Source organism: Cotesia typhae, unplaced genomic scaffold (assembly GCF_013202065.1).
Source record: "Cotesia typhae breed Kobodo isofemale line unplaced genomic scaffold, CoteBio_Ctyphae contig_43, whole genome shotgun sequence".
In the NCBI taxonomy this organism is placed as follows: domain Eukaryota; kingdom Metazoa; phylum Arthropoda; class Insecta; order Hymenoptera; family Braconidae; genus Cotesia; species Cotesia typhae.
The window spans coordinates 695,785-835,618 of NW_027423752.1; the positions used below are offsets into that span (position 1 = coordinate 695,785).

The 139,834-nt window shown below is 28.5% G+C and overlaps 21 protein-coding genes, 2 long non-coding RNA genes and 1 pseudogene across 36 annotated transcripts in view; 11 read left to right on the top strand and 13 right to left on the bottom strand.

The window, feature by feature from the left end:
* The window catches only part of LOC141528480 (uncharacterized), a 5,856-nt gene extending 2,622 nt beyond the window's left edge, over positions 1-3,234 (top strand). The window contains exons 6-8 of the mRNA XM_074244550.1: positions 1,045-1,493; positions 1,999-2,299; positions 2,401-3,234. Coding sequence (XP_074100651.1) covers positions 1,045-1,493; positions 1,999-2,299; positions 2,401-2,567 — 917 coding nt within the window. The 3' untranslated portion in view covers positions 2,568-3,234. The remainder of the gene's footprint in view (positions 1-1,044; positions 1,494-1,998; positions 2,300-2,400) is intronic.
* The window catches only part of LOC141528479 (triacylglycerol hydrolase DDHD2), a 15,323-nt gene extending 11,678 nt beyond the window's left edge, over positions 1-3,645 (bottom strand). Inside the window, exon 1 of the mRNA XM_074244549.1 lies at positions 3,335-3,645. Within this exon, the coding sequence (XP_074100650.1) occupies positions 3,335-3,470 (136 nt within the window). The 5' untranslated portion in view covers positions 3,471-3,645. The remainder of the gene's footprint in view (positions 1-3,334) is intronic.
* Positions 3,646-4,620: 975 nt separating this feature from the next.
* Gen (XPG-like endonuclease) lies at positions 4,621-8,523 on the top strand. Its single transcript, XM_074244217.1, has 6 exons — positions 4,621-4,921; positions 4,991-5,279; positions 5,998-6,275; positions 6,449-6,523; positions 6,594-6,756; positions 7,380-8,523. The coding sequence occupies exons 1-6, from the start codon at positions 4,764-4,766 to the stop codon at positions 8,178-8,180; spliced, it is 1,764 nt and encodes a 587-aa protein (XP_074100318.1). The 5' UTR covers positions 4,621-4,763; the 3' UTR covers positions 8,181-8,523.
* A 138-nt stretch (positions 8,524-8,661) lies between these two features.
* LOC141528263 (uncharacterized) lies at positions 8,662-13,269 on the bottom strand. 2 transcript variants are annotated; one of them, XM_074244219.1, is made up of 4 exons: positions 12,548-13,269; positions 12,199-12,380; positions 10,489-10,810; positions 8,662-9,750 (listed from the first exon to the last, which is right to left on the bottom strand). In XM_074244219.1, exons 1-4 carry the CDS (start codon positions 12,702-12,704, stop codon positions 9,629-9,631), a joined length of 783 nt encoding a protein of 260 aa, XP_074100320.1. In that variant the 5' UTR covers positions 12,705-13,269; the 3' UTR covers positions 8,662-9,628. The 2 variants fall into 2 exon arrangements, with proteins under 2 accessions (XP_074100320.1, XP_074100319.1); XM_074244218.1 differs by having other exon boundaries at positions 12,199-12,386; positions 12,548-13,268.
* On the top strand, positions 10,738-12,706 carry LOC141528264 (uncharacterized). The gene is made up of 3 exons (XR_012479343.1): positions 10,738-10,878; positions 12,205-12,473; positions 12,566-12,706. It is a non-coding gene; the product is annotated as an uncharacterized LOC141528264 (long non-coding RNA).
* A 2,175-nt stretch (positions 13,270-15,444) lies between the features above and the next one.
* LOC141528292 (PWWP domain-containing protein 2A) lies at positions 15,445-20,819 on the bottom strand. Of its 2 annotated transcripts, none has more exons than XM_074244265.1 (5): positions 20,579-20,819; positions 20,215-20,486; positions 18,469-19,960; positions 17,485-17,619; positions 15,445-17,415 (listed from the first exon to the last, which is right to left on the bottom strand). In XM_074244265.1, the coding sequence occupies exons 2-5, from the start codon at positions 20,373-20,375 to the stop codon at positions 17,272-17,274; spliced, it is 1,932 nt and encodes a 643-aa protein (XP_074100366.1). In that variant the 5' UTR covers positions 20,376-20,486; positions 20,579-20,819; the 3' UTR covers positions 15,445-17,271. The 2 variants fall into 2 exon arrangements, with proteins under 2 accessions (XP_074100366.1, XP_074100365.1); XM_074244264.1 differs by having other exon boundaries at positions 20,570-20,819.
* Positions 20,820-20,966: 147 nt separating this feature from the next.
* On the top strand, positions 20,967-22,288 carry LOC141528295 (anaphase-promoting complex subunit CDC26). Its single transcript, XM_074244267.1, has 2 exons — positions 20,967-21,191; positions 21,884-22,288. The coding sequence occupies exon 2, from the start codon at positions 21,892-21,894 to the stop codon at positions 22,102-22,104; it is 213 nt and encodes a 70-aa protein (XP_074100368.1). The 5' UTR covers positions 20,967-21,191; positions 21,884-21,891; the 3' UTR covers positions 22,105-22,288.
* Positions 22,289-22,526: 238 nt separating this feature from the next.
* On the top strand, positions 22,527-25,979 carry Ing3 (inhibitor of growth family, member 3). The gene is made up of 6 exons (XM_074244266.1): positions 22,527-22,688; positions 23,027-23,098; positions 23,367-23,726; positions 24,346-24,763; positions 24,862-25,063; positions 25,674-25,979. Exons 1-6 carry the CDS (start codon positions 22,661-22,663, stop codon positions 25,788-25,790), a joined length of 1,197 nt encoding a protein of 398 aa, XP_074100367.1. The 5' UTR covers positions 22,527-22,660; the 3' UTR covers positions 25,791-25,979.
* LOC141528290 (uncharacterized) lies at positions 25,977-37,666 on the bottom strand. 4 transcript variants are annotated; one of them, XM_074244260.1, is made up of 11 exons: positions 37,471-37,666; positions 37,346-37,407; positions 34,679-34,925; positions 31,034-32,960; positions 29,889-30,062; positions 28,925-29,082; positions 27,943-28,155; positions 27,530-27,809; positions 27,195-27,429; positions 26,361-26,505; positions 25,977-26,283 (listed from the first exon to the last, which is right to left on the bottom strand). In XM_074244260.1, exons 3-11 carry the CDS (start codon positions 34,823-34,825, stop codon positions 26,050-26,052), a joined length of 3,513 nt encoding a protein of 1,170 aa, XP_074100361.1. In that variant the 5' UTR covers positions 34,826-34,925; positions 37,346-37,407; positions 37,471-37,666; the 3' UTR covers positions 25,977-26,049. The 4 variants fall into 4 exon arrangements, with proteins under 4 accessions (XP_074100361.1, XP_074100362.1, XP_074100363.1 ...); XM_074244261.1 differs by lacking the exon at positions 37,346-37,407 and having other exon boundaries at positions 37,471-37,602; XM_074244262.1 differs by lacking the exons at positions 37,346-37,407; positions 37,471-37,666 and adding an exon at positions 36,424-37,331 and having other exon boundaries at positions 28,925-29,064.
* A 73-nt stretch (positions 37,667-37,739) lies between these two features.
* Fancd2 lies at positions 37,740-44,359 on the top strand. The gene is made up of 9 exons (XM_074244258.1): positions 37,740-37,875; positions 38,675-39,041; positions 39,098-39,271; positions 39,330-39,609; positions 39,982-42,314; positions 42,738-42,944; positions 43,013-43,310; positions 43,386-43,812; positions 44,120-44,359. Exons 2-9 carry the CDS (start codon positions 38,684-38,686, stop codon positions 44,258-44,260), a joined length of 4,218 nt encoding a protein of 1,405 aa, XP_074100359.1. The 5' UTR covers positions 37,740-37,875; positions 38,675-38,683; the 3' UTR covers positions 44,261-44,359.
* Positions 44,360-48,197, bottom strand: LOC141528291 (salivary peroxidase/catechol oxidase). Its single transcript, XM_074244263.1, has 3 exons — positions 47,507-48,197; positions 44,622-46,669; positions 44,360-44,532 (listed from the first exon to the last, which is right to left on the bottom strand). Exons 1-3 carry the CDS (start codon positions 47,632-47,634, stop codon positions 44,360-44,362), a joined length of 2,349 nt encoding a protein of 782 aa, XP_074100364.1. The 5' UTR covers positions 47,635-48,197.
* A 22-nt stretch (positions 48,198-48,219) lies between these two features.
* Positions 48,220-54,663, bottom strand: LOC141528296 (uncharacterized). The gene is made up of 8 exons (XM_074244268.1): positions 54,389-54,663; positions 53,125-53,354; positions 52,570-53,048; positions 51,633-51,821; positions 51,190-51,329; positions 50,208-50,609; positions 49,503-49,962; positions 48,220-48,359 (listed from the first exon to the last, which is right to left on the bottom strand). The coding sequence occupies exons 1-8, from the start codon at positions 54,563-54,565 to the stop codon at positions 48,223-48,225; spliced, it is 2,214 nt and encodes a 737-aa protein (XP_074100369.1). The 5' UTR covers positions 54,566-54,663; the 3' UTR covers positions 48,220-48,222.
* Positions 54,664-54,706: 43 nt separating this feature from the next.
* On the bottom strand, positions 54,707-68,804 carry Mbc (dedicator of cytokinesis protein myoblast city). Of its 2 annotated transcripts, XM_074244255.1 has the most exons (8): positions 68,380-68,804; positions 67,938-68,179; positions 65,511-66,259; positions 64,051-64,207; positions 61,230-62,663; positions 60,627-60,725; positions 59,571-60,112; positions 54,707-58,851 (listed from the first exon to the last, which is right to left on the bottom strand). In XM_074244255.1, exons 1-8 carry the CDS (start codon positions 68,417-68,419, stop codon positions 56,124-56,126), a joined length of 5,991 nt encoding a protein of 1,996 aa, XP_074100356.1. In that variant the 5' UTR covers positions 68,420-68,804; the 3' UTR covers positions 54,707-56,123. The 2 variants fall into 2 exon arrangements, with proteins under 2 accessions (XP_074100356.1, XP_074100358.1); XM_074244257.1 differs by lacking the exon at positions 60,627-60,725 and having other exon boundaries at positions 68,380-68,803.
* A 1,062-nt stretch (positions 68,805-69,866) lies between these two features.
* Positions 69,867-71,901, bottom strand: LOC141528174 (small ribosomal subunit protein uS5-like; annotated as a pseudogene).
* An 8,699-nt stretch (positions 71,902-80,600) lies between these two features.
* Positions 80,601-85,920, bottom strand: LOC141528233 (small ribosomal subunit protein uS5-like). The gene is made up of 4 exons (XM_074244173.1): positions 85,897-85,920; positions 82,531-82,632; positions 81,876-82,226; positions 80,601-81,134 (listed from the first exon to the last, which is right to left on the bottom strand). The coding sequence occupies exons 1-4, from the start codon at positions 85,906-85,908 to the stop codon at positions 80,640-80,642; spliced, it is 960 nt and encodes a 319-aa protein (XP_074100274.1). The 5' UTR covers positions 85,909-85,920; the 3' UTR covers positions 80,601-80,639.
* Positions 85,921-92,571: 6,651 nt separating this feature from the next.
* On the top strand, positions 92,572-94,596 carry LOC141528239 (small ribosomal subunit protein uS5). Its single transcript, XM_074244183.1, has 3 exons — positions 92,572-92,687; positions 92,992-93,342; positions 94,084-94,596. Exons 2-3 carry the CDS (start codon positions 92,992-92,994, stop codon positions 94,579-94,581), a joined length of 849 nt encoding a protein of 282 aa, XP_074100284.1. The 5' UTR covers positions 92,572-92,687; the 3' UTR covers positions 94,582-94,596.
* A 2,653-nt stretch (positions 94,597-97,249) lies between these two features.
* On the bottom strand, positions 97,250-99,671 carry LOC141528380 (small ribosomal subunit protein uS5-like). The gene is made up of 4 exons (XM_074244422.1): positions 99,654-99,671; positions 99,165-99,266; positions 98,514-98,864; positions 97,250-97,762 (listed from the first exon to the last, which is right to left on the bottom strand). The coding sequence occupies exons 1-4, from the start codon at positions 99,654-99,656 to the stop codon at positions 97,265-97,267; spliced, it is 954 nt and encodes a 317-aa protein (XP_074100523.1). The 5' UTR covers positions 99,657-99,671; the 3' UTR covers positions 97,250-97,264.
* A 775-nt stretch (positions 99,672-100,446) lies between these two features.
* Positions 100,447-111,445, top strand: LOC141528378 (Y+L amino acid transporter 2). 4 transcript variants are annotated; one of them, XM_074244419.1, is made up of 10 exons: positions 100,447-101,194; positions 102,147-102,411; positions 103,055-103,301; positions 103,597-103,722; positions 105,148-105,410; positions 105,593-105,793; positions 105,879-105,953; positions 107,219-107,471; positions 107,585-107,640; positions 108,816-111,445. In XM_074244419.1, coding segments are annotated over exons 1-10 (1,491 nt in total). In that variant the 5' UTR covers positions 100,447-101,192; the 3' UTR covers positions 108,819-111,445. The 4 variants fall into 4 exon arrangements, with proteins under 4 accessions (XP_074100520.1, XP_074100519.1, XP_074100521.1 ...); XM_074244418.1 differs by lacking the exon at positions 107,585-107,640; XM_074244420.1 differs by lacking the exon at positions 107,585-107,640 and having other exon boundaries at positions 100,447-101,006.
* Positions 111,446-112,916: 1,471 nt separating this feature from the next.
* On the bottom strand, positions 112,917-120,665 carry Gprk2 (G protein-coupled receptor kinase 2). Of its 2 annotated transcripts, none has more exons than XM_074244416.1 (7): positions 120,530-120,665; positions 119,202-119,646; positions 119,027-119,122; positions 117,956-118,313; positions 116,246-117,152; positions 115,528-115,665; positions 112,917-115,410 (listed from the first exon to the last, which is right to left on the bottom strand). In XM_074244416.1, exons 2-7 carry the CDS (start codon positions 119,251-119,253, stop codon positions 115,186-115,188), a joined length of 1,776 nt encoding a protein of 591 aa, XP_074100517.1. In that variant the 5' UTR covers positions 119,254-119,646; positions 120,530-120,665; the 3' UTR covers positions 112,917-115,185. The 2 variants fall into 2 exon arrangements, with proteins under 2 accessions (XP_074100517.1, XP_074100518.1); XM_074244417.1 differs by lacking the exon at positions 120,530-120,665 and adding an exon at positions 119,848-119,980.
* Positions 120,666-120,963: 298 nt separating this feature from the next.
* LOC141528383 (uncharacterized) lies at positions 120,964-122,683 on the top strand. The gene is made up of 4 exons (XR_012479364.1): positions 120,964-121,217; positions 121,959-122,272; positions 122,356-122,403; positions 122,586-122,683. It is a non-coding gene; the product is annotated as an uncharacterized LOC141528383 (long non-coding RNA).
* LOC141528381 (uncharacterized) lies at positions 121,234-123,559 on the bottom strand. Its single transcript, XM_074244425.1, has 5 exons — positions 123,406-123,559; positions 123,062-123,337; positions 122,509-122,718; positions 122,194-122,367; positions 121,234-122,123 (listed from the first exon to the last, which is right to left on the bottom strand). The coding sequence occupies exons 1-5, from the start codon at positions 123,454-123,456 to the stop codon at positions 121,941-121,943; spliced, it is 894 nt and encodes a 297-aa protein (XP_074100526.1). The 5' UTR covers positions 123,457-123,559; the 3' UTR covers positions 121,234-121,940.
* Positions 123,560-124,131: 572 nt separating this feature from the next.
* On the top strand, positions 124,132-125,514 carry LOC141528382 (uncharacterized). The gene is made up of 4 exons (XM_074244426.1): positions 124,132-124,324; positions 124,446-124,560; positions 124,625-124,897; positions 125,372-125,514. Exons 1-3 carry the CDS (start codon positions 124,204-124,206, stop codon positions 124,851-124,853), a joined length of 465 nt encoding a protein of 154 aa, XP_074100527.1. The 5' UTR covers positions 124,132-124,203; the 3' UTR covers positions 124,854-124,897; positions 125,372-125,514.
* A 164-nt stretch (positions 125,515-125,678) lies between these two features.
* The window catches only part of Ap-2alpha (adaptor protein complex 2, subunit alpha), a 14,588-nt gene continuing 432 nt past the window's right edge, over positions 125,679-139,834 (top strand). The window contains exons 1-10 of one of the 3 annotated variants that reach the window (XM_074244281.1): positions 125,679-125,804; positions 126,641-126,729; positions 127,899-128,110; positions 128,193-128,386; positions 129,298-130,959; positions 131,054-131,322; positions 132,105-132,249; positions 132,338-132,545; positions 132,635-132,724; positions 135,673-135,691. In XM_074244281.1, the coding sequence (XP_074100382.1) occupies positions 126,666-126,729; positions 127,899-128,110; positions 128,193-128,386; positions 129,298-130,959; positions 131,054-131,322; positions 132,105-132,249; positions 132,338-132,545; positions 132,635-132,712 (2,832 nt within the window). In that variant the 5' untranslated portion in view covers positions 125,679-125,804; positions 126,641-126,665 and the 3' untranslated portion in view covers positions 132,713-132,724; positions 135,673-135,691. Of the gene's footprint in view, positions 125,805-126,640; positions 126,730-127,898; positions 128,111-128,192; positions 128,387-129,297; positions 130,960-131,053; positions 131,323-132,104; positions 132,250-132,337; positions 132,546-132,634; positions 134,426-135,672; positions 135,692-139,834 lie in introns of those variants that run through there. The other 2 variants (XM_074244280.1, XM_074244279.1) reach the window with 2 other exon arrangements.
* Positions 133,030-139,834, bottom strand: part of LOC141528307 (uncharacterized) — an 11,267-nt gene continuing 4,462 nt past the window's right edge. The window contains exons 1-2 of one of the 2 annotated variants that reach the window (XM_074244291.1): positions 137,544-137,741; positions 133,030-136,023 (exon numbers count right to left, since the gene is read on the bottom strand). In XM_074244291.1, coding sequence (XP_074100392.1) covers positions 135,583-136,023; positions 137,544-137,639 — 537 coding nt within the window. In that variant the 5' untranslated portion in view covers positions 137,640-137,741 and the 3' untranslated portion in view covers positions 133,030-135,582. Of the gene's footprint in view, positions 136,024-137,543; positions 137,742-139,834 lie in introns of those variants that run through there. The other variant, XM_074244292.1, reaches the window with a different exon arrangement.

The window sequence follows — 139,834 nt, forward strand, 5'->3', positions numbered from 1 at the left end:
TAATTTACGGTTACAAATACTTATTATTATTTATAAAAACAGATACATGACTTTCCCATTGCCCAATAACCCATCAACTATTGTATTGACGGTATATACTACCACTATTGATATATATATATATATATATATATATATATATATATATATATATATATATATATATATATATATATATATATATATATATATATATATATATTTTAACATGACCAATCTTATTCAAACACTGCGCAAACTCATTCCCGATTATGCAATAGACAGTCGCATATGCCCTCTGATCAGGCCGCGTGATTCATATTTTTTGTTTCTTTATTCAGAAAATTATAAATATACTTTTAAGTATATGAATTTACGTCACTTATTGTTATTATTATTATTATTTTTAAGATTTATTTTTCTTAAAGACTGGTTTATAATACTTTTTAGATTTTTCAATTAATTCGCTATCCAGTCTAATACAACAATTTTTTTCCCTAATTTTTCGTAATATTATTAGCCTGTATTTCTCTCCAATGTAGCCAATTATTTAAAAAATCTAAAAATTATTTTTATTATTATTATTACTATTACTAGCAACCTTGCAGTCACTATGTGACTGCCGTGATTTGTGAACTATAAATAAATAAAATTTTTCTTTATTAAATAATGACTTTTGTTAAATTGCACTGTACTTTTTTAACTGTTGATGTTTTTAAAGATATGAGCTCATCCCGATGTTACACTCATTAAGAGCTTTCATTTGAGTACCCACATGCATTTTTGATATATTTTTCATATATACATATATATAATATATATAAATATATAAAATATATTAAAAATTAATGTGGGTACTCAAATGAAAGGTCTCGATGAGTGTAACTTCGGGATGAGCTTATATCTTTAAAAATGTCAATAGTTCACAAGATACACGGTAATTTCTTAATTAAGTATCTAATACACTGGCTACAAAATTTTGCCTATTCTCTTAATAATATAGATTATGGTTGTTATTCTTGAACTTTTTTTTAAATAAATTATTTTTCTTTCATTATGCTCAAGATGATTCTAGCTCAAAAATAAACCAGGAAATTTATGAAGTCGACGAAGTTTTAGTTTCTGGAAGCAAAAATATTGAAAGAATGGATTTAACGCAATTAGAAAATGAAAATGAACTCACTAAGAAGGATGTTATAGTTGACATCGCCTACGAGACAAAATTAGTAGTGATACCGGGATTCATTTATACAATTTGGTTCTCTGTTACAAATAACGTTAATTTTGACGTTCTGTACCAGTTTGACGCACGCAGTAGCCAATATCAAATTATTCGTGGTGTCGAACCCAGTTGGAGCCGCGCTGGACAGACGCTAACTATTCCAATACAAATAGCGGTGCCGAGAAACGCAAACGAATTTTATGTCAATACTGTCAATCTGTCGGTCAAAGGCACTAATTTTAGAGAAATTTCAAAATCTGCATATATTTATATACAGAATTCTACTGGCGAGGTAAATTATTTTTTTTTGTCCAGTAAAATTTAATTTATCTCTTGGAATTGAAATTTATTATTTTAATTTTTCTAAAAAATTTACAAATTTTTTTTTTTAATTTGTAAAATTTATTAAAATTCTGATAATCAATTTCTTTTTTTTAATTGTTCATTTTTTTATGCATTCTTAAAAAAAAATATATATATGTAAATATTTACAAAAAATTAAAAAAATTTTATTTTGTCATGAAAATGAAGTTAGCCGACATTTCAAAATTAAAAAAAAATTTTTTTTTTGAAAAAATGTTACTTGAAAAATTAAAAAAAAATTGTCACATATAAAAAACTTGAAAAACTATGAGTGCAATTTTTTATAAATATCTTTTGAGTTGTAATTTAATTAATAAAAATAATCAAAAATTTTTAGACGTCTGCTAACTTCAGTATCATTATTTTACCAGAACTGAAATAATAAATTTTTTTTTCAAAGAATGTGAGCTAAAATTTATAATAATTGGTTTTAGATAGTAAACAGTAAAGAACCAGAGATAGAAGTTTACTTCAATGATAATTGTTTCGGTAAATTAAGCCGAGACCGGTGCAGCTTGAGCCAATGGAGCGCTGAAATTCTCGTGAAAAATGACCAGTCTGGAGTTAAGAACGTGATATCAGAGCCGGCGGGTATCCAGCCTTTGACAAGCTTTATCGCTGGTACTAAATCTCCAGTTTACTTTTACTACAGTTCGACTTGCTGCAACAAACTCGTGACGCTCCGAGTTATTGACATCAACCAGAACTCTTTCACTAAAACAGTCGACGTGACAGGTAACGAAACAATAATTATTCTTACTCGCATTAAAATTAATTAATTAAATAAAAAATAATCAAAAGATATCAACAATAAATTGTTACTTAATTTTTTACAGCCTGGGACAATTTAACAATCGGGGAAATAATAGCTGCTGTAGTTGGAACGATACTTATTCTGGTTATTTTGATAATTATTGTCATTGTATGTGTTAATTGTGTGAAAAAACGTAAAAACGCAGACCTTACTTACACCCAACGATACGGATCACGACCAACGCCTTAGAGATAATTAACTAAGCGAAGTTAAATAGTTAACTGTTTATATTTTACGTAATATTTTTTAATATTAACATTAGTTAACTTGCGTCATGATTATCCGGATGCAATTGCTATTTATTTATAACTTTTACATCTCCCTTTCCTGAAGATATATATATTATATATATTTATGTATATATGTATATACCAAGTAATTGTTTATGAAAGCGGGATTATAAAATTCAAATGAGGTTGGAGTTAGCAGACACTTGACAATTTTTTGATTTTTCTTGAAAAATAAACTCGGCATAGAAATTATTTATAATTTTTCAGAGCTTCTAAAGATGAAATTTTTATGACACTGAAATTGACAGACATTAAAAATTTTTTTGAATTTTATAGAAATTTAATTATAAAAAAAATTATTAAAAAAAAGTTTCACATGTGAAAAGTAATTAAAAATTACAAGTGAAAATTTTTAAAAGCATTTTTTTAGTCATTAAAGTTAGCCGACGTTCTAAATTTCTTAAATTTTTTTAATAATTTAATTAAATCAAAAAAATATTTCTAAAAAATTGCATTTGCAGTTTTTTATACGTGCAAATGTTTTTTTTTTTCATTTTTTTGTGATAATTTTTTTAATAAAAAAAATTATAAAAATTTTAGTACCATAAATTCAAACGTAACCTGTAAATTTTTTAAACGTCGATTATTAAATAAATAATCAAATTTATTGATAATAAAATAAAATATTTTTTTGTAATTGTATATACGAGTAATTTATTTACATACCATTACCATCTTGCGAGGTTAACACAGGTTGTGCTACAGGTATCAACAAATTTGGAATTTCATGTTCTTCAAACGGAAAGCCTTGACCAGCAGCAGTCAGCAGTGGATTTTTCATTTTACGATTTAAATCACTCATTGTTTTTATTTTTATTTTTACTTTGTATTATTAATTATTATGATAAATCAAGTGACGATTTAATAGAAAATATTTAAGTAAATTTATTTAATTATAGTCACATATGTTACACCACACAATCATACATTATTGACGTTACTTTTTTTATGCGTGCTGTGTACTTTCATTATTGTAATTTATAACATATGATGATAACAATTTCACACGTATGATTTCACACACACAATTATTTGACGTATGACATACTCACATGTATAGAAATGTAAGAGCACATAAATTGTGTGAAGAAATGACAGATAACGCGGGTGATTGTCGGTAAAAAAGACTTTGTTTTTAAATTTGTCAATTTTAGCGCCAAAAAAAATGTTAATCACTTACTAATTAATTTTTAATATTTCTTCACTAAAAAAATAATTATTGTGAGTTAAAATTATCACTTTAAAAAAAAAAAAAAAAAAAATTTTATTAAATTATTTAGTCGTTTCAATGATACTGAAGTTAGCCGTCAGCTGTCAATTTTATAAATTTTTTTTAACAAATCAATTACAATAAAAAAATGCTTTTAAAAATTTTCACTTATAATTTTATGAAAATTAATTTAGCAGATATTTAATAATTTTTTAAATAAATAAATGACTGCATTAAAAAAATTAAAAAAAAAAAAATGGACATTTAGAAATTTTAATCCTCTAAATTAAAATACATGAAAGTCTTGAAGTTAATCAAAGGTTGAAACTCGCAAAAAAAAACGGGCCACGATTTATTATTGGTTAAAGTTTAGGCGCGCTATTTAAATTTCTAGTATCATTATAATTTTTATAAAATTTCACACGTGGAATTTTTTAATTAATTTTTTTTAATAATAATTTAATTGCTATAAAATTCTAAAAAATTTTTTAATGTCTGTCAACTTCAGTGTCATTCATTTAAAAGAGATCTACGTAAAGTAGTTAAATTTATAAAACTTTCTGTAAATTTGTAAATTCAATCAAATAATTTAAATTTTATATTTTTGTTCCAAGTAGTTCTAATTATAATTTACAAACGTCACATCTGGCGAATAAAGAAGACAGCGCCACCACCGCCGAGAATTATAAACACAAAAATAATCTTGCCCGCCATATTAAGTCGGTAACTGAAAAACCGTGAAACTACGTCACGAGTACATGCAATTAATGTCGGCATGTCGGCAGTATGTACATAATAAATATAAACAAACAAATTAAATTAATTAATTAATTAGTTAGTTAAATTGACGTTTCATACTTAATTAATCACAGCTGAGATAAGACAATGGGCGTGACAGGACTGTGGAATATAATAACGCCGCTGAGCAAAGCTGTTGCTCTGGCTGAATTACGTGGGAAAAGTGTTGCTGTTGATCTCAGTTGCTGGATTGTTGATAGTTCCAGTGTCGGTCCCGACGATGGTTGCTTGAATAAACATCTGAGGTATGTTTTTAATTATTATTTATTTATCCAACATATAATTAATGTAATTTGTGATATTTTTATTTTTAGAAACATTTTTTTCCGCACTGTCGCTCTGCTGATGAACGGCATAAACCCAGTGTTCGTTCTCGAGGGCACAGCTCCCGTTCTGAAGCACGATGTCATACGCGAAAGAAGTCAGATGCGTAACAAGAAGAAAACTGAGACCAAGAAAGATAGTCAAAGGTCTAATGGTCGCGGATATATGTTCAATCGCACGGTCAATGATTGTAAGATAATGTTGAATTTGATGGGACTCACTTGTGTCAAAGCACATGGAGAAGCTGAAGCTATGTGTGCTTATTTAAATCAGGACGGGGTAATTTTATTATTTTAACTTTTTATTTAATTAAATTAAAGTTAGCAGTCACTTAACAATTTTTTTAATTTATTTAACAAAAAAATTTGCTCCAAAAAATTATTTTTAAAAAATTGCAATTTTTATTTTTTTTTTTTAATTTCTACATGTCAATTTTTTTTTTATAATTTTTTTTTGCCAAAATTTATTACGTGCAATTTTTTCATTTATAAATAAATTACCTAAAAAAAAAAAACTACAATTTTTTAATGTCTGTTAATTTTGGATAATATTAAAGTTTGCCGCCGTTTTTAATTTTTTGATTTTTTTTTAAACAATTTAATTATAAATAAAAAATTTTTTGAAAAAATTGCACTTATAGTTTTTCAAGTTTTTTTTACAAATGAAAGGTTTTTTTTATTTTTTTGTAATTATTTTTTCAATAAAAAAAAAATTATTTTTTTAATTTTTCAATGTCAGCTAACTTAAAGTTAACAGTCATACAACAATTTTTTAATTTTATTTAACAAAAAAATTTGTTCCAAAAAATTATTTAAAAAAAATTGCAATTTTTATTTTTAAAAATTTTTACATATTAATTTTTTTTTCTAAATTTTTTTTTTTGCCATAATTTATTAGTTATAAAATTATTAAATATATTATCTTAAAATTAATTTTCATCTTAATGTTAACTAATTTAAGTACCATTTATTTATTTAAATTTTTTGATTGCTTTTAGCTGGTCGACGGATGCATAACGCAAGACAGCGATTGTTTTTTGTATGGAGCAAAAATAGTCTACAGAAATTTCACGATAACTGATAAAATAGGATTTGGCAGTTCAGTAGAAGAGTACTCATTGGAGAGGATAGAGAAAATTTACAGTATTGGTCGCAATAAGATGATTGGACTGGCATTGTTGTGTGGTTGTGACTATGATTCTGGAATTCCTGGAGTTGGAAAGGAAGGAGCTATTAAATTACTCCGAGCAGCTAATGAAAAAGATATTTTAAATAGGTATTGTCATCATCAATATTCTATTTTTTAATTAAATTTTAAAAGTTCTAAGGTAAAAAATATTTAAGAACCTTAAGAATTTGTAAGTCTTTGAATTTAAATAAGACTGTAACAGGATTATTGAATTTAAAAAAAAAAAAATTATGGTCTTAATTGTGTAACTAAATTTTCAGGCTCAAAAATTGGAGAACTGACGGAAGTATTTATAAATTAGAAACAGCTGTTGCTGCGTCAAAAAATATTTCAGAGTAAGATTAATTAAATTTTTTTAAGGATTAAATTTTGAGATTGTGTATTAATAAAAAAATTTTGTTGCAGTGAAATGAAAAAATTGATATCAAATGAACTATTGATCCGTAAAAAGTGTATCGCGATTGATAGTTTCCCGAATCAAGAGTTAATAGACGAGTTTACGGTACGCAAAGGCAAGGTACCGAGGATAATTACCAAGTGGGAGTGTCCCAATGTATTAGAGCTGGTGGTAAGTATTTTTTTTCAAAAATTTTGTTAAAAAATAAATTATAATTAATTTAAATCAGGGTGTTGTAGACCTGAATGATTTAAATTAATTATAGAAGAATTTAGATCTGATTAGGGGCTATTCATTAATTACGTAAGGATATTGATATTTCGTGAATCAAAATTCAATATTAAAAATCTAATTCCATTTTGGATTTCAAATAGTTATTTTTAATTTTAAAGTGTACAGTCGAATTTTTATTTTAGGTATTAAGAAAAAAAAATAACTTATTAAAATTTCATATATTTTTATTGTTATCCATGTTTGGTTCTATAGAAAAAATTATAGTACATTTTAAATTAGAATTTAATTAATTAAAATTAATATTTAAATTATTACTTGTTAAAAAATAAAAATGATGGATTCATGTTGAACTGTAAGTTTTAGTGAAACTGATCCTTTTTTAACATAACAGTTTATTATTTAGAAGATCAAGATAAAATCTTACATTGAGGTATGGGCGGTCAAAAGTTTCCAAAATTTTTCTTACGTAATTAATTAATGGTCTCCTTAATAAAGAGCAATAATGTAACAATTAATTATTTTATTTTCTTGAATATTAACATGTTTGTATTTTTAAAAAGAAATTTATGGAGAAAAAATTAAAGTGGACCGCTGATTACACTATCGAAAAAGTATTCCCACTATTAACGCGATGGCACATTGAAAATCAATCAAAGCAAACTCCGGAACCTGGGACGGGGTCGACTGAGGAACTAATTCCGAAAGTAATTAAAAAAATTCGGACCATCCAGTCGGTCTGTTACTACGAAATAGAGTGGGAGGTAATCAGCGAGATTGAATGCTTTATCAAATTAGGAGAGGAAGAAACGGAGGATAATTGTAAAAAAAATTTAATAACAACTCTCGAGCCAATTGATCTTGTTAAATTAGTCTATCCTAGTTTAGTCGAGGGCTTCGAAGATGCCAAGAATGCAAAAAAAAAGTCTCGCAAGAAACCCAAGCCCGTGGAGGGTGACAAGGAGAACGTGGTGAAGCCGAAAAACAGCAGAAAACTCAAAGCCAAACCCGAGGAGAGTCAGGAGAAAAAAATCTACGATTTTTTTATGAAGACTAAAAATACCAGAAAGTCTGGCAGTCAGGATAATTTGAAGCTTGCCGAATTAAATGGCTCCGTTAGCAGCTTATTTGACGACCTGGTCGAGCAGGATTTTTCAACTGACGTTGATGAAGACTCTCCCAACATGTCGATGATTGTCGAAAAAATGTACCAGCATCTTGACGGAGCTCACAAAGAGCCCATTGATATTTCTTCTCCCAAGGCTATTGATAAAATTAATGACGATACTGTTAACACGACATTAAAGGATGATTTGGATGAATTTGATATTCCTTACATCCCTCTGAGTGATCGCATTAAATAATATCACTTGTTTCATGATATTTAATTCCATAAGATCATTGAATTGATAAATTGTAAATTTATTAATTCATTTAAAATTTGGTAAAACCGTTTTGAGTCATTTTTTATTAATTTATAATTATAATATATAATCATTGATTATGTCGAAAAAAGTATCAATTACTCTAAGTGTTTTTTGTAAGTTTATAATTACGATCTTATGGCCATTAAATGGGTGATATTAAAATTGTAGTGACTAAAAATAAAATCGTAATTATTTTTATACATAACGTAGTAAAAAAATATACTTAAATCTTTAAAAAAACAAATAATAAAAATAGACAATAAATAATTTGTCAACTCTTTATTAATTTTCTAACAAATATTTTAAATAATACCAGCGTTTATATAACGATCTAAAGACGATTTTTTTTTTTTTTTTTTTTTTTTAATGGAGGATTTAATATACATTTATTTATAAATATATATGTAATCCGCACTTAATACCCAGCAATCATAATAATAAATAATGTTTAATATTTTAAAATTTGAATACAATTTATATACATATTATTATTAATAATATTTAATTTGTAAATAATAACGTAATACAAGTGATAAATTAATTTCAATTCTTAAAGGCCAAGTCACTTGGGTTATTAAAAATTTAATAGATTTTTTTTTTTTAATATAATAAAGTACTCTAAATCACTTATATAAATTCTACTAATACTCTCGTAGTAACGAGACTCATTAAATAATCTTTCGTCATTTAAATTTATATATAATAACTACAAATAATCAACTATTAGACAAGTAGATGGAGTTTAGAGTTGAGTAAAACTTAAACTATTAAATAATTATTAATTATTTACCATAGTTTTTTTTTTTTTTTTTTTTTTTTTTTTTTTTTCCCAATAAAATTAATATCTGCACAATTAGCACCGTTATAATTAGACAATATACATTTAATAATATATAAATTTATTTATAAATCTTTAACAAACTAAAATATTTAAATAACTAGGCCTGGATAATCGACTCATGTTTCGTAAAACAATTATTGAGCTAATAATTATGTGCGACTGATTTAAAATAAAAAAAAAATTAAAGCATCATTTATAAAAATAATACTGTAAAATTTTCATCTTTATAAATATAAATTATAAATAAATTGTACTGAGTACGAGTGACTATACATAAATTTGTATATCAATTGCATTGTTTGTAATATTCTTATTTTTTTATTTTATATTTTTATAAACTAAAAATTTGTGCATAGATATTAATAGTCAGAGTTTTTTTATTTTTTAATCATTTTCTTTTTTTTTTTTAATGTATTAAAAAATTGTTAAGCTCTGGCTAAAAATATCTTTGATTTTATTTAGACAAAAGATTTAAAGGAATTGTATTTATTGTATGTATTACTTAGTTATGAAAGTAGTCTATTATTTATTATTGATAAAATAATTATTCAGATGACATCAATTGAACATTGTCATCGGCAGACCTGTGAAGCCGTCGTACTTCGGATAATGTTCGGATCGGAGTTGGATTTAATAAAGAAAATGTGTGCGTATGCCGGTCTGTAACTAAAATATTAATTTATATTTTATGATAATCTATATCACTGACAGTCAATTTATTATGATAAGCATTTAGGCTGCATTCGAAAATAGTCGGTCTTTAGATACATAATTAAGAAATTACCTTGTATCTTGTTAACTATTGACATTTTCAAAAATATAAACTCATCTCGACATTACACTCATCGAGACCTTTCATTTGAGTACCCACATCAATTTTTCATACATTTATATATTTGATATATATGTATATATGAAAAATATATCAAAAATGCATGTGGGTACTCAAATGAAAGCTCTTGATGAGTGTAACATCAGGATGAGCTTATATCCTTAAAAATGTCAATAATTAAGGAATGACGTTGTATTTTGTCTCCTGATGGTATTTTTAACGATATAAGCTCATCCTGGAGTTACACTCATCAAGACCTTTCATTTGAATACCAACACGATTTTTTTGATATATTTTATATATATATGATATTCCTCATATTTGTGAAATATATAAAAAAAATCATGTGGGTATTCAAATGAAAGGTCTTGATGAGTGTAACATCGGGACAAGCTTATATCTTTAAAAACGTCAATAGTTAAGAAAAAATAGTGCAATTTAACAAAATTCATCATTACATAATAAAGCAAAATTATATTTATTTACTTTTCACAATTCACTGCATTCACATAGTGACTTCAAGGTTGCTAGTTAATAAAAATTATAAATATTTAAAAATTGTAGGTACTCACCCCTGAGGTCATTTGAAGGCTCACTCTTGGACAGCGTACTTGAATCCGTAATGCGGTCCCGCTTGCAGCAAGTATTCTTTGAAGGACTTGGCGTCTTGTAGCGTGTAATCGCTAGCGGACACGAATTATCGACGGGTACTGGACTGAAGGGAAAGGCGGGTGTCATAGGCCACGAGGCAGGTGGTGGGCTTCGTACAAGATGCTCGTGGACTTGAGCTAATGTCAGTGGGTCCGCGTCACCCAATTCTTGGGACATTAATATTGCATCGTCTGACTCAGACTCTTCCATTGATTCTATTAGGCTCTCACGGCTGGCTAAAATCTGTATAAATATATAAATATATATAGAAATTTTTCGTTTATATATTCAACCTCCAGCTAACTTAGTAGGTTTGTAATTACGTAAATATTTACATTTTAAAGTGTGGTTTATGTAACAACGCTTTTGTACCGCAACTTAAACCGAATTTTAAATTATTGATTTGAACTAAAATAATTTAAATAATTGCAGCATAGTCCTTGAATTATTTTTAGAAATATTTAACTATTGCCAGTCTTTATTTAAATTATTGTCCAGTCAGTTGTGGGAAAATAAAATTTAATCTTAATTCGATAAATAAATTTTTAATTGCATCTTGATATTGACCTAAAGTTTGAAACTTTTTTAATTAATTTCTTAAAACTTAATGGTAAATTTTAGTTCTGCAATTATTTGTGTCACTCAATTTAGCAGACACTTGGCAATTTTTTTTTTTTTTCTTTTTTTTTTAAATAATATACTAAGTCCAGAAAATTATTTAAAAAAAATTGCATTTATATTTTTTTAAAGCTTAATTACCAATTTTATTTCTTAGTTGAAGAAATAATAATTTTTTTCTCCGCAACTTTCTTGTTAAAAAAAATATTATTTAATTTAGAAAAAAATAATTTTTAATAAAAATTGACAAGCTGTCTATCTATAAATTTTTTTTCATCAAAAAAATTACTGTGATATAAATTTTTATTTTACCTAAAAAATAAAAATTTTCAACAAATTAATTTTTTTAATACACAATCGATTATTATTATTATTAATTAATTTTCATAAATAAAGTAAACCGAGATTTAAAAATTTTTATGATTTTTCTTATTCAAAAATCATTGCAAAAAAATTTTTTCATTTGTTAAAAACTTCAACAACTATACGTGCAATTTTTTTTAAATATTTTTTAATAAATTGAGCAAAATAAAAAAATCAAAAATTTCGGCTAACTTTATTATTATAAAAAATGAAAATTAGTTTATCAGATATATAATAATTTTTATAATTTTTTAACAGATAAATTATTGTAAAAAAAAAATTGACATAAAGAAATTTTAAAAAATTATAAATGCAATTTTTTTTTATTAATTAATTTTATTATCAAAATTAATTAATTATTATTATTATTATTATTGATACAAAATTGTTGATTTTTTCCAAAATAAATTTTATGACATTCAAGTTAGCTGTTACTTAACAATTCTTTAATTTTATTTAAAAAAAAGATTTGTTCCAAATAGCTATTTTTAAAAAATTGCATTTTTTTTTTTTAATTTTTAGATGTCAATTTTTTTTCTTATTTTTTTTTTTTGCCTTAGTTTGTTATAAAAATTTTTAAACAAAAAAATTTTTTTAAAAATTTTAAAATATCAGAACAAAAAATAAAATAATTAAAAAAAATTATTTACCTGCAGAAATGGATTATCTTGTCGACTTAAACGAAGAGCTTCCATATCCTGATCAATGTTTCGTGTCCGTCCCGGCGTGAGAGTGAGAATTGAATGCGAGGGTGAAGACTGACTCACCGTCGACGGGCTGAGTACAACATCGACAGCGGCAACACTCAAGCTCGATGGAATCCTGTTTGAAACTATCGCTGCGAATAATTAATAACATTACTTACATTGCTTTACAGTATCGATTAAACACTCCCTAGGACACTTTAAAAAGTATTTACCTCCAAGTAAGAATTTAATTTTTTATTTCACTTAAATAATTAATATTAAGTACAATAAAAAAAAATAATAATAAACTCACCAGGTGTTTCAATTCTAGGTCGTTCCATTTCGTCCTCCTCGTCGATCTTCATCCCAACAATCAGCCGTTTGGTCCTAAATAATCCAGACAAAAACGCTACACCCTTACGTTTAACTCGATCAAACTTTTGTGCTGTCGGTGATGACACGTGTATCATAATTATTATTCACAATTCACTAAATAATATTAATAATAAACTTAAATAATTTAATAATAATTCATTGTCGCATATTGGAGCGACGACTCGGTATTCTGACATTGCATTTACAAATAGTAGGATTCACCCCTGAAATTTTATTATATTAAATTATTGAGCCGCTGACAAATATTGATTTTTTTAGGCTTTAATTGTTTACTTAATTTTATTTATTTTTTTATTTTTATTTATTTACACTTATTTATATAAATTAATATAAAAGGTCCTCGGAAATTTTTTACTACGCTTGTTACAACTAGGGGTGGGCTTTGATGGACCACTGGTGGTTGATTTAACTTGTAAGTCAGTAAGTAGAGTTGCTACTCTGCGCAATTGCAGAATATTCACCATATAATACAATATTGGCTTAACATATTCAATTATACTGTTACAATATTTATTTATCATTTTTTTTTAAGTAAAGAATTTTAAAAATTAAATTAGCCGATATTTAAAATTTTTTAGAATTTTTTTTTTTTTTTTAAATGATTAAAAAAATTCATTTGTAAAAAATTGTAGGGTAAGGTTTATTTCAATTATGAATAAATAGTTCTTGAGCTTTTTGAATTGAAAAAAAATTTTTCTTGTAATTGAAATCTTCAGGAAAATATTTTTTTGTTTTAATTTAATTATTAAAAAAAAATCAAAAAATTAAAAACGTCGGCTAACTTTAATATTATTCAAAATTAACAGACATTAAAAAATTTTTAGTTTTTTATTTAAAATAATTTAATTATAAATAAAAAAATTTTTTGAAAAAATTGCGCGTATAGTTTTCAAATTTTCTGCACGTGGAATTTTTCGTTTATATTTTTTTAAATAAAAATAATTTTTAAAATTGTCAAAAAAAAATTGACCATGTAGAAATTTAAAAAAATAAAAAATGCAATTTTTTGGAATAAATTTTTTTAATATAAAAAATTGAAAAATTGTTAGACGACTGCTAACATTAAGTTAGCTGACATAAAAAAATTTTTTTTATTGCAAAAATTATTACAAAAAAATAAAAAAAAATTTTAATTTCCAAAAAATCTGAAAAACTATGAGTGCAATTTTAAAAAAAAATTTTTTATCTATAATTAAATTATTTAAAAAAAAATTAAAAACAGACGTTAAAAAATTTTAGTCTTTTTTTTTTATAATTTAATTTTAAATCAAAAATTTATAAAATAAAATTAATTTTTGATTGATAAATAATTATTTGATTAAATTTTTGTATACAATCGTTTTTATTGATCAATAATCACAATTTAAGATACAAAGACATTGAAACACATTTATTGTATAGTTTTTATAAATATCATAATTTAAAATAATAATAATAATAAATTATTGTTTCAGTAAAATGCGGGATAAAAAAAATTATTGGATTTAATTAAAATAAAAAATTATTATTATTATTATTATTATTATTATTATTATTATTATTATTGGCTATGAGTATTTTATGGAAGACGAAAGAAAATATATCGGGTGGTAATTACTGATAATTATTAATTACTTAGGTGTACTTAATTTGATAGATAAAGTATTAAAGTTACGGCGATAAATACAAAATAATTTACATCACAACACATTTATTGATGAATTATCTTTTTTTTTTTTATATTACTTATTATTAATTATTAAATAAATATTGATTTATTAATATTTACAATGTTTGTTTTTTAAATCAAATATAGGTACATTATTTATTTATTTATTTGCATTTATGACTTGCATTGATTATGAACAATATTTAATATTGTTTACTTGAATTGTATTTTATTTATTTTTTATTAAAAATACTTGAACGCTTCTCGTTATTTTAATAAATAAATCATAATTCGACATGCTATAATTGCAAATAAAAAAAAAAAAAGCTAGTTTTAAAATTAATTAAAATAATTTTAAATAAAAATGGCTACAACAATTACAACAATAACAATAATAACAGTAATAATTAAATAACAATAATAAAAGTATGGAAACACAGTACAACATTTTGTTTTGTTATTTTTTTAATATAAAAAAAATTTTAAGGATACAACAAGGGTGAAATTTTTAAAAAATTGATTTTTTTTTTCATATTTCGGCAAGTTATATTTTTAAAAATTTTTTAAATTTTTATTTTAAAGATTTTTTAGCCCGGTTAAAACAAAAAAAAAAAAAACAGTAAGAATAGTGAGAAAATTTCTAATCAGTCGCAATTTTTTTTAAAATAAAAATTTTCAAATTTTTTTTAAATCCTTACTGATTAAAAAGCAATTTGGGTTTTTATTTTCAGATGATCCGTTTTTGAGTTATCGAAGTGATTATGGAGGGGGAAATTTGTTCTAGTGCTCTACGAGATTGTTAATAACTTTGTAATAATTAAATATTTTTTTATAAAAATTTAGGGTAATAATCTTTAATGTACCCTTAATAAAATAAAAAAAATCCGATCCTCAAATTCCTTTATTTTCCCTGTTAAAAAAATTCCCGAAAATCACCTCTTTTTTTTTTTATCGTCACAGTGGTGTTTATCCTTAAATTAATTATAGAAGAATTTTGATCTGATTAGAGCAATAAATGTGACAATTAATTATTCTATTTTCTTGAATATTAATATGATTGTATTTTTAACAAGAAATTTATGTTAAAAAATTTATGTATTTAATTAATCCTCCAATTTTTTGATTTCATCAAAAATCAAATTTTAGCGGGCCAAAATTTTGGGTAAAATTCAACTTTTTTTTTTTTTTTTTTTTTTTTTTACGCCCCAATTTTGTCAATTTTTGATATTTTTTTGACCGAGAGTCATTGTACAGACAATGTCTTCCAGATTAACAAGAATTTTTTTTTTTAATATTTAATTTTTTTATTCAAAAATTTTACTGTATATTCTCAAAATATGTATTAATAAATCCTTAAAATTTTACAACAATTCATACAAGAATTTTTTTTTTAATTTTAATTTCCTTTTTTTAGGGCCTTTTTTTTTAGGCTGTCACACTAGTTGTGCCCCTCAATGCGTAAATGTATTACTAAATTACATAATTAAAATAATTATTTCTTTAATTTAAAATAAAAGCATAGCAAATGTCTAAAGTTTTCACTACAAAATATAAATGCAACTGTTGTACAGTGTGTATTTAACAAAATATACGAGCCTAAAAAATAAATTATAAATAAAATATTAATTGCACCGAAAATTACTAAGCTCGGTTTTATACTTTCGTTTTTAAGTAATTACAATACAATATAAAAAAGAAAGGAAAAATTATAAAAATAAAAAGCATCTATTGTTGATTCAGTATTGGATAAAAAAATAATTGTATTTATAATATTACAAATACACTTTTTTTTTATCAATATATTTCTTATGCATTATTATCACGAATATGTTTAAAAGTCATTATTCATTAGATTGATGATTTTTTAGTAGTAAATATATAAATATACTGTTTTTCTAGAAGAATTGTCCTCAATAAATATTAATTATTATTATTACTATTTTTTATTAATGGCCGGTGTCAGTTATTTTAATTAACTCAATTTATATTAATGGTGAATTTTCTGTAAGGATGTTTTTTGCTGTACCGGGAATTTTTTTATTAAAAAAATTATAATTTTTTTACCAAAAAAAATTTGTTACAAAAATGAAAAAATATTTTTATTTGAAGGATTAAAAAATAAAATTAAATAAATTTTTAAACCACCGAAATAACAAAAATTCCTTTTCCAAAAATTGAAACTTTAAAATTATCCATCCACAGTAAATAATTTGGTCCACAATTTTTACAAACTTAATTAATTAACTAACAATTTTCTTCAATAAAAATTACCGAAAATTAATTTGTTTAATTAAATTCATTAAACCAAATTTTCTCCCTGGCATTTCAAGAATAGTCCTCTGCCAGAAGTTCAAAGCCAAAAAAAAATTTTTGTAGGGTTTATAAGGACCTAAATAGCCTTAAGAATAACCTTAGGGCTTTTAGCACTTTATCGCCATTTTATTTAGTGTCAAAACACCGTTTGTGCTGTAAATATGTGTCTAGGCCACGAGATACTTAGTCCCTTGGTAAATATTTTTATTTATAATTTACTAGAAAATTAAACGCGCTTCTGTCAAAATATTTAATATCGACAATTTAATTAAATAATTAATCAATCGAAAAAAAAAAAATTCAATTGGTTAATTTTTTTTTTTTAATAAAATTCAAAATAATTTGGTCGGAAAATTTTGAACAGATTTAAGACGTCCTTACAGAGAATCATCCCTAATACAGTCATAGACTGACACTGAAAAATCCAAAAAAGTATTACTCAGCCATTCAAGACAATTATTAATTGGTAACAACCATAAAAAATTCATCTAAGTTTAAAAAAAATGTATTTACAAAATTTTTTAATTTATTTTAAATATAATATTACTATCGTTATTATTAATTAGTATTATATATAATATAAATAATAATGATAATGATATATTTAAGGTGTTAATGCAGTCAAATGGCAGTGACGGTGTTACAAACATTCCTGATCTGACCTGATAATATTTAACTCATCAAGATAAAACATTTACCTCACGCGGTGATTCACAGCCATTTATATTTGTCGTTGAGTTCGATAACATTTGACGTTGTGCTTCCGACTGTGCCTGTCGTATAGCTTCTTTGTAAGGGCCTCGCTTTTTTTTATTGTACCTTGCCTACAATGGGAGCGTTTTCATTATTGTGGAGAATTTAATCAATAATCAGTTTTGAATTTTTTAAATTACCTTAAAAGTTTCTAGAAAAGGACTCAGACGATCACAAGACATCAAAGAACACGTCGATGATCCGTACCACGCGACATGAGCTTGAGCATTTCCTGAACTTCCGTCCTCGTTACAAGAAACTGATAAACTTAAAACCTGAAATAAAATTAAAGTATTAAATTAAATCAAATTAAAGCATTGAAGTAAGTAATTAGTTAGATGCGATGTTAAAATTATATATAAACATAAAAAATTAAAAAATTAATTTACTCAATAAATTTGAAAAAAAAAAAAAAATCAATAAAAAAATTTTTGAAAAAAATAGAAATTTTTTTTTTTTCAAATTTCTTGAAAAATTAATCTTTTTGTTCATTCATTTTATCCAAAGTTATCCAAATATCGTTAAATATGTGAATTTTTGTCGTTTTTTCAGTTGAAATTTTCAATTAAAAAAAATTTTTTTTGACAAAAGCCATTCACGGTATCTTATAGAGAATATTGTGTAGTTTTCAAAACCGTCCTTTGATTTTCTATATGATCATTATTTCCAGAGTTATTGATTGCCAAAGTGAAAAAGTATTTTTTTGCTTTAACTGACGTTAACTCTGCGGCAAATCATCGTACAGGCTTTTTGATTACGTCAAAATTGAAGGGCATTAAATTTTCTATTAAATCTTTTCATCAAAACAATGAAAAAAAATTTTTTAAAGCCCGTAGACCTTTTTTAAGACGAGAAAAAAATTTGGAAAATTTTTTTTTTGCAGTTTTCTTAGGATTTCTCCAGACCCGAACTATTTTTGAGCTTTACTCAACTAGTTAAAAGATATTACAACAAAATTCCGACATGAGGATCAATGCAAAAGATTGATTTCTATGAAATCTACCTAAAAACATCAGATTGTTAATTTGAAGTCCAAAAAATTTTTAAATGCAAAAATTAAAAAAAAAATTTTTTAATTTTGCAGCCTGTGCTTTGAAATAATAGAACTGAATTATCGAACTTACTTTCCCAGGCCACCAAGGAAACCCGTGAATTTTACCCCAGACGATATCACCAACATCCATCCGCCTTCCAGTAGCAGAAAGATAATGCGCGACTGGAGTAGTAGTAAACCTAATAGCCAATTGTGAAGCGGGAGTATATTCAGGATTGCTGGTATTATCAGCTGGCTGTCTTTCCACTTGGTGATCCTGATCCTGTTCTTGATCAATTTCGCTGAGCTCTTCGCTGCTAGTGCCCGGGCTTTTGCACCCAGACGAAGAATTACTAACCGGGTAATTGCACCTAGTGTAAGCATTCGCATTAAGTCGCCTGAGTGATATGCACAGCTTCTGCTTGAGACACTGCTCTTTAATCGCCGTATAAGACTCGCGGTCAGCGAAATTGAAATCCCCTCGATCGTTCTCCGACGCCTCACTCAGCGGGTTCAGCAAGCTCATGTCATTTTCTCCCTTGGGCTCGACAATCATCGACTTGTGCTTACGCTCCTCTTTGTTCTTCTTCTCATGCTTGTCTTTGTGTTTGCGCCGGTGATACATCAGCGCCTGTGGTGGTGACGAATTGAACGTCGAATTGTACCTGGGAGAAGTGCTCAAGGGAGACCTGGCCGGTGAAACACCTCCAGCGAGAATTTTTCTACGCGCCTCTTTCTTGGCTTTTTTAAGCGCTCGCTTTGCCGCTTTTGCGCACGCCAAATCCTTACCAGTCTTCTGAAGATCAAGCAAGCTGTCCGAGTTTAATTTACTCTGCTTCAGAGGTTCTGAAATTATTTCTCCTTTTTCCGGCTCTTCATCCAGACAAATTTTCGTCTTGGCTGGTATTTTCAGAACCGTTCCCTCTCCTTGACTTCCAAAAGATATTTTTATAATCGGCGTAGTCCTGGGGGATTTAATAATATCTTCAAAAATATTTTCATCCCAAAGATCTTCCATCGAACCGACTGATCTTTTTTTCCTAGGAATCCGGGCAACTTTTGTCCTAACAGAGTCAACAACAAGCGGTTCTTTGTCAACCTGAGCCTCAATTTCTTCAACAATCTCCAAATTGACTTCTTCATCATTCATTTCTTCGGTCTTACTCTTAAAATTCTTAAAATTCTTAAAATCATTGGTTTCTATTTCACGAACAGCCGGTTCAGCCTCGGTTAACTTTCTCAATGGAGAAGACAATTTAACAGCGTGATCTTCTGGACGTCGTTTGCGATACCCCGTGTCTTCTTTAGACAAATCCCTAAATTTGCGCTTTTTACCAGCGTCAACATTTTCGTTTTTCTCGTTGCAAATCGACTGGCACTTGTTGCAAAGTACCTGCCTAGGACGTAATCTCACCGTAGGCCTCGCGGTTTTGTACTTTTGTCTCGCAGCGTTGATATGTCGGCCTATCGAATTAACAACCGGTCGCTTGTCCTGAAAATACGTGAACCTCGTTGCCAGGGTCATCAGTTTGTCCGAGTCAGGGTCTGCTGCCTCAGGTGGATTTATTCCACACGGCAATCCCCTGGAGAAAAAAAAAAAAAAATTAAATTAAAATTTTTAAATTTGATAACAGTTTATCGTTATCAATTATCACGTCATTGTCATTAGATTAATGAACAAAGAAATCCAAGTAATTACCTCCAATTTTAAAATCAAAAAACAAAATTAATTTTTTTTTTTTTTTTTAAGACTTACAATTTTTTTAATTAATTTTTTTTTTTTTTTGTTTTTAGGAGTTTAAAATTGGGCAGCTTTAAAATTGGTAAATTATCTTACTTCTTGGTGATATCTAGCAAAGCTCCCTGGAAGGATTTTAGACCATCGGTGAAGCTGACGACGATGATGTCAGGAAGCGCAGATTCCACAGTGACATTTATTTTATCGCCACGGGCTATTGTCAAACTTGATGATATAGACAATAACTCCTGGCCTGCCATATTGAATTGTCACTTCACATTTACTACCACACTTTTCCTAACTCTCAACTCGTTATTTCAGATTAAATAACAAATTTAACCAGTTTATTTTTGTTTACATCGATAGTGGGACTAAAATAAAAAAATTAAAGATAAAAAATTACCGTGAGATCTTCATGAAATTAAATAATAAATTATTTAGCAATGCGATCTACTAGTATTACAAAATCCAGGCAGCCAAATAATTGCTAATAGTCTTGCTTTTATCACAGAAATAAATAAAAAATTTTGTTGTTAAATTCGGACTGGAATACTATTGTTGATAGACACCTCTGGTGAATTAAATATTGATAAATAATAGACACTAGGTTAGGTGATGGAATATATTATAAAATAAAAAAATATATATATTATATACATTCACACTCATGGATCCCACGTTCACACACTGATACTCTTTGAGTACAAGCAAACAGAGTACTAGAGTAATGAAAGTCTTCGGCTCTGTGTTGGTGCTCATTTATACAAGTACACTAGTGAGAGTGTTGGTGTCCAACGGTGCTCCAGCGGCTCAGGAGGGAGTATAAGCAAATTTCCCACTGACGAAAATTCTGTTGGCAGCATTTGATACATAAATCGAGAAATAAAAAATACATGCGTTAGTGTTTACATTCAATTATGTACTTTGATAATATACCTACTTCATTTCAAGTCATCTGTTTTTAATTAAAAAATTCATTTTATTGGCAATATTGTGACAAAATATCTGTGGAGTAGCTTAGTTTATCTCTTATGTCATTTGATATCTGAAAATATAAGTTTTGTTTATAAATCAAGGTAAGTTTAGGTTATGTTTAAATAATATAATACTGAAGTTAGCGGTCAGCTGTCAATTTTTAAAATTTTTTTAACAAATCAATTACAATAAAAAAATGCTTCTAAAATTTTTCACTTTTAATTTTTATTAATTTTTACATGTCAAACTTTTTAATTATATTTTTTTTTTTTAAATTTAATTACTACAAAATTCTAAAAAAATTTTTCATGTCTGTCAACTTTTGATGAGAATTAATTTAGTAGATATTTATTAATTTTTAGAATTTTTTAACAAATAAATTATGGCAAAAATAAATGAGAAAAAAAAAAATTGACATTTAGAAATCTTAAAAAATTTTAAATGCAATTTTTTAAAAAAGATTTATTTGTTAAAAAAAATTAAAAAATTATTAAGTGGCTGCTAACTTTAATGTCATCAACTTATGATAATAAAGTTAGCTGTCACTTGACAAATTTTTAATTTTATTTAACAATTAAATTAATTCTAAAAAAATTATTTTAAAAAAATTGCATTTTTAATTTTTTTAAATTTCTAAATGTCAATTTTTTTTTCTCGTTTTTTTTTTTTGCCTTAATTTATTTGTTAATAAAAGTTCTAAAAATTATTAAATATCAGCTAAATTAATTTTCATACTTCAGTATCATAAATTGTTAATAATTAATTGATTACAATCAAATAATATTTATTTCAGAAATTAAAATGATGCGACGCAGTCCAACACGCATCGAATTGCGGCTAGATGATCTCCAGGAGTACGAAGTAATTCGTAAAGAGCGTGAAGCAAAAAAAGCTACTGAAAAACCGGCGTTTAATTGGAGCGACAAGCCCAGTCAAAGTGACATTCAAGAAAGAATAGGCTACGTTCCTCAGCCATCAGCACCATTTATATCGCATTCACGGCCTAGCAATTAATTAATTATTTTCTTAAAATTCAATATTTATTTAATTAATACTATCTAATTTAAATTGATTTAAAAAGTTTGTACTTTTTCTACTTGCAATATAAATTATGAGAATCAATTTAGCAGATAATAATTAATTTAAAAAATTTTTTTAACAAATAAATTATGGCAAAAAAATTGACATGGCAATTTTTCAAAATAATTTTTTGGAGCAAATTTATTTATTAAAAAAAAATAAAAAAATTATAACAGCTGACTTTAATGTCATATATAAATTTAAAAATAAAAAAATTCAACTATCACAACATTTGATAATTTTTTTTTAATGATTAAAACTTTTTAAAAAATATAAAAATACAGTTTGAAAACTTTGAAAATAAATGCAAATCACGGATAACAATTTTAACCAATCACTTGCGTCTAACAGCTATTTGCCTGCACACTGTATATATACAAACGTCGCACATTTCTCTACACTACACTTCTAAATAAAAGCTTCAAGTTTCTGGTCGTGCAGCAACAACTTAACCTAGATATTACAAGAAAATTAATTAAAAAACACAAAAATGCTTTACTTAGAAGATTATGTTGAAAGTAAGGAAAATAATTTAATTATATCCTTTAATTTAAAAAAAAAAAATGTATTTTATATTTTACATATATTCCCAAAATAATAAAGTGCGAAAAAAGTTAGGTTATATGTCTGTCCACTAGCTTTTTATTATTTTCCAATTATTTTGAAAATAATTACAAATTTTTTAAATCTTTCTTGATAATAATTATTTATTTTTATTTATTTGAGGTTAGCTTGAGAATTACCTTGAAATAAAAAAATTTTCTGTAAAGAATTTGATAAAAAAAGGACTTGACAAAAGTACTTGGAGATGATTCATAGTGATAACGGTGTTTATTTAATAAAAAATTTATTTCAGTGATTGAGCATTTGCCTCAGGAGCTGAGGGACCGATTCACGGAGATGCGTGAGATGGATCTAGGTGTTCAGAGTATGTTTATAAATTTATATGACTTTATGATTATTGATTGGAGTATTAATGACATTAAAGTTAGAGCTGTCACTTGACAATTTTTTAATTTTTTTTAACAAAAAAATTTTTTTTTAAAAATTGTATTTTTAATTTATTAAAATTTCTACAAGTCTATTTTTTTTTTTTGCTATAATTTATTTGTTAAAGAAAATTAAAATAATTGTAAAGTGCTAAATTGAATATCAAGGAGTTTTATGTTAATGTTTTTTTTTTGGTGATTCGATAGATTCAATGGACAGTTTGGAGAAAAAGGTAAAAACGTTTTTCGGTAATGCCAAAAAAATGAAACCTAACGAAAAAGATTCTGAGTATGAAACTATTAGGAAAGAATATTACAAAACTTTGGAGGATGCTGATGAAAAAGTTAATTTAGCAAATTCGATGTATGACTTGGTGGATAGATATCTCAGAAGGTTGGACCAAGAGCTCCACAAATTTAAAATGGAGCTTGAAGCTGACAATAAAGGAGTCACGGAGATTCTAGAGAAGAGATCATTAGAACTGGATCAGCCACCGACAAACAGTAGCCAAAAGGAAAATCGCTACAGTTTTACATCAAGTAGATCTCGAGATTATCATAGTCATTGTAAGAATTTTTTTGAACTATTTAATTTCAATTTAACTGTAATTTATATTATTAAGAGAATAAGAAAAATTTTGTGTCCAGGATAGTCATATGGTAAAATCGGTTTTTTTTAAAGAAATTTAGTGTCATTGCAAAAGTCTTGACTTAAGTTTGTGCCTTTTCAAGGCACCGATAGTCAATTTATTATAAGTATTTAGGCTGCATTTGAAAATGGTCTATCTCTAGACACATAATTAAGAAATGACCTTGTATCTTGTGAGCTGTTGACATTTTTAAAGATATAAGCTCATCCCGATGTTATACTCATCGAGACCTTTCATTTGAGTACCCACATCAATTTTTTATATATTTATATATAATATATATTATATATATGTATATATGAAAAATATATCAAAATGCATGTGGGTACTCAAATGAAAGCTCTTGATGAGTGTCACATCGGGATGAGCTTATATCTTCAAAATCGTCAATAATTAAAAAATTACAGTGCAATTTAACAAAAGTCATTATTTAATAAAGTAAAATTTTATTTATTTATAGTTCACAATTCACGGAAGTCACATAGTGACTGCAAGGTTGCTAGTAATTAATTATTATTCTAATAATTAAATTTCAGCGCGATCTGAAAAGCGACGAGATTCAAACGCATCAACAGCATCAGTAGAGAAGCGCTTAGCCGCTGAAAAATTGACCTCAAGTATATCCGAGCCTCGTCCAACGTCAGCCAACTCAGGAACGCTGATAGCAACTGCAAATTTGACTCCCCCGACTGTTAGCGTCAATCCAGTAACCAACGTCAGCTACAATTTGGGACACATAGGGGCCGGCGGGAACGCCATCGCGGCTGCAGCTTCTCAGGCCATCGCGGCAACCCAGCAGATGCAGCAAGGCAGACGAACTGCCAGTCTCAAGGCCAGCTACGAGGCAATAAACACCGGTGGTGGTGTTCACGCCGCTGAATTTAGCAAAGAACTCGCTGGAGCCGCTCAAACTGCCATCGCTGCGATACAGGAGACCACCAAGAAACACAAAAAGTTAATATCCAGAATTAAAAAATGATTAATAGCTTAATTAATTAATTCAATTTTCAATTTTACTTGATTTTACTTTTGGCTTTTTTTTAATTGAATAGAAAAGTGACTACGGTATCGAATTCAAGCGTAATTGGAGCAGCTGCTCAACCAGCAGTATCTCCATCGATTGTAACTACACCAATAGCTACTGCTATTACTGATCCTGATAACCCTGACTGGACTTATGATCCCAATGAACCACGTTACTGTATTTGTGACCAAGTATCTTATGGCGATATGGTTGCTTGTGATAATGCTGATGTAATTATTTTTATTCATTTTTTTAAACATAAATTCAATTTTTCAATTTTTATTTATTAGTTATTATTATTATTATTATTATTATTATTATTATTATTATTACTTTTTAGATTTTTTCAGTAAATTAGCTATCCAATCGAATACAATAATTTTTTCTCCAATTTTTATTTAAGGGGGAATTTTTGTTTAGAATCCCGAATTTTAAGTTTTTTTTCGGTTGCGATAAAAAAAACAACAGATATTTTTAAAATCCATTTTTTATGAGTTTTTCATTGATATTTAAAGAGAACGAAATATTAATAAAATTAAAAAAAAAATCAAATTTCAAAAAATTGCAGACCGGCAAAGTGGGGACTGATGAAAAAAATTGCACATCAGTAAAATTTGAAAAAATATTGATTAATTAAATTTTCGATAATAAATATTTTGACAGAAGCACGTTTGATTTTCTAGTGTGAAGTAAAAATTGAAAAAAAAATTTTTATATTAGACTGGATAGCCAATTAACTGAAAAAATCTAAAAATTAGTCTTTAGGATAAAATAAATATTAAATTGTTATTGATTTTAATTTTAATATTATTATTAAAAATGATAATATTATTCTTTTAGTGCCCCCGTGAATGGTTTCATTATCCATGTGTGGGTATTACAGCATCACCAAAAGGAAAATGGTATTGTCCACAATGTACGTCTTCAATGAAAAGACGTGGAGGCCGGAAAACTTAATTTTAAATAAAATAATAACTGCAAATAATAAACTTTTAATTATAAATCGGAATAGTTGTTTATATATTTAAAGTAATCAATTTAAACAATTGAAACTTGTACTATATAAACTATAAATCAGTCATTTATTTGATATAAAATGATTAAAAAATAATAATAATAAATTAACAGATAAAGATAACAATATAATTTCAGTAACAATTTTAATTGAGCATAATTTATGTATAAATATTTAAAGCTAAATTTTGCTGTCGGAGTTTTATTGGTCAAGAAGCACAGATGCTTCGCACATTATTTTTCCAGTAGTGTGGATCAAAAATGCCAGTTGGTACTCATCTGAAACTGTGAGAGGTGTGTGCTTTTTAATTAGAGCGTGAAGAAGATTTGCGCGTTCAAGATCCAGCCATCGCTGCAAAATAACTTCGCGTTCCTTTAAGGCTCCGAGGATTGAATGCGGTGGACCCCACAGTGAGTATTCCAGCACCGCTTTTACCTTTTTAATTAATTACAAGTTGTAATTTATGATTATGAATTAATAACAGTAATTAGCGCTAATAACTGTTCAATTACCTGAGAAAGGCTGACGGCTCTCTCACGGATTAATAGTTGTTTGATAATAGGAAATTTGCTCGTTAAATCCAGCATTTTTAGAGCTTCCAAGGCACATTGACACAGAGACGCGCACTCTTCACCATCATTAACGTCGATGTGTAAGCTGCAATAATTATTAGTATCAATAATTAATTAAATTTATTTTTATTTTTAGAATTTCATGGTTGGAAAAAAATTCCACGCTCTCAGACAAATCATATTTTTTTTTCTGTGACAATCGAAAAAAAAAGAGGTGATTTTTTGGGAATTTTTTTGACAAGGAAAATAAAAAAATCGTTTATTTTCCTTAAATTAATTTAAAATATTGAAATTTAATTGTATATAGTAAAAATTATTTTTAAATAGTAAATAATTAATTGTATATCGCGTTAGAAATGCCATAAGGGCGTATAATAAAAATTCTGTTTTTTTTTTCCAAGTCCAAAAAAATTTTTAGTATGGAGAAAATTTTTTTTTTTTGCATTTCTTCATGTTTCATGTAAAAATACGTTGATTCCCAAAAAAAAAAAATTTTTACGTCCTTATGGCATTCGAGCTGGGTCCCGGGAACCATAGAGCGTATAAAAAAATTTTTTTTTTAAACCGATGTATTTTTTCATGAAACGTGGAGAAATGCAAAAAAAAATTTTTTTTTTCAAACTAAAAATTTTTTTTTATACACCCTTATAGCTTTTCACCGGTACCTTTTGCCAGTATACGCCTTTATGGCATCTGGAACGCGATATTATTGGCTAAGAAATTATGAGGAGCCACTTTGTAAAAAAAAAAAATAAGTTATGAAAGAAATTTTACTTTTGAAGAAGATATAATCGCCAGGATAAAGTTTTTTCCTCTTGGCAAAGTACGACGTTACTTAAACTCTTTGGAAATTCTTCAATTCCCCTCGCTTGCAGGTTTTTCAATGCATTTACCAATTGCAAAAGTACCAGACAACTTTGTTGAAAGATATTTTCGCAATTTTGACGAATCGACGTGACGTAAGATGGAATAGTTGCCACTTGGGTGTGCGTTAAAACGGATACAGTCACTGGGTAAAAGTAAAAATAATTAATATTAAAATTTATAATAATGATTAATTTTGAACCTTTTAAAATATTCAACAAACAATTGCATTATTATTTAATTACCATTTTCGTGTGAAATATCCTCGGTATAATTGTTGAATAAATTATCTGGAAGTGAGTCGACGAATTCAACCAAAGGAACGATAAAAAATTCCCTATAAGTTGGAAGAGATGTTAGACCACCAGATGAGAAGCACAGTATTACTTGATTGCTATTCCAGGTCGCTGAACAAAAAATTCTGCAGCCGATTTTTTTAATCGTATCTACATTTATATTAAATTCATTTAATTGGAGATTCGTTCTCTTGATACATGAAACTGATAATTGATTTTCTTGCACTAACTAATGAACCAAACAAAACAAAATAAAAACCAAATAAACGAAAATAAATAATTAAAAATTATTTTTATAGTGATAATTATAAATTAATAAATAATAATGATTGAGTAATTATTATAAACGTTTGGTAACATACTTGTTGGAACAATTGAGCAAGAGATTCATGATTTGCGATAACCAACGCGTTGTAATTATCTTCAAGATTCCGGTGGAAAATATTACGACCTCGTCGTTGTCGGAGACATGATTCGAAATGATTTTTCCATTGTCGCTCATTGTCTTCATTTCTTTTGATATTTAAATCATTTTCGGTAGAATTAAAATAATTATTAAATTGATTTTCTTCTCCCTGGAGTGAAATATAAATCTATATTATTAAGAGAATAAGAAAAAACCGATAGTCAATTTATTATGATTATTTAGGCTGACTTCAAAATAGTCTATCTCTAGACACATAATTAAGAAATTATCTTATATCTTGTGAACTGTTGACATTTTTAAAAATATAAGCTCATCCCGATGTTATATTCATTGAGACCTTTCATTTGAGTATCCACATCAATTTTTTCATATATTTTATATATTTATATATTTGATATATATGTATATATAAAAAATATATCAAAAATGCATGTGGGTACTCAAATGAAAGCTCTTGATGAATGTAACATCAGGATGAGCTTATATCTTTAAAAATGTCAATAGTTAAGAAAGTACAGTGCAATTTAACAAACGTCATTATTTAATTAAGCAAAATTTTATTTATTCATAGTTTACGAGTGACTGTAAAATTGCTAGTTAATATTAATTAAACAAAAAATAAAACAAATAATTCAGGTTGTTACGAATCAACGCTTTTTATTTCAATTCAGCGACGTTTCACCATGGATCATGGCTTCTTCAGGCGTCTAATCAAATACATACAAAAATTAGTAATGTTATATACAAAATAAATAACAAAATTTTTCAAAAATATAAACAACAAGTTTTGATCCGTAACAACCTAAATTATTTATTTTCCTGTTATATTAATTGGGATCTGAAATACTTCGTACAATTAATTCTAATTCTTAAGACCGTAATTTATAATTTAATTAATAAAAACAAGATAAAATTACCCGAGATGAATCGACAGTGTCAATATTGGCGTTGTGGCTCGTATCATCATCATCAGACTTCTTGACTGACTGAGATTGTACACTCCTCATGCTGGAGGTTCGCTGAGGCTTAGAGGGTGCAATGCCACTCCTCACCTCACCTGCAACATCCTCCGCCGCTGCAGGACAGCATCCAAAAATGCCACAAGGAATCAAGCGCCAGGGTTAGTACACCATGACACACAAGGCATTTTTTTGTTTGTTTTGTTTTTTTTAATTTAATTACTTATTGTAGTAATATTAATTTATTAATTATAATTATTAATAATTCTACTACGTTGCTGCGTAAAACGTGTGCCAAAGCTATTACTTCATGCACTTAATAACTTACCCATTTATCACCAATCTTTTTTCGTAATATAATTTAAAAAAAAAAAAAAATAGGTTTTATGTTTTTAGTTTGTGACCTTAAATTAAGATTAAATATAAATAGTGTGTTGTTTAGATAAATTTTATTTTCAAGCATTAATTTTATTTTCTTATAAAAATATTGTGATTATAAAATAGTTTTATAATTTTTTTTTAACAGTGAAATTTATTACAAAAAAAAAAAAAAAAAAAAAAAAAAAAAAGATGAAAAAATGCGACAATTTTAAAGCGTGTTCTCTATAAAAAATAATTTAGAATTTTTTAGAGACTCCTCTTCCCCTTGATATTATTTATTATTGGATATTTAAATTTAATTGTGACAAAATAATTTTATATTTAATATATTTATATAATATAAAAGATAACACATGGAGAAAAAGGACTAGAAAAATAGGAAGTAATTTAAGGGAAACTCGTAACAGCTTTTTGATTAACAAAAATATAACGTTAAAAGCGATTTAGCGTCACATCCCGATCAACAGCTAGATTATAACATCATTAATAATATTTTTAAGTACTAGGCTATATCAATTGCACTGTATTGGCCGAAACTTACCTAGGTTGGCGTAAATAGCGTCGTTTGTCAAATTATTTGAAGCTTTCCAGTTGTCGTCTAGTTTCTTGTGGTCTTTCAACGGGGGCGAGGGATTTGTTTTTTTCATCAGTGAGTGTAAGTAATTTTTCGACGGCTGAATATTCTTCGGCGGTGATGGTGGCTTTCCCAAGTGTGCTAATTAAAACAATTTTATTATTTATTAAAAATTAAAATAAAAAAATAATTGGTTATTATTTACAAGTAGGGTCAACCACTTTTTCGGCTATAAATTTTTTTTTTTTTGAAATTAAAAATGTTTTTCTTTCCGCTTTTATGATTAAATTTTTATTTTATCGTTTTTTTTTTTTTTTTTTATGTTTTTTATATTTTTTTTTTTTTTAAATTAAATAAAAAAATAAATTAAAAAAAAAAAAAAAGACCATTCGGCAGTCGAAATGGAAGTTGATTTCATAATAAATAAAAAAAAAAACTACTAGGATTGTGTAGAAAAAAAAAAAAAATATGAAATCTACTTTAAAAAAAAAAAAAATGCAAGAGCAAATTTCATAATTGGTTAAAAAAATTTTTTTTGGGACCCGAGGTATTTTTATTTGAAACGTGAAGAAATGCAAAAAAAAATTTTTCTTCAAGCTAAAAATTTTTTGGACTTGGAAAAAATAATAGAATTTTTATTATACGCCCTTACGACATCCAAGGTATTTCAATCAAATTCAATGAAAATAAAATTTTTTTTTAAATCATTAATTGCATTAAATTCTTAACCAAATACACGACTGGTGGAATCTCCATTTACCTACACGTAAAAATTACAATTTTCATACCTAATTATTTAATTAAATATCCCAGAAACCTACTGTTTTTTAATTTTTTTATTAATTATTAGGCTAAGTAGATTAAATTTATAAATTTTCAGTAAGTTTTAAAAATTTGACTACTTCGCGTGGATCTCCTTAAGTCGGAAAATAACAAAATTTTTCAAAACTTCTGTCATGAGGACCAATGCAAAAGCTAGATTTCTATAAAAAAAAAATTAATACGGGCCAGCATGGGTTGACCCCACTCATAAATAATAACCAAATAATTCAAACAATTGAATAGAAAATTCCAAGAAAAAAAAAAAAAAAAAAAAAAAAAAAAATACGTACCAACAGTCTGGGAGTAACGGGATTTATCAGGACAGGCGTCAGCGCGACCGGAAGATTGATTCGGACTATTAATTAGCTTGTCATGACGCAATACTTCAACAGCCGCGCCATTGAATTCCAGCGGATGAATGATTTCAGGCCTGGACTTACAATTAGCTTGCTCTCGCGGACTTGAACTTGGACTGGGTGTTATTTTAATGCTAGCACTGTCATCATCAAAGCTCTCAGCAAAGGTATGTGAGCAAGTGGTAATATTCATCTCCTTCCTAGAAGCCCCAATTCTCAACAATTTCTTCAACGAGAATCTAGACTTGCCTTTTTTCTTGTCTCTGTCTTGAACCGCGTTATCACCCGCTAATGACTCACGCGAGTATGAATTCAAACTATATTCCGACAATGAAACACTTTTTCGAGAAGTATCATTATTATTGATATGACCAGAATAAGTCGGATTATTCATAGACTCGTCATCCTCAGTGCGACTGAACTTTGGACTGCAAGACGTAGCACGCTCTCGTTTTTCTTTTTCCCTCACAACCGGGCTATCAGACTTAACACTCGTGACAGGGTTTCTTGCGAACAAAGTACTCAGCGACTCTTCTTCCATTTGATCTGGAGGTTTTGGCGCTTGCCGTCTTTGGCTGCCGCAATCGTGGCTTTTTCTTTTTCCAGTAACTTTTGTTTTTACTGTTTCCTTGGCAACCAACTTATCGTCTTCACTCGAAGTTATTTCCGTGGTAAAACTCTTGCTCTTGCTGCTATCAGCAGACACTTCAACATCAGCAGACTTTGAACTACTAACAGACTTGGTAGTTTCTCCGTGAAGAAACGAACTGCGTGGTATTGTGGAAATATGAGTGAGCGAGCAAGAAGATTCCGAGGTTTCATCATCCGCAGCCTTACCATCCGGCGCTCCAGCATCTTCCCTACTATTTTCCATTAATAATTCCTCATTAACATTATTGTCATTAACATCACAATCCTTATTCTTACTCTTATTATTATTATTATTATTATCATCATTATCATTATTATTATCATTATCATTATCATTACCATTAAGTATACTTTTGTCTTGGTCATTATTATTATCATCACCGTCGTGATTAGTCTCCTCTTTAACATTCTCAGACTCAACAACAGTCGACTCTCCTTCAATGGTACGTTCACCTAAATCAGGAATGGCAATCTCTTCAATATTTACAGACTCTTTGTTTATTATTACTTGGTTATGATCACTAGTCGTCTCATTATGGCTTTTAAATCCTTTATCAACTGTTTGCTTGCCCAAATCCACCGGCTTTGAGTATTTAATCTCGGGTTTATCACAAGTAAGCTTCTTAGTCATCGATTTCAAGTTATTCGACTCAATCAGCGGCATGTCTACGATTTTATCAAGCACTATTTTAGCTTTTTTATCTGTTATGGCAGTCGTTGCGGTCATATCCATCCAGTTCTTTCCAGTCACGTCACGATCCAGCCAATCTCGATCCAGTTTCGCGGGCCCGGTGGCGCTGTCAGACTTGAATGGCGTCACAGACACCAGGAGGGTTGTTTTTTTCCCATCGTTGCCCTTCTGAGGGGTTCCGAGCATCAAGTTGGTCAACACCTTGGTCTCTGTCGTGGAGAGTGATGAAGAAGACGATGAAGACGAAGGCGGGGCTGATGGCGCGTCTACGATGTTCGCTGTTGTGCGATTGAAGTTGGTGTTTGCTCGCGTCAGGTTGCTCAATGCACGGTCCTCATCGTTTTCTGGCACATGCTCGTCGGGTTTTGATTTCTCACGGTCGTCGTAGCACTCCGATTCGGATTCTTCATCGCTGTAGATGTAGTCTCCGCCGTAACCGATAACTTCTGTCAGTGCTTCCGGAAAGTCGACACTTTTTCTAGGCAGTTCTGTTTGCTTGCCAGTTTCTCTTAAAATACTCTGAAAATAATTATTTACATTATAATTTTTTTTTTTTTTTTTTTAAATAGTCTATATTATTAAGAGAATAAGAAAATTTTTTTTCCAGGATAATCACATGATAAAATTTTTTTTTAGTGGAATCGAGTGTCATTGTAAAGATCTTGACTGTATCTTTTAAACTATTGACATTTTTAAAGAAATAAGCTCATCCCGATGTTACACTCATCAAGACCTTTCATTTGAGTCCCCACATCAATTTTTCATACATTTTATATATTTATATATATTATATATATAAATATATGAAAAATATATCAAAAATGCATGTGGATACTCAAATGAAAGCTCTTAATGAGTGTAACATCAAGATGAGCTTATATCTTTAAAAATGTCAATAGTTAAAAAACTATAGTGCAATTTGACAAAATTCATTATTTAATAAAGCAAAATTTTATTTATTTACAATTCACAATACTCGACAATCACATAGTGATTGTAAGGTTGCTAGTTTTAGATTAAGGAATCATTCTGGTTTGTAATTTTTTTTTAATTATTTTTTTTTTACATTTTTCAAAAGTACACATTTTTACAAGTATTGTGTTAAAATTTCTAAGTGATCGGGCCTTAAGGTAAGATTTTTTTTTTTTTAATTAAAAAAAACTTTGAACGCGTTTATCTTAGAATTATATTTTTCTGATTGACGCACATCATATCTCCGGAATCACTGACCCGATCTTAATAAAATTTAAACCACATATCCTACATAGTATTAGTTGTTGCATCAGTTACAACCAAATCAAAATTTTGATTTTTACTATTTTTTAGGACTAAAAAAAATTCTTGACTGGAGGGAAAATTTTCTTGGCTCAAGAAAATATTAAGAAAGATTGAAAATTTCTTAAATCAAGTCAAAGAAAATTTCTTCTTGTTCCAAAATAACTTTTATCTTTTTTAAAATTTTCTTGATAGAAATTTTTTTTCTGCGTATGAAAAATATAATTAGATATTTTTGTATTATTCAAGAGTGTTTGTTTCAAGCTGAATTAATTTTATATTAATATCTAAAATAGTTTCTGTGTAAAAAAATAATTATTTCCTTTTTTTTTCGAGTCCCAGAACCAGAATAATCCTTTAAAATAAATTTCAAGATATTCTAAATTTATAAGAAATTATTATTATAGTTATAATAACAACAGTAATGAATTATGACGTATAGTAGTTCTAAAAAATGTTTTTGATAATGTTTGTTTTACTTTATATATTATTATCATGTTTTCCTTTTTTTTATTAATAGATAGTGTAATTTAATATACATACACATTGAATATAATGAACAATTAGACATGGAAAAATATTTATTAATGTTTATTTGTAATAAAAAGTAAAACTACTGTTTTTAAACACCTTGAAGAATTAAACAAAGTGATTAGCTAGGATATTACGCAAAAGTATTATTGATGTTTCTAATGTATTAAATAATGCTTTAGTTACACTTATGCAATATCACATTATTTTTTTTTACGTTCTTAAAAAATCAAAGCTAAGTATTAAATTTCAATGATTAAAATCCGCATATTTTAGTATCTTAATTAATATTATTTATCAAAAACATTTTAATCATTGATAGATTCAATTAGATAATTTATAAATTTATCTGAGTGATTAACAGAAACAATTGCCGTCTATCAGACATCTTTGGTATAATTAAACACAAGAAGGAATTAAAAGACAATTACCTTGAAATTTAATATCTCTGGCGAGGGAACATAAATCTTCGAGCGCTCCTTCAATAATTTATGGTGATCTTCACGTGATTTAAAGCAGTTCACGCACAAATCTTCTTTCCAAACGTGCTGGACAAAATATCTACATTCCTTAGACATTTTAGCGCTATTATTTATTATTTTTCTCTCTTTCTTGTTTCAATCTCCATCAAATAAAAAATCTCACCAATTAGCGTCTTCCATTTTCACAAATTCAAATCTAAAACAGTAATTAAAGCAAATAAAATAAACAGCGTAAAAACAACAGAAAATCTCAACATAAACTTTCTCTCATTAAAACTGTCAACTTTGCAAATATATTATTATTATTATTATTATTATTATTATTATTATTATTATTATTATTTTTGTTACTATTAGCAACTAAATAGGGCACATTAATTAAATTATTATTAAAAATTAATATTAATCACCCTAATTATTTATCAATAAACCTAAACGGCCTCGTTAAATTAACTAACAAATTTTAATAATCTTATCTCATTAATTAAAGGCATTAAAATTTATACTACAATTTAATTTAAAGCTTATACCAAAACCGCCTACCGGTACTTGTGCTTATATTTATACCTAAATGCATAATTATTATCCGGGATGATAATAATAAATATAATTAGCAAAAAATAAACGTTTGATCTGCTTAAAAAAAGGCATTTCTGCCTCTCTCTTTGCCTCTTCCAGGTCATTGAACGTTATTCCCTACTACCTGAATGTTGAAAGGAACTGTATGAAAAGGCTCATAAACGTATTGTATGTTTTACAATATCCAACTATACAATATTGTCGTTACATTTTTTTTTATCCCTATCTAGCTACAAAATATCAATACATAAATAAATAATAAATAATAATTACAATAAATCACAATAATAAACAATATGATAAATTTGCCTTATTATTTTTAAAATTATAAATTTATCAATTATTTATAAATAAATATTTTTATACCCCCACTAAATATTTAAATGTTAATAAAGTTAGTCGACATTTTTAATTTTGCTTAATTTATTAAATTAAGGCTAAAAAATATTTTTTTAAAATTTTAAAAAAATGTTTTTGCAATATTTTTTTTTAATAAAAAAAAATTATAAAAATTTTTAAATGTTGGCTAACTTTATTTTTATTAATATTTAAATGCATTCCACTGTCATACATTTTCACGTGGTTAAAATACCATGTACATATATTTAATTACTTTCTATATTTTGTTACGCTCTCACAACTGCTTTGCCAAATAATACCAGTGAAAATTTCAATACAGTAATTTATAAATAATTTATTAGTAAAATTAATTATAATCAAAACTCGATTTTTCTTCATTATTATTATTATTATTATTATTTTTTTTTTTTAATTCAGCTATTTTTCATAAAACCAGTTTTGTCATACGTATACAATGAGTCATAAATCACCTTTATTTATCTCAGTGAATTTTATTGTTAATTTTCTCAGCGTATCCGGTGATTTATTTAATCGCTATTTACTCTATTTTATTAATTAAATTGTTAATATGTATAAACCCCTGTAATAAAAATTATGAATAACAAAAAACAAAAAAATACGTAAATTAAAATAAAAAGAAACGATAAATTCATTTAGATCAAAGTTAAATAAATAAATAAATTTATCTGTTATTTATTTTAATTTTAACTGTTAAGTTTTACTAAGAAATTTTAAATAAAACATTGTTAACTCACCTATTGCATTATTATTGTAATTATTATTATTAAAAACAATGAATATTATTTATAAAACACACTAGAAATAAAAATTATCAATGACACAAGTTCATTCAAGTAAATCGTATATTATACGCCGTTATTAAAATATATTAATAAAATGTAAATACACATAACACAGTGACCGGGTAAAAATATGTAAAGCAACAGTTCTTGGACGTTAACTAGCAGAGTAACAAGTATGGAACTGGATATTGGGTGCTGGGTACTGAGTCACACGAGAGCCAGTGAATCGTTCACCGTAACACTTTTAAAGAAGCCTTGAGAGTTCTAGGTATAGTAAGGGTACGGCATTTCTTCATTTCTTCTTGTACGCCAGCAGTTCTCATGCTCTCGGCAAAGCTTAATGCCCTTTACCAAACTATTACTCTTTAAATTACCATTACTATTAAATTATTTACCCTATTTTTTTATGATACTGAAGTTAGCCGTCAGGTGTCAATTTTAAAAAATTTTTTTAGCAAATTAATTACAATAAAAAAATTTCTTTTAAAATTTTTCACTTATAATTTTTATTAAATTTTGCACGTGGAATTTTTTTTTAATAATAATTTAATTGCTGTAAAATTCTAAAAAAATTTTTAAATACTGAAGTTAACCGTCAACTGTCAATTTTAAAAATTTTTCTCAACAAATTAATTCCAATAAAAAAAATTTTTCACTTATAATTTTTATTAAATTTCACACGTGGAATTTTTTAATTAATTTTTTTTAATAATAATTTAATTGTTATAAAATTAAAAAAAAATTTTTAATTTCTGTCAACTTCAGTGTCATTATTTTTCACTTATAACTTAAAACTATCCGCAATCCCGGGTACTGAGTCTCGTCTAGTTGTTTAAGTGTTCAGTACTTGGATTACTCGGTACTCGGTACTTACTCTGCACTCAGCAGTCTGAAGACTCTGAAGTAAAGTCTGAGTTGGCGTTTCAGCTCTCAACACTAAAATCCGCCACACAATATACATTAATACATTATTATATTAGTTCTTTCATTTCAACTCACCCAGCCTGAGCCTATGTATACGCTGTTTACGTTCTTTGTTCTCCTTACTCGGGCACGGCCTTTCATTTTCCTCTCTCTCTCTTGCTTACTCCCACCAGAATCACTCAGTTGTCGTTATTGCTCTCTTTGATACGTTATTTACGGTACGTGTTCACTCTTTTTATTTTATTACCCGGCTCTCGCTCAAATAACTTGAAAGTCAACGCTATGGCATGTCAGAGCGAGTGCCCCGTTACTCAAGGTCACCCAATTTGAATTAGTTTGTTTTCCCGCCGCCAGTGGCGCTGTACATATTTTTATAAAATGGCGCTAAAGCACTTGTGAGGGAGTTCCGAGAATGTAAACAAGTTTGTGCAGGTTAAAGTCACTTAATTAGTGTTTGGGTAATTCGTATTAGCAGTTTTTGTAAGTTTAAACATATATTTATTTTTAATAATATTATATTTGATTAATAATAATGTAATTGTGAATTTACATTTTTTTTTTAAATTAATTTTTGTATGAATTTGATAAGTATAAAAAATTATATAAAGCCAATTGGTGTTATTTTGTCAGAAACTGACAATCAAAATAATAAAATTAAAGTTAGTAGTAAAGAAATAATTTTTTTAACAAACAAATTTGTTTCAAAAAATTGCATTTTTTATTTTTTAAAATTTCTACATGTCAATTTTTTTTTATAATTTATTTAATGAGAAAAAAAATTGACATCTAGAAATTTAAAAAAATTAAAAATGCAATTTTTTTAAAATAATTTTTTATAATAAATTTAATTGTTAAATAAAATTAAAAATTGGTCAGGTGACAGCTAATTTTAATGTCATTCAATTTTCGGAGATAATAATTTATTTTAAAAATCTTTTTAACAAACAAATTATGAGAACAAAAAATTGACATTTAGAAAATTAAAAAAGTAAAAAATGCAATTTTTTAGAAACAATTTTTCAGAGCAAATTTATTTATTAAAAAAAAAATTGAAAAAATATAATTTCAAGTTTTTTTACAAATGAAATTTTAAAAAATTTTTTGTAGTGACTTTTTCAATAAAAAAATTTTTTTTTAATTTTTAAATGTCGGCTAACTTAATTGTCAATTAATTTTTATATATATGTTATGTATTTATTAGATAATCATTTATTGCTTGTAAAAATAATTTAAATAAATCAGCTGTTGTCTGTGAATAATTTTAAAAATCAAAATTTAGGTCAAAAAAATGGACCGACGAAAAATAAAATCACGAGGGTTGCATCGGAATGTAAACATTCGAGACACTCAATCTTCTACAGCGTCGATAGAAGAAGTCAATGATGCATTTGCTAGTGGTAATCTATCACAAAAATCACAACGTACGTCAAACACGGAATTACTAAGAGCGTCACAGCGTAGCTCTAACACTAGTCTACTCAGACAACAATCAAACTTAATTGTACCATCAACTTCGGGTACTAATAAAAGACGTGAGTCTGAACCAAACCTCGATATCATTGACGAGTCTCCTGACAGCTCCGCCAAAGAAAATGAAGTATCAGATATTTTTTCTTCCCCTCGAGCCAAGCGAATCCGAGTTTCAGGTAAATAATTTATTAATTATAAACTTGAGTGACTTTTAATGCTTAATTTTTTACAGAATCTCCGAGCCCAGTTAAAAAAGCTCCTGAAAAAGAAGCGAGAGACCCTAGAGTCAGTCGCAAGCCTACAGGATTCATCCCACGGAATCGTCCTCAAACAACAAATGTCTTGAGTCAATTTTTCAGTCACATTGGAATCGTGTCAAATGAAAACGACACTCATTATATTTTAGGTAATTATTTAGTAAGCTATTCAATTAAAAAATTTAAATACTCACTAATAACTTTCAGAAAGCGATCCATTGCTCACGGTTAAAAAAATACAGCAAGCGTTACTTTCCGGTGATTATTCCAAGGAAACTGTTTTAAAAGAGTTCGACAATTATCTGTCGGAAGATCTTGGACAAGACAATAAATGTTTGAATCTAACAACGATAAATTCTTCTGATAGCCGTCAAATGGATTCATTTAAAAGTTCTTCGATTATAAAAATTTTTTTACAAGTTCCCGCTATACAGAGTAGCATTTTAAATAGTCTGCTGACGAAATTAAATGAGACTATTGTAGCTGCGTAAGTAGATAAATAATAATATTTCACTCAAAAAAATTTTTTTTCACTCTAACTAACTTAAAAATGTTTATAACATTTATATCTAAAAAAAGTGAATGAAAAAAAAAATTTTTTTTAACACTTTTGGCTCTAAGACAAAAAAATTTTTAAGCCAAAAGGGCGTATTATTTTTTTTTTAATCATAATTAATTATTAGCCTTAAAAAAAAAAAAAAAAGTTTTAACACTGGTAAGAATAATGACTCTTCTCCTTATTTTATTTAAAAAAAATATAGATTTAAATTTAAAAAAAAAAAAAATCAAAATTTTTATTCCAGATTTAAAAATTAGCCTTTAGTAATTTAAAAAAAAAATGAATAATTATTTAATTTAGAGATTCGCCAGACAGTGTACCATGGGCTTATCAATTACTCCAGCAGCTGCGTTTCCTTGAAGTAGTAAACGACCCCGAAGCATTGACACTGAAACTCGAAGAGTTATTAGAAACTAGTCCGATATGGTTTCAGCGTGAATTAATTACATTTATCCCGGACATCGTTACCGACACCCAGCATCAAATGATAACAGAAATACTCTGCAAGCTGATGGAAGCCCAGCGAGAATTAACTAACGTAATTTTAGATTGCATAAGTAACTTATCGTTGGGAAAAGAATTTTTGGAAGAGCTCCGCGAAACCATGCTGACGTTACTGGGTCGTAATTGTCACATTGATCAGATGGCAGCGATAATTAAGTTTACTCTAGAGGACTGCCCATCAATCGATGTCTGCCAAACAGTATTGCGTAACTTAAGAGTGCTCGAGCTCCAGCCACTAGACGGAGAGAACTCTGAGGAGTATTATTCAAACCAAACTATCATTGTAAGCGCGCTGAGGATGGTAATAGTTCTCAGTAAAGAAATGGCCAATGCAGCGATAAACGTAGTCGCTTCAACAAGCCCCAACAAGCAAGCCAAGCCTTTCGATCTAATTATTCTGCTGCTTCTGTACGAAGGAACGGTAAAGAAAAAAAAAGCCGAGGCTATACTCAAGCAGCACATCAAGACTGCCTTCTACCGTTCGAGTCTGCTTAATGACTTCTACTCCGGCTATCAAGAAGTCGTTAAAGATCTTCAGTCAGCGGCTTTGAATATGGCGAGTAATTTGTTAAAATCCGAGGACGGTGTGCTGATAGACTTCACCACCGATTGGTTTCGCCATCAGTTTCTCATTCACGGCGAGCTGATTCACAAGCAGCGAGAAATTGTTGAAAAATTAATCGTACTGATGGGTAATAATGATCAGACTGCCAAGAATGCTCTTGCAATTTTGTGCAAAATGACTAAGAACAGAGACGAGCGTCGGTATTTGCAAGCTCACTGTCATTATCTGAGAATTTTGCTTGAGAAGATGGAAAAACTTGACCTCAAAGAAGTCACTATGCTCAATGATTTATTACACGCACTTTGCGCTAGCTCCAGTACAATTACTGATACTCTGAGAGATGACCTGTTTATTTTATTGCAGAAACAATTATCTTGTCACGATGGAATTGTTAAATCTAAAGGAGTCGCGGGAGGTGTGATGGCTATCAAACATCTTGCGACCAGCGAGGAAGAGCTCAAAATGGCTGTGGATATTTTTAAAAAAATCATAAGTGGCGTTAAAGAGTGCCCAAGATCACGTGGATTTTTTTATGACACTTTGGGCAGTATCATAGCACAGAATGATGACATAAAAGTGGAGTTTTTGAATGAAATCATCAAGTTGATTGAAGACGAGTTTTTTAACGTCTACATAACAGACAGTTACGACGGCCCGCTGAAGCCTACCTTCAGATTGAATGCTTCAAATGATTTGCAGGGACTTCTCGTTAAATTTGGTCCGGGGAAGTACGAAGGAATTGCACCAGCTCTGCTGAGATTAATGAAAATTTGTAATCAGCGTATTGGCGATGAAAGATTGAAGATCAGCGAGTTCTTTAACTGCGCAGTGCTAATGCCCGCGGATCTAGATCTTCCGGATGCACAGACAATAGATCTTGTATTTCATTGTATTAATTGGTTCCGTGAATTAATAAATTCTTGTGTGACCGAGCGAAATCCGCTTTTACAGCGGCTAATTTCTAAGCGACTCGCTAATGTAATGCAGTTGCAAGGAGAGCTAGCGACTTTGCTGTCGTTGGCTGATGCGCGTTATCAAGCCCCGCCGTGTTACTTTCATTCGTTTCCGCTGCCCTCGTTTAATAAGGTTGAGAAAAAGAGCGGCAAGAAGGGAAAAAAAGGAACCGAAGACAAAGACAAAGACAAAAGCGTCGCGGAGAAAACTTTGCCTGAATGGGAATCCTGGGAAATGGGGTCACTACTCAGCACTAAAAATCCCATGTACTTTAGACGATTAGATGCGGAAATTTTGTATCTACTTGATGTCACTATACCTGTTCAAATGTCACAAACTAATGTTGATAATGTTTCGACCGGACAGGTTTGCTTTATTATTAAAGAGTTACTTGCCAGTTTTAATGAAGATAATGTCACTGAAAAATGTATGAAAGATTTGATTAGTCAGCTGTCAAAAATTTGTATCAAGTTGTCTGATTTTGTTGATAAATTGAGAATTGAAGAGAGTAGTCAGCATAATTATGCATTTAGACTGATTTTAAGTCTTCTTACTGCTATTTTTAATTGGAAAGGATTTAATAATCCAGCGCATCATGAATTATTGAGAGGTAATTATTAAGCGGGTATTTTAATCTAGAAGCATGAATTTCAGGTAATTTTTTTAAGTGCCGTAAAAAATACCGTAGATTGAACTACGGAAAAGTTGAAAAAAATTTTTTCACAAAATGACGAATGTCAAAAAAAAAAAACATTTTTTTTTTTTTACTTTTTCGAATTTTTTAAAAATAGTAAAAATTGAAATTTTGGGATGACCGTAATTCCAGCCATAGCGATATTACTCTAAATTAATAATCTTTTTTAATTTTTTAAAATTAAAAAAAATTTTTTTACTCGTAAAAATATTGATTGCTTTTTATTTACGGTACTTTAAAAAAATTACCTGAAATTCAAGCTTTAAGACTAAAATACCCTTTTGAAAAAAAAAAAATTTTTTTTTTATTTTTGATTATTATATTTATGTAAATTTTTAGAGGGACTTAGAACACTTGCTGGCCAATTAGATGAATCAAATTTAACTCTTCGATCTGCTAGAGAATTAGTTGCTGAATCTTACAAATATTTCGAGTCACTAGCTGACGTTGCTACGCAAATTTCGATAGCTTCTGAGCTTGTTGACACTTGTAAAGCTTTAATGAAACACTCGACAACTTTTAGCCGAGAAAAGAAAGACAAACAAGGTATTTTATTTTTTATTAAAAAATTATAAAAAATTTTTTTAAGTCTAAAAATAAATTTTTAATCGCAGCGAAAATGGCGTACGGATTTTTGTGCCTGGAATGGCCCAATGATCGACAGACTGGTCCGCTGTTTAGATCGTCGGTGTCGAGACTGCTGAAAAACTGGCTTGAACATGAGCCAAATCCTTTAGAGACAGTATCATCGGTCTTGGAATGGCTGCCTGAGGAAGCTAATTCTTTAGAGAAGCCCCAGGATAAGTTGGCAAGACTACCGACAATTATGCGCTCGAATTTGCATAATTTGTACCAAAAACTGTACGAAGCGTTTTTAAAAGGAACTAAGCTTGCCTTACAGCCTGCGATGACGTGAGTTAAAATTAAAATTGGATATTAGACTTGATAAGAAGTAATAAAGCGTAATAATAAAAATTTTAATTTTAGTGACGCTCAAAAATTGAAAGTCTGGAAGGAAGTAGCTCTCAATTTATCGCGTCTGGTAGCGATTTGTAAAAAGGTTTCCACTAAAAGTATGTTGATGGCTTACTTAAGATGTACACCAGCCCTCTTGAAGATTTTCCTTGAGTCAGCAATTCCCACTTTCGAGCACTGCTTGCGAAATCATGCCGATGAAGTTACATCAACAATTAAAATGGTCCAAGGAGGGACTAGATATTTGAATGCAATTTGCTGTCACAGTACTGAACAAAAAGACATAGCTTTATCCAAATTAATTCCGAATGCCAAAACTATTTTGGAGAAAATGGTGTACTCTGTTAAAGGAATGCTAGTGTTTAATAATACCAGCGGTGCTTTTTGGATGGGTAATCTTCTTAATAAGAATCTTGATGGTCAAGCAATATTATCTCAGGTAATTTTGCTTTATTAAATAATGACTTTTGTTAAATTGAACTGTACTTTATTAAATATTGACGATTTTGAAGATATAAGCTCATTTCGATATTCAACTCATCGAGACCTTTCATTTGAGTACCCACTTGCATTTTTGATATATTTTTCATATATTTATATATATAATATATATATAAATATATAAAATATATGAAAAATTGATGTGGGTACTCAAATGAAAGGTCTCGATGAGTTGAACATCGGGATGAGCTTGTATCTTTAAAAATGTTAATTAAAATGTCATTCAAATAAATAAAAAATTTTAGGGATCTGTTTCAACTGATGAGAGACAAACCTCAGTAACTGATTCATCAGTTCAAAGCGATGATGATGTTTTATCGGATATTTTGGACGATGATCAAGATGAAGATAATGACAACTTAAATATCGGTGATGGCGATGAATAAATAGTATTAAAAAACAAAATCAAATTACAAAAATTACAAAGTTAATCATAATGTTTTTTATATAAGTAAATAAAAATGTTTCTTTTAAAATTTTTAAAATCAATTAGCTTCTTTCCAAGCAGAAAAATCTACGCCCTCTATATCATCACATAGAGTTATGGGATTCCCATTTCTAGCCGATTGCATAACTAGCGGCTGAATTTCATCAATGTCATCCGAGCAATCGCAGATTAATTTCGCCAGAGAAGATTTTCGTAGTTGGACAAGTTGATCTGCAAAGTAAAAATTAAACAGTAATGTTATTCTTATACATGGTTCATAATATAATTAGTCCTTGAAAATAAAATTAATAAAAATTAACCTCTAGAAAACGGATAAGGCGACTGCGAAGATTCGTACCAAAAACGATCACCGGCCTGGAGCCTCTGGAACTGCTGGCTAATGAGACAGGTGAAAGTAGGACCAACTAATCCATCGGACGTTTTGACCTCAGCAAGCGCGCCAGTGTACAAATCAACGTCATCAACGTCTTCGTAGAGCAAGGGTAACTGTTCGAAGCTGTCGGAGTCGACGATTCCTCTGAGTTGAAGAAAATTCCTAGGCCGGACCAGCCCGCAGTACTCCCTCCAAGCGGTGTACCCGGGCAGACCATGGTCTCTTCCTCGCTGGATGTTAAGAGAGACCAGATCCAAGCCACAAGGCACAAACGGTAGATGATGGACAGCACTTGGATTAGATGAATTGTCCTCGGAGTTCGACAGCGGGTCTTCGAAGAGGTGTCTCGTCAGCTGCGACGTAACGTGCGTTGAAGTTTTCTGTATGAAGTTCATCGTTGCAGAAATAATCGCGCTCTTGACCCCGCTGGCTCCGTACAAGCTGTAAGGATTGAAGAGGATTTTGTGGAGCTGGATGTAATCCGCAGTTCCTTTCTCAGCGTCTGTAATCTTCATCAACCCCGGAAGAAGAGTATGAGCGAAGCGAAACGCCGCGGAAGCAAAATTATTAGCAATCGCTGGATCACCATCTCCTTCTCCAGAAGATTCGCGGTAATTATTTGACTCCAAAGGAACAAGCTTGCGTTTGCGAGCTTCGCTTTTGCCGATAATCACAGGAACGAATTCTCGGTAAGTAATGTACTGCATCTGAGCGCCAATGATCCTCCGGCTTTCTTGGTAAAGCCTCTCGTCGTCCCAGTGGGGATTGACCTTCTGCAACTCGGAGGCTACGAAATTGTGCTGCCTCGCCCAGAGCAAGTGCATGGTTGTCAGGTGTAAGTTTTCATTAGCCCTCGCGTCTCCGGATAAGAAACAATACCTGCCACGCTTGTTCTCAACTTCTCTGTTGCAGCCGTCGTTGAAGTCCCCGCTCTGAGGCAGCAGAGTCCTGCCGTTGGCGAGTCTGTACATTTTTAACTGGCCGGCTTTGAAGGATCTCAGAGAATCCGCGAGGGATTTATCCGAGCCGTAAATCATCGAGCCGTCGATGAAGGCCGAGACTTGGGTCAGCTGCTGGCGAGGACCCAGTTTGCACTGCATAGCTGGGGCAGATCTTACGAACTCGATGCACTTGGAGCCAGCCACGTCGTACACGGGATCTCCCGGGCCTACGAACACGGGAAAACATTCTGGGTGTTCCAGATTGTCTGGAGAACAACAGGAGAGTGAACTGCCATTTGTACCCTGGCTCAGAGCTGTCGCAGTGATGTCGTGGTCTAAAAATTGCCCGAAAACTGCCAGCATCACGGTAAATCCAGGATTTGAACTGGAAACTGGTCTGTGAGCCAGCAAGCTTATTTTCCTAGCCGAAGGCAATGCTTTTCCGGACTTAGCAACTCGTGGAGCTTCAATTCCGTCCGCGTAGTCTGGTGGAAGGCTTCTTGAGAATGGAGTAAACGCTGCGCCACGATTCTCCGGGTGGTTGCAAGTTCCGTCGTAAGTTCTGTAATTACTCGTCTCGTGACATCTTGAAACAAAGTACTCGCTGCAGTTGCTGCCACTTGGAGCCCAATTCCCGTCGAAATAAATGTCTCGGGACGTTATGTCTATGTCTTTTCTTATAGAATGGAAATATCTGGTTGCTCCTAATTCTCCGACTCCAGCCAGCGCCAGCTTTCCCGCGAATAAACTTGTCTTCACGGCGTTCTGGTGACGAGTGTTCGGAGATACTTCGTCCACAGGGTGAAATGTTGCGCGTGAGTCCAAGTAGTGGCGATGGTTTATTGCACGTTGGCCTGCTTCGATCACTTCTGATAGTTCTTTGTCACTCAGATCGTGGTACGAAGGGATCAAATTTGGTGACATTGAGAGTTTTAAGGAAAATGTTCCGTTTTTTTGGGATATTTCTTCGTTGTAATGGATTTCGTTGAATGAATAACTCACTACTGCTACTAGAATCATTATTAACACCAATCTGTAAATAATTTAAGCAATTTTAGTGATATTTCAACCAATTAATCAGATGATTGAAGATATTTAGATAATATTTTTTATATTTTTATAAATAAAATTTTGCTTTATTAAATAATAACTTTTGTTGAATTGCAATGTATTTTCTTAAATATTTGCATTTTGAAAGATATAAGCTCATCCCGATGTTACACTCATCAAGAGCTTTCATTTGAGTACCTACATGCATTTTTGATATATTTTTTATATATAAATATATATAATATATATAAATATATAAAATATATGAAAAAATTGATGTGGGTACTCAAACGAAAGGTCTCGATGAGTGTAATGACGGGATGAGCTTATATCTTAAAAAAATGTCAATAGTTCACAAGATACAAGGTCATTTCTTAATTATGTATCTGGAGATAGAGATTTTTTGAATGCAACCTAAATACTTAGAATAAATTGATTATCGGTGAGAATAATATGAAACCTTGAAAAGGCACAAATTCAAATCAAGACCTTTGTAATAACACTAAATTTCACTTAAAAAAAAACCGATTTTATCATTTGACTATCCTAGACATAAATTTTTTCATATTCTCTTAATAATATAGATTTATAACTTAAAAATATGTTGATGAATTTAATTTATACAGTGCAATTTATACCATATTGATTACTTTTGATTTATTTGAAACTTTTCTATCTTTTTTTACTCCATTAAAAATCTTTCTGAGATAAAAAAAAAATTTTTTCAAAAGTTTTAGCGAAATTTTACTAAATTTACGGATAAATATAAATATATAAAAAAATTATCAATTTGTCTTCAATTAAAATTTCAAGTACTTACAGTATAATAGCACACAAACAAAATTGAAACTGTCGAAATCTATTAGCTTGATTTCTTATCACTCTTCTGCATTTATGATAAGCTGATTCATTAGAATGAGTTAAAAATGTTGTTTCACTCGCTGACATATTAATAAAATAATTTTAACTTATTAATTACAAGAGTTGATGCTTTCGCGTTGATTCCTCCCGAGTAACTGGAGGACAAAAGACCGAGGGTCGTAAAACCAGTCCCTTTCTTTTTTTTAATTTTATTTTTCTATGTACACAGTAAAATTAATCCTTTTTATCATAAATTAACTCTAAAGCTTCTAAAAAAAAAAAAAAAAAAAAAATATTAATAGTTAAAAATTAATGAATATATATTTTAAATATTTATTAACAATAAATAAATGTTTAACATGAGAATTGTGAAACATTGCGGTTTCACGCGAGAACAAGCATTAAGAAATAAGATCTGATCTTATTACAAGTATATATCCGATTTTTTTGTTATATTATAAAAATCTAAACTTGATTTATTGATATATATATCTATATAGAATTAAATATGTGTGAGTATGAGATGCATAAGTGCCAGGACAAAAAAAGTCGAGTAACTTGAGCCGAGGGGCTTCCCACTAAGGTTTCACTTCATTAACTTACCTATCTAATATTCAGCAAATGTAAATTACAAAAATAAAATCAATATAATTATTTAGCGTAGTTTGGAAGTGATTACTCAGTACAACAATATAATTTGTAATTTTTTTCAGCGCGAAGTTCCAGCCATTGTTCCTGGTTGGGAACATACATTTCAGCAGGCATTCTTTCTAAGCCCAATGACTCTGGAGATCCGTCTGATGATCTTGTAGCTGAATATAAATATTAAAAAGGCTAGATAACCGCAAACAAAATAACTGAACGAAAAAATTACTAGGGACAAAATATCCAGATCATGAAAGCTTATAATTAATTTCTCAAAACAATTTTTAAATTTATAAGCTCAAAAATAATATTACAATCAATCATGTAATAATATAATTGTAAATAATAAAATTGCAAACTGTATAACAAAAAATATTAGAGATTTTGATTCTAAAATTTATGAATAAAACCTATTTATGATAAGATATTAATTCTACATATGATTCAAAAAGAGATCAACACATGAGCTTTTTATCGTTCTAGAAAATCAAACGCGCTTTTATCAAAATATTTATTTATCGACAATTTAATTAAATAATTTATAAAATAACTGAACGACAAAATATTATAATAAAAATATTTTCGTATAAAGACACAAAAAATTTATGAAGAAATGGTTACTATAGCAATGGTTAAATATTAATGAGTAAAATTCGTAAAAATATTGATTAGGGACCATTCATTAATTACGTAAGGATATTAAGAGAAAGGGGGATTAAGAAAATCTCTACATGTTATTATGTTGGGGTAAGGGGAGTAAAATTCTTTCTCACGTAATATTTCGTGAATCAAAATTTAATATTTAAAAATCTAATTCCATTTTGGATTCCAAATAGTTATTTTTAATTTTAAAGTGTACAGTCGAATTTTTATTTTATTAAAAAAAAAAAAATAATTTATTATAATTTCATATAATTAAAATTAATATTAGATAAAAGCGCGTTTGATTTTCTAGTACGATGAAAAGCTCATGTATTGGTCTATTTTTGAATAAACACAAACAAAATTCATGAAAAAAGGGCACATCAAAATAACAAGCTTAATTATTGATCTCTTTTCGAATCATATATAGAATTAATATCATAAATAAATTTTAGAATCAAAATCTCTAATATTTTTTTGTTATACAGTTTGCAATTATATTATTACATGATTGATTGTAATATTATTTTTGAGCTTATAAATTTAAAAATTGTTTTGAGAAATTAATTATGAGCTTTCATGATCTGGATATTTTATCGTGTGGATATTTTTTCGATGGTTTTTTTGTTACAGCGCCCATTGAATTTAATTTTTTAAAAATAACTTACGAATTTTCTTATGCATAGCGATAGCTTCACCAGGATGACGAAGAAGAAGTCGCCCAACACCTTCGCAACGCCTAAGAACTTCATTCTTCAGCAACTGATCTTTGACATTCTGGCTGATTATCGAGCAGTTAGATACCCATTGCGTGACATAAGCAAAGTCTGACAGCAATTGATAAGCACCGATCTCGCTAAATTTTACACGGTGAAGATATATGTAATCAAGCCAGGCTTCGCACATTATTTTCAGCACCATGTTCGATATATCTTCGTCCTCTACTACTTCCAAAACTGGCAAAAGCACTCGCTCTAGATAGACCTGGACGTATGGGCTGGGATTTATGTTCGAGACAATGCTGGTTCTTCTCCAGATATTCGATATCGGGAAACACATGTGCAAGTTTGCGAGACTTATCACTCTGCAAATTTTCGCCAGAGTGCTGATGCATTTTGATGATGATTCCTGAAATTATTCAATTTTGTTGGTCAATTATTAATTATTACTCGAGTGTAAGCACAATAAAAAATTTTGCGTCAATGCGTCAAAAAATTTTGTTAAAAATTTTTATGTTAAATATTTAACACTTTTTTGTATTAATTTAACACAATAAATTTTAAATTTACACATAAAAGTGTTAAACATTTAACATAAAAATTTTTTGACGCAAAAAATAAAAATTTTTTACTGTATGGTTTAATTTAAATTACTTTGAGTAATAAATAATTAGCGTTGACTTCGGAGACTATTTTAGCTCTCATGAGAGTACACACGTAAACTTGAACGCTAATGTCATCAGTAGCCAAGGCCGCAGTATGATCAGCGAGTTTCAGGTACGAGAGTTGATCGATGCAGTGGTTAAGATCTCCTTTCACCAGGAGGAAAAAACTCTCCAGGTCCCAGGTGTGGGCTATTAATTTAGATTCATGGCTAGCCCAAAGTCTCATTGTGTGGATAGAGTGATCTAGTCTGTGCAGGATGATTATTTGTTCGGAAAGTGGCAATTCCATCAAAGGAGCTCCGATCGCCCACTCTCCGCTGACTTCACATTCATTGCTTAAGTTTACCAGCAATTGAAATACTTGGGCAAACATTTGGCCAGTATCTGTTCCCTGGAATTAGAGAATTAAAAAAATTATTTTATTTCTTCATAGCAGCTGATTTAATGTCAAACATTATACATGTCCACGAAGTACAATTAGGGAAAAAAATAATTAATCTAATTGTAAAATTTATAGATAATAATTATAGTTTTTGTCTCCTGATGATATTTTCAACGATATAAGCTCATCCTGACGTTACACTTATCGAGACCTTTCATTTGAATAGCCACATGATTTTTTTAATATATTATATATATATATATATATATATTTGATATTCCTTATATTTGTGATATATATATAAAATATATCAAAAAAATCGCGTGGGTATTCAAATGAAAGATTTCGATGAGTGTAACTTCAGGATGAGTTTATATTGTTAAAAATATCATTGGTAGACAAAATACAACGTCATTTCTTTATTATTCACATTTTATTCGATATAAACTTATCCTGATGTTATTTGTGAAAATTACTAAAAATTATCAGTGGAAATTTTTTAAAGAATTTTTTTTTTTTTTATTGTGATTAGATTTAAAAAATGAACAGTTGTCAGCTTTCTTCAGCATCATTAAATTTTATGTCATACCTCTGATGAACAAGGTCTTGAAGCACATTCAAAAGAAGCGATGTAAGCTAATCTGAAGAGTTCATCCCAACAAGTTGCTGTTACGTGACATCCTAGAGTTTCACATAAGTTATCCAATGTTGGTCGTATACTAATTGGAACTAACATATAATATTCATCCCATTAAAATTTATTAACTCGATTTTTAAAACTATTTAATTAATTTTACTATCCATAATAATAATGACATTGAAATTAGAAGATACTTGACAATTTTTTTGTTTTTCTTGAAAAATCAACTATTTATAGAAAGTTTTCTCTAAAAATAAGTCAAATATTGTATTTTTTTAGAGCTAAATATGGAATTTTTTAAATAAATTTTTCTTATGATAATTAATTTTTTTTAAATAATTCTAAAAATTATCACATGTCTTTTAATTTCAGTATCATAAATAAAAACTAACCATTAGAAGGGGTGAGTAAAAATGAATGTAACCAATCTTTAAGATAATGAGCACCATGATTATGTCTAGTAGCCAATCCTTCTGGTGACCACCACAAAATAACGTGATCAAGAATTTCAGATATCGCTGCCCAAGATACTTGACAATAATAATCAGAAAGTCTGGCGAGGATACTGCTTCTTACTTTAACTATTTCACCTAAAAAGTAAGTAATAACATAAACAAAAAATAATGACATTGAAGTTAATTGATATCAGAATTTTTTTACAATTTTACAGCAATGAAAGATGAAAATTAAATCAAATTAGCCGACATCTGAAAAATTTTATAATTTATTTGATTAGAAATCTTTGTTAGTACAAAAATTAGTGGAAATTTTTTAAAGAATTTTATTATTGTAATGAAATTGTTATAAAAATTGACAGCTGTCAGTTAACTTCAATATCATAAAAATAAAATTATCAGACAACTGACAATTGTTAAAATTTTTTTTATTGATAAATTTATTACAAAAAAAATTAAAAGAAAAAATTGCACGTGTAAAAAATTTGAAAAACTGTGCGTGCAATTTTTAGAAAATATTTTTTAATTGCTAATGCAATTAATAAAAAAAAAAATCGTTCACTGTTGGCTAATTTTAGTTTCATTCAGCATCATCAATAATAATTCTATCCTTACATAAGAATACATCAGAGTGTGAAGTTAGTCAATAGTCGAAAATCGTAAAAAAATGTAACCTGATTCCTTATTGGTTGAAATTATGGCGCGCGCGCAGCGCGCTATTCAAATTTCTAGTTTACTAGAAATTTGAATTGCGCGCCTAAACTTTAACCAATAAGGAATCAGTTTCCATTTTTTTGCGAGTTTCGACCTTTGACTAACTTCAAGACATTTATGTATTTTAATTTAAAGGATTAAAAACTTAAGAATAATTTACCCTGATTATTATATCTGAAGCTATCAGCCTGGAAGAGTAAAGGAGCGATATCTTTAGCCGTATGTATAATTTTTTTAATTTTAACTTTTTGATTGTCGACTAAAATCTGAAAATTTTCTATATGAGCGTTACTGTATTTTCTTCTAGCGGAAGAATTAATCGCCGAGCCTGGAGGAGTTATGTGCTTTGTAAGAGCGCGATAAATTTCAACGCTCGAGTTCTCGGACATTTCCATGTCTCCAGATGCTGAAGAGTTGCACTTTTCTTGGTTGTTTGGTTGATAGATCGCTAGTAAACAATCTATCAGCTCGTAGCAGTATTCTTCAGCTTTGTTTCGAGCTAAAATTTGCAGGACTCGCAACACTGATAAAGGCTTCAGTGATTCTAACATTGACGGACAGTCATTTGAGAAGATATTTATTGATGAGTCTGTTATCTTGTAATCGAGGTTCAAAGCGTCGATGTAAATTTTTATTAATCTGTAATAATTTATAAATTTATTATTATTTATATTCTAGATTGCAAAAAAGGTAAGAAGTTTTTTTTTTAAATTACCTTAAAAATTTTAAAGCTAACACGTCACTTTCAAAGTCTAATGTTTCATTGACAAAATGATGGATAAATTTAGCGACTGTGTTTAGTAAGCGCTTCATTATTGAAGATAAATGTTCGATTTTATAATTATATACTGTTAAATTAGTCGTTAGAATTTTTTTTGTCGAGTTAATTTCTTTGTAAGTTTTTATTATTGTTTCCAATTGAGCTAGCATTGAATCACTGAGTGTCTAAAAATAATTTACCAATTGTTAATTGATAAATATTGTTGAAATGATACTAAAGCTAGCAAATATTTATCAATTTTTTGAAAAATAAATTAAGTAAAGTAAAAAATCCAATTATTGACACTTGCAATTTTATTTTAATTAAAAAATAAAAGCAAACTCCAATAAATTAATAAATACAAGTTGTGAATTATAAATTTTTAAATAGTTGGGTTTTTTTTTTAAATTCCCGCCAAGAAAATTGAAAATTTTCAAAAGTTGGGAAGTTATTGGTTTGAATTGCGGTTAACCAGTCATATCGACAAAATTCTAGAAAATTTAAAATAAAAAATTATTAAAAATATTTATGAAAATAAATTTACCAGATGTTTAATAATTTTTAGAATTTTTTTTAACAAATAAATTATGGCAAAAAAAAATTGACATTTAAAAATTTTTAAAAATTAAAAATGTAATTTTTTAAAAATAATTTTTTGGAACTAATTTTTTTGTTAAGTTAAATTTAAAAATTCTCTACACGGAAAGAACAAGATGACACTGGATATCATCCCAGATTATACTCAGTGAAATCTGTAGTAAAAAAAGAAAATTCAGATAGTAGCTAGTATAATCCAGATTATACTGCGTGATATCTGGATTATACTCATTATAATTTTTAGAATTCTTTTTTTAACAAATTAATTATGGCAAAAAAAATTATTAAAAAAAAAAATTTCATTTGTAAAACTCTTAAAAAACGATAAGTACAATTTAAAAAAAAATTTTTTTAGTTTCAATTTAAAATATAAAAAATGTTGACTAACTTTTATTGTTAAATTAGCAAACACTTGACTATTTTTTAATTTTTTTTGAAAAATAAACTAGGTCTAAAAATTATTTTAAAAAAATCTCATTTATAATTTTTTAGAGCTTCTAAAGATAGAATTTTTTTAAAATAAATTTTTCTTGCTGTAATTTATTTGTTAAAAAAATTCTAAAAATTATCACATGTCTTTTAATTTCAGTATCATATTCTAATTTTCCTGTATTTCTAATACCTCTTGATCGCAAGCGATAGTACACTGTTGTATCTGTTCGACAATCAATCCCATTTCTCGAGCTAATTTTCTCGTCGAATAATTAAAATGAACAATGTCTTTAAACCATGATTCTAATTTAGTATCAGGAAATGGTAACCACTTTGTTATATTAACACGATAACAATTACTTTCCATTATAATATGTAAAATAAAAATTATTACTTGTAGACTAAATTTACTGTTGCCATAGCAACACTTTTATTTACTCTTCACAATATAAGTGAGTGCTAAAGTTTAATTGGTTCTAATTTTAAGTGTAAAATAACAAGATCAATATTAAAATGACAATAAAAAATTTATTCAATATTTTTATATACAAAACGTTTATAAAATTTTTAATCTATTAAAAATTTAATTTTTAATTTACCATCAACGAAAGAAAATGAATTACCTCTTTGGTACGTTAAATATTTTGTAAAAAAAACTAATTATTTATATAATAGAGCCTAGGTATTATTTTTAATTGGTATTTAGAGCACACGAGTTACTACAACTAGGCAAGAAGTTAAATATTTAAAATTTACCATAGTGGACGTCATGGTTTCACTTAATAGTCTAATTACAAAATAGTTTTATAGTACCTAAAAAACAACATTGCAATTGTATAATATAAAATTTATTTATCTTTATGATATATTTATATTTATTTATTATATTATATAAATATAATTTCAGGCAAAATATATAATATATAAATCTGATCTATAAGATCGACGTCAAATGAATAAAAAAGTTAAGTATATCAGTATAAAGTTAACTAGATGAAAAAATTATGGCATTTAATTTGTTAAATATAAATTACGATATTTACACATTTAACAAATATCATTTTTATAAAATAATAAATTTTTAACTAACATCATTATTTAATATTTAAAAAATCTTGGTAATTATCGATTATATGATGGCACTATTAAATATGGTCATAGCAAATAAAATTTGTTCGAATTTCTTGGTAACACCACCTCTGTCAAACAAACTCAAAATCTTAAAATTAAATTTTTTGTCTTAGAGCCGAAAAAAATTTTTTTTCACTCTAATTAACTTAAAAATCTTTACAAAATTTAGATCTGGAAAAAAAAGTGAATGAAAAAATTTTTTTTATCCGCCTTTTTTAGCTCTAAGACAAAAAAAAATTCTAAAGCCAAAAGGGCGGATTATTTTTTTTTAATTAATTAATTATTAGCCTTAAAAAGAAAGAAAAATTATTACACTGGTAAAAAATTTTTTTTTAGAGCCAAAAGGGCGTATAAAAAAATTTTTTTTCACTCTAACTAACTTAAAAATGTTTACAACATCTAGATCTGTAAGAAAAGTGAAAAAAAAATTTTTTTTTGTCTTAAAGCCAAAAGGACGTATACAAAAAAAAAATTTCATTTTTTTTTACAGATCTGAATGTTATAAATATTTTTAGATTGATTGAAGGAAAAAAAATTTTTTTATACGCCCTTAGGGTATTAGTAACGCAATATTTAAACAATGACTTTTTCTTTAAAAAAAAAAAAAAAAAAAAAAAAATATATATATATATATATTCAATAAACTATAAATTGCAAAAATCAACCCACAATTTAGTAAAAAATAATCTAACTAATAATAAAAAATTTTGTTCTGACTCAAGCTAATACTTTAATCTTGCCAACAATCTACGCTTCTTCCTACAATAAAAATACTTGGACGTAATTTTAAAATGTCAGTCAGTAGGCATTGAAACATTATGCAAAGAATTTTTCCTCAACGAATTACTATTCAACAAAGCCCGATTGACTTTAGGCTTAGGAGGTGGAGTCGGTGGTTTGGTTAAATTATCAAAACTATCATCAATTGACGCCGACATTAATTTAAAATCCAAACTTTCGCTAATAATAGACTTAATATTGGCACTGCTGGTGTAGTAGTCTGTGCTGATTTGCGAGGACAAGCTGCAGTAGTCAGCCTCGCGCATCTTCATGGGCAAAGGAGGTGGAAGATCTTCTTCGGAAGCAGTACTGTCAGTAGTCCCAACAGAGTCGCGATTAATTTTCTGATCACGGGAGTCATTCGAGTCGGTTTGATCGTCTTGAGAATTCCTGATGTAGCTCTGAGACTGGAGAGACCATCGACTGCTGACCCTTCGTTCCTTTTCAGCTTCGGACCTGAGCGGCCTGGAAGCCTTCAACTGCTGGCGCAGTTCAATCGGCGGAGGCGAGGACACACTGGAAGGGGACGATGTCACAGGAGCCTGCGGGGGCTGAGGAGAGATCTCCGGGGTGGTGTACCACTGGCTCGTCGACAGGTCTTGCTTGACTAAATTAGCAGAGTCGCTCTTCCTCGCGCTCCTTCTTTTCGCGTCTTTTTTTTTGGTGGTACTAGTTCCGCCAACCAGGGCTTTCTGCAGGGAAGCCGTCGACAAAATATGCGACCGCACTGACCCAGTCTCCGTGCTCACCACACTGGTCTCTGACAGCCTGGAGTGCGACTCATGCTTGCGCTGCTGCTTCCGCATCGTCACGGACTGTGGTACCGTCAGAGTCTCGATTTGCAGATCACAGGTCCGCTTGCCATACTTGGCTTCAACCTGCGCCCGCATGTTGCTGAAACACTGCTCAAGCCTCTGGTGAAAGGGGTTCAACTCCGGCGGGGCTCTAGCTCGATGCAGCTGGACCCCAATAGCCAGCAGCGGAATCTGTTCTGCAATTAAATTAGACAGCTTCAACAAATCCGAGCTGGCTTGAGGATGAGCTTCTCGATAAGTAGGATTCAAAAAAGCCTCCTCATATTTATTGACACCTCCCATGACCGCTGGGTCCAAAATCCCATTAAGCTTCATGCTCAGCTGGGTCAGCGGCAGACTCGGATCAGCTTGTTGGGCAATTATCAAATTCCGCAACGCCGCGTTGGTAGCTTCCATCGTTTCAATAGCATTACAAAGAGGACTTACGAAATAAGTTTCACTAGAAATAACCGGGCACCATCGCAGGACACTTGGCAATGATGAATTTGTCTCTAGAACAGTACGCTCCAACCACAAAGAAGCAAATTCATTTTTATCATCGCTATTATTACTACTATTATTATTATTATTATTATTGTCGTTATTTTTACTAATACCATTACTATTATTTTTAATAGACTTATCATTACCATCAACCTCTTCTTTGATAAATTCTTCGTAAGACTTGGATAGCGACAAGGTAGACGAAGTTATAGACTCCCTTAATTCTTTCTTCGGTGCGGGTCTTGAAAACCTGAACCGCTTGACGTCGTTCACCCGGTGGTAACGCAATACAGCCTCCGCTGTGATTGGCTTGCCACTTAGTCGATGCCGCTTCTCGTCCATTATCGGCTCAACTTTGTTTATTTGGACGTACTGGCGATTTGACTCGCACATTTCTTGAGTCGGCGGGGACAATTTGTTCATCTGCTCTGCGTTTGGAAGTTGGTTCAAAGTTCGTGAGCAAAAATCGCTCAAACGTTCGTACTCTTTACCGCGATAAATAAATACTTTGTTTTGCAAAAATGGAGGATGTCCGCGACCGTAGTACGCCACGCGGAAGTACTCAGGCTCCGGGCGCAATTGTTTAACAATTGAGTCGTAGAATTTGGCCATGCGCTTCAAAAGTTGGGACAGTTGCAAGTAGTCGTAAGTTACTTCTTCGTATTGTTTTATTAATTCTTTGCAAACAACCAGAGCACACTCCCACATCTTGCCTTTGTCGAAATAAATTATCATGTCATTGTAAAGAGCTTCTTTGAGCTCTCGGTGAGTTTGACACGCGGGATACCTGTTGGAACGCAGGAGAGACGACAGAGGTTGGTCACTCCAGTCGAGCAACAAACTGTGTAGTTTTAGTGTGTACGCAGCCTCGGTGTAATTGTCACATTCTAAATGAAGTTCACACAATTTATTGACGTATCTTATGTACATTTCTTTTCTGTTTATTTCTGAGTAGAAATCTAGCAGGTTAACTGTACACATCATCCGGTGCTCTTGAGATTCAGTGTTGATAATGTCACGGTACTGCAGTAATCGCTGAATTAAATTTGCGACAATGTTGACGAATCGCAGACCTTGCTCACGCATTGTCAAGTGGTTCTCGCACTGCATTTCCATTACTTGGATCCAGAGCAAACGGAACTGCTCATCACCTCGTCCCCCTTCTATTAAAACGTCCAATTGGGCTATCATCTCGTTCTCATACTCCGTGAAGTTCGCTTTTCTGTGAGCTGGATTACGCTTCGTGTCCCCGTAGCCTTCGGTTATGCGAGAGCTGTTAAACTCACACTGCATCATGTCGAAAAATATTGGAATTGTTACTTTACGCAATTCTGTTTCGGGGATTAAAGTCATCTCTAAAATTGGCCCGACTAAATTTGGAACGAAGAGAAATTTGTGCTGCCCTAAATTTATCCACATTGATTTGATCTCGAAAGCCATTTCTCTGATAAAAAATATTAAATAATTAATTTTTATATTAATAAAATTCGCATGACAAATGCCAAAAGGGCGTATTACAGCAGTTAGATAGGGTTTCATGGCAAAAGGGCGTATAAAAAAATTTTTTTTGCCATTCTTTTTAGAATCGCTCGAGATTTAAAGATCTGCAGAAAAAAAATTTTAACGCACTTCGAAAATTGATTTTTTTTTTAAATGTTTTATTAAATTCTAAAAAATCTTTAGAGGCGCTGTTGTATTGAATCTCAAAATTTTAAACGCGTTTTTTTCAAAACTATGTTTTCAAAAGCGGTACTCACGATTCCTCGAGAACTACTCAACCGATTTTGATGAAATTTTAGACAAGTCTTCGAGATATAATTTACAAGATCTTGAACGGAAGATTTTTTTTTTTTTTTTTCAATTACAACTATTTAAAAATTAAAAAAAAAAATCCTTGAAATTTTAGCCAAATTTTCAATTTTTTTGTAAAAACCACTGCCAAAAATCCAATTTTTTTTTTTTTTTTTTTTTTTTTTTTTTTTCCCTGTTCAAGACCTAGTTTGAAGTCTTAACTAGAGTACATATTTTTTTTTCTTTTGATATTTTTTTTTTCATTTTTAGCCTTAAAACAAGTTTACAAAACGATTGGTACAAAAAAAAAAATTATACACCCTTTTGGCATTTGGCACGCGAAATATTAAAAAAAGTTATTAAATAAATTACCTGCGCATGTCATTGTAACGTGATACAACCCGATTACGTTTAGCGACAGTTAATGTTTCCAGTTGAAGCGACGGTTGCGTAAGAAACGCAATGGCACAGTGGAAAAAATTCGACCAGACTTGATGCTCAAATTCTTCGAAAAAAAAGTCAAATATAGTGCCAGAAAATATCCTCAATGATTTTAAAATTACGCTGTTTTGCAGCATTATCATCTCGCTCCAGTCGGCCGAAAAAACGCTTCTCGATACGAGGTCTTTGAATACCAAAAGAATTTCCATTAAAAAGTCCAGTAAATCAAAACGCGTGACAAAGTGATCGGTGTAAATTTTAAAATGACCCTCAGTCATTTGTCGGAATATTGAAAGCATCACCGATACTAAATGGCCCACCAGAGGATCTTCTCGGTCCATTGATATCACTGTCTGTATTACTGTTCTCAGAGATATTAACATTATTTCTTTGATGTCAGACACTGTGGAGCCGATGTCTTTTCGAAATGTCAGTTCTAGAATGTCTGATAGAATTTTAACGCACAGCTCGACCTAAAAATATTTTAATATTTTAATAAATTATTAGTTGTATATTGTTTAAGGTAAAAGCCTCAATTATTGACACTTATACTGCGCATGCAGTAAAATTATTTAAATATTATAAAGCATACAATTAATTTCGATTATTAAATTTTATAAATTTTTCATATATTGTTAATTAAAAAAAAAAAAAAAAAATATAACTGGTGTTAAATTTATTTTTTTTTAATAATTAATAATTAATATTTAATATTTTGAACTGACAGAAATTTTTTTTTTTTTCAATTTTTTAATTAATTAAAATTTAATAAAAATTTATATGATAATTATTCTTATTACAGATAATTAAATATATTTAAAAATAATTTAGAGTGTCAATATTTAGACTCCTGTCAATAATTAGGGCTTTTACCTTAGTTGGAATAATAATTTGTAATTAATGTAAAAAATAAAAATAAAAATAATAAAAAAATAAAAAAAAAATGTAAGCATTTGGAAAATTGGAAAACTCATTCGTCAGCATTACCTCTTCAGAATAACCGCGTTGTTGATTGAGACGGTGACGGTTTTCGCCTAGAAGTCTGGCTACCTTTGCTACACTTTTCCCAGGCGTACCTGACAGTCCCTTTTACGCCAATAACCAAAACCAAACCAAACGCAAAATAGAAAATAATAAACAAAAATAAAACCTCACCCTCCCTCACATTTTTAATTATAAACATTTAAAACAAGTATAGTTAAACATTCCGTTAAAAAAAAAAAAAATATTTTTATCAGACATGAGAGACTTTTTTTTTAAGACTTGAAAAAGTTTTTAGCTTTAGAAATTTTTTTTTATACTTGGAAATAAATTATTTTAATAATTAGTCGACTTTGGTGCTTCTTGAAGTTGTTTTTCAACAGAAGATAAAGACTGTGCATAATTTTTTAATTGGAAAAATTTTAAAAACATTCTACTGTTGTTGATACAAGTATTAATATTGACTAAAAGTAACTACTGAGAGGGAGAGAAAAAAATAAAAAATAAAAATAATTTATCCACATGCATGCTACTCAAAGCCAAGCGAAAAAATGAAAATAAAATAAAATAAAATAAAAAATATATTTACAAAAAAAATAAATAAATTACCTCTTCTTTGGCTTCGAGGAGGTCTCTTACAAGTTTAACAATTTTCGGCAACAAAATCCCCCGACATTCGACATCAAGAAAGAGCGGGCTGTGGATAATGTCATTAACAGTCATCATTTTTTGCTTATTAAGCCTGCCAGGTGGTAAATGATCCAGTAATTCAGTTAAAATTAAACTTAATTGTTTCCCACTGTAGACTTGTAATAAATGCGGAATGGTAGAAGGAATGTATTTGAGACAAGCGCCTTGAACCGTTAAAATCTCCCCGGCCTCATTACTCATCAGGTTGACAAAAGAGTTTAAGAAGTCAGTGAGTGTCTGAGAGAACTCCTGCTGATTTTCATCAAACTCACTGAAGAGTAGCCTTGATTTAACGATAAAACGCATGCAGTACTGCAAACTCTTCATTGTTTTCAGTAGAACGTCGTATTTTTCTCCCTTGCTCGCATTCTCAATTCGCTTACGCATCACGGCGATTAATTTTTTGTACGCCAGTGTCGCCGAGAAGCTGTCAGATATATAAAGATCCAGCACAGGTTGGAAGTGCTGGTACTTACGATCGGAAACGAGTCCAATTATATAAAGAATGCACTCAAAAACCATGTCATCGTACAGGTCATTGTCGAAATTATTTATTAAGATATTGAAAAGCGCGTCAAGAACGTCCTGAAGAAATTTAACTACTTCCTCGCCGTCGACTTTCATCAAAGCAATCAGCGATTCTTTGAGATCGGTAGGACGCGACGCGCTGTTAAGCAGACCCAATAAATCGACATTTTGAGTCAACTTTGTTGAGCACACATTGGTGCTGATCAAAAATGTATCTTTGGAAGTCAAGGACAAAGGTCCTAGCACGGGTTTCTTCTCAATATTCAATTCAACCAACTCAGCACGTGTCGAAGGCAATTTTAAATAAGTCGTGTCGTTGTCCTCGTACTTCTTGTGGTCGAGTTTGTACACAAGTAACTCGTGATTGGTGTCTTGAAGCGTCGTTCCGTTACGTTGCATCAGCCTGACGTAGCTCAAGGCGAATGGCTTCTCCGACTTGTCTTTAGCTTCATTGGAACTGCGATGCTTGAAAGTGAACTTAAGATGCGCCAACTTGAATTCTTCTATTGGAATTGCTATCTTGAAGGTCTCACACCACCGAGGCTTATCCTCGTGGTAGTAAATTACACTCCGGTACTCATCGATAAACGGCGCTCCTCCTCCTAAAGTAATTACACCGGGAATAGCCACTCCGTGCTCGTTGCAAACTTTCACTGTTACTTGCACGTTTTTGTCCGTCGATTTTGAGCCTTTGCTGAACTCACCGTTTACTAGAGTCAAGTACAAGTCATTACGGACATCTCCGGGTAGTATCACTTCCGGGAATCCCATTTTTCGTGCTACAGACACGTTCCCGAGGACTAGATGCGGATATTCTTCGCGTACCTGTAATAAAAAATCATCATCTTTATTTTTATTCTTGTTACATAAGTATTTTATTACAAGATTGGGTTACTGATGCCTGAAGGTCGTTTTAATGTGGTAAATATTTACAAGTGGGGTCAATCATTTTCATTTTCATTTTTATTTTTTTTTTAACAAAATTTCTACAATTTTTTTTTTGAAAAATATATAAAAAAATGAACAATTAAAAAAAAAAAAAAATGACCATTCGGCAGCCGAAATGGATGTAGATTTCAGAATGAATAATAAAAAAAAAAAAAAAAAAAATCTTCTCAAAATAAAATCACTGCAACAGCAAATTTCATAATAAATGCATAGCGGAATAGGACTTAATTTATATAGACTACACACATAATGTGGTATTTAAATAAAAGCTTATTTAAAGAGCTTTCAGTTACAATTTACAGAGATTCAATACGTTATTCCATTCAAAAGTTATTCGAGTTAGAAAGTAGAGAAATGTGAATTTTTAAAATGTTGAAAATTTTGAAATCCTGGCATTTCTAAATTACTTGACCGATTAAGCTCATCTTCGAACTTGACTAAATATTATTTTCTTTAATTTAAATTTCATCAAGTTTAAAAATTTTGATTAACTTGGAAACTGTTGTTCTTAAGCAATTACTTAAAATTTGGGCGCTGATAATTCAAATCTCATAATCTTCAAAATTATTTGAAAAATATTGTAGAAAATATTTCTTTACAAGATAATTTTTCGAATAAAATTAATTCTGAATAGTTTTAAATTTATTTTTGAATTTTTTTTTTTTTTTAATCAATGAATGAATTAAGTTATACATAATTAATATTAATATTATTTTATTAAAAATAAATTTTCTTTATTTGAGAAATTTACTTCCATTTTGGCTACAGATTAGCCTTTTTTTTTTTTTTTTTTTTCCTAAATTGATCGTTTTATGTGTTTAAAAAAAAAAAAAATTATATCAAAAACATCAAAAAAAAGAGAAAGTATAAATTTTATCCAAAAACATGAGCCAAAATTTTTTCCAACTTTTCAAAGCAAAAAAACTATCAAAATCTTGATTTTTTTCTTTCACGATATTTTTTATCATAAATGCACCCTAAAAATAATTAAAATCAAAAAAGAAATTTGAAAATGTCAATTCTTCACCTAGTTATGACTAAAAATGGGTTTGACCCCACTTGTAAATAATTACCTTTAATATTACATATTTAAGTACCGAGTAAAGGATGTTAGGGCATTGAACCCGGTTATCGCTAAAAGATTATAGCGACACCCGACCAGAAATGTCATTGTAACTAGAGTTCATTTAAATCCATGTTATTATATTATATTTTACAATAACAAAACCAGGCATTAGCAACAGAAATAAAATATAAATAATACCTGCTTGGTATCACCTCTCAGTAATTTTAAACTCGCCCATAATCCTTGACCTCCAACGTGATTATTACTACTATTACCGCTATTTTTTTGTACACTCGTGTCTTTTTGAGCGAGAATTCTTCTGAGCGTTCCATCCAAACTTTCTTTCTCACAACATCTGGTTTAAAATAAAAACAAAACAAAAAGCAAACAAACAAAACAAACAAACAAAATATTTTTTTTTAGTAACTTTTCGTTATTTGATACTTTGTGAAATAAACACTGAGAAAAAAAAATTTATAATCTTCTTAATGGTACAGTAACTATTTTAGAACTAAGTATTGAATTAATTTTAATATCTAATTATTTATTACAGTGATCAGAATAATATAAATTAATCATAAAGCAATCGACCTCTGAGGTTAATTTCTAATGACTTGTGGCTGTTTTTTATTTTTGTTCGCATGAACTCAAACTTTTTTTTTTTAAGCTTTAAGAATAGCGCATAATTTTGCATCAAGGATTAATTCAATATAAAAATTATAAATTACGTAAATATTTTTAAAATTTCAGTTAAATAAATTTTTTGGTAATTATTTACAAGTGGGGTCAATCCATGCTAGCCCATGTTAAATTTTTTTTTTATCAAATTGATCAATTTTTTTTAAATTGTTCGTTTTTTTACGTACTTGTTGAATTTCTCTGAACAAAAATTGAATCTTAATTTACAAATTATTTTATTTAAGTCTCTATAACTTTAAGTTAACTAATTAACCTAGTGATATTTAATTGAAACTTAATGTGACAATCTTTAATAAAATTAAACTATAAAAACCTTATAACCCACAGATGACGTGAGAGAGACTTTTGTACTATTCAGAAAATTTATATTGTTCCTAATAAATTTATATTATTGTTCCTACTTTATTATATGATTCCTATAAAATCTATATTATTTTGTTCCTACTAAAAATTGATATGTACTGTTCAAATACATCCCTCTCTGTATTATATCGCGTTATAGATGCCTTAAGGGCGTATAATAAAAATTCTACTATTTTTTCTAAGTCCAAAAAAATTTTTAGTTTGAAGAAAAATTTTGTTTTCTTTTCTACACGTTTCATACAAAAATACGTTAATTCCCGAAAAAAAATTTTTTTATACGCCCTTATGACATCCGAGGTGGGTCCCGGGAGCCATAAGGGCGTATAACATTTTTTTTTTTGCATTTCTCTACATTTTAGACAAAACTACGTCGATTTCCCTTTATAAAAAAATTTTTTATACGCTCTTATGGCTTTTCACCGGGACCTTTTGCCGGTATACGCCCTTATGGCTCCTTATTTTATCATAAATGCGCCGTAAAATTTTTAAATGTTAATTTTTGACCTAGTTATGGCCCAAAATAAGGTTGACCTTACTCGTAAATAATTATCAAATTTTTTTTTCTCAGTAGAAAAAAAATAATTAAAATATCTTACTGAACAAAAGGAATGAAATGATGATGCTCAACATCTCCTTCAAGCTTTCCAGTGATGTACAAGGTAATATCCATAGCAGCGACGCCAAAAGGTCTCCGCATACTATCCGCATAATTTTTACTTTTAGCACTAGCTTGTACAACACTAGACCTACGATGATCAATTTCTCTGGGCTCCATGCCGCCGACGCGAATGACGTAGCAAACCAGATAAACTTTGTCACGCGTTAAATCCCTGGAACCAAGGTCAGTGAACAAGACCCGGAGGTTGTGGAGCTGGTCTATATCACGGGCCAAGCCTTCTTTGCTCCAGGAGACGACGTAGTTTTCAGCGATAGCCTTTCCTTCTTTGCTATCATAGAGCGTCAGAAGCAGCTCGACGTCCTCAGTCATCTTACAGACGAAATTACGCACGCTTACGAAGAACACATGAGAGTAGACAGGTACTTGAGGTTTCAACGACTTCTTCTTGGTGTCGGTTGTCGTCGTTCGGATTCTTTCCGACGCGATCTGGTGGTGGTAGTACAACTGGACGGTGCTTGTTTTCTCCGGGTCCAAGATATTTCCCTGGCTATCTCTCACTACCATGTCCAGACCCAACAGCTGATTGCCCGCGTCTATACAAGCCGTAGCCAATCGCTTTACATCCTTAAGCTCGTCGACTGTCAACGTCCCGCTTAAAATTTTGCTTCTGAAGCCAATCAATTCGAGTATTTGCTGTTGAATTGCTCCAAAGTTTAACGAGTTTATCTGCAATTCAAATTATTATTATATCTAACGTGACCTTAAATTTTATCAAGTGTTTAAAATAAAAATCCAGTCGCTTGGTCATCCACGATGAATTTAAATGACATAGAAAGCTTGTGACTCATACACAAGTCACTGATTTTTTTTTAAATCTTAAATACATTTGTTTTATTTTTAATTGAATTTTACGAAGAAAAATTACTTATTCTTACTCTTACTTTAAAATTAGATTTTATTTGAATTGTTAATCTCGATAATTAAACTTTTAAGAGTATCATTTAAAATTTTAAGAATAAATTTTAGATAAAATGATTTTTTTTTCTGATATTTAAAATAATGTAATATACTCAAGAAATATATTTTTATTTTTATAAACATTAATAAAATTGTTTAATTTATTATCCTGTAATATTTTTGACTAAATGTCACAATATTACTGATTTAATTTATTTTGGCTAAATTTCAAATCTTATTTTTCAAAATGCAAGTATATTAAAATATTATTGTTTTTTATAAATAATGTAATAAGATATTGTAAAAGGACGTTAAATTTATTTTTTAGTGACTCTGTTATTAGCCATTGCTGTTGGGTCTTTATGTAAAGAAATAAATAAATAAAATAGATTTCAGTTATCTTGAAACCACAATCAAGCTTTCCTGATTTATTTTATTGATTGTTCCGGTGAAATTAAAAAAAAAAATTTACGAAATTAAAATTAACAAATACTTGACAATTTTTTAATAAAAAATTAGATCTAGAAAATAATTTATAAAAAATTGTACTTTTAATTTTTTAAAGCCTCTAAAGATGGAATTTTTTAAATAAACTCTTGCTATAATTTATGAGTTAAAAAAATTAATAAAAATTATCAAGTCTTTCAATTTTAATGTCATAAAAATTCATGTAATTTTTAATAAAAAAGAACATTTTTTTTGGTTTTTAATTTTCATTGAAATCTGTAAGATAATAAAATAATTTTTTGCAATTAATTGAAATGAAAAAGATAACACTGTTAATTTTTTTTTTGTTTTTTAATTATTTAATTTTTTCTAGGCTCGCCAAATAAATTTTTTTCAATGCAATTTTCGAGCCAAAACTTCAAAATTAAAAAATTTATAATTTAAAGAATTTACCAATTGTTGTATAATGCCGATTGGCGTTCAAAGGAATAAATAAATTAATTAATTAATAAATGACTTGAGAAGATATTTAAAAATGAACATAATTTAAAAGAAAAGATAACACTGAAGTTAACAGTCAGTTGTCAATTTAAAAAATTTTTTTAATAAATTAATTACAATAAAAAAATGCTTCTAAAAATTTTCACTTGTAATTTTTATTAATTTTCACATGTGAAACTTTTTAATAATTTAACTAAAATTAAAAAAATTTTTTTAACAAATTAATTACAATAAAAAAATGCTTCTAAAAATTTTCACTTGTAATTTTTTTAAATTTTCACATGTGAAACTTTTTAATTAAATTTTTTTTTAAATAATTTAATTGCTATAAAATTTCAAAAAAAATTTTTAATATCTGTCAACTTCAGTGTTATAAGAAAAGAGTCATGAGACATACGGTATTTAAAATACCTTGAGTTTAAAATAAATCAAGTAGTTAGTCATAAATAAAATAGTTGTAATTGTTATCATTATTATTATTACAATAGTAAATACTTACAACATATAAATGTTTCCAATGATGTCCCCATTCTCGTAATACACTTGTTATTTCATGCATCAATACATCAGAATTAACAGGCTGTAATAGTATGTGTGTATACGATTTAGGAAACATACCCTTGGATCCCTTGTGCTTATTTCTACCATAGTACCAATTATCACATTCACCAATTATTTCTATTACGTCCCCTACAGTTAAATTAAGAGTGCGATCTCCATGGTGCCAATAATTATAAATAGCTGTAACAAAATAAACAGATTAATAAAAGAGTGAAACAACTTGCTGACAATTTATAGATACTTGTAATAGTATATTTAATTGATGATTTAGCGAGTGTTAGGCACCACCCAGGATGTTGACGTCAAGTATATTATTTATTATCTGTATTCTGTGTCTAATAAAATGTTAAATTTAATAAAGTAATTATTTAAGTACTTACCTACGGCATTGTAGCCGTCTTTTTTTCTCCACACTGTCATTGTTATGGCTATTCAATGATTTTAATTATCATTTTTTGTTATGACTGATATATTTATTGTATCGCACTTGTGTTTGGGTGTTGGAAAAATAGTGTTATAAAAGTACGTGAGTACGGTGAAGAAAATAATTAACCAACACGCAATGTATATTGTATATTGAGTGTTTGGTGTATGTAATGCTAATGAATAGAGTACGGGAGGTAAGCACTTGTGTATTGGTGATAAATGCCTCACTAGGGTCTACTGTATTTACGTACTACACACTACACCGATTATGCCTTTACAAAATATATGTTTGTACGTAATTCAGTCAGCCGCTAGCGACATCTGTCGGACAATATTTATTGTTCTTTATTAAAATAATTTATAAATAATTATTAATTATAAGATCACGAAGGGGAGAACTTTTATTTAATTGATAATTTTTTTTTTTTTTTTTTAAGTGTTATTTCTTCTTATGATTAATTTCTTTATTAAAGAAATTTTAAATAAAATTTATTCTTGAAATTATATACTAGTTAAGTAATTTTTAAAAAATTAATTTAATTAATTTTTTAATTTTATTTAATAAAAAAATTTCTTCCAAAAAAATATTTTTAAAAAATTGTATTTTTTATTTTTTTTTAATTTCTAGATGTCAATTTTTTTTATCATTGTTTTTTGCTATAATTTATTTGTTATAAAATTTTTTTAATTATTAAATATGTGCAACCTTAATTGTCATAATTAATTTTTTTTTAATTTTATTCATTTTCTATTTAAACAGAATGAAAATTAAGTTAGCCGACATCTTAAAATTTAATAACATTAAAGTTGGCTGTCACTTGACAATTTTTTAATTTTTTTTAATAAATAAATTTGTTCCAAAAAATTATTTTTAAAAAATTGCATTTGTAGTTTTTTAAAATTTCTAAATGTCAATTTTTTTGCCATAATTTATTTGTTACAAAAATTCTTAAAATTATCAATTATCTGCTAACTTTATTTTCATAAACATTTTTAAAATTTTTTTATTGAAAAATTATTTAAAAAAAAATTTCACATGTAGAAAATTAAAAAAATTACACATGCAATTTTTAAAAATATTTTTTTGTTCTAATTTAATTATTAAAAAAATCAAAAAATTAAAAACGTCAGTGATATCTTTGGTGAAAAAATTTTCAGATAGTAGCTAGTATAATCCAGATTATACTGGGTGATATCTGGATTATACTAGCTACTATTTGAAATTTTTTTTCACTCAGTTTAATCGGGGATTATATCCAGTGTCATCTTGTTCTTTCCGTGTATTGAAATTTTTAATTAATCATATTAATAGTATAATTAAATAAAAATAAATTTTTAATTGTAATTTAAAAAAAAAATTAAAAATTAAATAAATAATAAAATTTTTTAAATTAATTAGTAGGATAATAAAGAAATAAAAGTAAAAAAGTAAAAAAAAAAGTTATTTCATGAGGCGTTTATTGAATAGCCATTAAATTATTTAAACAGCATCAGCACTTCTTTGACCAGTAACTGCACGGTGATTTTTGGATAACCAGTCAGCGTGTTCTTGGTAAGGAGCCTCCAAGAGTGGCATATCCTTCCACAAATCTGGGGTCAGATAAGCGTAGGTCTTGGCGATGGCTGCGTAAGTAGCCTTGGCGAAGTTACCAAGAGTACAAGTAGAACCACGAGCGGAGGTGTAGCAGTCCTCGATACCAGCCATCTGAAGAAGCTTCTTGGGGACTGGGGCCGACACAATACCAGTACCTCTCGGAGCCGGGATCAAACGTACTTGGACTGATCCACATTTGCCGGTTACCTTGCAAGGTACGGTGTGGGGCTTACCGATCTTGTTACCCCAATATCCACGACGGACTGGAACTACTGATAGCTTGGCCAAGATAATGGCACCACGGATAGCAGTAGCAACTTCTTTGGAGCACTTTACTCCGAGACCGATGTGGCCGTTGCTGTCACCAATAGCGACGAAAGCCTGTTGGAAATTAAATTTTTTAGAATTTTATGATAAATTTTAGTAATAATAAAAAAAATTATGAAAATTAATTTAACATATATTTAATAATTTTAATAATTTTATAACAAACAAATTACGGCAAAAAAAGTTAGAAAAAAAAATTGACGTAGAAATTTTAGAAAATTAAAAATGCAATTTTTTCATCAAAAATTGTAAAATTACTGCTAACTTTAATTTCATAAAAAAAATTTAACATGTAGAGATTAAAAAAAAAAAAAGATAAGAGCAATTTTTTATAATTAATTTATTTATTAAATTAAATCGAAGTAAAGCAAAATGTCTGCTATTTTAGTGTCATAATTAACAGACATTAAAATTGTTTTGGATTTTATTTTATAAATTAATAAAAAATTATTTTTAAATAATTGCATTAATAATTTTTTTTAATTTCTACATATGGAATTTTTTTTTTAAAGGTATAATTGATTTTTGTAAAATTCTACAAAATTATCAAATGTCTCTCAATTTCCGATAATAATAAAATAATAAAGTCACCCGATTAATTTTTTAATTTTTTTTCATTTATTAAATGAGAATTAAAAAAAAATTTTTTTTAAATTGCAAATATAATTTTTCAAATTTTTTTCTTTTTAACAATTTTTTCAATAAAAAAAATTCTAAAAATTTTTAAATGGCGTCAATTTCCGAATTATGAAATCAACAGATTAAGTATTTTATATTAATTTATAAAAATGAATGTTACCTTGAATCTTGTACGCTGTCCGGCACGGGTCTGTTTTTGGACCGGCATGATCTTAAGGACCTCATCTTTTAGAGATTGTCCAATAAAGTGATCAACTATATCATACTCCTTAATGGGCAAGGAGAAGAGATATAAATCTTCTAGAGAACGGATTTTTCCGTCTCTGACCAAACGTCCCAGCTTGGTTACTGGGATCCATTCCTTTGGTCTTCCTTGCCTCGACCACGTCCGCGTCCACGACCGCGACCTCCTCGTCCACGGCCACCACGTCCTCCGCGGTCGCCGGTACCACCTCGTGAGCCAAAACCTCCACGGAAGCCACCTCTGACGGCTGGAGCTGTGTCCGCCATCTTAAAAAAAATTCAGTTATTTTAATTAAATTTGCAAATTTTTCAAAACTTTTATCGAAAATTAAATAAAAATAATAATAACACAACTTTAGTAGAATAAGTAAATTATTGATTATATCAATTACTTAACCAAACTTTTTATACACGTGGTGATTTTTATGAGTAAATTAATAATTTAGAGATTTTATTGAGCATTTTTTTTATTTTATGCACAGAAAAAATTATCTGACTGATTTTAATGATTGTTTATTTATTTTTAATTATTTATTATATTAAAATATTAAATAATTGAAGAAGACTTACATTTTCAATCGTTTCGGATATACAGTTACGAAAGGAAAGAACGATAAAAGAGATAGAAATATATGGCTTGCATTTACTTTCTCTTCTACGAAGTAGGTGGCGCTAAAATTCAAATCGGTACAGTAGGGATTCCCATGTTTTTATGAATTCAAAAAATTATATATATAATTACACTGAAATTTTGAAAAATCTAAAAGACAATAAATTTAGCTGTCGAGTTACCATTTTTTTAATTTATTTTAACAAATAATAATGGCAAAAAAAAATTATTAAAAAAATGGACTTGCAGAAATTTTAATAAATTAAAATTAAATGCAATTATTTTTTCAAAAAAAAGTTTACTTATTAAAAAATTTTATTTTTATTACTTATCAAATAGAAAAAAAAAAGGTCTGCTGATTTCAGTATAATTTAAAAAAAATATTCAGAAATTAATTTAATTATAAAAATTTCAAAAATTATCTAAACTAATTATTAATTTTAGCACCATTATAATTAATGAAATACAATATTAAGTATAAAAAAAAAATAAGTAGAGATTAATAAAACAAAAGTAGATTGATTAATATTTTCCACAGCTGAATGGTTGCACACATAGACAAATGTTATCACTGAAGAAATGTATTAATAAATATTATATATTAACAAAGTAAAACACAAACAAGTTTCAAAATCACATTAAATACATTACAGCAATTATAAATTTTTTAATTGAAATAGTTACGCATTTAATAACGAGAATAGTTAATAATGAAGAGATGAAGGTCATTGGTACAATAAATAATTAGTATAGCTACGAGTATGAGTGATGACAACAATTATATTTGCTCAGTGCAATATTTACTGTTTAATTATTCTTATTAAATAATTACGGTAAATTTTAGTCAAATAATAGCAAGAGCTATAAACTATTTGAATCTCTGAGCGAATAAAGATGTGACGCTAAAAATCGTCATTACATATAAATTACAACGACTGGCTATTATTTGAAATATAAAGAAATTAATTAATATTAATGAGCATGAGCGTGAAGCGATATATATCTATTCCATTTGGAGAATTGTCTGGTTTGTCTAGATCCGTTCGATGAATTTAAGCTGGTTTTATAAATTTCTCAAGGATATGCTGATACTGGGGAAGAAAAAAAAAAAACACTTTTACTAAATCTGCTAATTTCGCGCTTTTTTTTTTTTTTTATCTGCAAAGATAAATTTTTTTTTTATTTTTTAATATTAAATAACATTTATTTTAATTTTAAATTAATAAATCTTCAGTCCTGTAATTAAATTAATTTATATTTAAACAATTATTTTCTTCTTTTAACTCATGAAACTTTATGCCAAATAAATCAGCACCGAAATTATTGATTTTTTTTTTTTAAATTATTCACGTTGCGTAATTAGTGTAAGCTATAATAATAATATTAACAAGCGTCGAAAAATAAACAGTATTTAAAATACAAAAGAAGAAATATTGAATGAAGTTAATTTATATTTTATAACCGAACAAATAGATCTTTTGTCAACCCCTCTAAAACTCAGAGAAAGACCTTTTATCTATTTTTCCATTTTTTTACTCTATCCCCACATCCTCGACGTATCTCACCCCCCGACCTTCTGTTCATTCTGTTCTCTCTTGCTCACTACTCTCTTTTCTCGAATATTATACACGTAAACGGGGACTGTATTGAGCGCGTTAACTCGAGCGACGGTCGCGTTTTACGCGCAGAAACTCTCCCGATATAAAGATCGTAGCGGCATTTTTTACGAGTGCTTTGACACAGGAACCAGATAGATAGATATATAAATATATATTATCATTAAATATTAAATATAAAGGTACAATATTAAATATAAGGACACCTATTCAGATACTCGGCCGCTGAGCGGTCCATCTCGTGTCTGAATCAAAAGTGTTTTACAAAATTAAAATTAGTTTTATAAAATTTATATTTAAAATTATTAAAAGTTAAAATAAAAAAAATTAGTGGTGATTATTCTCTAAATTTTAATAAATTGTTTGCACATGTGAGAGTTATTTATTACCTAATTAAAGCTATTTTATTTAATAAAATAATCAAATATTAATTTATGCTAGTTTTTATAATGTCGATTCGAACGTGTCAGTAACAAGTTTTTTTTTTTTTCTATTCAAATAAATTATTTTATCAAATAATTATTTTTTTGATTTATTAAATTATAACAAAAAAATATTTTTTAAAAATTGCATATGTAATTTTTAAAATTTTCTATTTGTACAATTTTTTAGTTTAATTTTTGTAAAAATAATTTTTCAATAAAATAAATTATTAAAATTTTTAACTTAATTTTTATCATTTATATTGTTTATAATCTTTTAAAGTTATGACGTTAATAATTTAAATAAAAAATCACAAGTCGTTGATCCACGTGGTGTATTGATTTTCTCAGAGCGTCACCAGTTGTAACATAACTATCACTAGTTGACGCAAGTTTTAGAGCCAGACCACGATTTTGAATAAACATTCATTCAGTTTTTATTCTTTTTTTTTTTTTACATAATGGAATTGTGAAATAAATTCGGCTGTACTTAATTTTTTACCCGGTCTTTCACTTTTATCAGTGTCTGTTTTGTGTAAAAAAAAAATTAGGTCTACTCGTCCACTGATTTCACGCAACACTTTTTACTAAAATCGATTTCTTATATTAAATAGGAAATCCCGTATCGTAATTGTTAAATCGAACTTCTTTAATTATTCTTCCCTTAAGGGTAAGCCAGTCCCATGGCTAAGCGAGTTCTCGTCCGGCAAGTATTGTGAGTCGTCGGTCTTTGAAGCAATCGGTCCGACAATTTGATTGAAAAGTTGAATCAAAAATATTGATATTAGTAAAATCTGTTACTTAGTTAACTAATTTACTCACGTAATAATAATTTCTCCGAAAAAACATTCTCAACTGCAAAAAGAAAACGCAGTGGGAATGGTTTAATATCACCTGAAGATAATTCTAAAATTTCTAAAATGATTACTCAAAAAGCTATGGATCATACCGTCCCATTAGCAAACAGATTTGACCCACTTGCTGAGGACAGCATGGAAACTAACGACAATAAAACATCAGATAGTCAACAACAACCACCAGCAGCACGCACACAAAAATTACCACCGAAAAAAGAGAAAAAACCTCCACCAATCACTATACACGGTAAGGTTAATGACCACATAAAAATAATCGAAATCATAAAATGTTTAGTTAAAGAACAATTCTACATAAAATATCACCAACACCACTCCGAGATTTTCACGACATCAATGGTAGATTACACTAACTTAGTAAAGCACTTGAAAGACACAAAAGTTAAGTTCCACACATACTCACTAAAAAATGAAAAAAAGAAAACCTTTGTCATCAAAGGCCTACATGAAGTAACCAAACCAGAACAAATACAAACTGAACTACAAGAAATTGGCTTCAAAAATACGCAAGTTAGTTTAATGAAAGGAACTAAATACCCAATATTTATGGTCGCAGTCTCAGCTGATACTCACCTTAAGCACATCAAACAAAAGGCACAATTTCTGTGTAATACTAAAATTAATTGGGAAAACTACGAAACCAAAAGAAGAGCCTCACAATGTCATCGTTGTCAAGAATGGGGACATGCGACAGTTAATTGCTTCGCTGAACCAGCTTGCTTGAAGTGTGGTGAGGCACATCTGACTAAAGAATGCCAAAAACCGGCAACAATACCAGCCAAATGCGCCAACTGTGGTGGAGATCATCCGGCAAACGCTACGATCTGTGATTCTTATCACAAAAGACTGCAGCAGATAGCAAATAGATCAGCTAACACGAAACAAACGACAAAACAACCAAGCACGAGAGGATACGCCATACTAAACATAAATGATCAGCAACATTTCCCGCCACTCCGAGCTAAGCCAGCGGAATACAGCAACAACTTTTGGCTCAACAGCGGTATACAACACAATAACTCAAGTATGACACCTAACCAAGAAAGACTAAATAATATTAATAATAATTATCAACACGTAAGTAACGAAATGTCAGACTTCTTAGAGCTTACTAAGGTAATTAAAAATATTAATCAACTCGTTGATATAAAAAAGATGTTAGAGCTAGCTAAACAACTCAATAAAAATCTACAAGATTGTACAACACAGACTGAAAAATTTAATGCATTTGTAAATTTTACAGCTAATCTAGAAATACCATAGATAACATAAAAGTTTGTAGCTGGAACGCAAACGGTTTAAAAAATAAAATAGGAGAAGTTATCCAATTTTTAAGTAGTTATAAAATAGATATATTTTTAATTAATGAAACTAGATTAAGCGATAAAGATAAATTTAAAGTCAAAAATTATAATTGTATACGTAAAGACAAAAGTTACACAGCAGGCGGAGTTACAATATTAATAAAAAAAGATTTAGCATATAAAGAACTTAGCATAAACAACAGTATTACTATAGAATGCATCTCTATTAGATTAGCAAGTAACATTTGTATAATTGCAGCATACAATAGCCCTGCTAATAATTTTTCAAGTCAAGATTTAGATTCTGTTCTAGGTATTGGTGATAAAGTATTGTTGGTTGGGGATCTCAACGCCAGACATCTTAGCTGGAACAATCACATTAATAATAACAGAGGACTAACGATATTCAACTACACTCTTACTAATAATTGTAGTATTATTTTTCCAGACGAACCAACACATTATCCCACTAATAACACCACTCCCACTACAATAGACATTGCTATAAATAAAAACGTCAGCCAAATATCAGATATGACAGTATTGCATGAACTCAACTCAGATCATACACCGGCTGTACTTGAACTAGGATCACAAGAAAGAAACTACGCTCAGAAAACAGCCTTTAACTACAAAAAAGCGGACTGGGATACCTTTAGAAAACATCTTGACCAGAAAACAATCCTTACATCAACAATTAAAACAAATGATGAATTAGATAACACAATACTAAAATTTACCTCAGACATCTGCAGCAGCATGGATAAAAATATTCCAAAAACAACTTTTAAAAATCTGCAAGATAAATTACCATATTGCATATTGCGAATGATCAAGCAAAGAAATCATCTCAGGAAAATCTGGCAGCGGTCTAGGCAAAACAAAGATAAAGCTGAAGTAACAAGACTCACTCATCAAATAAGAACAGCTATAATTAATCACAGAAATGAAGAATGGTCTGACAAACTAAAAAAGCTGAATCCTAGTGACAACTCACTGTGGAGAATGACTAAAGTATTAAAAATGGAAGACAATAACATCCCATCGCTGGTAAAAAATGGAGCTGAAGCGTTCACTGACTACGATAAAGCTAATATGTTAGCAGATCAATTTGAACAAGTTCACAACATAGATCTAGTTAATAATACAACTGAGCAAGAAGGAATGATAAAACAGGTACAGGAGTACCTAGAAAAAACCAACAATGAGAGCTGGGACAAATTTATAACATCACCACGAGAACTGTCGACTATAATCAGGAAATTGCCTTCTAAAAAAGCACCAGGGCAAGATACAATACAGAACATAGTCCTCAAAAACTTATCTCGTAAAGCACTTGTACAACTCACATATATAATAAATAACTCCATTAAACTATTCTACTTTCCACAGCAGTGGAAAACTGGACAAATTGTGCCAATTAAAAAACCTGGCAAAGTAAGCACTGACCCAAGCAGCCATCGCCCAATCAGCCTTCTCCCAACGATGAGTAAAGTATACGAAAAAGTCATTCTTCAGAGACTCATTCAACATGATAAAACCAATAATATCCTTGCAGATCATCAGTTTGGATTCAGAAGTAAACACAGCACAGTACAGCAAGTTACGAGAATAGTGAACGATATCTCAGTTAACTTCAACAAAAACCTAGTAACAACCTTGTTACTACTTGACATTGAAAAAGCATTTGATTAGATGGACTAATTTATAAACTGATAAAGTACGATTACCCACTGACAATCATTAAACTTATTCATTCATATCTATCTGACAGGCACTTTGCTGTCTCTGTTAATGGTACAATATCAACCAAAAGGAAAATCAAAGCTGGTGTACCGCAAGGCTCTGTTATTGGTCCTATACTATTCAATATTTATCTCAATGACATACCTACCTTTCCTAAAACAAGCACATCACTATTTGCTGATGACACAGCCATTTATGCACACTCATTCAGTGCCATCACCGCTGCCAAACAACTGCAGGTGCACATTAACATACTAGAAAAATTCTATACCAAATGGAAAATTTCCCTAAATGCATCCAAGACTGAAGTGATAACCTTTGCCAAGAAGGCAAATAACACGAGAATAATACAGCCAATAAAAGTATACAGCCACAGCATAGAACCAACAAATACTGTCAAATACCTAGGCGTTCATCTAGATCCCAAACTGACGTATCAGACTCACATCAAGCAAGCAATTAAAAAAGCCTTCACTGTACAGAAAAAAGTGTATCCTCTCATGGTTAAGGGCTCTACACTATCAATTAAAACTAAAAAGCTAATTTATACAATGATTCTTAGACCTATCCTAACTTATGCAGCTCCAGTGTGGTGTGGTGCATCGCCAACCAACTTATCACTACTCCAAAGATACCAAAATAAGTGCCTTAGACTTATTCTCTCAGAAAATAGATATGCTAAAATAAGTAATATGCACAACACTGCTGATATGATGTTAATAAAAGATTATATCTTCAAACTAGCTAACACCTTTTATGAAAAACATTTAAATAACAACAACTTGACTAAAAATATCACTAAAATCAGAAAATATAATATACCTCATACGTTTAAGCATAAACTACCATACCAAAAATTAGATATATTTAATAATACAGATACCTAAACAACAGATATAAATGCTAACCGCCAAACAGCATGCAGACATATGTCTGGAGAAATTCCCAACCACAGGTTTTTGCACAAATTTTCCTGTATCAAAGTCAATTACTACTGCTTTTGCGATAATACTGTACTCGAAACTTAAAATACAAAACATTAGATAATAAGATAACAACTTAGTGTAAAATAAAATGTTAGATTAAGCTTAAACTTAAGCAGGAGCTACAAAAATGAATAAATTATAAGTGCAACATTGTAAATATTGTACAAATAATATCTTATTTAATAAATAAACTTATAAAAAAAAAAAAAAAAGCTAAGCGGTACAACGCTTATCATATTTGCTTGGGACTGGTGAGGCGTGGGTTCGAGTCTCGGTGTGAGCTGAAATTTAATTTTCAGTGAACATTGGTACTCGTAACTCACGCCGGGCTGTTCGGTTTGGGTTTTTCGATGGTTTCCCCAAACCCTGTGCTACCGGTGGGGCACAGGCGAATTCAACTATTTGAACTTTTTTTTTTTTTATTTTTTTATCTATTGTGATGAATTCTTGTTTGTTCGATTAAAAAAAACGTTTGTACGATCGTATTTTTTTTTATAATCAATTTTTTAATATCATTACACCCACGCTCCTTTCCACATGTTCAAATAAATATTGCTGCGCATGCGCGAACATTGGATTAAATTTACTCGGATTGTTGAATATGTAATACAACATAATAAATAATAATAATAATAAATTTTTTCATTAACATCTTTTATCTATGATTATTTTGAAAAAAATATTAGCATAACGGTGCTCTTCTAAGTGATTTTCTATCTGGACAACATGCGTTTCCGCCTTTAATCACTCCAAATTAAAATATCCATTATGGTGGAAATTTGTGGAGTTTATGGAGGGTAGAGCTATCCTCGGATATCTCTACTCTCCATAATAATGTGAGCAACTTTTTGAATTAATATGATCGCGAAACTAATTTCGCAGAAGCTGATCGTTGGGTAAGTGGTTAAACAACTAATTTTTATGTTGTTTGTACGTTATTCAGTCAGCCGCTAGCGACATCTGTCGGACAATATTTATTGTTCTTTATTAAAATAATTTATAAATAATTATTAATTGTAAGTTCACGAAGGGGAGAACTTTTATTTAATTGATAATAATTTTTTTTTTTTTTTTTAAGTGTTATTTCTTCTTATGATTAATTTTTTTATTACAGAAATTATAAATAAAATTTATTCTTGAAATTATATACTAGTTAAGTAATTTTTAAAAAATTAATTTTTTAATTTTATTTAATAAAAAAATTTCTTCCAAAAAAATATTTTTAAAAAATTGTATTTTTTATTTTTTTTTAATTTCTAGATGTCAATTTTTTTTATCATTGTTTTTTGCCATAATTTATTTGTTACAAAAATTCTTAAAATTATCAATTATCTGCTAACTTTATTTTCATAAACATTTTTAAAATTTTTTTTTATTGAAAAATTATTTAAAAAAAAAATTTCACATGTAGAAAATTAAAAAAATTACACATGCAATTTTTAAAAAATATTTTTTTGTTCTAATTTAATTATTAAAAAAAATCAAAAAATTAAAAACGTCAGTGATATCTTTGGTGAAAAAAATTTTCAGATAGTAGCTAGTATAATCCAGATTATACTGGGTGATATCTGGATTATACTAGCTACTATTTGAAATTTTTTTTCACTCAGTTTAATCGGGGATTATATCCAGTGTCATCTTGTTCTTTCCGTGTATTGAAATTTTTAATTAATCATATTAATAGTATAATTAAATAAAAATAAATTTTTAATTGTAATTTAAAAAAAAAATTAAAAATTAAATAAATAATAAAATTTTTTAAATTAATTAGTAGGATAATAAAGAAATAAAAGTAAAAAAGTAAAAAAAAAAGTTATTTCATGAGGCGTTTATTGAATAGCCATTAAATTATTTAAACAGCATCAGCACTTCTTTGACCAGTAACTGCACGGTGATTTTTGGATAACCAGTCAGCGTGTTCTTGGTAAGGAGCCTCCAAGAGTGGCATATCCTTCCACAAATCTGGGGTCAGATAAGCGTAGGTCTTGGCGATGGCTGCGTAAGTAGCCTTGGCGAAGTTACCAAGAGTACAAGTAGAACCACGAGCGGAGGTGTAGCAGTCCTCGATACCAGCCATCTGAAGAAGCTTCTTGGGGACTGGGGCCGACACAATACCAGTACCTCTCGGAGCCGGGATCAAACGTACTTGGACTGATCCACATTTGCCGGTTACCTTGCAAGGTACGGTGTGGGGCTTACCGATCTTGTTACCCCAATATCCACGACGGACTGGAACTACTGATAGCTTGGCCAAGATAATGGCACCACGGATAGCAGTAGCAACTTCTTTGGAGCACTTTACTCCGAGACCGATGTGGCCGTTGCTGTCACCAATAGCGACGAAAGCCTGTTGGAAATTAAATTTTTAGAATTTTATGATAAATTTTAGTAATAATAAAAAAATTATGAAAATTAATTTAACATATATTTAATAATTTTAATAATTTTATAACAAACAAATTACGGCAAAAAAGTTAGAAAAAAATTGACGTAGAAATTTTAGAAAATTAAAAATGCAATTTTTTCATCAAAAATTGTAAAATTACTGCTAACTTTAATTTCATAAAAAAAATTTAACATGTAGAGATTAAAAAAAAAAAAAGATAAGAGCAATTTTTTATAATTAATTTATTTATTAAATTAAATCGAAGTAAAGCAAAATGTCTGCTATTTTAGTGTCATAATTAACAGACATTAAAATTGTTTTGGATTTTATTTTATAAATTAATAAAAAATTATTTTTAAATAATTGCATTAATAATTTTTTTTAATTTCTACATATGGAATTTTTTTTTTAAAGGTATAATTGATTTTTTGTAAAATTCTACAAAATTATCAAATGTCTCTCAATTTCCGATAATAATAAAATAATAAAGTCACCCGATTAATTTTTTAATTTTTTTTCATTTATTAAATGAGAATTAAAAAAAAATTTTTTTTAAATTGCAAATATAATTTTTCAAATTTTTTTCTTTTTAACAATTTTTTCAATAAAAAAAATTCTAAAAATTTTTAAATGGCGTCAATTTCCGAATTATGAAATCAACAGATTAAGTATTTTATATTAATTTATAAAAATGAATGTTACCTTGAATCTTGTACGCTGTCCGGCACGGGTCTGTTTTTGGACCGGCATGATCTTAAGGACCTCATCTTTTAGAGATTGTCCAATAAAGTGATCAACTATATCATACTCCTTAATGGGCAAGGAGAAGAGATATAAATCTTCTAGAGAACGGATTTTTCCGTCTCTGACCAAACGTCCCAGCTTGGTTACTGGGATCCATTCCTTTTGGTCTTCCTTGCCTCGACCACGTCCGCGTCCACGACCGCGACCTCCTCGTCCACGGCCACCACGTCCTCCGCGGTCGCCGGTACCACCTCGTGAGCCAAAACCTCCACGGAAGCCACCTCTGACGGCTGGAGCTGTGTCCGCCATCTTAAAAAAAATTCAGTTATTTTAATTAAATTTGCAAATTTTTCAAAACTTTTATCGAAAATTAAATAAAAATAATAATAACACAACTTTAGTAGAATAAGTAAATTATTGATTATATCAATTACTTAACCAAACTTTTTATACACGTGGTGATTTTTTATGAGTAAATTAATAATTTAGAGATTTTATTGAGCATTTTTTTTATTTTATGCACAGAAAAAATTATCTGACTGATTTTAATGATTGTTTATTTATTTTTAATTATTTATTATATTAAAATATTAAATAATTGAAGAAGACTTACATTTTCAATCGTTTCGGATATACAGTTACGAAAGGAAAGAACGATAAAAGAGATAGAAATATATGGCTTGCATTTACTTTCTCTTCTACGAAGTAGGTGGCGCTAAAATTCAAATCGGTACAGTAGGGATTCCCATGTTTTTATGAATTCAAAAAATTATATATATAATTACACTGAAATTTTGAAAAATCTAAAAGACAATAAATTTAGCTGTCGAGTTACCATTTTTTTAATTTATTTTAACAAATAATAATGGCAAAAAAATTATTAAAAAAATGGACTTGCAGAAATTTTAATAAATTAAAATTAAATGCAATTATTTTTTCAAAAAAAAGTTTACTTATTAAAAAAATTTTATTTTTATTACTTATCAAATAGAAAAAAAAAGGTCTGCTGATTTCAGTATAATTTAAAAAAATATTCAGAAATTAATTTAATTATAAAAATTTCAAAAATTATCTAAACTAATTATTAATTTTAGCACCATTATAATTAATGAAATACAATATTAAGTATAAAAAAAAATAAGTAGAGATTAATAAAACAAAAGTAGATTGATTAATATTTTCCACAGCTGAATGGTTGCACACATAGACAAATGTTATCACTGAAGAAATGTATTAATAAATATTATATATTAACAAAGTAAAACACAAACAAGTTTCAAAATCACATTAAATACATTACAGCAATTATAAATTTTTTAATTGAAATAGTTACGCATTTAATAACGAGAATAGTTAATAATGAAGAGATGAAGGTCATTGGTACAATAAATAATTAGTATAGCTACGAGTATGAGTGATGACAACAATTATATTTGCTCAGTGCAATATTTACTGTTTAATTATTCTTATTAAATAATTACGGTAAATTTTAGTCAAATAATAGCAAGAGCTATAAACTATTTGAATCTCTGAGCGAATAAAGATGTGACGCTAAAAATCGTCATTACATATAAATTACAACGACTGGCTATTATTTGAAATATAAAGAAATTAATTAATATTAATGAGCATGAGCGTGAAGCGATATATATCTATTCCATTTGGAGAATTGTCTGGTTTGTCTAGATCCGTTCGATGAATTTAAGCTGGTTTTATAAATTTCTCAAGGATATGCTGATACTGGGAAAAAAAAAAAACACTTTTACTAAATCTGCTAATTTCGCGCTTTTTTTTTTTTTTTTATCTGCAAAGATAAATTTTTGTTTTATTATTTAATATTAAATAACATTTATTTTAATTTTAAATTAATAAATCTTCAGTCCTGTAATTAAATTAATTTATATTTAAACAATTATTTTCTTCTTTTAACTCATGAAACTTTATGCCAAATAAATCAGCACCGAAATTATTGATTTATTTTTTTTTTTTAAATTATTCACGTTGCGTAATTAGTGTAAGCTATAATAATAATATTAACAAGCGTCGAAAAATAAACAGTATTTAAAATACAAAAGAAGAAATATTGAATGAAGTTAATTTATATTTTATAACCGAACAAATAGATCTTTTGTCAACCCCTCTAAAACTCAGAGAAAGACCTTTTATCTATTTTTCCATTTTTTTACTCTATCCCCGGGTTATGAAAACTTGTTAGAATACAAAAGAGTGAACAGGACATGGCTCACGAAAATAATTACGAATAAAAAGTGAAATAATACAACATATCTCTTGTAAACCTTTACAATTAATAGTTACAGAAAAGAAAGCAGCTCTATAACTCAATAACAGTTTAAACTCAACAGAGGAATTGAAACAGGCAACCTATACTGAAATAACCTAAAAATTAAATGGCAGAGCAGTGTCTGCTCATGTCAACGCTACCCTCCCGCCAAAACCAAGCACAACAAACTCTTTCCAAAATGAACCCGATAACCATCCCTGCAGGAACTTCAAACAACAACCTTAAAAATGTCCGTCTTAACGTCAAACCTAAAACACAACAAACCAACAAAATAATTCCAACATTCACCAACAAAAATTCTAAGACAAATCTTAAAAACTCTCCTCAACATAGCAACGCTACACCAGAAGATACCCGAAAAAGGCCACACAAGTGCGACAGCTCAGAAAACATCAACTCCATTCAGTCAAAGAAAGTAAACACTGAGGAAGGTACAGCTCACCAAGAGACTGACAACAGCATGCAAATCAGTGATGGAGAGAGAGTTGAGCAGGAATCGATACCGGAAGAACTACTCAGATACAACAATAATTATCTAGGTCCCTATCAGATTCTAGTTCAACCGAACAACGAACAATCTGGAACCAGAATGCACCCCTACCATCTGAGCAAGGTAGTTCTCGGCATTCTCACTGAACAAAAAATCCAGCCCAGCATAACAGAAACAAAGATCGCAGGCCAGGGTCTCTTAATAACCCTCAAGGACAGCGAAACAGCAAATTTACTAATAAATCACCCGAGCTTTGGAGCAAAGCGGCTCACGGCTTTCGTCCCGACCTTCCGGAAATATACTACTGGAATAATCTACGGGGTCCCCAAAGAACTATCTGTAGAAGAAATTTATGAAGCTATCGAAGTCTCAGGCCAAGTCACCATCAACAGCATTAGAAGATGCAACAAAGTCATCCACAGTGGAGAAGGTAGAACCTTCGAACCATCTAAAGCAGTCACCATCACCTTCAACGGGCAAACTAGACCCAAGTATGTATACCTCTACAAAATCAAAACTGAAGTGCAACCATACGTGCTTCCTGTCAAGAGATGCATGAACTGTCTGAGATTTGGACACAACCAAAAAAATTGCAGAAGCCCCACAACATGCAAACACTGTGGTAAAGGCGATCACACAGTGGACGATCTCTGCCCGCGAGCTGACCAACCCCCCAATTGTATCAACGTTCGGCAGAGTCACGAGTCAATGTCAGACCAGTGTCCAAGCCTACAGATGGAAAGAGAAATACACCAGCAAGCAGCCAAGCACAACATCTCTTTTAACGACGCTCGCCAGCAACTCACTCAACATCAGAACTCCACTCCACCATCCTCATTGGCAGTCTCTCCGCTAAACCATCACGAATATCCAGATTTGAAGTCAACAAAAAAGAACTCCATGAATCCTTGGAAACAACAACAGCTCCAACCACAAATACCAGATACAAACTCAACACCGACAAACAATAAATGTCAGTGCAAGTGCGACGAAACATACGTCAAAATAATAGATCATCAACAGCAGCAAATCGAAGCTCTCCAAACCCAGAGAGAACACTTCGCAACCAGCATGCAAAGTCTCCTCACACAAGTAAGTGGCATCATGGCTAAACTGACCCCGCTCATTGAGAATACCCAAGACCAAAACATCATAAAGGAATTTACTCAAACAACGCAAAGCCTCACCTGGGTCATCATTGACGCTACCCAGCAACTCCAGCCAATCTCTCTCGTACAGCAGCTTCCCCAGCAGCAATCCAAAACTCACAACTTCTCGACACACGACTATCACAACCTCCATCTCCACCATCACCACTAGAATGAACAGACACCAAAACAGCAAACTAATAACAATCTTACAATGGAACGCTCGAAGTATAAGGGGGAAAAAGAAGAAATCAATATCTTAAACATGAATCAAGACCACGATATTTTACTACTCACCGAGACATGGCTCAAACCAGATGAACCATTCTACATCAACAACTACAACATAGTAAGGAAAGACCGACAAGATGGCGCCGGCGGAGGTATTGCCATCGCTATTAAAACCAACTTAACATTCGAAATTATCAACGACTTCTTTGAGCTCGAAAACAAAATCAATACCCTAGCCATCAAAATAAAGACGGACCAGGGTCCCATCACAATAGCAACCATCTATGTCTCTCCTCATCAAAGAATCAAAAAAAATTCCTGGGAAAAACTACTAGATCGACCAAACGATAGCTCACTTCTCCTAGCGGGTGACTTTAACACCCATCACACCTCCTGGGGAAGCTACAAGAACTCGGCTCAAGGCAAAGAACTCGTAGAAACTATTACCGAGGCAGACCTCTGCATTCTGAATGACAGATCCCCCACAAGGGTAACAAACCCTACTACAAACAAATCCGCAGTAGACCTCACCATTGTTTCACCCGAACTACTAAGCTACACTAACTGGAACGTCTCTGAAGACCCAGGAAGAAGCGACCATTACCCAATTCACATCTCTCTGGGTGTGGCCCCAGATACATATCAATTTTTTACCCATAAACTAAATCTCTCTAAAATATGTTGGGAAACGTTTGATGATGTCCTCACCAAGAAAGTTGAAGCCATCATCCCTGAAGACAATCTGAATGTCCCACCGACCTACGAAGAAATAATTACCATCATTAAAGACTCCCTCTCAGCGGCGACAAAAACAAAAGACTCCAGAAAGGAAAGTGCCAGTGCCAATCAACACACGTCATCTCCAAAAAATAATCCCAAGACTAGAAAAATTCGTACACCTGCCCCGTGGTGGAACGAAGAATGCTCCAAAGCCTTGGAAGAAAGAAAGTCAGCTCTCCAACTCATGAAGCGTACATTAACGGTAGAGAGCTATGAAAACTACAATAAAATAAACGCGTTAACGAAGAAAACATTCCAGAAAACCAAACAAAAAGCTTGGCGGGAATATACTGCGTCTCTCAACAGCACTACCCCCATAGCCATGGTCTGGAAAAAATTTAAAGCCTTTAAAAATAGAAGATTATCCAATCCGTACACACTCCCGAGACAAGAACTCTCAGTTGAACAAAAAAAGCTTGAATTCATTGAAAGTTACTGTCAGGAAAGCCGAATAAACTCAGACAGCTCAACAGCACAGGAGCTATTTCACCAAGACACCGCCGAAGCTCCCCAACCATCAGCACCCAATTTTCCAGACTACGAAATTTCTTTAACAGAACTAAACTCCGCCATACAGCGAAGTAAATCAGGAACAAGCCCAGGACTTGACCAAATCACCTACGACATAATCAAACGTCTCCCTGAAACTCTGAGAAAACTAATCCTGGACTGTTACAACAACTTTCTCCGACTCAAAAAATATCCCACTTCCTGGACAGAGCACTTAGTCTATCTACTCCCCAAAGGAGACACAAACAAATTTAGGCCCATCACCTTGGCACCCTGTTTTCTCAAAATAATGGAAAGAATTTTGGTAGACAGAACCACGTGGTGGCTGGAGCACAATTCTAAGCTCCCCAACACCCAATATGGATTTAGAGCAGGCAAAAGTACTGCAGATAATTTAACAGTAGTCACTGGAGAAATTTACACCGGGTTCGCCCAAGGTGAGTATACTATAACGGCATTTCTGGACATCAAAGGAGCCTTCGATCATGTCAATCCGGACAAGTTGCTACAAATTATGCTAGACCTCGATATTCCCACTTCCTACTGCTCCTTCTTCTACTTTCTAATCAAGAAGCGCAAACTATACTTTGTGACCAACAGCAGCCTAACAGAACCGCAGGAGGTAAACTCCGGAGCGGGTCAAGGACTGGTATCAGCTCCCCTGCTGTTCACTCTCTACACGGCAGATGGCAACAAACATATACACTCTTCCAGCAGCATAGCAGAATTTGCTGACGATAAAGCTATAAGATGCAGGAACAAAAATTTACAATGCACAGTCGACGCTATACAAGCCTCCCTAGACAGCTACAACGCATACCTCGAAAGTCTGGACTTGGATCTCTCCCCGGAAAAAACAAAAATAGTAGTTTTCTCACTCATCAACTTTAACCCCCAGGACATAGTCTTTACTATTAAGAACACACACATCAGGCCATCTACATCAGCTAAATTCCTTGGTATGATACTGGACCAGAAACTAACATTCGACGAACACCACAATAATCTCATTTCAAGAATCAACAAAGTCAACCCCCTCATTAAAGCTATGTGTGGAACAAAATGGGGAGCGACTCCAGCAACCCTTCTAAATATCTACAGGGCACTGATCAGGACAAAAATCGAGTACGGGTCTCACATAATGAACACGACCTCCAGTAAATTATTCAAAAACTGGAAAAAATACAAAATAAAGCCATCAGAACATGCATGGGCCTTCGGATATCGACCCCAATCAACTCAATGATGGCAGAGGGAAAAGAAATCCCTCTAAAAATCAGACTTAAAGATCTCTCCGATCGTTATATACTAAGATCTATGAGTGTCTCCGATAATCCAGTCATTCAAACCCTGACAAAATTGGAGGATAGTATAACCCAAAATAAAGCCAAGCAGTTCATTCTAAAAAGATTCCCAGCAATTAACTCCTTAAAAGACAAAAAACCATACCAGGACATTATCTACCAAGCTAAAACACAACCGCAGTATATGTACCCTTACTCAGTCTTTCGAGACTCATTAAACGTTGACATATCAACAACAGCAACACTCAGTAACCTTCCAACAAAAAGCGTGATTAAAAATTTTCAAAAAATAGTGAGTGAAAAACTACACGATTTCACACAAGTATACACAGACGCATCCAAAAGCCCGACCGAACCATACATAGGACTCGCAGTTTACAGTGCCACTCCGGACATTCACCTGACACAGAAAATCAACGGCCAGGCTTCAATAACAACAGCAGAATCCCTAGCTATTCTCAAGGCAATCGAGCTAGCACTCGAGACCGCAGAGAAAAAAACAATAATCTACACGGACTCCAAAAACGCGCTCCAAGCCCTTCTTAACTTACAAGATAAAAAACCCAAATCATACCTGCCATACAAAATTGCAGCCAGACTCCACGAGGCGCAACAACGCGGACTACAAGTCCACTTAATGTGGATCCCTGGACATTCTGGCATACCCGGCAACGAAGAGGCAGATAGACTAGCTAAAGAAGCGATCACCAACTCAAGACGAACCTTTACTCCAATCCCCTATAACGATCTAGTGACTAACAGCAAAGAAAAGACCATCAACCGCACAGTTGAGTTCCTCAAGGAAGCTGGAAAACAAAAAGGAGTTCATTATTTTAGCTTTATCTTCAAGGAAACTAAAAAACCCTGGTTCGCTGAGTATGACATGCCCAGGAAAGTCATCACTACATTTATAAGAATGCGTCTAAACCATTACAACTTAAACTCCAGCTTACATAGAAAAAATTTCATCGAATCATCAGCATGTCCCTGCGGATCACCAGACCAAGACTTGAATCACATCTTTTTTAAGTGCCCAATATATCAAGACCAAAGGAAAATGCTGAACAACAGGTAACATTCATTGTTATAAATTAATATTATTATTATTATTTGATATCCCCGCTTTATCAGACTTCTGTCTCAATGGGGGTTCGGCCGAGACCGAATGGGGACTCCAGGCTGATCGGTACATTTAGTTTGGCTGAATGAGTTTGGCGGTATTACATACTTTTTCAGCCTGGATAGTAATGCGGCGATGGACCGACTTTGGGGAAACTGCACGCATTCGCCTGTGCCCCACCGGTAGCACAGGGCTTGGGGAAACCATCGAAAAACCCAAACCGGACAGCCCGGCGTGAGTTACGAGTACCGATGTTCACTGAAAATTAAATTTCAGCTCACACCGAGACTCAAACCCACGCCTCACCAGTCCCAAGCAAATATGATAATCGTTGTACCGCTTAGCTTTTTTTTTTTTTTATAAGTTTATTTATTAAATAAGATATTATTTGTACAATATTTACAATGTTGCACTTATAATTTATTCATTTTTGTAGCTCCTGCTTAAGTTTAAGCTTAATCTAACATTTTATTTTACACTAAGTTGTTATCTTATTATCTTATTAACGTCATAACTTTAAAAGATTATAAACAATATAAATGATAAAAATTAAGTTAAAAATTTTAATAATTTATTTTATTGAAAAATTATTTTTACAAAAATTAAACTAAAAAATTGTACAAATAGAAAATTTTAAAAAATTACATATGCAATTTTTAAAAAATATTTTTTTGTTATAATTTAATAAATCAAAAAAATAATTATTTGATAAAATAATTTATTTGAATAGAAAAAAAAAAAACTTGTTACTGACACGTTCGAATCGACATTATAAAAACTAGCATAAATTAATATTTGATTATTTTATTAAATAAAATAGCTTTAATTAGGTAATAAATAACTCTCACATGTGCAAACAATTTATTAAAATTTAGAGAATAATCACCACTAATTTTTTTTATTTTAACTTTTAATAATTTTAAATATAAATTTTATAAAACTAATTTTAATTTTGTAAAACACTTTTGATTCAGACACGAGATGGACCGCTCAGCGGCCGAGTATCTGAATAGGTGTCCTTATATTTAATATTGTACCTTTATATTTAATATTTAATGATAATATATATTTATATATCTATCTATCTGGTTCCTGTGTCAAAGCACTCGTAAAAATGCCGCTACGATCTTTATATCGGGAGAGTTTCTGCGCGTAAAACGCGACCGTCGCTCGAGTTAACGCGCTCAATACAGTCCCCGTTTACGTGTATAATATTCGAGAAAAGAGAGTAGTGAGCAAGAGAGAACAGAATGAACAGAAGGTCGGGGGTGAGATACGTCGAGGATGTGGGGATAGAGTAAAAAAATGGAAAAATAGATAAAAGGTCTTTCTCTGAGTTTTAGAGGGGTTGACAAAAGATCTATTTGTTCGGTTATAAAATATAAATTAACTTCATTCAATATTTCTTCTTTTGTATTTTAAATACTGTTTATTTTTCGACGCTTGTTAATATTATTATTATAGCTTACACTAATTACGCAACGTGAATAATTTAAAAAAAAAAAAAATAAATCAATAATTTCGGTGCTGATTTATTTGGCATAAAGTTTCATGAGTTAAAAGAAGAAAATAATTGTTTAAATATAAATTAATTTAATTACAGGACTGAAGATTTATTAATTTAAAATTAAAATAAATGTTATTTAATATTAAATAATAAAACAAAAATTTATCTTTGCAGATAAAAAAAAAAAAAAAAAAGCGCGAAATTAGCAGATTTAGTAAAAGTGTTTTTTTTTTTTTCCCCAGTATCAGCATATCCTTGAGAAATTTATAAAACCAGCTTAAATTCATCGAACGGATCTAGACAAACCAGACAATTCTCCAAATGGAATAGATATATATCGCTTCACGCTCATGCTCATTAATATTAATTAATTTCTTTATATTTCAAATAATAGCCAGTCGTTGTAATTTATATGTAATGACGATTTTTAGCGTCACATCTTTATTCGCTCAGAGATTCAAATAGTTTATAGCTCTTGCTATTATTTGACTAAAATTTACCGTAATTATTTAATAAGAATAATTAAACAGTAAATATTGCACTGAGCAAATATAATTGTTGTCATCACTCATACTCGTAGCTATACTAATTATTTATTGTACCAATGACCTTCATCTCTTCATTATTAACTATTCTCGTTATTAAATGCGTAACTATTTCAATTAAAAATTTATAATTGCTGTAATGTATTTAATGTGATTTTGAAACTTGTTTGTGTTTTACTTTGTTAATATATAATATTTATTAATACATTTCTTCAGTGATAACATTTGTCTATGTGTGCAACCATTCAGCTGTGGAAAATATTAATCAATCTACTTTTGTTTTATTAATCTCTACTTACTTATTTTTTTTTATACTTAATATTGTATTTCATTAATTATAATGGTGCTAAAATTAATAATTAGTTTAGATAATTTTTGAAATTTTTATAATTAAATTAATTTCTGAATATTTTTTTAAATTATACTGAAATCAGCAGACCTTTTTTTTTTTTCTATTTGATAAGTAATAAAAAATAAAATTTTTTTAATAAGTAAACTTTTTTTTGAAAAAATAATTGCATTTAATTTTAATTTATTAAAATTTCTGCAAGTCCATTTTTTTAATAATTTTTTTTTGCCATTATTATTTGTTAAAATAAATTAAAAAAATGGTAACTCGACAGCTAAATTTATTGTCTTTTAGATTTTTCAAAATTTCAGTGTAATTATATATATAATTTTTTGAATTCATAAAAACATGGGAATCCCTACTGTACCGATTTGAATTTTAGCGCCACCTACTTCGTAGAAGAGAAAGTAAATGCAAGCCATATATTTCTATCTCTTTTATCGTTCTTTCCTTTCGTAACTGTATATCCGAAACGATTGAAAATGTAAGTCTTCTTCAATTATTTAATATTTTAATATAATAAATAATTAAAAATAAATAAACAATCATTAAAATCAGTCAGATAATTTTTTCTGTGCATAAAATAAAAAAAATGCTCAATAAAATCTCTAAATTATTAATTTACTCATAAAAAATCACCACGTGTATAAAAAGTTTGGTTAAGTAATTGATATAATCAATAATTTACTTATTCTACTAAAGTTGTGTTATTATTATTTTTATTTAATTTTCGATAAAAGTTTTGAAAAATTTGCAAATTTAATTAAAATAACTGAATTTTTTTTAAGATGGCGGACACAGCTCCAGCCGTCAGAGGTGGCTTCCGTGGAGGTTTTGGCTCACGAGGTGGTACCGGCGACCGCGGAGGACGTGGTGGCCGTGGACGAGGAGGTCGCGGTCGTGGACGCGGACGTGGTCGAGGCAAGGAAGACCAAAAGGAATGGATCCCAGTAACCAAGCTGGGACGTTTGGTCAGAGACGGAAAAATCCGTTCTCTTGAGGATATCTACCTCTTCTCCTTGCCCATTAAGGAGTATGATATAGTTGATCACTTTATTGGACAATCTTTAAAAGATGAGGTCCTTAAGATCATGCCGGTCCAAAAACAGACCCGTGCCGGACAGCGTACAAGATTCAAGGTAACATTCATTTTTATAAATTAATATAAAATACTTAATCTGTTGATTTCATAATTCGGAAATTGACGCCATTTAAAAATTTTTAGAATTTTTTTTATTGAAAAAATTGTTAAAAAGAAAAAAATTTGAAAAATTATATTTGCAATTTAAAAAAAATTTTTTTTTAATTCTCATTTAATAAATGAAAAAAAATTAAAAAATTAATCGGGTGACTTTATTATTTTATTATTATCGGAAATTGAGAGACATTTGATAATTTTGTAGAATTTTACAAAAAATCAATTATACCTTTAAAAAAAAAATTCCATATGTAGAAATTAAAAAAAATTATTAATGCAATTATTTAAAAATAATTTTTTATTAATTTATAAAATAAAATCCAAAACAATTTTAATGTCTGTTAATTATGACACTAAAATAGCAGACATTTTGCTTTACTTCGATTTAATTTAATAAATAAATTAATTATAAAAATTGCTCTTATCTTTTTTTTTTTTTTTAATCTCTACATGTTAAATTTTTTTATGAAATTAAAGTTAGCAGTAATTTTACAATTTTTGATGAAAAAATTGCATTTTTAATTTTCTAAAATTTCTACGTCAATTTTTTTCTAACTTTTTTGCCGTAATTTGTTTGTTATAAAATTATTAAAATTATTAAATATATGTTAAATTAATTTTCATAATTTTTTTATTATTACTAAAATTTATCATAAAATTCTAAAAATTTAATTTCCAACAGGCTTTCGTCGCTATTGGTGACAGCAACGGCCACATCGGTCTCGGAGTAAAGTGCTCCAAAGAAGTTGCTACTGCTATCCGTGGTGCCATTATCTTGGCCAAGCTATCAGTAGTTCCAGTCCGTCGTGGATATTGGGGTAACAAGATCGGTAAGCCCCACACCGTACCTTGCAAGGTAACCGGCAAATGTGGATCAGTCCAAGTACGTTTGATCCCGGCTCCGAGAGGTACTGGTATTGTGTCGGCCCCAGTCCCCAAGAAGCTTCTTCAGATGGCTGGTATCGAGGACTGCTACACCTCCGCTCGTGGTTCTACTTGTACTCTTGGTAACTTCGCCAAGGCTACTTACGCAGCCATCGCCAAGACCTACGCTTATCTGACCCCAGATTTGTGGAAGGATATGCCACTCTTGGAGGCTCCTTACCAAGAACACGCTGACTGGTTATCCAAAATCACCGTGCAGTTACTGGTCAAAGAAGTGCTGATGCTGTTTAAATAATTTAATGGCTATTCAATAAACGCCTCATGAAATAACTTTTTTTTACTTTTTTACTTTTATTTCTTTATTATCCTACTAATTAATTTAAAAATTTTATTATTTATTTAATTTTTAATTTTTTTTTTTTAAATTACAATTAAAAATTTATTTTTATTTAATTATACTATTAATATGATTAATTAAAAATTTCAATACACGGAAAGAACAAGATGACACTGGATATAATCCCCGATTAAACTGAGTGAAAAAAAATTTCAAATAGTAGCTAGTATAATCCAGATATCACCCAGTATAATCTGGATTATACTAGCTACTATCTGAAAATTTTTTTCACCAAAGATATCACTGACGTTTTTAATTTTTTGATTTTTTTTAATAATTAAATTAGAACAAAAAAATATTTTTTAAAAATTGCATGTGTAATTTTTTTAATTTTCTACATGTGAAATTTTTTTTTTAAATAATTTTTCAATAAAAAAAAATTTTAAAAATGTTTATGAAAATAAAGTTAGCAGATAATTGATAATTTTAAGAATTTTTGTAACAAATAAATTATGGCAAAAAAAAATTGACATTTAGAAATTTTAAAAAACTACAAATGCAATTTTTTAAAAATAATTTTTTGGAACAAATTTATTTATTAAAAAAAATTAAAAAATTGTCAAGTGACAGCCAACTTTAATGTTATTAAATTTTAAGATGTCGGCTAACTTAATTTTCATTCTGTTTAAATAGAAAATGAATAAAATTAAAAAAAAATTAATTATGACAATTAAGGTAGCACATATTTAATAATTAAACAAATTTTATAACAAATAAATTTTAGCAAAAAACAATGATAAAAAAAATTGACATCTAGAAATTAAAAAAAAATTAAAAATACAATTTTTTAAAAATATTTTTTTGGAAGAAATTTTTTTATTAAATAAAATTAAAAAATTAATTTTTTAAAAATTACTTAACTAGTATATAATTTCAAGAATAAATTTTATTTATAATTTCTGTAATAAAAAAATTAATCATAAGAAGAAATAACACTTAAAAAAAAAAAAAAAAATTATTATCAATTAAATAAAAGTTCTCCCCTTCGTGAACTTATAATTAATAATTATTTATAAATTATTTTAATAAAGAACAATAAATATTGTCCGACAGATGTCGCTAGCGGCTGACTGAATGACGTACAAACAGCTCCCTTTTTAATGATTATTTAAAATCCCATCTGAACCTGGCTCTTAAAATTCAACTATTTGAACTTTTTTTTTTTTTAATTTTTTATCTATTGTGATGAATTCTTGTTTGTTCGATTAAAAAAAACGTTTGTACGATCGTATTTTTTTTTATAATCAATTTTTTAATATCATTACACCCACGCTCCTTTCCACATGTTCAAATAAATATTGCTGCGCATGCGCGAACATTGGATTAAATTTACTCGGATTGTTGAATATGTAATACAACATAATAAATAATAATAATAATAAATTTTTTCATTAACATCTTTTATCTATGATTATTTTGAAAAAATATTAGCATAACGGTGCTCTTCTAAGTGATTTTCTATCTGGACAACATGCGTTTCCGCCTTTAATCACTCCAAATTAAAATATCCATTATGGTGGAAATTTGTGGAGTTTATGGAGGGTAGAGCTATCCTCGGATATCTCTACTCTCCATAATAATGTGAGCAACTTTTTGAATTAATATGATCGCGAAACTAATTTCGCAGAAGCTGATCGTTGGGTAAGTGGTTAAACAACTAATTTTTATGTTGTTTGTACGTTATTCAGTCAGCCGCTAGCGACATCTGTCGGACAATATTTATTGTTCTTTATTAAAATAATTTATAAATAATTATTAATTGTAAGTTCACGAAGGGGAGAACTTTTATTTAATTGATAATAATTTTTTTTTTTTTTTTTAAGTGTTATTTCTTCTTATGATTAATTTTTTTATTACAGAAATTATAAATAAAATTTATTCTTGAAATTATATACTAGTTAAGTAATTTTTAAAAAATTAATTTTTTAATTTTATTTAATAAAAAAATTTCTTCCAAAAAAATATTTTTAAAAAATTGTATTTTTTATTTTTTTTTAATTTCTAGATGTCAATTTTTTTATCATTGTTTTTGCCATAATTTATTTGTTACAAAAATTCTTAAAATTATCAATTATCTGCTAACTTTATTTTCATAAACATTTTTAAAATTTTTTTATTGAAAAATTATTTAAAAAAAAATTTCACATGTAGAAAATTAAAAAAATTACACATGCAATTTTTAAAAATATTTTTTTGTTCTAATTTAATTATTAAAAAAATCAAAAAATTAAAAACGTCAGTGATATCTTTGGTGAAAAAAATTTTCAGATAGTAGCTAGTATAATCCAGATTATACTGGGTGATATCTGGATTATACTAGCTACTATTTGAAATTTTTTTCACTCAGTTTAATCGGGGATTATATCCAGTGTCATCTTGTTCTTTCCGTGTATTGAAATTTTTAATTAATCATATTAATAGTATAATTAAATAAAAATAAATTTTTAATTGTAATTTAAAAAAAAATTAAAAATTAAATAAATAATAAAATTTTTAAATTAATTAGTAGGATAATAAAGAAATAAAAGTAAAAAAGTAAAAAAAAGTTATTTCATGAGGCGTTTATTGAATAGCCATTAAATTATTTAAACAGCATCAGCACTTCTTTGACCAGTAACTGCACGGTGATTTTGGATAACCAGTCAGCGTGTTCTTGGTAAGGAGCCTCCAAGAGTGGCATATCCTTCCACAAATCTGGGGTCAGATAAGCGTAGGTCTTGGCGATGGCTGCGTAAGTAGCCTTGGCGAAGTTACCAAGAGTACAAGTAGAACCACGAGCGGAGGTGTAGCAGTCCTCGATACCAGCCATCTGAAGAAGCTTCTTGGGGACTGGGGCCGACACAATACCAGTACCTCTCGGAGCCGGGATCAAACGTACTTGGACTGATCCACATTTGCCGGTTACCTTGCAAGGTACGGTGTGGGGCTTACCGATCTTGTTACCCCAATATCCACGACGGACTGGAACTACTGATAGCTTGGCCAAGATAATGGCACCACGGATAGCAGTAGCAACTTCTTTGGAGCACTTTACTCCGAGACCGATGTGGCCGTTGCTGTCACCAATAGCGACGAAAGCCTGTTGGAAATTAAATTTTTTAGAATTTTATGATAAATTTTAGTAATAATAAAAAAAATTATGAAAATTAATTTAACATATATTTAATAATTTTAATAATTTTATAACAAACAAATTACGGCAAAAAAGTTAGAAAAAAATTGACGTAGAAATTTTAGAAAATTAAAAATGCAATTTTTTCATCAAAAATTGTAAAATTACTGCTAACTTTAATTTCATAAAAAAATTTAACATGTAGAGATTAAAAAAAAAAAGATAAGAGCAATTTTTATAATTAATTTATTTATTAAATTAAATCGAAGTAAAGCAAAATGTCTGCTATTTTAGTGTCATAATTAACAGACATTAAAATTGTTTTGGATTTTATTTTATAAATTAATAAAAATTATTTTTAAATAATTGCATTAATAATTTTTTTAATTTCTACATATGGAATTTTTTTTTAAAGGTATAATTGATTTTTGTAAAATTCTACAAAATTATCAAATGTCTCTCAATTTCCGATAATAATAAAATAATAAAGTCACCCGATTAATTTTTTAATTTTTTTTCATTTATTAAATGAGAATTAAAAAAAAATTTTTTTTAAATTGCAAATATAATTTTTCAAATTTTTTTCTTTTTAACAATTTTTTCAATAAAAAAAATTCTAAAAATTTTTAAATGGCGGGTAATTTAATTTTCGTCAATTTCCGAATTATGAAATCAACAGATTAAGTATTTTATATTAATTTATAAAAATGAATGTTACCTTGAATCTTGTACGCTGTCCGGCACGGGTCTGTTTTTGGACCGGCATGATCTTAAGGACCTCATCTTTTAAAGATTGTCCAATAAAGTGATCAACTATATCATACTCCTTAATGGGCAAGGAGAAGAGGTAGATATCCTCAAGAGAACGGATTTTTCCGTCTCTGACCAAACGTCCCAGCTTGGTTACTGGGATCCATTCCTTTTGGTCTTCCTTGCCTCGACCACGTCCGCGTCCACGACCGCGACCTCCTCGTCCACGGCCACCACGTCCTCCGCGGTCGCCGGTACCACCTCGTGAGCCAAAACCTCCACGGAAGCCACCTCTGACGGCTGGAGCTGTGTCCGCCATCTTAAAAAAATTCAGTTATTTTAATTAAATTTGCAAATTTTTCAAAACTTTTATCGAAAATTAAATAAAAATAATAATAACACAACTTTAGTAGAATAAGTAAATTATTGATTATATCAATTACTTAACCAAACTTTTATACACGTGGTGATTTTTTATGAGTAAATTAATAATTTAGAGATTTTATTGAGCATTTTTTTATTTTATGCACAGAAAAATTATCTGACTGATTTTAATGATTGTTTATTTATTTTTAATTATTTATTATATTAAAATATTAAATAATTGAAGAAGACTTACATTTTCAATCGTTTCGGATATACAGTTACGAAAGGAAAGAACGATAAAAGAGATAGAAATATATGGCTTGCATTTACTTTCTCTTCTACGAAGTAGGTGGCGCTAAAATTCAAATCGGTACAGTAGGGATTCCCATGTTTTTATGAATTCAAAAAATTATATATATAATTACACTGAAATTTTGAAAAATCTAAAAGACAATAAATTTAGCTGTCGAGTTACCATTTTTTTAATTTATTTTAACAAATAATAATGGCAAAAAAAAATTATTAAAAAAATGGACTTGCAGAAATTTTAATAAATTAAAATTAAATGCAATTATTTTTTCAAAAAAAAGTTTACTTATTAAAAAAATTTTATTTTTTATTACTTATCAAATAGAAAAAAAAAAGGTCTGCTGATTTCAGTATAATTTAAAAAAAATATTCAGAAATTAATTTAATTATAAAAATTTCAAAAATTATCTAAACTAATTATTAATTTTAGCACCATTATAATTAATGAAATACAATATTAAGTATAAAAAAAAAATAAGTAGAGATTAATAAAACAAAAGTAGATTGATTAATATTTTCCACAGCTGAATGGTTGCACACATAGACAAATGTTATCACTGAAGAAATGTATTAATAAATATTATATATTAACAAAGTAAAACACAAACAAGTTTCAAAATCACATTAAATACATTACAGCAATTATAAATTTTTTAATTGAAATAGTTACGCATTTAATAACGAGAATAGTTAATAATGAAGAGATGAAGGTCATTGGTACAATAAATAATTAGTATAGCTACGAGTATGAGTGATGACAACAATTATATTTGCTCAGTGCAATATTTACTGTTTAATTATTCTTATTAAATAATTACGGTAAATTTTAGTCAAATAATAGCAAGAGCTATAAACTATTTGAATCTCTGAGCGAATAAAGATGTGACGCTAAAAATCGTCATTACATATAAATTACAACGACTGGCTATTATTTGAAATATAAAGAAATTAATTAATATTAATGAGCATGAGCGTGAAGCGATATATATCTATTCCATTTGGAGAATTGTCTGGTTTGTCTAGATCCGTTCGATGAATTTAAGCTGGTTTTATAAATTTCTCAAGGATATGCTGATACTGGGAAAAAAAAAAAAAAACACTTTTACTAAATCTGCTAATTTCGCGCTTTTTTTTTTTTTATCTGCAAAGATAAATTTTTTGTTTTATTATTTAATATTAAATAACATTTATTTTAATTTTAAATTAATAAATCTTCAGTCCTGTAATTAAATTAATTTATATTTAAACAATTATTTTCTTCTTTTAACTCATGAAACTTTATGCCAAATAAATCAGCACCGAAATTATTGATTTATTTTTTTTTTTTAAATTATTCACGTTGCGTAATTAGTGTAAGCTATAATAATAATATTAACAAGCGTCGAAAAATAAACAGTATTTAAAATACAAAAGAAGAAATATTGAATGAAGTTAATTTATATTTTATAACCGAACAAATAGATCTTTTGTCAACCCCTCTAAAACTCAGAGAAAGACCTTTTATCTATTTTTCCATTTTTTTACTCTATCCCCACATCCTCGACGTATCTCACCCCCCGACCTTCTGTTCATTCTGTTCTCTCTTGCTCACTACTCTCTTTTCTCGAATATTATACACGTAAACGGGGACTGTATTGAGCGCGTTAACTCGAGCGACGGTCGCGTTTTACGCGCAGAAACTCTCCCGATATAAAGATCGTAGCGGCATTTTTTACGAGTGCTTTGACACAGGAACCAGATAGATAGATATATAAATATATATTATCATTAAATATTAAATATAAAGGTACAATATTAAATATAAGGACACCTATTCAGATACTCGGCCGCTGAGCGGTCCATCTCGTGTCTGAATCAAAAGTGTTTTACAAAATTAAAATTAGTTTTATAAAATTTATATTTAAAATTATTAAAAGTTAAAATAAAAAAATTAGTGGTGATTATTCTCTAAATTTTAATAAATTGTTTGCACATGTGAGAGTTATTTATTACCTAATTAAAGCTATTTTATTTAATAAAATAATCAAATATTAATTTATGCTAGTTTTTATAATGTCGATTCGAACGTGTCAGTAACAAGTTTTTTTTTTCTATTCAAATAAATTATTTTATCAAATAATTATTTTTTTGATTTATTAAATTATAACAAAAAAATATTTTTAAAAATTGCATATGTAATTTTTAAAAATTTTCTATTTGTACAATTTTTAGTTTAATTTTTTTAAAAATAATTTTTCAATAAAATAAATTATTAAAATTTTTAACTTAATTTTTATCATTTATATTGTTTATAATCTTTTAAAGTTATGACGTTAATAATTTAAATAAAAAATCACAAGTCGTTGATCCACGTGGTGTATTGATTTTCTCAGAGCGTCACCAGTTGTAACATAACTATCACTAGTTGACGCAAGTTTTAGAGCCAGACCACGATTTTGAATAAACATTCATTCAGTTTTTATTCTTTTTTTTTTTTACATAATGGAATTGTGAAATAAATTCGACTGTACTTAATTTTTTACCCGGTCTTTCACTTTTATCAGTGTCTGTTTTGTGTAAAAAAAAAATTAGGTCTACTCGTCCACTGATTTCACGCAACACTTTTTACTAAAATCGATTTCTTATATTAGATAGGAAATCCCGTATCGTAATTGTTAAATCGAACTACTTTAATTATTATTTATACATTCAACATTTATCTTTGTGATAATAAGCTTACAAGTGTTGCATATATTATTCCTCGGGACTTGTTATTATTATCGTTACGCATTTGAAGATTGTGAGTCTATTTTTTCATGGGCATTTTAAATTAATCTATTTTCTCCGAAAAAAATTGGATTTTTTTTTAGATTTATAGATTTTTTTTTTTTTTTTTTTTTTTTTTTTATTGATTTAGATAAATTAATTTTTATTTTGGTGGTTTTAGGAACAGTACAAAAATGTCTACGAAAGGTAGCATTAAAAATGGTAAAGGATCCTACGACTCGCTGGCTATTAATACTGACAAAAAGGACGAAGATAATGGAGAAATTAAATTGGAAGCTAAAATGTCACTTCTTAATGGAATAACTGTTATTGTTGGTTCAATTATTGGTTCTGGGATATTTGTCAGCCCAACTGGTGTTATAATGCACACAGGAAGTACTAATGTCGCTCTTATTGTTTGGACTGCATCTGGAATTTTTTCAATGGTATTAATATTTGATAATTAACTATTAAAAAAAATTTTTTTTTTTAATTTTTGAATAATTTTATTTAAAAAAATTTATTGAAAATTTTTTTTTAAAAAAAATTCATTCAAACATTTTATTTTTATAAATTTATTAAAAAGTTTTATTTTAAAAAAATTTATTAAATAATTTATTGAAAAATTGTATTAAAAAAAAATTCATTCAAAAATTTTATTTAAAAAAAATTTATTAAAAAATTTCATTTTAAAAAAATTTAGTATAAAAAATTTATTGAAAATTTTATTAAAAAAAAATTTATTGAAAATTTTTACTAAAAAAAATTCATTCAACAATTTTATTTCAATAAATTTATTAAAAAGTTTTATTTTAAAAAGATTTATTAAAAAATTTCATTTAAAAAAAATTTAGTATAAAAAATTTATTGAAAATTTTTATTAAAAAAAATTCATTCAACAATTTTATTTTAATAAATTTATTAAAAAGTTTTATTTTAAAAAAATTTATTAAATAATTTATTGAAAAATTGTATTAAAAAAAATTTATGAAAAAATTTTATTTTAAAAAAATTAATAGAAAATTTTATTAAAAATTTTAATTAAAAAAAATATTTTCTAAACGAATTTTATAAAATTTTTAAAAAAAGGTTGGAGCTTACTGTTACGCAGAACTAGGATGTATGATTAAAAAATCTGGAGCAGACTACGCATATATAATGGAAACATTTGGACCATTTGCAGCATTTATCCGTCTTTGGGTTGAGTGTATGATTGTAAGACCTTGCAGTCAAGCAATTGTTGCTCTAACATTTAGTATATATGTTCTTAAGCCATTCTTTCCGGACTGTTCACCTCCGGAAGATGCAGCAAGATTATTAGCCGTTGTTTGTATATGTAAGTCTCGTTAAATAATCCGATAATTTAAAATTGAGCCAGCCAAGCATATAGATTATTTTTTCCATTACCACTGCAGATAATTGGTATGATATTTAAAATTTATTGACGAGCGATCTAGTCCTAGAGCACTTATTTATTTAAATTTCAATTACGTGTTGACGTTCGGTACCTGGAAAAATAAATCGTGTTTGTTATTGAAATTAAAAATTTAAATAGTTAAACAAATATATAATTAAATAATAAACCTACATCTAAGCGTATAATTAACTTATCGTTGAATTACTTTTTATAGGTACGCTGGCATTTGTAAATTGCTGGGACGTTAAATGGGCAACAAGAGTTCAAGATGTTTTCACATACGCAAAATTACTGGCTCTACTTGTAATCATAAGTGCTGGTGCATATCAACTTTGCAAAGGTATGTAAAAGTTGTTTTATAAATTACAAGTTTTATAAATAACAAATAATGGAACAAAAAATTTAAAAACTTCAGAGAAAATCAAGCTTTTTTTTCTTCTTTTTTTAATAAAATAATAAGTTATGTATACATTACATATATATAATGTATAAATATCTCTGGGGTTTTATATTCCTTTGAGTATAATTCCGTAGCCGGACGTGACAATTTGTCCAATCAAAAAGTCGAATCAAGTAATGTCTGTTCGTATAGAATTATAAGAAGAACTTTATGTGCTATTCGATCGCACGTCTCAAAGAATCACCACAATAAATTGAACTATTTAAATTTCAAATGGAACGAAACAAGTGTACAAAGTATAAAGCTTCACAAGTCGATTTAAAAATAAATCTAATAAGTACTGCTTATTATTATACATTATTAGTTTAGGGTTGATCAAATTTTACACAGTCAATCTTGACAAAAGTCATTTTTGAATCATTTTTTATGAACAAGCTTTCTTCAATGATTAATATTTAAATTTTTAGATTTATAGTCGTGACTTTGAACTTTGATAATCTTCTGTCTTTTTTTTTTATATAATGATTTTTCTTGGTCCTATAGACGATCTCCGGGGGGTCCTTTAAAAAAGGTGTCTTGCGGTGAGCGCAATATCTTCAGTTTCAATCATCGAAAATCAAAAATCTAAAAAAATTCTATTGATATTTGATATTATCTAGTGATTAATTGAAAAAATATTAAAATACATTTTTTTAACAAATATTTTTAACAAAAAAAAAAAAATTAAAATTTTTTATGACAATTTTAGCCTTAAATTATGAGAATTTTTTTAACAAATAAATTATATAAAAAAAAAATTTATATTTAGAAGCTTTAAAAAATTATAAATGCAATTTTTTAAAAATTGTTTTTTAAAGTTATTTTAATTTTCAAGAAAAATAAAAAAATTTTTAAGTGTTTGCTAATTTAAGTGTAATCTTAAATTGTTTATAAACATATCAAATATTTATCGGAATAGTTAATTTCTACACGGAAAGAACAAGATGACATTGGATATCATCCCAGATTATACTGAGTGAAAAAAAATTTCAGATAGTAATTGATATTATCCAGATTATAATGAGTATAATCCAAATTATAATGAGTATAATCTAGATATCACTGAGTATAATCCAAATTATAATGAGTATAATCCAAATATCACCCAGTATAATCTAGATTATACTAGCTACTATCTGAAAAATTTTTTTCACCACAGATATCTCTGAGTATAATCTGGGATAATATTCAAAAAAATTATTTGCTTGATTTAAAAATTTTTATTTTCTGTGTAAATTTCAAAAATGAAAATCAAAAATTGAATTCTTTTCAAGCTTTAACTGTGTATACTTTAATGAATTAATGATATTATTTAAAAAATTAAAGGACACACTGAACACTTCAATTTTGATGGGAGTAAAACTGAAGTAACCTCGATAGCTTTGAGTTTTTATTCTGGTTTATTCGCTTACAATGGCTGGAATTACCTGAATTTCATAATCGAGGAGCTCAAGGATCCAGTTAAAAATCTGCCCCGAGCTATTGCAATTTCTTGTACTCTCTGTACAATTGTCTATGTCTTGACGAACGTGGCATTCTACACGACGTTGAGTCCCAAACAAGTACTCTCTAGTGAAGCTGTCGCCGTTGTAAGTATTAATTATCTTAGTAGTTTATTCACAGATCGTTTACTTTATTATTCTCTCCTGTAATTTAATTCTCATGAATATTTACTCGAGCTGAAAAAAAAAAAAAAAAAAAAAAATATATATATTTTATAATTATACAGCTTATAATTATTATTCACTCGCATGGAATTATTATATTACAGACGTTTGCGAATAAACTTTTTGGAGTGATGGCCTGGACGATACCGGTATTCGTAGCTCTCTCGACATTTGGAGCTGTCAACGGAATACTATTGACTTCATCTCGGTTATTTTATGCGGGTGCTTGTGAAGGACAAATGCCGGAAATTCTTACGATGATACAGACTTCTAGATTAACTCCTGCTCCAGCTGTCATATGCATGGTAATAACTTTTACTACTATTATATACATATACACTGCCAGTTATTTCTTTATGAATATATATTTCATAATCTTATTCATTCCAGGCACTCTTATCAATGTGTTATTTAGCTTCATCAAATATTAATGCTCTGATAAATTATGTTGGATTTGCAACTTGGGTATGTTGTTTATTTATTTATTTTATTTTATTTTTTATCATTTTTTTTTAGATTTAATTTAAAGACATAAATAGTATTATATACAAACTTTTAAAAGTTAAGATCAATTTTTTTTTCTTCACTATTTAAATTAAAACTAAAAAAAAATATTTTTTAAAAATTTAACTTATAGTTTTTCAAATTTTTTACATGCGAAATTAATTTTTCAATGAATATAAAATTTTTTAGCAAATATTTGATTAATTTAGAAAATATTTGATACATTTGGAAAATTTTTTTTAAAATAAATTATGGTAAAAAAATAAGAAAAAAAAATTGACATGTAGAAATTTAAAAAATTAAGAATAAAATTTTGTTTTAATTATTTTTCGGAATAAACTTGTTTGTTAAACAAAATCAAACGTAATTATTTACAAGTGAGGTCAAACATATTTTTGGCCATATCTACACGGTAAGAACAATATTACGCTGGATATCATCCTAGATTATACAGAGTGAAAAAAAACTTTCAGATAGTAGCTAGTATAATCCAGATTACAATGAATATAATCCCGATTATAATGAATATAATCTAGATTATAATGAGTATAATCCAGATTATAATGAGTATAATCTAGATTATAATGAGTATAATCTAGATTATAATGAGTATAATCCAGATTATAATGAGTATAATCCAGATATCACGCAGTATAATCTGGAATTTTTTTTAGCTACTGTCTGAATTTTTTTTTCACCACAGATATCACTGAGTATAATCTTTGATGATATCCAGTGTCATCTTGTTTTTTCCGTGTAGGTGAAAAATTAACATTCAAAAATTTTTTTATATTCTGCTTGTTTTTATGTCGGATTTATTGTGGTAACAATTTTTTTTTTTTTTTCAGTTGTTTATTTTTCTATGTATTTAAAAAAAAAAAAAAAATGTATCAAAATTTTCAAAAAAAAAATTTCATTCAAAAAAATGAAAATTAAAATGCTAGACTCTACTTGTAAATAATTACCAAATCAAAAAATGATCAAAAGAATGCTGATTTAATTTTCACTGATTTTTTCAACCTAAAAAAAATAAATTTCTATCATTTTTGAACTTACAATTTTTTTTAACCATTTCAACTTTAGAAGAAATTTTTATTGGACATGTTCTAAAAAATGTTTCAGTATTTTTTCTTTTCATAAAAAAATTTCCTTAAAAATATTTTTTACTTTCTGAAATATATAATTGAATCATGAGACAATAATTGTATCTAAAAATTTTTTTTCAGTTGAGTATAGGTGTATCGGTATTATGTGTCCCCTGGCTGAGGTGGGCCCAACCAAACCTCCCACGACCAATAAAAGTAAACTTGATCTTTCCAATATTTTACATCCTCGCGACACTATTCGTGACTGTCGTTCCAATGTACGCGAGTCCTGTTGAAACGGGATATGGTTGTCTAATGATATTCTCCGCCGTACCTGTCTACCTGTTGTTTATCTCCTGGAAATCTAAACCTAAATGTTTCACGAGTGCAGTTGGTAAGTATTGCTGACATTTATAATTTGAACTCAATAAATCATGCTCATGATCATTAAAATGTATGTTTATTTGACGTTGATTTTCATCATTCATAATCAATAAAATTTCACAGGCGCAGTCACTCAATACTTGCAGAAGACACTGATAGTCGTTGGACCAAAGTCTCAGGTTTTATTTTAAAACACTATACATAATTATTATTTTATTATTTTATTATTTAATAATTTATCACAATACTTAACACAGCACACAGTGAGCTAGTAAGATTAACTTGCACCAAACTTGTGTATGTTTTATTATCATTCTGTAATAACTTTGAGATTTTTAACGCGGAGTGACTTTTCATACTATAAATAAGTTTATTAATATTCATATATTATATGTATAATTATCTATAATTATTTACTTTCACTGAGTCATAAATATTTTTTTTCTTCTTTAATTTTATGTACTTGTGAAAAAAATTAAAAAAAAAATTATATGACCAAAATAAAATATAATTTAAGGGGAATAGCCACGGTGAGGATAAAAAAAATAGGTGATTTTAGGGATTTTTTTTTTTTTTTTTGAAAAATACATAAAAAAATCAACAATTAAAAAAAAAAAGATTAATAGTAACAATTTTAACAAATTTTCTAAAAAATTTATAAATTTTTTATAAAATTGTAATATTCAACTTTTTTTTTAATTGTTCGTTTTTTTATGTACTTTAAAAAAAAAAATCAAAAACATCAAAAAAAGATAAAATTTACTGTTTCAAATGTTAAATTCTCTTAAAGTGTTTATATTCAATTTTTTTCTTATTTAATTTATAAATTTTTTTGAAAATTTGTTAAATTTCCGAAAATTGTGAAAGACATTAAATTTAGCTGTCACTTCACAATTTTTAAAATTTTTTTAACAAATAAATTATAGCAAAAAAAAATTATTAAAAAAATGGACTTGTAGAAATTTTAATAAAATAAAAATGCAATTTTTTAAAAATAATTTTTTTGTTAAAGAAAATTAAAAAATTGTCAAGTAATAGCTAATTTTAATGTCAAATTGTGATTTAAAATCAAATAGAAATTTCGTTCAAAAAAATAAAAATTAAAATGGCTTACTTGAAAATATTTACTAAAAATTTTTCAATCACAAATTATCGGAAAAACTGTGCTTAAATGCTCGTTAAACATTTTCTATTCATGCATTGCATTGCATTTTTTAAAAATCCATAAAAAAAATGAACAATTAAAAAAAAAAAAAATTAATTATCTAAATTTTTTTTTTTTTAATTTTACAGTGGCTATCTCCCTTAAATATTATCTGTCAAAAAATACTAATTTAAAATTATTATGTTGCAGTAGGGACAACAAGATTAATGCAGAAGCTGATGGTGGTGGTAGGTAAATCTAAACCTGCTCAAGTGTAAATGAAAAAAAAAAAAAAAAGAAGAAGAAGAAGAAGAAGAAGAAGAAATAATACAAACGGCCTCAAATGTAACTTCCTACGCACTACTTAATTAATTAATTTATTAATTGATTACCGATATAAAAATGAATATTTTTTGTCGCAGCCAAGTAGCAATATATTTTTTTATTTACTTATGAGCTTAATTGCTAATTACATTTAAGATTTATTAAAATCGTTAGATAAATAATTCCCAGCCATAAATATTTATCAAACGATTGGTATTAGCAGAGCATGCTTTTTGAATAATTAATTTTATAGTAATAATAATTATATTTTAATTGTATTGACTGAAGAAGTGATATATTGTAAGAAGATGTTAAATAACAAGCATGTTAAATCACTTCATCTTGAAACGCATAAATTTATGAGATTATAAATGTATATTTAAGTGTTCTAATTAACGTTATAATTATAATAACTCAGATAAATTGAGAAAAAAAAATTATTATAATAATACTACAACAAATACATATAACAAAAAACAACTGCCAGCAAAACAGAATCAAGAAAGTCCATCATGCGAGAGAGGCGATTAAGTGTATGTGTATATGGTTTATACTTATGTTGGTATTTTTAAACAATATGTTACTTATCTATTCACTTTTGAAATTCATCAGATCAAAACATATCGTTATTGTTATTTTTTAAAAATGAAAAATCAATAATTCAAGTAATATTTTTTATCTGATCTATAAAAATAAAAATGGACAAAAATAAATTAAATAAATGAGCGAGAATGAATGGGAAAAAAAAAACATTTAGAATTTTAGAGAGTGCCTACAGAGAGTATATTCTTGTAATTAAATCAGTTTTTAATTTATATAAATAATTAAATCAATTAAATGTGCGTAGGTATTTTTAATTTTTCATTCCGTCTTTAAATTTCACGGTGAATTATTTTAATAATTATAATTATAATAAATATTTTAATATTATAATTATAATGGTACGACTGTTACAAGACAATAATTTTATCTTGAAGACAAGTTATCTGAAAATATTAATAAATTTTATATAAGTATGTAGTATTATTTTTTGTTAATATACAATTTGTAATTTTTTGTTTTTATTTACACGATTTTTAAGGAAGAAAATCACTGTGACGGTCGAAAAAAAATTTTGGGAATTTTTTTGACAGGCAAAATTAAGGAATTGTTTATTTTTCTTAATTTAAAATACTGAAATTTAATTGTATATTGTTAAAATTATTTTTTAATAGTAGATAATCAATTGTATATCGCATTACAGATGCATAAGGGCGTATAATAAAAATTCTGTTTTTTTTTTCTGTCCAAAAAAATTTTTAGTTTGAAAAAAAAAAATTTTTTTGCAATTCTCCACGTTTCATACAAAAATAAGTTAATGCCGAAAAAAAAATTTTTTACACGCCCTTACGGCTTCCGGGACCCACCTCGGATACCATAAGAGCGTATAAAAAATTTTTTTTTTGGGAATTAACTTATTTTTGTATGAAACGTGCAAAAATGCAAAAAAAAATTTTTCTTCAAACTAAAAATTTTTTTGGACTTAGAAAAAAAAACAGAATTTTTATTATACGCTCTTATGGCATCTGGAACATGATAGGATGATCGATTTTATAATGAAAAAATTAATTTTAATTTAAGATTAATCAATTTGAAATTGAATATATTAATTATATATATTTCAAAAATTTATTTAAAATTATAAATTATTAATTTAAAATACTAAAAATTAATTTTATATTGTGAAAATTAATTTTTGACAGTAAATAATCAATTGTGTATTATAAAAAATTAATTTTTGATTATAAATAATTAATTATGAATTCTAAATATTAATTTAAAATTTTGAAAAATAATTCAAGTTTTTAAATGATTAATTTCATGTTATGACAATTAAATTTAGGTCATAAATAATTAATTTTGAACTGTAAAAAATAATTTTATTTCATAAAAATCAATTTAAAATTTTTATTAAAAAAATTTAATTATTACAAAATTATTAACAATCTTGTATAGCACTAGAAAAAAAATTTTTATTTTCAGACGATCTGTTTTTGAGTTATCGAAGTGATTATGGAGGGGGAAATTTTTTCTAGTGCTCTACGAGATTGTTAATAACTTTGTAATAATTAAATATTTTTCAATAAAAATTTAGGGTAATAATCTTTAATGTACCCTTAATAAAATAAAAAAAATCCGATCCCCAAATTCCTTTATTTTCCCTGTCAAAAAAATTTCCAAAAATCACCTCTTTTTTTCGATTGTCACAGTGGTGTTCCCCTTCATGAAAAAAAAAAAAAAATAATAAAAGTTACAAAAACAAAGTGGATCAGTAATGTATTAATTAATATTTAGGATCTGAACACAAGCGATAATATATTGAAAATAAATAAAAAAATTTGACAATATATCGTGTATATAATATATATAATACATATACTACCTCATTGTTTGGTGTTGACTTTCGTCCGGCAAAAGATAATGCAAATATATGTAAAAAATAGTGGAAATATAAAATAATATCAATATAAATAAAATCTGATTTTTTTTTTTTTTCTGACACTTATCATATATTTATTATCCTCCTATTCAATTTATATCAATGAGATTTATTTTACATAAAATATATAACTAAATCCAAAATTACACATTTTTAAGACCGATAAAAAATGGCCAGATCTAATCATACACATTTTTTTTAATAATATATATTTCGTAGCTTGCAATACTAAATTTTTATTTTTTATTTTTTTAACTTAACTATAAATTTGTTCATAAATAATTTATCTCGTATGATCAATGATCAACATTAAATACAATTATCATATATCATTAATTAATTTAAAAAAAAAATAAATAGAAAAAAAATTACACATGGTCACATCTTACCATTTTTTTTTATCGAACATAGAATTACGACGATGAAGTATGTGTTCCTAGAATATTACTATTGAAGAGCGTAATAATTACAAGAAATTATTTGGTTTTTATTGACATCGACAAGTAATTGGTTTGAATATATTTAATAATAAAAATTGTTGTTACTATTATCGTCCATAATTATTGATAATTATTTGTATATCAGGAATGTAGACAAGATAGGATTATAATAGCAATTTATATTATTATTTTTGCGACGTTTCGGTCATTTATTAGACCTTCCTCAAGTGTAAATTTGCTAATAAAAATCTTAAAAATTATAATAAAAATATGCACAGAAAAAAAAGTTAACTTGGGCGAAGAAAATATTTTTCTTCCCAATTATTTTCTTGAGCAAAAAAAAATTTTTTTTTGACAAGAAATTTTGAGAAAAATTTTGACTTCGGCCACCCGAAAATTTTCCTGAGCCAAGAATTTTGTTCTCCACACGGAAAGAACAAGATGACACTAGATATCATCCCAGATTATACTCAGTGATATCTAGATTATACTCATTATAATCTAGATTATACTCATTGTAATCTGGATTATACTCATTATAATCTGGATTATACTCATTATAATTTAGATTATACTCATTATAATCTGGATTATACTCATTATAATTTAGATTATACTCATTATAATCTGGATTATACTCATTATAATCAAGATTATACTCATTATAATCTGGATTATACTAGCTACTATCTGCAAATTTTTTCCCTCAGTAAAATCTGGGATGATATCCAGTGTCATCTTGTTCTTTCCGTGCAGTCAAGAAATTTTTTTTTCTGTGTGAACAACCACTCTTTCGATGGGGAATTAAATTCTGTAAATAATGCTGTTGTTTTTTTATTTTTTTGTTAGTTATTAACATGTGTAATTTTCAAATGCCTTTGAAAGGTCTAATAAATGACCGAAACGTCGAAGAAATAATAATGTAATTTGTTATTATGCTCCTATCTTCTCCACATTCTTGACATACAAATAATAAATAAAAATTGTCATTCCAATTACTATAGATGTACTCCAGCATATTAATTCAAATTTTTATTATTATTTTATTATAATCATCATGATAGTATCTGTCATTATTTATTATTTATTATTGTTGTTGTTATTATTACATAATAGGTGATTGCTTGCACTGTTGCTGTAGTACGCAGTGCTCGTGGGGCAATTATTTTATTTATATATAATTTAATGAGTACTGTGACTAGTTGAATCGTACATTGATTCATTAAATAATTTTGAATTAATTATTACTTCTTATAAATGATATTATATTTTTTTTTATCTTTAAAAAAGTAAAGATTTAAAAAAATTCGTAAAAAATTACTACGCGAATAGGCCATAACACAAAAGTCTCACGGAGACCAAATCCCTCGAGTAGTTTAATTGCAATTCTATAGTTTATGTTTTTTATTTTTTATAATTATTTAATTTGTTCGATAAGCTTATTTGATGTGATCCAAATTTAACTAATCGTTTTATGCAGCCAATTTTAATTCACTATAGTTACGTATTTTTTACTTTAATTAACGGACGGTCAAAATGCTTAACGGTTTACCGTCTCTTGTTTTTTTTTTTTTTACACTATTTTTATTTGATTAATTTGTTTTGTAAAATAATTTTTTCTTAACTGCATAAATAATTACAAATTAATCGAATATCATTTTATAAATAAATTCAGAATTTTGCTTAAAATTATTTTTAAATATAATAAATTCCTACTATATGGAATTCGTCGGTTTAACTGTTACGCTACGTCGAGAGAAACAAAATTAACAACCGTAATTATAATAATAATAGTAATAAATATTGTACAATAAATGGAATGATAGAAAATAAATTTAACAATAGTTTAAAAAAAAAAAAAAATAAAAATTACAAAGATAATTTATCGAAATATTAATAATTCATTTTTGTTGAGCCCTTCGATATTAATTCAAAATATCGACCTTTTTTTACTGTTTATAAAATGCTACTGTATTATTTTATTATCTGTATTTGTATATGTATATAGTCTATATATTTCTTTAAAGTCAGAGTAATTTTTTTCAAATTAAAAAGTATTTGATAACTAAATTTACATTGACACTCTGTTAGATTTTGTGCATTATTTTAAATTTTTATTTTAAACAACGCGCGTTACCAATACCAAAAATGTTTATAATATTTAGATTTGTAAGAAAAGTGAATAGATACATTTTTTTTGTATATGCTCTTTTGGCTCTAAGAAAAAAAAATTTTAAAGCTAAAAGGACGTATTATTTTTTTTTTAATCATAATTAATTATTAGCCTTAAAAAAATAGAAAAGTTATAACACTGGTAAAAATAATGACTCTTCTACTCATTTTATTTGAAGAGAACGTGTTTTTGATTAAAGAAGAATCTAAAATATTACTTTAGTAAAAAAATTAATTTAATAAAAAAAATTTCTTAAACAAAATAATTTTTTTTTTTTTAAACTTAGCCTTAAAAAAATTTATAACACCGTTATTTGTGTTTTTTCGATACAGCTAATTTTTTTAATTACTATAAAAATTCTGCTTGTTATGTTGTACATCATTATTTTGATCATGATTATTAATTGATGTGAATTTAAATTATTTCAAGAATAATTTTTTTTTAAATGCTTATTATTTGACAAAAATATTAGTTTATCGCACTCTTGATTTTTTTTAAGTCAATAATAAGTCAAATTTTGGTTTAAAAAAAAAAAAATTTTTTTTATACGCCCTTTTAGCTCTGCAGAGCCAAAAGGACGTAGATATTGAGATGCGGTCTTTTGGCATTAGTAACGCGGCTTTTTTATTATCGATTATAAATGTGCGATTCAGCCGAGACAAATTTATTTGGTATTATATTTTTAATTTATATTATTATTTATTATTACTAGTTATATTTCCATTAATTAATATTATTTTTATTATTATTATTATTATTAGTAAATATTGAGTAAAGGAAACACTATTATATTAATTAAATTTAGCAAATAAACAGCTAAATAAATAAAAGTTTAACAGTATAGAAAAGTGCGTAAGTTTGAAATAAAATTTTTGTGCTGTTTAAAATTAAAATTTAATTAATAAAGTTGTAAAATGCCTGGTTAAATAACTGCTTTCACAGCCTCTACTCGCATCTCACCAACAATTAGTTATTTAATGATAAATTTTTTTTTTTAATATTAAATTGACGTAGTCAAGTGTAGACATACATACGTGACATCACGTGAGATTATTATTTCGTAAAATTACCAATAAAACAATTCCGACATAAAAAGTACCTAGATGAAGATGAACAAACTTTTGCCGAAGCAGTAGTTGAATTTACTACGCTTACCATAGGTCATCAGCTGGCTGGCAATTCGGATCCTTGACTCTGAGATAATTCAAATAAATGTCCATCGGATATCGGTATCTGTCTTGTTCGGGCATTTTGTTTTTTTTTTCTTCTAAATGGAAAGCAACCACGGCTATCATTATTTGTCAGCGGATAGTTTATTAATAAATCAGGCGTGGGTGAGCAATCTGGCCCGAGTACGTTAAGCTCTTTGAAGCATTCAGTCTCAATCATCTGTAATAATTTAATTCGTAATCTTATTACACTCTACATTTCTCTAATATGATTTAAACTATTGATCACTATAATCAATTTATAGATTAATTATCTTACTCGACTTAATAATATTACCTCATTCTGCCACGGTATTGAGACACTGCCAGTATTAAATTGGCTGTAAAATGTATCGTCTGTTGCGTCTAAATTAACTCCTTTTACAGTTGAAAATTGTTCAATATCTAATACATCTTTTGCATAGACCGCGTGAGGCTAAAAAAAATTTTTTACATTATTAATATTGTAACTTGCAACTTTGCAGTCACCATGTGACTACCGTGACTTGTGAATTATAAATAAATAAAATTTTGCTTTATTAAATTAATAAATTTTGTTAAATTGCACTGTACTTTTTTAACTATTGACGTTTTTTAAGATATAAGCTCATCCTGGTGTTACACTCATCAAGAGCTTTCATTTGAGTACCCACATGCATTTTTGATATATTTTTCATATATACACCTATATAATATACATAATATATATAAATATATGAAAAAATGATGTGGGTACTCAAATGAAAGGTCTTGATGAGTGTAACATCGGGATGAGCTTATATTTTCAAAAATGTCAAAGTTCACAAGATACAAGGTAATTTCTTAATTATAAATCTAGAGATAGAGCATTTTCGAACGCAGCTTAAATACTTGTAATAAATTGACTATTGGTGAAAATCTTATGAAACCTTGAAAAGGCACAAATTCAAGACCTTTGCCACAAAATTTTACTTATTCTCTTAACAATATAGATTATTTACTTAAAAAAAATAAAATTAAATTAAACAACAACTTACATCTGGAATAAACGGCGGGTCCCACATACCAGCCTCGACTCTTTTCCAATTCAAGCACTGAAAGAAACTATCAAGCTTAACTTCCTTCGCACCGTATCTACTACACTTGCACCCTAACCGATTCTTTGGATTTTTCTTCAGTAACTGTTGACACAAATTCTTGGCCTCCTCGGTAAATTTGTGGGAATATTTTTCTTGATCTTCCTTGACGCGTCGATCAACTTCCTCACGCTTAACTTTCTCTTTCCGGGCTCTGAACGGCGCTTGACCCTCGATCATCTCGTAAACAAGACAGCCGAAGCTGAACCAGTCGGGCGAGAAGGTGTATTTTTCATTATCAATAACTTCTGGCGCCATATAACCAACAGTACCCACTCGACCACGCACCATATCGCCTTCAGAAATTTCAACTGCCAACCCGAGATCGGATATCCTCACGTGTCCATGATCGTCAAGAAGTATGTTCTCGGGTTTACAGTCACGATAAACAATGCCCTGAAGATGAAGATGCTCGAGACCACAAACCACTTCAGCGGCGTAAAATCGCGCTCTATTGATATCAAAACCTGGTTCACCGCCCATATTGTAAATATGAAATTTAAGATCACCACCATTCATTATTGTTAGCACGAGACAAAGTGCGTCTTTTGTTTCGTATGCGTACGCCAAAGATACTACAAACTTAGAGTTTATTTTTTGGAGTATGTTTTTTTCTATTAGTACCATTGATTCGCCTTTGCGTTTTTTTATTCGTTTCTTTTCCAGCTTTTTGCATGCGTACATTTTTCCAGTCGCTCGAACTTGGCAGGCACATACTTCTCCAAATCCGCCTTTTCCTAGTACTCTGTACATTCTGAAGGTTTTGTAAGTTACTGGCTGTGATTCTAACCACTTCCATTGTAGGTACCTGTTAATTAATTATGTTATTTAATTGTCGAGTAAAAAAAATTTGGTAATTATTTAAAAATGTGGTCCACCCTATTTTTGGCTATGTCTAGGTGAAAAATTAACATTTAAAAATTTTTTTTTTATTTTGCTTGTTTTTACGACGCATTTATGATAAAAAATTTAGTGAAAAAAAAAAAAAAAAAAAAGATTTCGATAGCTTTTTAAAATTTCTATTTTATCTTTTTTTTTTTTTAAATTATATAAAAAAACAAACAATTAAAAAAAAAATTGAATATCACAATTTTCTAAAAAATTTATAAATTTATAAAATTGTTATAATCAACTTTTTTTTTTTTAATTATTCATTTTTTATGTATTTAAAAAAAAAAAATCAAACAAAAATTTCGTTCATAAAAATGAAAATAAAAATAGTGGACTCCACTTGTAAATAATTACCTAAATTTATTTTAAATAATACACATTGATAAAAAAAAATTGACTTAATTCAAGAAAAAAATTTTAAATCAAGAAAATAATTTTGAAGAATTTGATTATTTTTAATCAAGCATAAAAATTTTTGAATCAAGAATAATTTACTTGAATCAAAAACTGAAATTAGCTGACAATTGTTAATTTTTTTTTAATTTTTATAACAAATCAATTACAATAAAAAAAAATTTTTTATTAAATTTTTTCCATGATAATTTGATTGTTATAAAATTCTAAAAAAATTTCTAACATCATTTAACTTCAGTGTTATTATTTTTCTTTAATCAAGTTAATTTTTTATCAAATAAAATAAGCTTAATTTAAATAAATTACCTATAGAAGTAGAAACTAGAACGAAATTGCATGAAAGGTTCACCGGCAAGATAGTTTTTAACAGTCGAAGACACTTGAACAAATAAATCTTTCCCCGCAGAACTGAGACGTTCCTCGCACTGGGATATCACTGAATCATTGAGAATGCCCGAAACTTCAGAATTTTCGTGTTTCAAATACTGTTCATACAGATCTTTGGCTAATTCTGTCCGATTTTCGTCTATTTCTATTTCATACTTTTCAATGGCATCTAGCAGAAGATTGAAGCGATGATAGGCAGGTTTTAAATCTTGGCAAAATTGCCTAAAGAGCACTCGCCCGATAGGTTGTTGATCAACGACATAGCTGTACTTAATATCTGAACACAAAAAAATATTTAATAAAATAAAATCCATTATAAAAATCTTCAGGTCTTATTAATAAATAATTTAGAAAGTGCGAATCTGTTGAGAGTAATAATAGTAATTTGTATATAAATTTAGTATGTAATGATCAGAGTGTTGACAATATTTTTCAAAATAGTTTAATTAAAATTTTTTCAATAAATATTCGAGCTATTTATAATCTTCAAAATTGTAGAAATTATCTTCAATGATACTGGTTAGCTGACAGCTGTCAATTTTTTGAATTCTTATAACAAATCAATTACAATAATAAAATGCTTTTAAAAATTTCCACTAACAATTTTTTTTTTTTTTATTTTCACATGTAGAATTTATTTATTAAACTTTTTTCGTTATAATTTAATTGCTATAAAATTATAAAAAAATATGAAAATTAATGTAGCAGATATTTAATCATTTTTGCAACAAATAAATTATGGCAAAAAAAAAATTGCCATGTAGAAATGTTAAAAAATTAAAAGTGCAATTTTTCAAAAATAATTTTTTTGTAAAATAAAATAAAAAAATGATCAAGTGACTTTAATGTCAAGACAGCTAACTTTAATGTCATTAAAAAAATTTCTAGTGTCAATTTTAGTGTCATTAATCTTCATAATAAATTATAAATTAAAAATTTTCAAATAGAAGAATATAAAATAAAAAAATCTTCTATTAATAATAAACTCACCAAGCTTATCTTGTAAATAAATGCATTGAGATATGTGGGGAAATTGGAGTATCTTTCGCCATTTTTTGCTTTTACCTTTATTACTGTCACCACCGCCTGGAATTTAATAAGCATAAATTACAATACTTGAATAAATAAATAAATAAATAAATAAATAAATTAAAAAAAAAAATACCTTCTCGTGCTTTGAGATAAACGGTATTGGCTACAATATTCTCCAACTCCATCAATTCCAGCTTGATTGAGTTTAAACAATTCAGTACAAGGTGTGATACCAAAGACTCGGCGGTCTAGACTCTTATTATTTAAAAATTCAAATAATTTAGGCACCTTCGACAGTAAATGTTTAACTGTGGGTTTAACCACCCACTTAAAATTTATAAAACCAGCTCCCATCTGCGCCCGTTGTGGGCACCGCGTCCAAAACGCGTAACCCCCACCAATTTATAAGCTTTTGTTCAATAAAAACAACGTCAGCCCTTTAATGATCAATGAGTAATCATCAATCACTTCTAGTACTTCCTTCAACACTTAAAATCCTTGGAATACAGTCTTTATTAAATTAGCACCAAGTTGACTTGCCACCACTTGAAATCTTGCTGCTCTCCTGATTCTGCATCCTAATTTATAAACAAAATTTATTAATATTATTTAATTATTTTTATGGAGTAATTTACACACAAGGAAGTAATAATAATAATACAGTGTTAAATATTAAAATAACGTGAGGCATGTAGATGTAACTGTATGTGAAATGGGCGTAAACAGTAGTCGTTTGTTTCCATCATCAAATTAATTAAAATGTTAAGTGATAATCTTACCGATATCATCTACCTCCTAGCAAGCACTATATACTGATTGAGCTTTTTGTTTCATTACACTAAAAACAATATAGATTTATTTGGGACAATTGTTTTGGTGTATTTATAATTGTTGACTTAATAGTTAATATTTAAATATTGTAATAATGGGTGTTATTTAATAATTGAGTAACGCGCGCAGTTGAAACTATATTACTACAACTCGTGGACGTGAATATGTAGACGTGAAAAATAATGGCCGACCTGGCCCCCGTACGAACACTACTGTTTAAAGAAAGCTCCGAGAGTATTGGTGCATGTATATTGCATGTAAAAGAGTATGGTACACACCAACATCCGATAAGTGATAATACACTTGTGCTTGTTATTATTTTTTTCACTCTGTCAAAATTCTTCTTTTCTATTTTATTTACTTTTTTTTTTTTTTTTTTTTTTTATGATTAATATTTTTTATTTATTTTTTAAGAATGTCAGAAGGCTGCTAAATTTATCACCATTAATTAAGTGAAAGCGGAAAATATTTATTTTATAATAATCAGATAAATTTATGTATTGCTGGAGATGCTGTATTATAAGATGAGCACGTAGATGAAAAAGCGAAATGAGAGCCGATGAGATTTCGAGAACCTACTGGCTGGATGCTGGACTTTTTCGGTTAAATTAATTAGTTTTTGTACTGTACCTTTGTTTACAAGTGGGTATATTCAATTATGTCTCGGTTATTAGTCACTGGATTATTTATTTTTTTACTTTATGGTGGGTATGATTCCAAGGTAAAACCAAAAGACTATTATACGGGGATGTATGTATGGTTAGGGAAGAAAAAGTACATTAATTTTTATGATTTTATGCTACGCGCATGTGCTGCTGTTTTGTCCGGAGCGGCATTTTTTAAATAATTTTTTTTTTTTTTTAAATCAGTTAATAAATGAAAATGAAGTTAGCCGACATTTCAAAATTTTTAGAAATTTTTTTTTGGAAAAATTTCACTTTAAAATTAAAAAAAAAATTGTCACGTGTAAAAAATTTGAAAAAATATAAGTGCAATTTCTTATAAATATTATTTTAGTTGTAATTTAATTAATAAAATAATTCAAAAATTTTTAGACGTCTGCTAACTTCAATTTCATGTTAATAATTGTAATTTTCGGTGGAAGAAAGTAAATGTTAGTTAGAATTAAATAATATTTAAATTTTCTAACCGCTGTTTTTTAAAAATATTTTTTTGTTTGATTTAAAAAATTAAATAGTGTTTTTTTTTTGTTTATTAATTTATTTTTTTCACAAAAATTAATTACTTTAACCACAACAGAATTTTCTTGAGGTTAAAATTTATCAAGAAGTATGCAATTTTTTCATCAATAATACAGGTACATTTTATGATACTAAAATTAAGAGATATCTGATAATTTTTAGGATTTTTTTTTTGAAAAAATGCAAGATACTAAAATTTGCCGTCAGCTGTGAATTTAAAAAACCTTTTTTAACAAATCAATTACAATAAAAAAATGCTTTTATAATTTTCATTAAATTTCACACGTGGAATTTTTTAATAATAATTTAATTGCTATAAAATTCTAAAAAAATTTTTAATATCTGTCAACTTCATGAAAATTAAATTAGCCGGCAGCAATAAAAAAATATTTTTAAAAAATTGCACGTATAGTTTTTCAAATTTTTTATAACACTGGAGTTGACAGATATTAAAAATATTTTTGGAACTTTATGGCAATTAAATTATTAAAAAAAAATTTAATTAAAAAGTTTCACGTGTGAAAATTAATAAAAATTACAAGTGAAAATTTTTAGAAGCATTTTTTTATTGTAATTAATTTGTGAAAAAAATTTTTAAAATTGACAGCTGACCGCCAACTTCAATATTATAATTTTTGACATGTGCAATTTTTAAAAAAATTTTTTTTAAATCTTAAAAATTTACTAATAAATTATTCAAAGTAAGCTTTTCTATTTTTTTTTTACAATTTCTGCAAGACAAATTTTTTATTCTCATAAATTATTTGTTAAAAATGAAAAAAATGATCGAATATCCGATAAATTCAGTATCACAAAAAATTAATAAATTATAAATGATTTTATTTTTCTTCTTTAAGACAATCCTCGTCCTCTTTTATTTCAAATATGTAATAAAGGGCCAACGCGTCATCAGTATCTGGCGTGTCCATGTGATAATTGAGCAAGTAATATCCACAAGGCATTTTTTGATTGAATGTCATTAAAAATGGGTCTATACTATTCGGCGCAGTAAAATTTGATCCCTGAAAAAACAAAAAATAATTTCAATTCTAAAATATTGGCTACTAAAATTTATTAGAAAAAAATAATCACCTCCATTATTGGACACTCGGAGCCATCAAAAATACCAGCACTCAATATTTTCATCAGATTATCTTCAATGGACCTCGGTGTATGTTTTTCACAAATATCTTTCATGCTATCCTGGTCAACTTGATCTGAAGAATCGAAAATTAATTTCTTTCCGTTTTTCAGAGATACTTTACCCTGTTGAGAAGAATAAAATTATTCAATCCATGCAAAGTGCGTATATATCAAATTATTTTGAATTTTTTCAAATTTTTTTTAATGATTTTAATAAATAAATTATTTTTTTTTTTTAATAAGGGATTCTTTGTATGTAATTACCAATTTAAAGGTGCTGTCCTCGTCTACTGTTTTAGAAAATTCAATATAATTATATCCATTTTTATTGTTCCCTTCAGGTCCAGCCGTGAAGTACTCGTTTTCCCGCACAGTCATCACAGTTCTGTTCAAGTTTACCTGGTAAGTTATTCCAGAACGCTCAGGTCCAACGATCGGTGTTCTGTCATTATCTATACAATTAACTCCTGGGAGCTATTGAAATAAAAAAAAATATATATATATTTAAATAAAAATGAAGTTAGCTGACAATTGTCAATTTTTGAAATTTTTACAAAAAAAAAAAATACTTAAAAAATTTCCGATAATAATTTTTTTTAATTTTTACATGTGGAATTTTTTTATTAAATTTTTTTTCATAATAATTTTATTACTGTAAAATTATGAAAAAAATTCGAATGTCAATTAACTTTATTGTTTTATGTGTAAATTAATTTATTAATTTATTTTAATTTTTAATTTATTTAATTTTTAATTTTTTATTTATTTAATTTAATTTAAATTTAAAGAATGAAGAAATTTATTTAAGAAGAAATACCGTAATATCGCCCTTGCCGAATCCTTCGAACTCTCCGTATCCACCCGATCCACTGGAGGCTTTATAGAGTATCAAGTCATCGTAGATGTAATTCTTCTGAGATTCGAATAAATTTTGGTAGCAGTTACATTTCGGAAGATACTCGTCATCAAACAATGGACCTGGACGGGAGTTTGTATACCCAACCCCGCCGTAGAGTAAAGCTTCGATACCACAAGGTGTTTCTTCATGTTGAACATTTCCAATTCCATGTTTGTCGTCTTCGTCTGGCCACGCCTGAATTAATTCAATGAATCAAATCTAGAAGCTTGAAAATTAATGGAAATATTTATGTAATTACTTACCGAGAAGACTGAATTTACAACGAAGATGAATATGAATAAATGGATCCTCATTTTTTTTTTTTTTTTTTTTTTTTTTTTTTTTATTGCTAACTAAATAACTTGAAGCTTAAAAGTACAAAAACAAGTAAATTGTTTCATGGTCAGGAAACAACTTGTCAAACCTGTAAGTTATCAATAATTGGATAATTTTGCAGCGGTTTTAAATGTTTATTAGATATGTGACGCATTTTGTTAAATGATAAGCATGGTCGTCGGACGAATATTGAAGCATTGTTGTAATTATGAATGTTGAACAATATTCAAGATATTACAATAATTTTGTAGTTAATTTTATATTCTTCCATTTAAAAATTTTTAACTTATAATTTATTATGAAGATTAATGACACTAAAATTGACACTAAAAATTTTTTTAATGTCATTAAAGTTAGCTGTCATTAAATTTTATTTTACAAAAAAAATTATTTTTAAAAAATTGCATGTTTAATTTTTTTAAATTTCTAAATGTCAATTTTTTTTTCTAATTTATTTGTTGAAAAAAAAATTATTAAATATCTGCTAAATTTATTTTCAAAAATATTTTTAATAATTTTTTATTTATGCCATTCTCGCTGTGGGATAAAAAATTGGAATTAACAGGAAAATTTCCCATTTGAATAAAAAGGCGGGTAGTTGTTCGCAGTTTCAACTGTAGAGGGATTATAATTTTTTTATTTACATTTTACAGCTCATGTTCTGTTGAAGTCTGTTTTATTTTATTGAAGCTACAAACACTTAATTTAATAATTTATTTTTGAATATGGGCCGTTTTCCTAAAAAAGGTCAAAACAGTGATGATAGTTTAGCGAGCGGGTCAAATAAAACTGTGGGACTTGATAAAAAAAAATACAGAGAAGCAAAGTATAGTAATCACTACAAAGGTAAGCTTTGGTTATGTGCTCTGTTTTTATTTTCATCTATTTTTTTTTTTTTTTATTAATTAATTAATTTTTTTTTTAACTTAGTAATTAAAATTAATTTTTACTGTATTAATTTTTACAGTTGATAAATGGGTGTCAAAGAGGAAGAACGTGTTGCTGCATGAACTGAAAAATGAAGCTCACGTGTCTAAAAAATTTATAAAATCAATAGCTAGTCGCGACACACGTGGGAATAAGTAAGTTTGAGTGATTGATTATTGACTTTTTTTTTATTTAATTAAAAATTTTTTTTCGTTTTAGAAATTTGGATAAAATACGCGAGAAGCAAGCAAACCTCCAGAAAGAACGGTCAGCTAAGAAAGAAGAATTTATTCGAAAAACTCAAGAAAGAAAAGAAGCAATAAAAAAGTCTAAGCAAAAAAGATTTGAAGCTTTCAAAAAATTGAGCAAAAGAACCAAAAAAGGACAACCTGTCATGAAAGATCGGATTGAAATGTTGTTACAAAAAATTCAAGCTTCAGCTAATTAATTTATTTTTAAAAATAGAATTTTTTACTAATTTATTGCAATTAGGTACTTTTCATATATTTTGAAATTATTAACTTTCTATCTATTTACAATAAAATTTTAATATTATAATTTCAATAATATTTGTTAAGAATTTTAAAATTAATTGTACTGAAAATTAGCAGACATTTGACAATAATTTAGGTCTAGAAAATTATTTTTAAAAAATTGCATTTTTAATTTTTTAAAATTTCTACTAGTCAATTTTTTTTTGCCATAATTTATTTGTTAAAAAAATTCTTAAAATTAATGACACTGAAGTTGAGAGACATCTGATAATTTTTATAATTTTTTTAGAAAACTAATTATAGCAAGAAAATTTTATTTACAAATTCCATTTTTAGAAGCTCTGAAAAATAATAAATAACATTTTTATAAATAATTTTCTATGCCTAGTTCATTTTTCAAGAAAAATAAAAAAATTGTCTAGTGTCTTCTAATCCTTTATTTTTTTAATTCTTAATTTTTTTTTAATTTCAGGTTTTTTTTATCTTTAAAATGGCGGATGTCGACTTGAATTTGGAGTCATTTTTAATTTTAGTTTCATATTATTTAAAAAATAAATTCGAATAAAAAAATTAATTTACATTGTTAATTTGAGTATAATAAAAAAAATAAATGAATTTTTTTCTGCTCCACTTACAAAATTGTCAAAATTGACAAATTTAAATAAGCGCGGTAAAATTTCCAAATCATGCGCAGTAAAATGACGCAGGCGCGGGCGTTGAATCTGCGCACCGATGTCACTCGTACGTTAACGAAGCTCCAAAGCTCGTTCCGTCATACTAGTCAACGGCTGCAAATGGCGACAGCCACTAAATTCGTGGCAACGACATACATTTAATAAAACTATTTTTTTTTGGGTGTTAACCTATAGTTAAGCAGTTCGCGTAATTGTTCTTCTCCCAAATCGGTAAGTTATTATCCGATTTATCAACTTAAAAAAAGCTAATACTCACTTTTATATATCCCAATAACATCTAGAAAGTAAACAGGGAGGGTTTCGGCGAATTCCTCGCATGGTACATTTTCGTTCCACTCTCCAACGTCCGTTTTTTTGATCTATTTAAATCTTTAATTTAAATGGACTGAAAATATAAAATTGTGACAAGTCAAGGAAAATTTAATACAATACGCACTGGAATATTTATAATATCCAAGTTGTAAGACAAGACAATTAACTGAATTACCAGCAATTGTAGTTATATTAAAGTAATTGAAGACAGAGCATTCAATTCCAAGTTGGGACTTGGGCTTAGTTGTCTCCTTCATACTTCAAGCACCAGTCGCTCGATCTTTGACTTTTTTATGATGCGCGCGCTAGAGCACGACCTGCTGTCAAAATTTTAACTTTTCTGTCAAAATTGGGTCGCCATTTATTTTTATTATTTTATACCAACCCACCGGTTGTTATTCAAAGTAGTGTATTCAAATAAAATTTACTGGCTCCAATTTTTTTTATTTAATATTAATTAAATTTTTAATTTATTAATTAAAAATATATGCAAGCATGTCTATTGATATCGATTGCCAAATTTTGGCTTTATATTTGTGCTGTTAAAATATAATTGCTGAGTTTGACAAGTGGATAATGAGCGACGTGATATTGATTTTATTTGACTTAATTTTTTTTTTCTTCCCCAGTGAATAATTTTTTTTTTTTCGTCTATTTATAGAAAAAATAATTTATAATTTATTTGAAAAATCTTTTGATCAGTTACTGACATTGGACATGATTTTTATCATCAGGTGGTTCTAAGCTGAAGATAGCAAGATGCCGGCCGTACGTGGGGATGGCATGCGTGGACTCGCTGTATTCATTTCAGATATTAGAAATTGTAAGTTTTTTTTTTTTTTTTATTATTAATTTATTATAACACTAAAGTTTTGACAGACATTAAAAATTTTTTTACAATTTTGTAGCAATTAAATAATTAAAAAAAAAAATTTTAATAAAAAGTTTCACATAAAAATTACAAGTGAAAATTTTTAGAAGCATTTTTTTACTGTAATTAATTTGTTAAAAAAATTTTTAAAATTAACAGTAATATAATTTATTTTATTTTTTTTGTTAAAAAATTTTTTATAAAATAATTTAGCTGATTTTAACAATAAAATTGGAGTAAGTTCGATGAACGATAAAATAACAATAGTTATGATGTAATTATTTTGGTGATAATTATATTTGTATTAAAATAATTTAGGTGAATTTAAATTTAATTTTTTAGTTAAGTAGAATAATGGAGTTTAATTCTCTGATAATAAGTTTGTTGTAAAACTGATGAAAGATAAAATTGTAATTGTTTATTGGAGTGTTATTATATGATTGTATTATAATAGATTTGTTGATAATTAGTTTGAGAGTAAGATATTTAATTTTAATTAATTACTATCTTATTTGGTAGCTGTAAATATATTTTAATTGAAGTTTTTATCAATAAATTAATTTTAATTGATTTTGTTAATTAGAAAAATAATTTTTTTTTTTTTTTTTTAAAGAATTTAGTCAAAAATTTTAACTGAAATAAATTATTAATATATTTTAAATAAAAATAATTTTTCAAAGAAATCAGATAAATATATTTCTATGTATTTTGTAATAAATAAAGTATTAATAATAAGATATTGCAATTTACTATTGAGCGTAATGTATTGTGAGAGAATGAGTACGTGAGTAGAGATGATTAAAAAAAAAAAAAAAAAATAGTATGATGCAAGTAAGAGTGTTAGTCTTTTGGGGGCGGAGCAGTGATACAGTATCTACATGATAGAAAATATTTTAATGAATTAAATGAGAGATTTTAAATATCTTAAAAAAATAGTAATAATAACAATTATAATGTCGATGATTTACATCTAATAAGATTAGGAAATTTATTAAATCCAGATTATATAATTAAAAATTAGACAAATATAATTTAAAGGTCAAGACAAATGGCAGTCAGCCATTAATTTTTATTATTGTTAATAAATAATTTAATTAATAAATAAATTTTTTGTTATTTAGGTAAAAGTAAGGAAGCCGAAATAAAAAGGATAAATAAAGAATTAGCAAATATAAGAAGTAAATTCAAAGGAGACAAAACTGTCGATGGATACCAAAAGAAAAAATACGTCTGCAAATTGTTGTTTATATTTTTACTTGGTCATGATATCGATTTCGGACATATGGAAGCTGTTAATTTATTATCCTCGAATAAATACTCTGAAAAACAAATTGTACGTACCCAAAATAATAATCACTACACTGATAATTTATAACTTGTAAATTTTAAATTAATAAATTATATTTTATCGACAGGGGTACCTATTCATCTCAGTGCTGGTTAATACCAACAGTGATCTCATAAAATTAATAATACAAAGCATAAAAAATGACTTGGGATCTCGTAACCCAATTCACGTTAATCTGGCGCTCCAGTGTATCGCTAACATCGGTAGTAAGGAAATGGCAGAGGCCTTTGGAAATGAAATCCCCAAGTTACTTGTTTCTGGGTAAGTTTCCCGCTCACCTATAAGACCATGTTTTATTTTTCTACATCTAACACTTACACTTACATCAAACACCGCTTGGATCTAGACGACTGGATATTAGGTAAAATTTTAAAGCTTAGCTTTAAAAATCTAGATCTCAAGTATTTTTCACTTTTCAATCTCAACATTTTTTTTTTTAAATCAAGGGCTCGGTACTTTTCAAGTAATAAAAAAAATTGAGATAATTATTTACTAGCGGGGTCTACTATATTGATTTTTATTTTATTGAACGAAATTTTTTTTTTAATTTTTTGTTTTTTTATATACTTAAAAAAAAAAAAAAATATAAAAAAAAAAAATAACATATAAATTTTATCCAAAAACATGAGAGCCAAAATTTTTTCCAACTTTTGAAGGCAAAAAATCTATCGAAATTTTTATTTTTTTCTTTCACGATATTTTTTATCATAAATCGGCCGTAAAAATAAGCAGAATAAAAAAAATTAAAAAATGTGAATTTTTCACCTAGATATGGCCCAAAATGGGGTTGACCCAACTTGTAAATAATTACCAAAATTGATTTTATTTTACTCAAGCATAAATCTTGTACTTTACTATTTAAATTAAAATTAAAAAAAATTTTAAATTTATAGTGACGCCAAAATAAGTTTTATTCAATTTTAAAAACCTTAACGGAAGTCTAACTCTTTTAGTTTGCGAGCAAAGTGTACCGGAAGCGTGCGTGACTTAAATACTAATAAATTTAGAACCGCAATCTTAAAACCCCTAAAAAATTAAATTGAATATTCCAAAGCAAAATAATTAAAAAACAAATTTAAACCCAAAAATCGATCAAACAAAATCAACTAAAAAAATTCTAAAAAAGGCAGCGACTTATAATTAATTTAAACTAAATAAAAATCTTAATTCAGGGACACGATGGATGTAGTGAAGCAGAGTGCAGCGCTGTGCCTGCTGCGACTTTTACGAACAGCCCCGGAAGTAGTTCCCGGAGGAGAATGGACATCTCGGATCGTGCACCTTCTAAACGACCAGCACCTCGGAGTAGTAACAGCAGCTGCTTCGCTGATCGACGCTCTGGTAAAACGTAACCCCGAGGAGTACAAAGGTTGCGTGAGCCTGGCAGTGTCGCGTCTGAGCAGAATAGTAACAGCGAATTACACCGATCTTCAAGACTACACTTACTATTTCGTCCCCGCGCCCTGGCTGTCGGTAAAACTGCTGCGTCTTCTCCAGAACTACACCCCGCCGGCCGAAGACCCCGGAGTGCGTGGTCGCTTGAACGAGTGTCTAGAAACGATTCTCAACAAAGCACAAGAGCCTCCTAAGTCTAAAAAAGTCCAGCACTCAAACGCCAAAAACGCAGTACTCTTTGAAGCAATAAGTTTAATTATCCACAACGACAGCGAGCCGAATTTACTGGTACGTGCTTGCAACCAGCTTGGACAATTTCTTTCAAACCGCGAGACCAATTTACGGTACCTCGCTCTTGAGTCAATGTGTCACCTAGCGACGTCTGAATTTTCCCATGAAGCTGTAAAGAAACATCAGGAAGTCGTGATACTGTCTATGAAGATGGAAAAAGACGTCTCGGTGCGTCAGCAAGCTGTTGATTTACTCTACGCGATGTGCGATAAAAGCAACGCTGAAGAAATAGTCCAAGAGATGCTTAATTATCTCGAAACAGCTGATTACTCAATTCGCGAAGAAATGGTTTTAAAAGTCGCGATACTCGCTGAAAAATACGCGACTGACTACACGTGGTACGTCGATGTCATTCTGAATTTGATAAGGATAGCCGGTGACTATGTCTCCGAAGAAGTTTGGTACCGAGTAATCCAAATAGTTATTAATCGCGACGATGTCCAAGGCTACGCTGCTAAAACTGTATTCGAAGCACTGCAAGCTCCGGCTTGTCATGAAAATATGGTTAAAGTTGGTGGCTATATTCTCGGTGAATTCGGCAATTTAATTGCTGGAGACGCTCGCTCGTCACCGGCAGTACAATTCCAGTTACTACATTCCAAATATCACTTGTGTTCACCGATGACGCGCGCACTGCTACTGTCGACTTATATTAAGTTTGTTAATTTATTTCCTGAGATACGTACACAAATTCAAGATGTCTTCAGGACACACAGTAACTTGCGCAGTGCTGACGCTGAACTTCAACAACGGGCTTCTGAGTATTTGCAGTTGAGTATTATCGCATCGACGGACGTATTAGCGACTGTGCTTGAAGAAATGCCGGCATTCCCCGAGCGTGAAAGCTCCATTTTGGCTGTGCTGAAGAAGAAGAAACCAGGACGGATACCGGAGAATGAAATCAGAGAAAATAAGAGCCCGGCTCCGAGCGCTAATCATGAAACTGCTGCGGCTTCTGCTACTATTGGGACCGCTGCAGCTGCCAATGTCAACAGTTCCTCTGCTGACTTACTGGGACTGTCTACTCCGCCTTCTTCTCAGCCTACTAGTAATACTGGAATGCTGCTAGATGTTCTAGGGGATATTTATAATGCGCCTAGTAAAGTTACCGCTACCAATGGCGCACAAAACTCTTACAATCCTAAAAAGTATGTATTTTTATATTTATTTTTTAAATTAAAAAAAAAATCATGATACATTTATTATTATTATTATTATTATTATTATTTTTTTTTTTTTTAGATTTGTCTGTAGAAACAACGGGGTGCTGTTTGAAAATGATCTGATCCAAATAGGCGTTAAATCGGAATTCCGACAGAATCTCGCACGTGTTGGTTTATTTTATGGCAACAAGACCCAATTTGCTCTTAATAATTTCCAGCCGCAATTGGCTTGGTCTGATGAAAATCAAGCTAAATTAGCTGTTCAAATAAAACCTGTTGATCCGGTACTTGAAGCTGGTGCACAAATTCAACAAATGATTAATGCTGAGTGTATTGATGATTATAACGGTAATTTTATTTTTATCATTTTGTTTTTTGCTTTATGTAATTGATCGTAGGACTATGTCCCCTGACGACTATAAGAATACAAAAATAATAATAGTACAAGTGCATTCAAAGGTGCTTTTTATAGTAGTAATAGTAATAATACAATAGTAGAAAAAAAAAAAAAAAAGCTATCAATTGCATATTTGAATTATTAAAAAAATTTATTGATTAATTTCGAAATTATTGCATGCCTTAAAGGGTTACATAGATTTCCTCCGGGAAAAAATGGTCTATTTTCAACAATTTTTTTTTAATAGAAAAAATGTGCTCGTGATCAGTAGATCTCCTTGCAGGATCATTTAAATTAATATTATTTTTGAATATATATTAATTAAAAATATATTATCACTAAGTTAAATAATAAATAAAGAATTATTTTATAAGAAACATATATTTTAAATAAATAATTAAAATATTTTATAATTATCGATTGTAAACTATTGATATCTTTGCAACTCCAAAATTAGTTGATTCAGAAAAATCTTAAATAATATTGAATTAAATTCATATGATAATTAATGATTTTATGTTTATACGATAAAGCTAAATTTTTATTATAGTAAAACTTTTTTGATTTTTTTTTTTAATTTTTCTTCGATAATTTTTGCATTTTTTTTTTTATTTTATGCCAAAGAATTATAACTTCTAACGCGTGTACATTTTTTTTTTTTTTAATTTAATATGACAAAAAAATTAAACTCATATTTTTATCTTTAAAAATATTTTTGTTTTTTTAATTTTAGATTCACCCAGCATGGTAATATCATTTATGTACAATAATATGCCACAAAAGATAACAATGAAATTACCATTGACGATAAACAAATTCTTTGAGCCAACGGAAATGAACGGAGAGTCATTTTTTGCGAGATGGAAAAACCTTGGCGGGTATTGTATTTTTTTTTTTTTAATATTTTTAAATTTTTTAATTAAATAAAATTTTCTAAATTATTAAAATAAATAATTTTTTTAATAGCGCAAATCAACAACGTTCCCAAAAAATTTTCAAAGCCCAACAACCAATGGACTTGGCACAGGTCCGTACAAAATTACAAGGTTTTGGAATGCAGTTACTTGACAATATCGATCCTAATCCCGATAACTTTGTCTGCGCTGGTATTGTTCACATGCGAGCACAACAAGTTGGTTGTTTGCTACGTCTAGAACCAAACAAACAAGCTCAGGTATTTATCTTTTATTTATCTCTGAAATAACAATTGAATGTTATTAAAATAAATTACTAATAATAACAAATTAATAAAAACCTTAATAGATGTTCCGGTTGACTGTACGCTCGAGTAAAGAATCAATGTCGATAGAAATATGTGACCTGCTGGTAGATCAATTTTAAGCTGTTTAAAAGGTACTGATTTGTTATTCATTCATTAAAATATGATAAGTATCATCAATCGTATATAAAATAATATAATCTACGAATATCAATCGAATTAAAACGTCAGATAAAAAACGAACAAGCTGGATTGACTGTTTGATTTATTTAGAAAAAAAAAAATATTAACTCCCGGTCAGTAGTTTAAAACTGATCGGCTGTTTATTTCATCAATGAAGCACGAATAGCCAAGACAATTGGACAGTATTAGTCCGGTATTTAATTGATAATAACTTACTAGTTGACTATTGATTTAATTAAATCAAATGGGTATATTCTTTTATTATTATTTTATAAAAAAAAAAAAAAATCGCTGTATCATTTTGTTGCTTGTGACTTGTCTGTTGCAACGATAAGGCTTTTGCGTTATTATTAGTTGTACAATAATTAATTAATTAGATCCAGCGTATTTAAATGGAGCTCAAATTTATTTTTACCCCATATACAGTCGTTAATTATCATTTTTTTTTTTTTTTTTTTTTTTTGTTTATATACTCTGTGTTTTGTAAAACAAATATTAATTGCCGGTGAATTTGTTAATTGTCTAACAAAAAATCATCCGGTTTTATTTTAAAAATTAATAATATTTTCTTATGTTATAAATTATAATTATAAGTTGAATTATTGGTAATTAAATGACTAAATGATGATTTGTAAAGGTAGATTTCAATTGTAAATAGCAATCGTTAATTATTGGCTTGTCTAATATAACTTATGGTTATTAAATATTAATTGATTTATCAATAATTCAATAGGAAAAAAAATAAATTAAATTTATTAAATCAGGATTCGCTTTATTGCGTATTTTTTATTATTATTATTATAATTACAATTATAACTATTATAAATATTAATATAATTTATTTTAGGCTTCACATTTATTTTGTTTGACAATTTGTTTTTTATTACTCAGATGTAAATTTATTTCTTCTTTTTATAAGTGTTAACTTTCTATAGAATTAAAATTAGTGCAGGCTCTAAATTTACTCAAGAAAGTTGATTTTTTTTTTTTTAAATATTATTTTCGGAGTCTTTAATCATTACATACATTAATAACTAGGATATTTGAATCTCAAAAGCAGCGGGAATATTTAAAAAATTGCTAATCAATTTTCTTAAGTATTAAAATATATAATCGCCTATGTTTAAATCTAAATATACAATTGAAATAATATTGAATAATTATTATTAATATAATAATAATAATAATAATAATAATAATAATAATAATAATAATAATATAAAAAAAAATTAAAATAGTGAAGATGAGATTGTGAAAGTGTTTAAGTCATCTTAGTACACATGTTATTGTAGATTTCATTGAATGTAGTGCACTCTCATTGTACAAAGATTTAAAAAAAAAAATAATGAAAACAATAATAATAATAATTATCAGAATTACTTGATTAAAATAAAGTAAAATCATGGAACAAATAGATTTAAATCGTTATTGCGCGGTTATATGAGATATAAATAAATTATGCTCGTATCATATATAAATATATATATATTAAAAAAATATAAATGAATTCGTATAAAAATATATAAAATAAAAAAAATCCCGAGTGTGTGAGCACGGTTGTTAAAGAGTTGATGACGTGCATAATCATGAACAAAAATTATAACAAAAAAATATTATTAATTAAATAAATAATTTATAAAGTGCTAAATGTATTGGTTAATATGTAAATTTTATTTTTTCCTTGATGTATTTTATTTCTGCAGTTAAACTTCAGCTTTTCGAGTGACGACTTGAGAAATAAAATAAATTATTACAATGTACTGTTTTTTGATTAATCTATATTATTAAGAGAATAAGAAAAATTTTGTGGCCAGTGAGTTTATCGTTAGAAAAGTCTTGACCTGGAGTTGTGCCTTTTCAAGATTTCATATAATTCTTACCAATAGTCAATTTATGATGATAAGTATTTAGGCTGCATTCGAAAATACTCTATTTCTAGATACATTATTAAGAAATGACATTGTATCTTGAGAACTATTGACATTTTTAAAGATATAAGCTCATCCCGATGTTACACTCATCAAGACCTTTCATTTGAGTACCCACATGTATTTTTGATATATTTGTCATGTATCCATATATATAATAATATATATAAATATATGAAAAAATGATGTGGGTATTCAAATGAAAGGTCTTGATAAGTGTAACTCCAGGATGAGCTTATATCATTAAAAATATCATCACTAGACAAAATACAACGTAATTTCTTAATTATTGATATTTTTAAAGATATAAGCTCATCCTGATGTTACGCTCATCGAGACCTTTCATTTGAGTACCCACATCAATTTTTCATATATTTCATATATTTATATATATGTATATATGACAAATATATCAAAAATACATGTGGGTACTCAAATGAAAGCTCTTGATGAGTGTAACATCGGGATGAGCTTATATCTTCAAAAACGTCAATAGTTAAAAAAGTACAGTGCAGTTTAACAAAATTTATAAATTTAATAAAGCAAAATTTTATTTATTTATATTTCACAAGTCACTGCAGTCATATAGTGACTGCAAAGTTGCTAGTTAAAATTATTTTCATATTTAATTATTTAATTAAAATAATAAAAAAAACCCTAACTGTACATTTTTAAAAGCGTAGATTATAAAAAATAATTAGCAGAATATTGACTTGCAAAATTATTAATAATTATTGACAATACAATAGCTGTCAGTAAAATAAATATAAATATCTATATCTATATATATATATATTTATATAAATATATGTAATATGTATATACAAGTAGAAAATCGTCTTTCAGTGACTAGTTTTGTTTTTTAAAATTTTAAAAATTAATTAATTTATAAAAAACTCGGCTTTGACGTCATCCGCCAAAATAGCCGCCTGGATTTTCTGATCTTCACCATCGTCTTCTTGATTCACCAGAGAGCTCTGTTCCCCGGTGTTGATTGCGTCTTCAGGAGCCAGGAAGAGGTTCTTGTGATCAGAGCATTTTTTGTGGTAGTCAGGATTCTCAGGGGCGTGACGGAAGCAAGAGTCACAGACGGTGTCTGTTTTAGAAGTGCAACGATGAGCTTCGTAGAGGCCAGGGCCACATCGCGAGCAAATCCAACAGGACTGGAGATTGTGGTGAGGGCTGTAGGTACCGGGCTTACATTTGCTGCACTCGGTATCTCGGTCTGAGGTGCAAGGTTTTGTTACTCCCCAACCTGGACCACACCGGTTGCATCTTGAATCCCCACGGTGATGACGGATTCGCGGTCTTCCTTCAGCTACCTGTAAATTTAATCAAAATTGTCAATACATTTCAAATTTTTTTTTTTTTTTTTTTCAAGCTTGTACTTATTTATTTGTTTATGTATAGCTTATATATACTTGCGAGGGTGAGGGTGAAGGTGAGGGCGAGAGAGATGATAAGTTATTCGGGTCGATTCGTATTATAAAAACGAACAGGTGCGTGAATAAGACGAAGGCCAGCTGACTTTTAAGAACACCTTTACTTGTTTCTTCCGCCTCTATTGCTTCAATTTTTTTTACATTTATTATTATTATTATTATTATTATTATTAATTAAAAATGTTAAAACCGTGGAATAATAATAATAATAATAATAATAATACACTTTATTTATTAGCAATTTGTCATTCAATTTTTACATTTAAAAGAAAATTTTTGAAACAGTTTACAGATTTAAAAAAAAATATAGTATGCTAAATGAAGTAAATGTTTTTTTGTTAATCCTTTTTTTTTTTACAAAGTCTTTTAATAATCGTATAAAGTTTTTTAATCTATTTTCTAATATTGTCTGGTAATTTATTATAATTATAATGGTTCCGGAATTACTGTAAAATAACGGTGAAATCATCTTCACCATAAATCCGTAAATCCATAAATGAGCTTACGGTCATTTTTTAGTGAATCGTCCAGGATTTTGTGCCATCTGGTCACTGTAGTTTTATGGTAATCTTCCAGACTTTATGTATTAGTATACAACAATTATATATTAATCTTTGTTTAGTGTTCAACCATCCTAATGCTGTAGCATACTGTTAATATTAGTATATTTGCTCACCCCCAACACTAAACGCATAACTCGGTTTTGTATTTTTTAAATCTTTGTTAACATCTGTTCAGTGTAATTTAACATTATTTATTATTATTATTATTATTATTATTATTATTATTATTATTACTGATTTATTAAAAAAAATAAAATGAAAAATAATTATAAATAAATATTTTTTTTTGTTTATTGTAAAGACTCGTTTGTAAAAATTTTTTTTTATCAATTGTCTTCTAAATAAATAAAGTTTAATATAATCTATAAAAAAAAAAAAAAAATTTTTTTTACTTTTTTGACATAAATAACTTCCTTAAAAAAATTAGTATTGTATTTTTTATTAAAAAAAAAAAAAAAAAAAAAAAAATTGATTCAAACGAGATAAAAAATTTTATCAGGAAGATCTTGGATCTCTAAAGCGTGGGATCGAGAGCGTTCAGATACCAGCTGCCGCCCACTCGTGATTTTAGAACAGTTATTATTTTTTTTATTTGAAAATTCGGCAGGTAATTATTACTGTGCCCACGGCTACCGAAAAATTTCGAACAAAAAAAATCTAATAATAATAATAATAGTAGTAGTAGGCTGTTTATAATTATCAACCGCATTGCGAAATAAAAATATTTATCCTCTGTGCAATGATAGACATATTAAATTACTGATCGCAGAAATGTAATTTTCCACGAGCGGCACATCGAATCAACGATACGGAATAACGAGCATCTATTAGGTTTACCAGCTGTAGTGGCAGCTGTCGATGGCACGCGTCGCAAAACTCAGGTGAATCGCAATGCCCTGTTGCCATCCGATGCCATCTTTTTAACGAACTCATTACTTTTTAAATTATCTTTGCGTTTTACACTTTATTGAGCATGTGGGATAAAGTTACATTGTGACAGTTCTCTCAAGTCCCTTCATCTGCAGTTTACACGATTGTTTTTTTTTTTTTCTGCTTCTCGATATACTTCAATATCTGTCCAAAAACAACTAGTGAAGTTTAAAAACTTCCAACTCAACTATTTCTTCAATTGAATACATTTTGATTCATCTGCCATTTTGTAATCATTCCTTTTTACTCCACAATCTCAAAAGAAGAATCTTATAATCAAAATTCTTAATATATAAAATTTAATAATTCTTATTATTCTTATAATTTAGATGAAAAATATGAAAATATATCATGTAAACAAACTATTCGTAATGTGATTGGTCGAATATATCATAAGCATGAAAATATATTCAAACTTTATAATTAGGCGCGCGCAAATTCAAATTCTAGTATTTCAAAAAAGACTTGATAAATCTTTACAAATTATTTTTTTATCGGTTTCATGATATTAATACTACGGAAATCTTTACAAAAACACATTAAATAAATGAAATTCTTTTTGCAATCGATTTTAATTACCGAAATACAGATTATTATTGCAAATCATCATTGTAGCCCTTTTAGTTTAATTACAATAAAATAAATAAGTCCAAATACGGTTATTTATAATTTAAATAGTATTAGTACATTTTTTACATCACTGAGTCCTCTGAAAAAAAAAATTTCTTTTGAAAAAATGAGCAATATTGCAATAAGAAATTAATTTGTTGAAGATTTTATTTCTTGGCTGAAGAAACTTGTCTAAGGTTTTTTTGTTACGGCGCAAAAAAAAAAAAAAAAAATTTTGAATGAAAATTCACAAGTTGCACGGAAAAAAATAAACTGTAAAATTCACTCGGTTTAAAATAGTATTTTCTTCTATGTAAAGAATAAATTTTAGCATTTAAGTGATAAATATTACATAATGATTATTAAAATCACGATTTTACTGTTTGAAATGATAATTTTTAGCAGTTGATAATTATTTATTATAAATTAACTATTATTTACTACAGTTTACTTTTTCCGTGTAAAATATTCAAATTTTAAATGCTAATATTTAAAAATTTAGTGCCGCAAGGATTATTTAAAAAAATTCCTGCGTATAGAAGACACTTAAAAAAAAAAAATTTCTTGAACCAAGAAAATTGTAAGGAAGACCAAAGTTATTTTGGAGCAAGAAGAAATTTTCTTGGCTTAAAAAAGTTTAACTTCGCTCAAGAAATTTTGAATCTTCCTTAAGATTTTCTTGATTGAAGAAAATTTACGCTTGACTCAAGACTTTCTTTCTTTCTTTCTGTGTATAGATCCTAAAAATTTTTTAAAAATTTTAAGAAAACGTTTTTTATCTCGGAACATCCTTAATCAAACTACTGATTGATCTAAACTCCTTAAAGCTCAAGTTACCCGATAATTTATTTATAATGAAATAATAATCGATTAGTAAAGTTAACCGTGGACGTAAATTGGACGTGAAACATGAGTTAAGTACCAAGTGAGGGTTGTTATAAGTTTTCAAGTCTTCTCCCGTCCGCTAAATGAAACCGTCGGCCATCCTCTTTGCAATTTAATTTATTCACCTAGAGTTTTAAGATTACCCGCAAGTATGTATGACTCTAACGCTTCAAATTTATTTCCCACATAAATAATATTATTATTTTAAAAAGCCGGACACTGTTTTGTCGACGAAAAAACGGAAGTGCCAGTGTGGCGTGACCTCGTGAGCTCGGCCCGTTTTTTTTTTTTTTTCACTTTAGTTCCTCCGCAAAAGTATTTGAGGTTTATTAAATAGTAAAAGAGATACACCGACCACACTTTCATAAATTTTTACATACATATATAAATATATGACATTTATACGCCCATAAACAATTGGCTCTATACAAATGTTAGTACGTGAGCGATACAACCGAGTTATGTCCCCTATATAAAAATATACATGCTACTACTCACGTACAAATAGTACCACGGTCTCGTTACGTCCGTTATATTATTTATACACTTCACTTGTGTAAAAAGGCCCACCCTATTTCCTATAGAGCGTTGGGCTTTCCGGTGAAAATAATTATCCGACATCAACAAACACTCGGACGGAATTTAACCCCATGAGAAGACACCTACTCAAGAGGATTGTCGATGCAAATTAAAATTCTGCAGGT

Excerpts from the sequence above, each read along its gene's own strand:
- Gen (XM_074244217.1), top strand. The coding sequence starts at position 4,764 with ATGGGCGTGACAGGACTGTGGAATATAATAACGCCGCTGAGCAAAGCT. Across the intron at positions 4,922-4,990 it reads TGCTTGAATAAACATCTGAG|AAACATTTTTTTCCGCACTG; the intron begins GTATGTTTTTAA and ends TTTTATTTTTAG. Across the intron at positions 6,524-6,593 it reads GCGTCAAAAAATATTTCAGA|TGAAATGAAAAAATTGATAT; the intron begins GTAAGATTAATT and ends ATTTTGTTGCAG.
- LOC141528263 (XM_074244218.1), bottom strand. The coding sequence starts at position 12,704 with ATGATACACGTGTCATCACCGACAGCACAAAAGTTTGATCGAGTTAAA. Across the intron at positions 12,387-12,547 it reads ACCTAGAATTGAAACACCTG|CGATAGTTTCAAACAGGATT; the intron begins GTGAGTTTATTA and ends AATTATTCGCAG. Across the intron at positions 9,751-10,488 it reads GCCTTCAAATGACCTCAGGG|TTACAGACCGGCATACGCAC; the intron begins GTGAGTACCTAC and ends TTAATATTTTAG.
- LOC141528292 (XM_074244265.1), bottom strand. The coding sequence starts at position 20,375 with ATGGCAGGCCAGGAGTTATTGTCTATATCATCAAGTTTGACAATAGCC. Across the intron at positions 17,620-18,468 it reads TTCCTTGGTGGCCTGGGAAA|GTTTTAAGTTTATCAGTTTC; the intron begins GTAAGTTCGATA and ends ATTTTATTTCAG. Across the intron at positions 17,416-17,484 it reads CTTTTCTAGAAACTTTTAAG|GCAAGGTACAATAAAAAAAA; the intron begins GTAATTTAAAAA and ends CTCCCATTGTAG.
- LOC141528295 (XM_074244267.1), top strand. The coding sequence starts at position 21,892 with ATGATGCGACGCAGTCCAACACGCATCGAATTGCGGCTAGATGATCTC.
- Ing3 (XM_074244266.1), top strand. The coding sequence starts at position 22,661 with ATGCTTTACTTAGAAGATTATGTTGAAA. Across the intron at positions 22,689-23,026 it reads CTTAGAAGATTATGTTGAAA|TGATTGAGCATTTGCCTCAG; the intron begins GTAAGGAAAATA and ends AATTTATTTCAG. Across the intron at positions 23,099-23,366 it reads GATGGATCTAGGTGTTCAGA|ATTCAATGGACAGTTTGGAG; the intron begins GTATGTTTATAA and ends GTGATTCGATAG.
- LOC141528290 (XM_074244260.1), bottom strand. The coding sequence starts at position 34,825 with ATGTCTAAGGAATGTAGATATTTTGTCCAGCACGTTTGGAAAGAAGAT. Across the intron at positions 30,063-31,033 it reads CCGTTACTCCCAGACTGTTG|CACACTTGGGAAAGCCACCA; the intron begins GTACGTATTTTT and ends TGTTTTAATTAG. Across the intron at positions 26,506-27,194 it reads CGATTATATCTTCTTCAAAA|CTTACACATCGACGTTAATG; the intron begins GTAAAATTTCTT and ends TAATTATTGCAG.
- Fancd2 (XM_074244258.1), top strand. The coding sequence starts at position 38,684 with ATGGACCGACGAAAAATAAAATCACGAGGGTTGCATCGGAATGTAAAC. Across the intron at positions 39,042-39,097 it reads CAAGCGAATCCGAGTTTCAG|AATCTCCGAGCCCAGTTAAA; the intron begins GTAAATAATTTA and ends AATTTTTTACAG. Across the intron at positions 39,610-39,981 it reads AATGAGACTATTGTAGCTGC|AGATTCGCCAGACAGTGTAC; the intron begins GTAAGTAGATAA and ends TATTTAATTTAG.
- LOC141528291 (XM_074244263.1), bottom strand. The coding sequence starts at position 47,634 with ATGTCAGCGAGTGAAACAACATTTTTAACTCATTCTAATGAATCAGCT. Across the intron at positions 46,670-47,506 it reads TGTTTGTGTGCTATTATACT|ATTGGTGTTAATAATGATTC; the intron begins GTAAGTACTTGA and ends AATTATTTACAG. Across the intron at positions 44,533-44,621 it reads GCCTTATCCGTTTTCTAGAG|ATCAACTTGTCCAACTACGA; the intron begins GTTAATTTTTAT and ends TTTACTTTGCAG.
- LOC141528296 (XM_074244268.1), bottom strand. The coding sequence starts at position 54,565 with ATGGAAAGTAATTGTTATCGTGTTAATATAACAAAGTGGTTACCATTT. Across the intron at positions 53,049-53,124 it reads TTAGCTTTAAAATTTTTAAG|ATTAATAAAAATTTACATCG; the intron begins GTAATTTAAAAA and ends AAATTATTACAG. Across the intron at positions 50,610-51,189 it reads CAAGACCTTGTTCATCAGAG|GGAACAGATACTGGCCAAAT; the intron begins GTATGACATAAA and ends CTCTAATTCCAG.
- Mbc (XM_074244255.1), bottom strand. The coding sequence starts at position 68,419 with ATGACAGTGTGGAGAAAAAAAGACGGCTACAATGCCGTAG. Across the intron at positions 68,180-68,379 it reads AGACGGCTACAATGCCGTAG|CTATTTATAATTATTGGCAC; the intron begins GTAAGTACTTAA and ends ATTTTGTTACAG. Across the intron at positions 62,664-64,050 it reads TGAGAGGTGATACCAAGCAG|GTACGCGAAGAATATCCGCA; the intron begins GTATTATTTATA and ends TTTTTATTACAG.
- LOC141528233 (XM_074244173.1), bottom strand. Across the intron at positions 82,227-82,530 it reads TATCCGAAACGATTGAAAAT|ATGGCGGACACAGCTCCAGC; the intron begins GTAAGTCTTCTT and ends ATTTTTTTTAAG. Across the intron at positions 81,135-81,875 it reads GACAGCGTACAAGATTCAAG|GCTTTCGTCGCTATTGGTGA; the intron begins GTAACATTCATT and ends AATTTCCAACAG.
- LOC141528239 (XM_074244183.1), top strand. The coding sequence starts at position 92,992 with ATGGCGGACACAGCTCCAGCCGTCAGAGGTGGCTTCCGTGGAGGTTTT. Across the intron at positions 93,343-94,083 it reads GACAGCGTACAAGATTCAAG|GCTTTCGTCGCTATTGGTGA; the intron begins GTAACATTCATT and ends AATTTCCAACAG.
- LOC141528380 (XM_074244422.1), bottom strand. Across the intron at positions 98,865-99,164 it reads TATCCGAAACGATTGAAAAT|ATGGCGGACACAGCTCCAGC; the intron begins GTAAGTCTTCTT and ends AATTTTTTTAAG. Across the intron at positions 97,763-98,513 it reads GACAGCGTACAAGATTCAAG|GCTTTCGTCGCTATTGGTGA; the intron begins GTAACATTCATT and ends AATTTCCAACAG.
- LOC141528378 (XM_074244418.1), top strand. Across the intron at positions 105,954-107,218 it reads ATGTTGGATTTGCAACTTGG|TTGAGTATAGGTGTATCGGT; the intron begins GTATGTTGTTTA and ends ATTTTTTTTCAG. Across the intron at positions 107,472-108,815 it reads ATGTTTCACGAGTGCAGTTG|TAGGGACAACAAGATTAATG; the intron begins GTAAGTATTGCT and ends ATTATGTTGCAG.
- Gprk2 (XM_074244416.1), bottom strand. The coding sequence starts at position 119,253 with ATGGAGTTGGAGAATATTGTAGCCAATACCGTTTATCTCAAAGCACGA. Across the intron at positions 119,123-119,201 it reads TTATCTCAAAGCACGAGAAG|GCGGTGGTGACAGTAATAAA; the intron begins GTATTTTTTTTT and ends ATTAAATTCCAG. Across the intron at positions 115,666-116,245 it reads ACCCGCCGTTTATTCCAGAT|CCTCACGCGGTCTATGCAAA; the intron begins GTAAGTTGTTGT and ends AATTTTTTTTAG.
- LOC141528381 (XM_074244425.1), bottom strand. The coding sequence starts at position 123,456 with ATGAGGATCCATTTATTCATATTCATCTTCGTTGTAAATTCAGTCTTC. Across the intron at positions 123,338-123,405 it reads TTGTAAATTCAGTCTTCTCG|GCGTGGCCAGACGAAGACGA; the intron begins GTAAGTAATTAC and ends GAATTAATTCAG. Across the intron at positions 122,719-123,061 it reads TCGGCAAGGGCGATATTACG|CTCCCAGGAGTTAATTGTAT; the intron begins GTATTTCTTCTT and ends TTATTTCAATAG.
- LOC141528382 (XM_074244426.1), top strand. The coding sequence starts at position 124,204 with ATGGGCCGTTTTCCTAAAAAAGGTCAAAACAGTGATGATAGTTTAGCG. Across the intron at positions 124,325-124,445 it reads GTATAGTAATCACTACAAAG|TTGATAAATGGGTGTCAAAG; the intron begins GTAAGCTTTGGT and ends TAATTTTTACAG. Across the intron at positions 124,561-124,624 it reads CGCGACACACGTGGGAATAA|AAATTTGGATAAAATACGCG; the intron begins GTAAGTTTGAGT and ends TTTTCGTTTTAG.